Consider the following 123,917-nt stretch of genomic DNA (forward strand, 5'->3'; position numbering starts at 1 on the left):
TTTTTCGTTGTTAGTGCTGCATTTTTTTCTTTTTCTACAGACTTTCCGTTCAGTTCTGTGGCATTGCGACATTCCGGAATGAGGGCATGCATGCATGCCTTGCCCATGTCCTATTTCGTTTCCGTAGCCATATCTTGACAATAACGCTTTCGTGGTCTTCAAACCACGTTCCTTGCATTACGTCCTTCATTGGACCGAAGAGATATAAATCTGTTGGGACAAGATTCGGGTTGTATGGTGGCTGCTGAAGCACAGACCAACCAAGTTTAGCGATTGTCTCCATTGTCCTCAGGTTTGTGTGAGAGCGAGCTTTACCGTGGAGGAGTAAGGTGTCTCCGGGATCCCTGTAAGGCCGCACTCGTCGGATTTGCTTCTGGAGTTTGTTGAGGCTGCTGATAGAATGGTCGGGGTTCATCGTCTCACTCGCGACAGCACATCCACAAGAACAAATCCAAAGATATCACAAAAGAAGGTTGCTCCAATCGCGCCAAAATCCTCCAGCTCCACTTCTCCCCATTTTATCATTTGATTCGCTAAGCGTCCGACTGTATTCCTATCGAGCAGTGGCGTAGCATGGGTATTTCGGGTGGGAACGCCAAGTCCGAAGGAAGGGTCGGCTCTTTTTTGCTTAATAATTTACTTATGGAATTAGTCGCCACATGTATTGTTTATTTGCCTCAAGTCAGCTGGGTTTTCAATAAAACATCATCCATGCATGTTTTAGCTAGAAAATTAGATGCTTCACTATGCCACAAATGTTTTGAACTCTGGTGTTTTATACCTTTTTTTATATATTTCTGCATGACGCAAGTCATTAAAAACCTACCTCAATCACAAGCGCCTCTGCACAACAGTAGACGTCATTGTTGTGGATGATCCAACTACTGATTGATTTGGTTTATTTTACTTCGCTTTTCTATCACTTTTGGTTAATTGCGAATATGAATATGAGTGATGATATTTATGAAGAGATTCGAACCAGGGGCCTCTGTCGTCTTGGCGCGCTGTGCAAAACACTCTGACACGGAGTTGGGCGGATGATCCAACTATCGTACACTCTACTGACGTAACAGTGCCGATTAGTAATTCAGACCACTGTTTATTACATCTTGAGAATGCTGATAAACATTTTAAAATAATTTTGTCCAGAGACAATTCGATGTTAAGAGTTTTCAAATGAATGGTAAACATTTCCATTGACACAATATTAAGCAGTTAGATAATAATGAAAAAAATAATAACAATAAAAAATAATAGTTTTGCGGGTTAAGTGGTAGAGCAGCCACAGGCTGAATTTCTACCACGAGGACTTCACCAACATATTTAACAAAAACTGTGTTGATCTTTTCGTTTCAAATGCACATCGCTGTTCGTGCGATAAATTATACAATGCAGAGATCATTAAGAAGCGGTATATTTGAGATTGGTAAAGTTACGTCAGTCAATATTGCGTATTGTACCATCACATAACACGAGTTGCATGAGCACGAAGAACCAGGTAGGAATTCTACCGCTGTCGTCTGCTTCAGAAGGCAGGAAGGGTCACATGAACCAATCACGGTAGACCTCTGCTGCAGCTCCGTACGCTGGCGTACGAGAGAGCATTTACGCGCGTGCTGTAGAATCAAAGCTTTCCCTCCGGAAAGGCAGCAAGGAATATAGAGTCTTGTACGCCGAACCTGCTCGGCGTCCGGCCGGGAAAGGCATTGAAAAGAGATGCTAGAACGAGTGCTGAGAGTAGAGCGTTGCAAGCGGATCGCGAAAAATAGCTATTATAATGCCATGAAGGTCAAGCATATATGGAATTAGTCAAGTTTTACTTTATATTCACAGTATTTACGCATTTTTGAAATTTTAAATCTGGGAATGCCGGGCGTACTATAACGCTACGCCACTGCTATCGAGTGCATTAGGGGGGGGGGGCAGTTGCCTCTCCCAATACTCTCACGTAGAAATTTAGTGTAGTAAATCTTATTACCGTTATTAAACAATATTATACTCTTTAAAAAATAAGCAATTAGATCAATTTATTGTGAATATTCGTCTGAAGAAGACCCTGTTAGAGGGTGGAAACGTTACGTTTTTATGTATATTTTTTATACTATAAAAGTTTGCCTTGGTCAGCATTTTAATGATTTATAAAAATAAAGTACCGGGTGTCCCAGAAGTCTTTCCCTGATTACAAACTTTATTCATATCCGCTATATGTGAGGTAGAGATGTGAAAGTGGTGCCAAAATGTTGGAAAGCTAACCACGTTTTTTTGTTCCAGGTTTCAGTAACGTGACTGTAGGGTAGCGTGTCAGTGCCCAGGAATCCGGAAATGTTCACAAATCAGGAAAAAGCTCAGTGTGTCCCCTGGTATCATTAGACAACAAAGCCTGTACAATTTGCACTTTGTATGCACGAAAAAATAAACGTTTGTGTAAGATATCATAAAGATAACTTTTTGGCTGATGTTTTACGTTGTTTGAAATCGCTGAGGTTGATGGTTCGGCCACTTCTCGGTAAGTCAGCAACACATTCTGTGGTCTTCAACTTGTCATACCACGACTTAATGCTCTCCACACTGAGATTTTTCCTGATTTATGAACATTTCCGGATTCCTGGGCACTGACACTGCTACACTACAGCCACGTTACTGAAACCTGGAACAAAAATAACTTGGTTAGTTTTCCAACATGTTTACATGGAAATTAGTCTAAACCACAGAGAAGGAACATAGAGACCTCTCACAAAGAACAACTATACCCAGGCGAAGACTCGAACCCGGTTAATCAGTGGATTTAATGGGCTTATTAACTTAATAACTTAATAATCTCATGCTTGCCAATAGTTCCCCAGAATATATGTAAGTAATACGTTTCCTTTAAGTTAAACCTCGTATCCGCATGCAGTATCTTTTTGACCTATATATTATGCATGCTTATAGCTCCGTCTAAGTTCGCTACACTTCTTGTCACTCGGTGTAGTGCAGGTGTATCCTGGTGCCAGGCTGGTGCAAGGAAATGACGTTCAAGCAAGTAGACGAATAGCTGTGTTCAAGTTTGAAAGATTCAACAAATGTTTTAGACGTTAATTTGATTAGTTAGCACGCACCACGTGACCATACTCCATGCAACGCTCCAGAACGTAGTGCACACGGTACAGACACCAAATACACTACTTAACACCAAACGAACCAAGTAGACGAGTCGATGTTGCACCGTGTAACCAAATAGACGTGCGAGTGCAGAGGGGTTTGGCAAGGGCATTGTGATGTTTAGACTCGATGCATTTTCTTACAAATTTTTCTACATCGCAAAGCACTGATAAGGTCCATTTATTGCAAACTCAAAATAAAATATCAGTGCTGCAATTATATGATATACGTAGTTTAAGTATACGGTGGGTTTGAAATAATTTCCCTGTTTTGGATGTGTCATTTAGACATAGGCGTGCGCACGGCGGTTTAATCCCAATGTACCGTTTAAAGAACACATTGTTTACGAACCAAAAAGACCGTGCGAGTGTCCAATTCACCATGCTTCATTTAGGAATATTCACGTCATTATCACGAATGAGAACAATGAACTAATTGATTTTGATGGTGCTAAGTTTGAAATCATATTGCACATCGGTTCACTTTAAAAATAAATATTTTTTCTTTATTAAATGGATTTTATTAAAAACATTGAACAATATCAGTTAAAATCGTTTGAACCAAACGCTTCAACCAAAGATAATCTAAACAAACCACTTGCATCTCTAGATTGGAGATGGTGATAATTACCCCAATAGGTCCTTTGTTTACATGCAATTCGAACCTCGTGGAAAATCGTCAAACGGTGAATATAATAAGAACGATAACATAAAACTTGTAGACAACTTCTTTTCACGTTTGTGGAATAGAATATATCTTAAGAGTTTTGGTGAAGTTATAGATAGAGCAGATAATCCGGCTCTCATAAGTGATGTGCTTATTGACTTGTATGTTCCAAAATCAGATATACATTTATACAAAGATGCTGGTTTTACTACCGACGATAAATTGTATTATGAAACAGGTCGCATTTATGAAATATCGTTTCCACTAGAGTTCTTATTTACCTTCTTTAGGTACAATAAGCAACCCTTACCTAACCTCGGTTTAACTGTTTCTTTCGAGAGGGTGGCGTCTGACGATGCATGCTTTTACAGGTGGGAAACAAAGATGGGAGTGTTGAAACGGCTATGCCTCATGAGGGTAAAATTGTCATCAAAGAGTTTAAAATTAAAGTACCGATCATAATGTATGAAAGTATTTACAACGATTTACAGAAAGAAAAACTGTTAAAAAACCCAAAATTAAAGTTTAAATATTTTGTTTGGAATGTTAAAGAAGAGCATAATTTCAGAGGGCAGAACATGAACATTGATCTAACAACATCATTGAACACTTTAGAATTTGATAACCCCGATATTTGTATTATACGATTCCAAACAAACAGACCGAATGAACAAAAAAGAGATTCTAGTAAATACGATCACTGTCAGCTTGAGAACTGGTCATTTAAGAATTCAAGAAACGAAGAGTTCCTACTTGAAAGACAAAAATTGAAAATTAGTAATCATTGTTACCAAATTGCATATAAAACTTATACATCCTTTGTAGATAGATGGGGCATTGACGAGTTAATTCACGATCATTTTATGGCTCTAATAGATACGACCACACGTAAAAATATTAGCTATGCGGATAAGAATAACTTGGTAACTTCTTTAGAATTTCGTGATAATGTTCCAGATCAGACAATTATATATATTCTGATGGGTTGTATAACCAACCAAAGGTTGGGTATACATCCCCAATACATACAGGCAGCACTCCACTCCAACCAAAGTACAAGGCCAATTCAATCCAGGTAAAATTAACAGGAATAGACATTCCCAGATATGTTAAGATTAACAGAAATTAGGCCTAATTAGTAAAAGTATGATAAAACATCAAAATATTAAGTAATTAATAAGCCCCAGACCAAAATTCATTGGTTATCAAAAAGACAGCCTTTGTGGAAAAACAGAATTCAGAGAGCACATGTTGTTTTTCATGCAAATTTTTTATTAATACAGATATTTTCAGGATAACATTTGTGCAACCACAAATTAACTGGCTTTCCCTGAAAATAACTCCAAGTCACAATTATATGTGCAAACAAACCACAAAAACATCAAAAGATCGATGTTTTTGGACAAAAGACAATCGGTCTCACAGCACCAGAGCCATCTGGTGAGAGTCAGTGGAACTAGCCCTGACTAGACTGCCATCTACTGGGCTTCTCGAGGTACTAGATGAAGGCAAGTAACACAAAGTGCTGTGGACCAATCAGATGGCCTCATGGGCGTGGCTACCAGACAATGAGTCTGAGATAGCTTTTAACATGAGAGGAAGCCATCTTGATTTCACTCTGTGTGGATAGTTGGTACAGTTAACATCGCTCCAAGTTTTGAGCCAGAGTAGGCCAGTGGAGAGAGGACAATGGAGTAGCCATTTGTGTTCCAACATGTGAAGTATCTATTAAGTGGTTGGAAATAGTCCTGTAGTGTATAATATGGACGAATTACAGCACTTGAAGTGCCATAAAGTGCATGGAACCAATATCCATGAAAATTCGGAAATTTTCAAAACCACATGGTGAGGACAATGAGCCTCCAGGAAACCATGATGTTTGTATCCAAAGACATCCACGATTATTCGGCCCATCCTTTGTGATATAGCTCCCTGAAACAGTTCATTTGCAAGCCAATACCCATATGTCTTAAGATACCGCTATATTTTTAGTGCAGACCCACAAAAATCCCCCATTTATAGTTGGAGTGACAAGTGTTATTTCAAGGCCCATGTGTGATGAGGTGGAAGCAGAAGATGTAAGTACAATGCTTTTGTTACCCATTTTGTTGGTTTCATATGTAAGAATAAACCTATAAGTTTGTGCAGTGCTTGTATATAAGTAATTGTAATAATATCCCGAATATTAAATGTGTCTTTCCAACATCTTGATTTATCAATTCATATTTGGGCGGGTAAGTCCGGGAAGCGTACCTCTCGCTCCAGAATAACTAGGCTGAAAGTCCCTATGATAAACCAGCAATCATTCCTCGGAATGGATGCTGGTCTACTGGGGACATCCTCCATGTTAATGGTCACTGGAGGACAGCGTAGAGCTGCACGGGGATGGGTGCGTCCAGGTTGCATAGCAGAGTAGGTTAGGTTCACCTATCCTATTGTTCGGCAACGTAACCTGGAGGCACGTATCCCTGGACCAGCCGCGTAGACGAAGCCATTCGACTCCCGAATCTATCGTCTGTCTTTTTGTCTGTCTCGCTCGCGCGGATCGCAAGATTATGAGACTTAATACCGGCACTCCCCAAATATGAATACCAGATCAAGGTTGCTGGAACGGCCAGCAGGTCGTGGGTTCCCACCCAACGGTAGTGCAAGTACCAGTAGTAACACCCAACTTGACCTCATTGTGGCAATGCTCCAGGAGCAAGCGAAAGTCTCTGAAAATGTCAGTCAGAAACTTGAGGCACAGGGTCAGAAACTTGATGCGCAGGGTCAGAAACTTGATGCGCAGGGTCAGAAACTTGATGCGCAGGGTCAGAAACTTGAAGCTCAGGGTAGGGAATTTGCCAAGGCATCGGCCGAAGTAAATAGGAAACTTGAAGCCGTAAGGACGGAATTCCAGGCCAGACTGGACTCCATCCACAATGCCACCACGAAGACCTCAGAATTGTTAACTAAGCAAGTAGCGACCAATACCAATAGAATAAATCAGATAGAGATCCAATGTAATGACCTAGAGTTAAGATTAGGTAGGGATTTTACACATGTGTCAGGCCAAATTTCGGAACTGAGGGAACTCGTTGGCGAAGTGCAAGGCGGTGACAATCAGACCACCACAGCTCAAATTCTAGGGAGGTTAGATGCCCTAGAAAACATATGCAGAGAGCTCACTTGCAGTGACCACATGGTCACGATCGAGAACAGGGTTCTCGAGCAAGTGAGGAAGGAAATGCCGAACTGTCAGGCAGAAGGCCGCAGATCGCATGAATGCATTTCCGAGGGCCAAGTCACTGAGCAGCGCACCTCCTCACAACAAAGGGTTGGTGAGGAGCAGCTGCCAGCAGAACAAAGGTCTGACGATGCAAGCCTGATGAGGATTCTTGCTTGCCTGGAGGGGATGGAGAGACGAATTACTCAGTCCGCCCTTCCGCTGATGTCAGCTACCAAGCCCGTCTCACCTGCACGGAATGTGTCTGTCTACCATGCCTTGCACAAAACCAAACGAAGACCTAAGGGTTACGAAAGCTCTGACCAGAGTAGTGGCTATGTGTCTCCCCCTAACAAGTACCACCCACTTGGTAACTCCCCGGAATCCAATTCCGAAAGCTCGGACGCCGAAGTCCGCAGCCAGAGGAAGAGGAAGAACCGGAGGAGGAACAAGAGCAAACCTAGGGTTAGGTTTGCTGATCTCAAACAGCTCCCAACCTTTAACGGGCAGGGGAACAGGCTGGCCTCAGATTTTGTGCAGGAGTTTGAGAGAGATCTCACTCTCCTGGAGGTAGATTTGGCGGATGCCCTCCAAATAATCTCGTTCTGTCTACGGGACGAGGCAGGGCAGTGGTACGAGAGGAACGAACGAAAGTTCAAGTCCTACTCGGATTTTAAAAGACAGTTCCTCTCATATTTCCAAGGGGATGGGTGGAGAGCTTCTTCCCTTGCGAAGGCTCTCAACGAAAGGTACAACCCATCCCAGCACAGATCAGTGCACAAGTATTTCTGGCGCCAAGTCAAAATGATTAGGCTTGCGTTGCCAGAAATCGCCGACAACCAGGTTTTCACCCACGTTGTGCAACAGCTGCCGCGCAGCTTGAAGGACCAGTTAATCCTGGCTCCCTTCGTCTCTCTTCAGGAGGTGGCCAACTCCATACTTCGGTATGAGAGTGTGCAAGTGCCACAATATCCTGAGAGGGAAGTTGCAAGGCCAGCACGACCCAATTATGGGAAAACCACGACTCGCATTAACCGGACCTATGTGAGTCGTGGTCAGGGTGAAGCGAGCGGTTCGTCCGGAAAGGAGGACGCTCACATGTGCAAATCTGCGAGGGGCTCCCGGCCTAAGGAGTACCCAAACAGAACCAAGGTAGACCGGAGAAAGGGTGGAACGTCCCAGCGTAAGAGTTCCGCCAGCTCACACGGGTCTTCCGAGCATCTCGCTGAGGTGCATCCAAATGTGCACAACCAGGGAAACTAGGTAGGCAACGTCCTGACGTGGGGAAGGGCGATGCCAAACCTAAACCTGTCCCACAATGTTCAGATTCATGCAAGCACACTCCACTGATAAATCAGTATCAGGCAGTGGGTGATTCAATGTTGTCACGTCTTGCGCAAAGAAAATTCGGGTATCCTGTCCAAAGAGACAGTAATGGTAATCACCACATCGGACTTTGCATATCTGGACAAACCTCAGCGCAGTTGCTCAGTGCTTTGAGAAGGGAAAAGTGTGTTCATAAAAATGTGTTATTAATGGTATCCACAAATGATATGCTCCGAGGGAAGGACACCAACCAGGTGTTCCGGAACCTCCAGGATATCATTTACACCCTAAAGAGGAAAGGTGCTCAGAAGGTCATTGTTCTGACTCCTCCACCAGTTCCCAGGTTAGCCAATGAGAACCGACACAGGTTCTGGGCCATGTATGACTCACTGGTTGCAAAAATATTATCCCTTGATGATAATAGCAATGTAAGGGTTCTGGATTCCTCATCGAAATTTGTGCACAAGGGCCAAGAAATGAACATGTCGCTGTTCGAAGAAACCATGGGTTACGGTCAAAACATGAGACCCGACCTGGTTCACTTCAGCCCACGAGGTATGGATACCATACTCAACGCACTCGATGAGGTAAAATGGTTCACCAAACCAGGTCACACACCCAAGGGTAGACAAATGGAATCTCAACAGAGTGAGATGAATGCCATTCTGCCCTATGAGCAACCCTCGGGAAACTAGCCTGTGCTATTCTCGCTGGGGGTGATGGTGGCCAGGGTGTAACAATTCCTACTCGGTTGGTAAACATGGAATTTAATAGTGAGGAAACTCATTGATATATGTTTTGTACATTTTTCACTTTCCCAAAGAATCATAGTAGACAATGGTCCCCAGTTAGGGCCAAACAATTCATTCAAACCCTTGAAAATATGGGAATTCAGGTTCTGTTTATACCATCGTATCTCCCATCCGCCAATCTAGTTGAGAGGACGCACCTCGAGATGGGAAAGCTCTTAAAGCTCATGTGCAATGAAAACCATAAGACATGGTCAGATAAATTACCAGCAGTGGTTAGCATTATCAATCACTCGATCAATGACACCACGGGGTACGCACCAGCAGAACTTAGGCTACATGTTTCACTCAGGAACCCCGTTATGGAACACTTCCATATTCCTACAGGTGAACAAACCGAATGGGATCAGCAATTGTTCATGGCTGTATCCCGGACGGCCGAAAGGCGAAACAAAGCCAACAATAAGGTAAATGAGTCACAGCAAAACAGAACTGTGATCAAAGTGTATGATTTAGTTTTTCTTAAATCCCATCTCCAAAGCAAAGCTCTAGAGGGACAGACCCACAAATTGTTCCACACCTTCTTCGGTCCATTAGTTTGTAGTGATCAGGTGACGGATAACATATTTAATCTTGTTCATTGTGTTAGCGGTAAGAGCCTACCCAACCAACATGTGAATAACATGAAGTTGTGGAGGTGTAGCTATAAGGTGTGTAGTCATTACATTGAGAAGCTCAGACTACTACATCCGGTGCTAGCATCAAGAGTACCTCAAAGAAGTTAATTCAAGCCAAGGGGCCTCTGAATTCAACGAGGATTCAACCTCAATCCCGACGGGGTGCAGCCGTTTCCCTACGACTTGCTTTGTCTGTTGGTAAGACGAGTAACTGCGCACAAATGGCTCCACCCTCGTACCCTTGTGATACTTCCCCATGGAAACTGTAGATGTCTGCTCGTCAGCTCTACGTTTCTTCCTAAACCCGATATCAGTAGGACCTAGGAGAGAAGTACGCGACGGTACGGCTCCTGCGCTATAGTATTAGTCGCATAAGAGGTATTGGTATCCCTCTAGCGCATCCAGGGTAAGACGCACGGATAGGAGTGTACAACAGGTACAAGATGAGGAGAAAAAGCTACACATTTTTTTTGAACACTAGTATTAATATATGCTAAAGGTCAGAGGTTTTGTGGATGAGGTTCTGTCTGGTCTGTGACATTCGCCCATTTGTACATAGGGTAGAAAAATTTATGTCAAGATCGTGTAAGGGATTATTTTATCATTGTATGCAAAAGTCAATTTCATTGTTGCATACAAAAGCCTATTTCATTGTTGAGTGTAATAGCCTACTTCATTGTTGAGTATAAAAGTCAATTTCATTGTTGTATACAAAAGATTATTTCATTGTTGTGTATAAAAGTATTATTCCATTGTTGTATACAAGAGTATTATTTCAGTATTATATGCCAAGGCAATTTCATTGTGGGATAAAGGGTAATTTCATTATTGTCTACCAGGGCCATTTCTTTGTTGCACACAAAAGTGAGTCCAACCATCATATAGAGATTTATTTCCCTATGAGTGCAAATCTAGGCTAGATCACTCACTACCAATCAAGCAAAATATTGTTTAGCAATCATTGGATATTTGCACTACCGATGGGCTGGGTTCGACCAAACCAGGGTTAGCGGTAATAGAAATATGCGAGCACCCCCAAACATATAGGGTTGTTTATGAGGAACAACCCAAAACCAACAAGGGTAAGGTCAAAGCCTGCGTGTGGAGTGGGGCCAGTGAGTACATCACTCCAACTCCCCCTCAGTGTCACCACAAAACCCCGGAGCAAACATACAAAAGTGCATGGTGTCATAGGCAGCAGCAGACCCACAAGCATATTATACCAGGAACTAGAGACAATCTTTTCAGCGTTCCAGCAAGATGGGGAAGCAGGGAGTGTGTCAGGGGTTCGTAATCGAACATTGACATCCAGAAACGAACCACCATGACAATCCGACAGACTTCACACAAGGAGTACATTCTACCGATTGTACACAATCTCAATGGGGAGCCAGGTCGAAGCATTGTTCCACCCAGCTAGCAACAAAAACATTTGCTGGCAACGGATGCTGCGCAAAGCCAGGCGACAGCGTGCTCCACCTAAGGAGATATTGAAGAACAATTGTGAGGCGACCAAACGTGGACAACATACAAGGGTGTATGGTAAACATTTCTTCAAGGTACTGCACCCTCAAGTGAGTGAGGGGCAGACAAGTAGATACACATCTAAAAATTACTATGCAGCTCAGGTCGAGTACAAAAACTGTATTCAGTGCGACAAAAAGCAGACATTATAACATGAACATTTATTGAAAACGTTTAAGTGTGTGTTATATTAACCATGTATATACCGTCTAGGAAGTCGTTCGATATATCAAACAGAACAATATCTCAAACATATATCCAAGTGACTGGCAAGAATAATTGCAAATTTATTTTCTTTCATGTATATGTTCTTTTCGGACCAGCGTGGTCATAACAATTCAGTGTGTATATAAATATTTTGTGTATGTATTTGGGTATAGTGTAGTAAAGGGTAAAGAAAAATGATCCGCTTCACGTATCCTTTTTCTTTTCCCGAGGGCCCGGGATATGTATAACCAACCAAAGGTTGGGTATACATCCCCAATACATACAGGCAGCACTCCACTCCAACCAAAGTACAAGGCCAATTCAATCCAGGTAAAATTAACAGGAATAGACATTCCCAGATATGTTAAGATTAACAGAAATTAGGCCTAATTAGTAAAAGTATGATAAAACATCAAAATATTAAGTAATTAATAAGCCCCAGACCAAAATTCATTGGTTATCAAAAAGACAGCCTTTGTGGAAAAACAGAATTCAGAGAGCACATGTTGTTTTTCATGCAAATTTTTTATTAATACAGATATTTTCAGGATAACATTTGTGCAACCACAAATTAACTGGCTTTCCCTGAAAATAACTCCAAGTCACAATTATATGTGCAAACAAACCACAAAAACATCAAAAGATCGATGTTTTTGGACAAAAGACAATCGGTCTCACAGCACCAGAGCCATCTGGTGAGAGTCAGTGGAACTAGCCCTGACTAGACTGCCATCTACTGGGCTTCTCGAGGTACTAGATGAAGGCAAGTAACACAAAGTGCTGTGGACCAATCAGATGGCCTCATGGGCGTGGCTACCAGACAATGAGTCTGAGATAGCTTTTAACATGAGAGGAAGCCATCTTGATTTCACTCTGTGTGGATAGTTGGTACAGTTAACATCGCTCCAAGTTTTGAGCCAGAGTAGGCCAGTGGAGAGAGGACAATGGAGTAGCCATTTGTGTTCCAACATGTGAAGTATCTATTAAGTGGTTGGAAATAGTCCTGTAGTGTATAATATGGACGAATTACAGCACTTGAAGTGCCATAAAGTGCATGGAACCAATATCCATGAAAATTCGGAAATTTTCAAAACCACATGGTGAGGACAATGAGCCTCCAGGAAACCATGATGCTTTGTATCCAAAGACATCCACGATTATTCGGCCCATCCTTTGTGATATAGCTCCCTGAAACAGTTCATTTGCAAGCCAATACCCATATGTCTTAAGATACCGCTATATTTTTAGTGCAGACCCACAAAAATCCCCCATTTATAGTTGGAGTGACAAGTGTTATTTCAAGGCCCATGTGTGATGAGGTGGAAGCAGAAGATGTAAGTACAATGCTTTTGTTACCCATTTTGTTGGTTTCATATGTAAGAATAAACCTATAAGTTTGTGTAGTGCTTGTATATAAGTAATTGTAATAACATCCCGAATATTAAATGTGTCTTTCCAACATCTTGATTTATCAATTCATATTTGGGCGGGTAAGTCCGGGAAGCGTACCTCTCGCTCCGGAATAACTAGGCTGAAAGTCCCTATGATAAACCAGCAATCATTCCTCGGAATGGATGCTGGTCTACTGGGGACATCCTCCATGTTAATGGTCACTGGAGGACAGCGTAGAGCTGCACGGGGATGGGTGCGTCCAGGTTGCATAGCAGAGTAGGTTAGGTTCACCTATCCTATTGTTCGGCAACGTAACCTGGAGGCACGTATCCCTGGACCAGCCGCGTAGACGAAGCCATTCGACTCCCGAATCTATCGTCTGTCTTTTTGTCTGTCTCGCTCGCGCGGATCGCAGTTGTGAGAAAAATATTACCATTGATCTCAGTAACCATAGAGTTATGGAGGAATATTAAATACATAAATGGAAATACTAGATAATATACACAGAGAAAGTTGATTCAATTATTAGAATCATTAATAAACCAATATGAGATGATGTTAAAGAAGAAAAAGAGGAGGTATAAGGCTCTAAAATATTTCTATTATTGTTTAATCACTCTATCCATAGCTTTATCAGCTGCAACAGAAAGTGTGGGGTGTTACCCCCACACCCCCTATACGCCTTCATGGCGTGGTGCTATGCACAGGGGAGCACTTTACCTTTTTATCGTCTGCCACGATATATCTCGATACCTAATTTCTGATATCGTCCATCCTCAATTAAAACACACCCCAAAATTCCTATGACTTATATCAGACAAGCCAGATAATGGTAAAAACCAAGAGATAATATATGGGGTAAGGTTGCCTTACGGGATAAGCTAGGAAGAATTTTATCGCGTTTTCAATTAAGTCCCAAACGAAGGCAATGGCTGTGTGTACAACAATTAAACCAGAAGGTAGCAATAATGAGAAAGAAAAGTATTTGTTAACAATGGTATTCATGGCAATGACACTACGAAAATTCCAGAGGAACGACATTTTTTTAGCCATATAAAGTTTTATTCGTTAATATGGCTAACCATCTCCAATTTGGAAAGAGGATTTACCTAACTACAAACACTGTTGTTGGATAAAGAAATAAGGTACGAATTTCTTGATTTTAGCGTCCACTAGCGTATGCAGGATTTTTCTCCGGGGGGGGGGGCTGGAATTGTAAATGTGGACATTGCATCGCAGCGTTCTAGGGGAGGGGCAGGATACACAATAAAATATTTCCTGCCATTTTTAATCTTAGTTTAAAAAGTTGTTCAAAGACAAAAATGGTAATCGGTGGTCATTTTATGAGTGGGGGATTGCATACACTACTTGGGTAACACTAAGTGTTGTTTTCATGTTATAAAAAAGAAACTACAGTTGCTGACCAAGGTTGTTTTATTATACACTCATTTGATTTGGTTTTTGTTATTTAACGTCGCTTTTCTGTCGCTTTTGGCCAATCGCGACCATGAGGACCTTAAGGAAATCGGTAAGGATGGGAAAAATTGAATTGATCTTGCCCAGGATATGGACAGATGGAGCGCTTGTGTTGCTGCAACCATAAACCTTCGGGTTTAAGAATGTTAGAGCGTTAGTTTTTTTGTTAGTTAGGCACATTGTAAATTGCTATTTCAGTACTATTTTAAACTAACACTTTTTCTTTCCTTTCAGCAAAGGTAGGGCCCCACCCGAAAAGAAATTCCTGGTTACGCCCATCTTGGCAGCCCAGAGGAGTGATTGCACACGCTGGAACATCTCTGGACAACAATTACGAAGCTTACCTTCAAAGCATAGATACGGTAAGTGACATGTGTCTGCTTGTAATGATAAGACGCACATTTTGAGGGAGAGCTGAAACCTGGCATATGTGTTAACCCTACCTTTGCCTCCTAGCTCCTTTTTGTTCTTATGAACAAAGCTAATGCAGAAATTGAAAACAAACACCCTAGGGAATAATGTAATTTATTTTAATTTTTTTATGAACATTTTCAGTTGAAAACTCTAGAAGCTAGAGGTGGTGGGTGTGACAACCCCCCTTCCCCCTCGGGTAAGCTAGGGCTAAGTGAAAATATTTCATAACATGTTAATATATTATTCGACAGGGAAGTACAGAGCCTCCTCGATGCCGTAGTGGCAACGTCGTGTCTTCTAAGCAAGAGGCTCCACTCTAATACCCTAAGTAGTTGCGGTTTCGAAAACAAACAACTACGCTTTTCTATAATCATAATTAGGTTTTGGCCCTACTCAAGGGGGATACCCAGGATTGGTGCCCCTCTTAGGATCCTTGAGGGTAAAGCTCCCTGTAGAAAGTTGACTGAAGAAGTGACGCTTAAAAGACACAAAAAGGGCCTTCCCGATGGCGCAGTGGTAGCGTCGTTGCCTTGTAATCAAGGTGTCCCGGATTCGATACCCGGTGGAGACACATAGTGGTTCGGATCCCACTTTAAACTGTAGTCCAGTCCGAATTAGCCTTACTGTGCATAAAGTAGACTTAAAACACCAATTCAATATAAGACACCAAATTTTTAGTTTTTACTTTTGGGCAGGGAGTGTGCCCTGGGCGCTCTTTTAAATATTATTTTATTATATATATATATATATATATATATTAAATTTAGTTGCACCTTGGATTGGATGGCGTTCAACTACCGTTACAAATATGATCGTGGCCGTTTCTAAAGTGTTAACGGCCATGATATAATTGCCTAATTAATGTAATTTAAATGATTCAGTTTTAAACAATATATTTATGATATGAGCAAGTGTAATTTATAATAATTATTTATCTTTATGCAGATTAAAATATTCAATTTAAAAAAAACTGTTGTGTACCGTTTTCTAAACTAAGAAGCAGGCTGCTAAATTTTTAACGGCATGTATAATTTTTAGAATAAGTGGTGTTCCTTTGTGTACATTAACAAATATTTTTTCAACATAATTTTGAAGTGTTAGTGAAAGCGTCCTTAGGTAAACTGGCTACTGGAACGTTCATCTGCATCTGCATACGTAAGGGCAACAGGAGATAGGGTGAGTACTAACGAACTGTACTATGCAATAGACACACAAACGTTGTGTTTATAGTACTTTCATGCAATTTTCACTGTGAAGAACTGTTCCCTCTCAGCGTTGTTCAGAAGGTATTAACTCCAATATCCTTTCTAGCGACGAAGATTTGAATATAAGTTAAGATTCGTCTCAGTGTGGGCTTTTTGTTAGCTAAGGCAATTGCGTTAACTATCTCTAATGGTAACTATCTTTTATTTCTCTATTCACCCAGGTTAGGCTAGAAATTTACTGTCGTATGGTTAAAAGCTTTTCAGTCTATTTCATAACGTCAGTGGTTTCGTAAATACGACTTTCGGTGCTCCAATTGTTTTATGTCGCCTTAAAAACATGAAATTTTTACGTCAAAATAAAAACTCTCTCGAAGTTTGAAGACGACCCTCGTATACCAAGCCCTAAATACCATTCGTTTCTTTAATATATTGTGATGATGAGGCTTTCGAAGTAATAGTCGCTTTCGTTCTGTCATGCGGTATATGACACACTTGCTGAATTGAAATCTCCACATTGGCTTAATCTGTGCATTTTGTGGTCAGTGGAGTGTGCTCTTCTGGCTAGCGAGTCTACCAACAGTCTAGAGCGTGAGCAAGAGTGTTATCGATAGGTGCAGGATTGAGATGACATCAGCAGCTCACTTGTTGATTGGCTGCTTCGGGAGTTATGACTCTCTCCCAAGCTGCTAATGCACAACAGCCACAGATGTTACCAAAATAATCCCGCCTAAATTTCTTTCTTCCTTGAAAGTAATATGAGGAGCTTGTGTAGAGACGAAAGAAGTCTCCATCTCTTCTCAAAATTAGAGAATGGACCGAGACTGCGAACAATTGATTGATTTGGTTTATTTTACTTCACTCTTCTGCCACTTTTGGCTAATCGCGTAGATGAGGATGGGCGATGATGATGAAATTCACTCACAAAGAACACCCATTTCCAGGTCGGGATTCGAAACCGTCTCCCACGGCGTCGTAGTGCGTTGTGCTAACCACTCCGTCACGAAGGTAGGCGCAAATCGAGACGAGAACGAAATTAGACCCTTCGAGGTTTGTTTGAGGAGAATAGAACGAAGGACAATACCAAACTGAACTACTACTCCGAGTGGTTGGACAGTCACGGACACTTCTGGGTTGCAACAATGCAATGGAATCGGAGTCCAGAAGTGTCCATGACTGTACATGAATGCGGATGTTTCGAGTCGAGCATGAGGACGGGGCAACCGTTTGCAACTCGAGACGAGACGAGACTGCGATATGTCTCATCTCATCTTGTATAGATGTCGCCCACGTCATTATGCCAGCCATAGTCACCGAAAGAAGAAAACCAAGATGAAGAGAAGAAGAAAGAAGAAAGTAGTATTTTAGTATTTTTATCACTGCCTAGTCAGGGCGTAACGGCATGTTTGTTTTATCCTCTTTCTTTCGAATATCACCCAGGTGCTCTTCGACAGAAACAGTCTCTGATACCATACAGTACCATACACGGTACTTGATTACATTCTATAGTTTTCAATTAATTTAATCAATGCATCTTTTAGTATTTATGGAAGATACTATTTAATATTTTGTTTTTCTGAAAAAGGAATTGTAGAAATTCTTTTGTGAGGTCAAGTTACCAGATGTTTCCATTCGGTTTGGATCGCAGAGGGGAAAGCTTGTGGGCGGGGCCAGACAGGGCGGGGAAGGCTGCGGGATGAAAGGAAGTGCTGCGCGGTGTAACGGTCGTAAAGCAAAACGCTTTCTGCTGCTAATTTCTTCTTTTATTTTTAACAATGGCTAGTGTATTGTTTTACACAAATAACAAACAATATTGCACGTTTATTTGTCTTTTGATGATACGAAGAACAGAAAAAAATAAAAACAAATTTAAACATACATTTTCAAAAAAACATGCAAATAACCACAATCTATGAAACATCATGTATCAAAATGTATTTTAGACAAGTCTGAGAAACATGTTAAAAACACTTTGTTTTAAACATTTGTAAAAAACAAAGCCATATGTTTTAAACTTTTCAAACAAGTTGTTCTCGAACACATTCAACACTATTCGGCGCTCTCCTGAATGCAGAGTTCCCGTACTGGACCGCGAATAAACAGTCGAGTCGCCCCCTCCCGTGGATTCCCCTCCCCTCCGCGCGTTCATTGGACGAGGCACACACCCTTCAACATGCGCCCAGAACGAGTTCGCGTTCTCTTACTCCAGAGAATCCGGGAATGACCATTCTACTACTTAGTTTTACCGAATTCCCTCAGAAACGATAATAAAATTCGTAAATACATTTTTACATAATTGGAATTTAGAATTCTTAATACTTTGTTCGAAGTGGAAATTCCTGTTGAGGCTTAGGGCTCTTTTTATCCATGTTACTTACCATATGAAACTACATTCAACATACCCAGCCCCAAATGTCACACGCACATCATAAAACTTCTATAGTGAAAGAGAAAAGACACGTACTCACTGTGAGACTGGAGCTAAAGACAAACATGTTTTTATTTCCTGATTAGGTAGAAAATCAAGTCGGGTTGACTCTCATTTAACTACCTTCCAAAAATTGTTTTCAAAATTAAAACAGGATCACGACAAGACAAAATGTAACCCCGGAGCTCCTACTTCAAGGAAGAACTAGAAAAAGTCCACGTGGGAACGTGAGAGAAAAATTACATTGCTCGAAAATTGGAGCAATAAAACTCATACACTTTCTAACCTTTATTTAATGAATTTAATTGCAATAAATGTTACAAAAATTATTTTACATTGTTGATAATATTCCTTTTTCTTTTTAAAGAAATAACTAATTTTTTGAAAGTGTTTGTAACCCCATCTCTTGACAAAATTCAAACTAATCAAATTAAATGTAGGGAGAAAGTTTCATATTACTTGAAAGCCTCATTATTGTAGACATAATTTTAAGCTTGCTTTTTCAGTTTTGCGAAATACATTGAATGTACTAATATAATTGCCAGAAAAGATAAAATAAGAATTTTTTTTTACCAATCTGATATTTTCGTAAATGATCGTTGAATGCTGATATACTATATACAACAAAGGCATTTGAAACCCTGGCGTGGGAGCAGTGGCGCTAGTGTCGCTAGTTAAAGTCACGAGGAAGCCAGTAATTTGCTCTCACATTACTAGAGACATGAAGTTTTCGTTTTAACGACAGCAACGAAAATTTGAAGAAAGTATAATAAAATGTTAAAAAAATGTATTACGGTAGGTCTACGTTAAGGAGACAAAATTTCGATGTTTCGGAATCTCGAAATATCGCGAATTATGCCATTTTGTTTTAGAATAACTCCGAATTTTGCACTTTAACGCGAAAAACGCCCCGAAATATGCAATATAAACTCGGAACAGTACGATCTACAAACCGCGAAATCCCGCAGTGCGGGGGACGGAGAGGGGCAAGACTTTAGGGGGGCCTTGCCTTGCATATATGGTATATATACTGAATATTTAAAGGTGAAAAGATTTGTTATTCATTTTAGGTTGACTAGTAGTTCTTTGGTTAGTAACTTTTGTTTAATGTTCCATACCATAAACTAAATAGGTTTTCTTCCCTAACTCTGCAGTAATTTGCCCCATTTGAATTGTTCTCTGTTGAACAGCTCTCAAAGGTAACTTATCAAAAGTTTCATCTGCGTATGATTGTACATGAAGAAAATTTGTAGCTCATGTGATGTCATTTTTTCTAATCAATGAGGTGCATAATGCTTAGTCAACTAAAATCAACTGAAAAAAAATACGGGACCTGTTATTTATCGAAATATGCTGGAGTTTTCCCACACCTAGAAACTTGGAATCGGTGGACAAGAAAGCTACTTTCCTGTACGTAGCAAGTTACACAATATGTTTCCTTGTACAAAAAGTACAAAAGTAGCTACGTATTTTCATTCAATTGATCATTCTGAAGAAGGTTTTAGAAACAAATTTGTTTCGATAGTTAGAAAGAGTTCTCTTACGGATTTACATATTCTACAATAACTTGCGATGCGAAAAACAATTAATAGTTGACACAATAGGTTTCTTAAATTTGTACATATTTCGAACTTTGATATTATATATACATCCGGGGCCTAGTTATAATATACATACAAGGCACTGAGCATTGACTAATCGTATGTGCAAGGGGAATTTGTAGCAGCTAGTCTAAAATCAGGAAGATGCATGTTTGGCGTTTCGATATAGTGATTTTGAAAATATATAGCTGTCAGTATTTTTCTTTTTTTTTATTATTTGCTTTATTTTACTTCGCTTTTTGTGCCACTTTTGGCTAATTTGCAAAGATGGGGATGAGTGATGATATGATGAAATTGATGAATAGACACTCACAAACATCCACGCCCAGGCCAGGATTCGAACCCGGGACCCCTGGCGTCGTAGCGCAATGTGCTAACCACTCCGCCACAGGGGCCGGCAGCTGTCAGTATTGATTGATAACATATTTCTTAGTGTTTGTGCTGCATTAAGTAGTGTTCTTTCGAGATTCTACTCTATTTTCTTGTATCAGCGATTTCCAGTAGAAAATGGCCGCGGTAGCTCAATCGTTAGGGCTTCGGACTACCATGCGAGAGACCCAGGTTCGATCCGGGTTTTCCCCACGGCTCCTGCTATTACAGTTGACTTTTAAGTGAAGACAATTTATTCTTAGTTTTCACCGTCTAGATCCGGCGGCTTCGTGCATCTCAATAATCCACCGATGGTCGTATGAAATCGAAATATAATATAGCTATGAAAAAGGAGCTGAGGAGATAAGAGGGGTGGGGCGACGCAACCAATATAACAATATCACGTCACGTGCAAAATGTATAATCATGACAGAAGTTGGTCTATGTGGGCCGGAGCCAGTGATGGCATCATAGTGGGGCAGGGGGGTGGATGCCACAGTTCACAAGCCAAACGAGTGCACGAAAGAACTCGATCGGGCTCCAAAAGAGCTAAGTTGGCAACAGTGCTCAGTTTTTAAATCTGACCTATGACTGATTGATCTAGGTTGTTTGTGCCTATTATTAGCATTGTATGCAGGTAAAAGTCACAATTCAGGACTTGGGCTGGTCTACTATATCATAATTACACCAATTGGTCGTGTAACGCCGTCGCCTTGTAATCAAGGGGTCCCGGGTTCGATACCCGGTGGAGGTACATAGTGGTTTGGATTCCACTTTAAACTATACGTCCAGTCCCTATTAGCCTATCTGTGCATAAAGTGGACTTAAAACAAGAAATCAATCAATCAACCAATTGGCCGTGGTGCCTTTTAAACTTGGCATGACTATCAACAAAATATAGACAATAAAAAGTATCAAGAAGTTCTAAATTCTTAGTACTTGAAGCGACTTTACTTTCATTAAACTATACATGAATTGCCATTTACATTAGACTGTGCTTCCGTTTTTGTTATTCTGTGGGGTTTCACTCATAACACAAGTCTGTACCAACATTCCAGTGATAAAAATATATATAGAAAATATGGTTGGGGAAATTCTTTTACTGATTGGAAAATAAATGAAGGGCTCGGGTGTAAAACATAGCCATTTTTTAATTACAAAGTAAAATGTTCCATCCTTCAATTTTCGACTGAAATTGCCATGTCATAAAATTTGCATTGGACTCGGTGAAGCCTTCTTCTGAAGTTGGCAAACACAACTCGAAAACAATTTATCTACAGTATAGCTTCTAATGACCTTTTTCTTAATTAACTCAGAAATGACCAAAATGTCTTACCATGTTTTACAGCCGAGCCCTTCAAATAATGATGGGAAAGAAAATGCACAGGGTGAGGAAATTTCCTTTCAATCTTACAGTAAAAGCATGCCACGTGTTCATCAATATTCCTATGGCATATTTCTAATTCTTGTTATGCTTCTATTTGAGGAAAATTTCACGTGTTAACACCTATAACTCCGCCAATCCGAGCAGCGAATCCGAGACTTCCGTGGAAGAGAATCGTATCCAAACACACCACAGAATGTACGAAGCCTACATCCCAAGAGAAGCACGACAGCTGCCTACGCAGACGACACGGCGATTTTCACCACCAGCGTCAACGCTCCATACTGAGAGATGTGCATGCAGCGATATCTACAGCAACGTGAAAAGTGGACAACGCAATGGCGCGTCGAAGTCACAGCAGAGAAGAGCACAGCAGTCCTCTTCACCAGAAGAACGAAACATTTCCGCCCACGGCTAAGATTGAACCGAAGAACAATACCACTAGAGAACGTTACCTCGGAGTCATACTGGACAAAGGGAACAAGGGATCTGAACTGCTGGGAAGCCTCTACCCACTACTACGAAGCCGAGTAGCACTCTACAAGATACTTATTCGCACTTTCATCACATATGCGTGTGTAGCATGGAGAGACGCTGCGACTACATCAACCGGCTGCAATCCGTCCAAAACAGAACGCTCCGCATAATCTACGGCGCTGACAGATTCACCAGAAACACTCAAATCCACGACGACCTGGACACGGAAACTCTGTTCGAGTTCATGATGATTGATGAAGGAGAGAACAACGTTTTGGGCCTTCCAACCTCACCACCAAAATCCCACAATCAATTTCATTGTTCAGGTCCCACTCGCCAGAAGAACATACAGGACGCCAAGACTGCATACACTAAAAGTAGATATTCAAAGTGAAGCAGTGCCGCGCACACGAGAAGACTCAGTCTTCACCATGAAATTCGCCGGATCTTCAAGAATTTCTAGAACTTCCAGATTCAACTTTCACCCCACCTGAACACCCTGATCTAAGTAACCCTCTACCTAAATATACCTCATCAACTCAGCCAGAAACAGCTTACCCAAAACAAATCATACCTATTCCAAGTCCCCTCAGGGGCATCACCACCATTACCTTAATATTTTCGCAGCACACCTGCTGCTACCTTTATACCTTCCATTTCTCTAAGCAATAGTGTACCTAGACCATACGACAAGTTTTAAATCCCAAGTCAATCCTTACACTTGCGACAGTTGCAAGTGACATCAAAAGTCTAATACGACTAACGCATATTCGGAGGCAAAGTCTCAAGACTGGAACTCCACGAACCAGGATGAGAGGAAGCATGGATGTGAAGAAGAAGAGCGATGAAGATATGCGTCCAATGTGCCAATATTTTCGAAGTAATAAGTATAAACTTGGTATGACCCTTTTGGAAACATTTGTATTGCGAGTGTAGTGAGCAAAAAAATATATTATCTCTCAAACATTTCCCAAATGTTTATTTTTTCGCTCGTTTATTTGGGGACGCTGCAATCCCATCAGCCACTTGCATCTGTCTCTGTCTCCAACAAATATGACGTACGAAATTAGGAAGTTTTCGTCATATCATGAAATACATCAGAAAGTATGGTTTTAGTGCAGACGCAACACAACATTCAAATTAATCTTAACTGACGCGCACCACAGCTACAGCGCCTCGGTGCGGTGGCACCGTTCGCACCGCCCTAAAGCCGGCCCTGCCTTGCGATCTAGCTCGAATGGTACATCATAGGGAGAAAAAGCGTGTCAAATTCGGCAGTCTGCCGGTGACGTAACCGATAATATGGCCCATTGAGTTAGTTCGTTAGTTAGCAGGATCTTAGAAACTGCCTGGATAAATTTAACCCAACGCGTGCTCACACGTTTCAGTTTGGTGTTTCAACATGTTATTTTTTTTCTCGTTTTTATCACTTGTGCGATTCCATTCAAATGTTCAAAATTAATAAAATAAAATTAATCAATAAATGTATTACTAAGTACTAGCTTTAAAACAATTAAAATTACACAACGTGCGTCCTGCCGGGTTAACAATTGCAAAAAAACAACTTGCAAGCAGAACAAATACGTCTCGATTCTCCATAGAGGCACACAGTGGTTGGGATAACACTTTAAACTGTAACCCCGTCTCGAATAACCTATTTGAACATATAAGTAGTATAAAAGTGTATGTTTCGCGCCATACTTTGTAGGTATCCCCTATTTCTATGCATTTAACCTCAGTCGTATCATATTATGACGATTTTTTGTGGATTTTATGGCGTTCGACAACGTTCCAGTACAATTTTCACCTCGACTAGGTTTTCTCCACCCCATGCTTTGTAGGTATGCCACGATCTAACGATATAACTTAACCTATAATTTTTTTACGACCTTTTACGGGCTAAGTTAACCTGCAAGTGTTGTTTTTGAATACGTATTTTTTTCTTACAATCCTACGTGATGTAACTTAACCTACATTTTTTTTATTACGATCGTTCACGAGTAATTGGAAACAGTATGAGCTTTGACCTACTTGTGTAGTAGGTGAAACGGTAGGAGCTTTGACCTACTTTTGCAGTAGTATAAATTGATTGTTTCAAAGTAATCATAAGTAAGAAGGGCCCTCAGAGTAATCTTCTACGACGTACTTTTTTTTATTTTTCACGTCCTCGATGGCCCCACGGAGTAATCTTCTACGATTTACTATTTTTTACATTACGTTCGAACCTCCAAACAATCATAAAAAACGTTTTGGTGGAAAAAAATCACAGATTTAAATCACTTTAAATAATTTACAGAATAATGTATGTACATCAGGATTTTGTAGATATTAGAATCACTTTTGGTGAAAGTAAATTCATTTCATAATCATTTAATAGTGTTTGTTAGGCTCTAAGAAAGGAAAAGAAACAAAATATATGTACTGATGAGATGAAGCTCATATGAAAAGAAATGTAAACTGTAGACAGATTTAAATTCCAATTTAAAATTCAATATTTTTTATAGGCAAAAATAGCAAACATTTTGTGTAGAATGATATACAAAATACTAATCATGTTAAATCATAAATAGTGTATCTTTAGGCTGTAAATAAAAATGGCAGCTGATATTTTGCAAACCATCATTAAAGCATTGCCAAAATTCAGCTACAGAGGCTTTAAAATATGTTAAGTTACAATTATAGAGTACATCCAGAATGTTTTATTTTCACTGGAAGAAAAGTTAGTGAAATTATGTCACACACTCAAGAAACATTTCCATGATAGGTTCGTAGTATCAGAAACAGAAAAATGTATATTTGCGTGTAATTTTTAATTTGCTTTAACCATTGGAATACAATTTTTAATTTGAAATTTTGACCTAGGAATACAAATATTTTTCACTTTATTTTTCCTTTTGCACATACACATGCGATCATGGAAATTGTGAGAAAATGCCATGTCCACAGCCACAGGGTTTCAAGAATAGTTCAGACCTCCCCGATGGTCCAGTGGTAGCATCATTGCCTTGTAATCAAGGGGTACCAGGTTCGATACCCGGTGGAGGCACAAGTGGTTCGGATCCCACTTTAAACTGTAGGTCCAGTCCCGATTAGCCTTACTGTGCATAAAGTGGACTTAAAACACCAATTCAATCAATCAATCAAAAATAAAGAATAGTTCAGTTATGTCTGTTAAACCATAAAACACTGTTCACAAGACACTTATGTTCAAGAAGTTTTTTTTTTCTGTATGGTACAACATGAAACACGTGTCCACATGTAGGGCAACCCTGCATTTGCTACATTCAAAGCAGGATTCTCCTTGGTGTCCTCTATAGTAGCAGACCTTAAATCTTCTAGATGGTGCTACCATCTTGTCAGTTGGTGGTATTTTCATTAGAAAATTACCCCACATTCTACCTTGAAGCCTTAGGGGGATTCTCTGCTTTGCTGGATCGTCCATGGGTTGCATACTCAGGTAGGATAACATTCTTCAGGATTTGCTCTGCCAGGTTGAGCCGGAACTTCGTGAATCTCATTCTCTTGGTTGTTGGATCTAGCATGTGATGAATGACACTTGCATTTAGCATTGCCATGCCTAACATATAAAAATATATATTTTCATATCCCTTTACATATCTTCTCGTAAGCAGATATGAGGCCAGACGTTGATCATGTCTATCAACTCCACCCATCCCTTGGTTATAGTCAATGATGCAATTAAGTTTCAGCTTAGTCTTTTGGTTTATGTTTATTTCCATATAGTCTGGTCTTTCACGGATGGTTGACAAGACGTGGACAGGTTTCTTGTCAATCCATTTCACAGCAAGAATATTATTTGCTGATGCAAATGTCAATTCCCCTTTCTTCAATGCGGTATCGTTGAATAACTGTGATATGTTTTTCCTTGTGGTCTAACAGTTCCAACAGCATGGGTGTTCTTTTCCAACAAATCTTCGAATAAATTGGGAGAGCTGTACCAATTATCCAAGTATAGAGTTCTCCATTCCTCAAGCAACATTTCACACATTTCCAGGACCACTTTCTCACTTGCTGGAGTTTTGGTAGTATCTTGAACATATTCTCCCTTTTTGCCTGTGTAAATTTTGAATTTGTAATAGGCATTGTCAGATGAACATACTTTGTATATTTTAACTCCAAATCGTGCCCTCGTTGAAGGGTTATACTGCACATAGGAAAGCCTTCCTCTAAATTTCATTAGACTTTCATCTATACAGACATTTTTGCCTGGAACATATACTCCTTGAAATCAATCAAGCAGCAGAGTGATAACTGGCCTAACTTTTCAAAGTTTGTCTTGTTGGGTATCTGGGGAATTGGTAGTAAAATGAAGATATCGCGAGATAGATTTGAACCCCCTGAAAGGCATTGTCTCCACAAAAATTGGTGTTTCTATTATTTTCCTCTTTGACCAATTATCCTGCATGGTGGGTTTCAGTGTTTGAGACATGAGGATACAGAGAGCGAAGTGGGCTTTCATTTCATCTACAGATACAGGAAACCAACGTTCTTCATTGTATGTTTTTTTACTGGCTGGATCTGCTTCAATTTCCGAAATTAGTTTGGCTGCATATAAGTTAGTTTCCCTAACCACTGAGTCCCAAAATTGAGTTGTCGTGAACTGCCCCAACACTTGAACCTCTGAAGGATTTTGTCCCAAAGATTGGCGAATTGTAGCTTCTATTTCACCACTAAGATTGCAAGCACCAACACGGCAGCTATTACTCACATTATCCCAGTTTTAATTTAGTTACAAAATATGCCTCTGATGATTGCCATGCTTGCAGATCATCCACTTGGAGAACCAGTCATTTATATTTCTCGCTACAATAGGCCTACCTGTTGCTACAGCATTTGATTGTGATGCTTTGTTGCCTTCATCTTGTACCTCTTCTTCACTACTATCATCACTGGTAGTTTCCATCTGCCATTCTGAATCTTCATCAAATACAATAACCAAGAAATTGCGAATTTTTTGAGTTGCGACTTCATAAGGATCAGGCATTTTGCTTCACTGTCTGACGATTAATGTATACCGTCTGCACGATGCCATCTGCACTCAAAAGAAAAAAAGAAACAGCTTCTGCCACATATTGACAAAGTGCTTGAACTATTACGAGCACAGCCGATGATGGGTGTACCCGTCATTGCATCTTAATGCATGTTAACACAATGACGGGTGTACCAGTCATTGTACTCTAATGGGTTAATCAAACTATTCAAATATTTTACAGAGCTGATAACTACAAGAAGCCTTTCTGTAATAAAACATTTCTACATGATGGTGCCAAAAACCATACCAGCAATTTTAAGTTTGTTTTTTAAAAAAAAAAATAAAAAAATTGATATAAAATGGATTTCTGCTATTCACAATTTTGAATAAAAGAATCAGATTACATTCAGACTCACCATGTCGCTTATAAACCCATACATATTCATGATCTACAAGGTGATTGTTTCTTTCGGCGGACCAATCTGAGTAGACTATCTAAAAGATACATGTGTAACAAAAATAAAATCATCACAAAGGAAGGCTATCATTAGAAAGATAAATGCATTAACAAAATTAACACAGGCATTGCTGATAATTACGGGGATATGGCCTATTGCCAAAATAAGTAGAGAGCTGCCAAATACTGGTTAAAGGAAGACCAAGAAAAGAGAGTTTACGAAGTAATTGGCAGATATGCGCCTGCCATTGCAGAATTAAACTCAGAGATCATCCAGGAGTGGAAGGAAGAATGGACTAACAGCCCCCAGGGCAGAAGACTTTATCACTTCTTCCTATGTACTAGGGTGGTTCAGAAAGTCCTGCCAGTTTCTCTTTAGAAAAAAGGTTGCAAACACGTTAAAAAACACATTTAGTCATTTTTCTACATAGTCATCACACGATTCAGGTATTTGTATATCACACGACGAGATTTTGCATGTCTTTGTCATAGTAGCCTGCCACCAGTCCACTGAACCAGTTTTTGACAGCTTTCTGGAGTTCGTTCCACAAATTTTCCTGTAGCTTAAATGATTGGTGACAATATGATACAGGACCATGCGAGAAGCCTCAGGGAAGGGCTCCATAATGTCAAGCATGAAGTATTTCTTGTTCTTTATGAAGTCATCAATTCTCTGCTGTAAGTTCTCTGTAATGACAGATGGACACCCAGACTGCTCTTAATTGTGAACATTTGGTACAAACGCCTAACCAATGATTCATCCAATATGCTCTCACTACACACAGCTGAACTCTTGACAATAAAACTCACTGGGACGAACATTCTGTGCATTAAGAAATTCACCGCACTTCAGACTCAGTGTTAACTTCAATGACAGAGTGCTTTCATTGACCTCTCCAATGACGAATAGAAGCATTATCATTTACAGTAAATAGTCAATCAGATTGCGTTTCCAAATTCCTCAGCACACAAAATAACTTTATGTTTAAGTGCTGCATCATAACATGAGTAATGCTTCTGTTTCTCCACTTTTAATGCCCGTTTAACGTTTATTTTACAAAAGCTGGCTCACTGACCACCTCTTTACATTCAAATGCATTCGACCTAGACTTAATTTTATCGTGCTTATAATCATACTGTTATCATAATCAACTCTAATTTTAGTGTACTAATTAAGACCAATGCTAATTGGTTTAAACTTAAATTATACAATACCACAGATACATAAACTTTTTTTTTTTCTGTTGGTAACAGACAATTGTGGGGTGAATGACAGTTTCCATTGTAAGATGTGTACAGTCCTCTTATTAAGTACACTTCCACACTGGGAATCTCAATTGACTTGGTGTTTTTAAGTCCACTTTATGCACAGTAAGACTAATTGGGACTGGAACTACAGTTTAAAGTGGGATCTGAACCACTATGTACCTCCACGGGGTATCGAACCCGGGACCCCTTGATTACAAGGCAACGATGCTATGATTGCACCATCGGTGAGACCCACTGGGAATCTCAAGAAGAATAAAACCAAACTGCTGCATCCAACTTCAGAATGATCATTCTTGTCAAGTTGGATGGTGAAAGCTATTTGTAACATTGCAACAAAACTGAATGTGTTCAGAAAAATCTACTAGTTTTTGGTTTTAAGATATTTTGGAGTTATTTCAACACTTTATGCTTGTGTACCAGGTTCATGAAATGGGCGTTCTTTTTTTAGTGTTGCTTGATCAATTTCATCATATCGTCTTCTTCCTTGTGATTAGCCAAGTGGCAGAAAAGTGACACTAAATAACAAAAAATCACAATCAGAAGAGAAGTGTATGGAGTGGTTGCAGAGCGTCGTTAAGTTTTACTGCATGTTGAAGGAAAATAGCTGGTTGTTGGGGTTGAACATCCACAACTAGTTTTAATTCTTATAAGGCATTCAGAGCATTCCCCTCATGTACAAGCTGAAGTGAAGTGTACAGAACTGAACCTGTCACTCACAGGTTAGTTCCAGTTTCATTTCCCTTAAATAAATTTGCAAGTCTGCGCTGAACTGGCTATTACAAGGGATTTCCTCTTGAATAGTCCCTTCACACAAGGCCTATGAATGGTGTTACTCGGAATATTTGTGGCGCCATCTGCAGAGAATTTTGCATTCATATGCCAGATTCTATAGTAAAATATACAAAGTGTCACTTGGTGGATCCACTGAGTGGCATAAAGCAAATATCATACTACAGAATGTAGTGTATGTTTACAATATGTCACATGCAATGACCCTACGGAAAGGGATCCTGAGGAGGAATATAGACCTGTTCAGTCATTTAAATACTCATTTCAAACAGTCCCCAACAGCTTGTGATTGCACTTGTCTGGGCTGTCACACACCAAGTCCAAGGAAGATTTTGCAGGGAAGTGACAAGTGATGCCTCTCCACAAACTGGACACACACCCGACTAACCTCACCAGCCTAGATAAAGCATTCATTAGGCATGCAATGAACAAACCAGTGCCAGGACTACTATGCACCATGCAGAAAAACTGACCAGATCAGAATGACACACAGAACTTTGATGTGAAAAATTGAAATTGCTTCTTAAGTTTTGATTTCAGGTGACATGTTCGTTACTTCAATGTGAAATCTTCCAAGTTCTTATTAGCTGACAAAATTAATAAGTACTTTACAAGATAATGTAGAAATTTCAGTGTAAAATGAAGTCTCAACCAGGACTCAAACCCGAGCCCTGAACAAGCATGCATTTTCCACTGAAATTTCCATGTACTACATCTCCTGTTTGCCAGATAGGAGATACCAACCTACCAATCATAGCATCTTTCAAGCTGCAGCAGATCCACTGATATTGATGTGTTTTAATGAATTGGATGCAGGCAAACTCAAAATAACTTCAAGGAAATTATTTTTCACTGATTATTTATTTTATTTTCCACAAAATAAAAGACAATGAAACTTCCTGTGAGCTTAGAATACATGTAACACTCAAATTACGGTGGCACAGGCATTTTTTAAACTATCTGAAACAGAATATTATACTTCCTTCTATGTTTTTGTAAAACTGAATACACTGCTATTGATCTATTAATTGAACACTGATTACAACTGTGAATAGAAAGTAAACAATCACAACAACACACTGATCTGCACACAATGGCAGAATTATTATGGAATCAGCTTGTAAAAGAGAAACTTGTGAAAATCAAAGTACATTACACAACTATTTTCACCATGGTGTAGGCTTCATAAATGCCTTGTTTCTTTCCTTCATTTCCTCTTTTTTCTGTGATTTTACTTTATTTAAAAACTTCTCCATTTCATCAATGCTGTTTTCCGGCAACTCCCCTTTCTCTCTTTTTTCTTCATCCACAGGAGAATCTTTTTCTTTTTCTGTCCACTTGCTTTCACCCCTATAATCAGAGTCTGCATCCCGCGAGCCAGTGAATTCACCCTCCTCTTCGTCCACTTCTTCACCTTCACTCAGAGAGCGACTACGTCTAGTCTTCCTTTCTTCCACCTCTTTCTCCTTGCTACTACTATCTGCAATGTACTTATTTATCTTCTCCTTTGCCTCATCTACCTTCCTCATTGTTTCATCTTCTTCTTTGCTATAACTTCTACGATCATCACTGTCCCGGGACCTAGATCTTGACCTGTATCTTCTGTGGTAATCTCTGTCACGGTAACCACCTGGCTTATAATTGAAGAATCTTCTTCCACCACGGCCCCTACCCCTATTCTGGTATCTGCCTCTACCTTGTTGCATTCTCATAAAATTTCTATTCCTATTATTATAGCCCCGTGGATTCTTGAAATTCCCTTGAAAACGGGGTCGGTAATATGTTCCACGCTGCCTTGGGTATCTGTTTTGGAACTTATTATGCCTGTAATCATACTTCCGTCTATCACCTGACCTACTACGGCTTCTCCGGTAATCTGACATACGAGACCGACTCCGGCTGTATCGGTCATATGACCGAGAACGGCTCCTGTGGCGGTCGTAAGACCTCGAGCGAGAGTGACTTCGAGACCTTGACCCTGAACTTCTGTATCTTCCGTAAGACCTTGATCTTGATCTGCTACCATACTTGCCATATGATCCAGACCTTGAACGACTCCTACGTCTGTCTCTATCATAGGATCGTGATTTCGATCTGCTTCTGCGCTTACCATACGACCTTGATCGTGAAGTGGAGTCTGAGGATGCAGAGCGTCCACGATTTCGTTGACGTTCACGATCTCGACTGTACCTTTCACGAGAATGCGAACGGCTATGTGATGATGCATGTGAAGATTTCTCTTTAGATGGGGACTTCTTTTTCCTTCCTGAATTTGAACTGTCGCTGTCGCTATCTGTTTTGGGCCCCTTCGCATCAATCTTCCCACCAGCGGCTTTTGCCTGTGGAGATGACAACTGAGGTTTCAATGTATTGGTTAATGCCTCTTCCATTTGATCCTCATCTTTCTTATCCATTCGTGATCCAATACGATAGCCACCTTGAAACTTTTCATAGAACTGCTTTGTCTTGCTCACGCTATCATCATGGTTCTCATCGAGGGTATCTTTCCTACCTGATTTTTCAGAACCCATTTTCTCAGACATGTCACGTTCTCGACCAACAGATTTTCTTGAATATTTTTCATCAGAATCTTGAGATTTTCTCTTTCTACGATCCTCGTCATCTTCCCCTTCCTCACTACTATTATCATGTGGCTCATCTTTGATAAATATGTATCTCTTTTCCTCCATTTCCTCCCATGGTTCCTTATCTCTCTCCAATTTCTCTTTTCTTTTTAGCCTGAAATAAAAATCAATCAATCAATCCAAAGTTTGTACATGAAAAACTGAACTTTGAAGTTGGTGGTAGGGGAATAATGTTTGTATTTTTGACACAAAAATCACTGGTTTCGCTGCATGAAACAGCTAATGGCTAATTACAACTTACGAATTTGAAAAATCTGGATCAAACAGGGATCAAGCCATGATTTTTTTATACACTACATCTTCAAAATATTTTAGGCCTTTTATATTATCATTATAAGTACAGTAACCTGCAACTGTTACGTGTCTTGTGCAACTCTACAGCAATGGCAAAACTTGATATGAAAAATTGCTCCAAGTTTGCTGATAGCCGTAAAATTAGGCAACACACATAAAGACAATTATTTCTCTTGTAGTCTGCGGTTGTTACAAGCATAAAAACACAGTTATTGTTGTGATGTTTCAGGAGATCACACGCATCCTTCATCACACCTTTATTTTTAGACTAATTAAAGAATCACAAGAAATCGCAATTAAAGAGTCACAACGAAAACTGTGTTTTTATGCTTGTAAGAACTGCAGACTACTAAAGATAATTCTACAATGCAAGCAATGCGTACATACAAGAAAAATTACACATAACACATTGCAGAGAAGAAATTTAAAGATCTTAGTGTCCCATTCTTGTTGCAGGTAACTGTATACAATCAAATATTGGAAAATGAAAGCATTATGTTCTTTTAAGAAATAATGAGAGAATAATTGTGAATGTTAGAAATAAAACATAACCTTAGGAAAGTTTCAAGGATTCTTGTTGGGAAACCAAACTCACGACAAAAATGGAAGGATAATAATGATATGGGGAACTACAGAAATTGGCAAGAATGGCCAGGTCTGGATTGACTTTGCACACACAGGGACAAATGGATGGATGTGTTGCTGCAGCAACAAACTTTCCAGTTTAAGAATGCCACAGAGTAGGACTGAGTCGATACCAACTCTCTGATACTGGCCAATACTTTTCTGGAATTAAGGTTATCTCATGGAGCCTGCGAAAATGCCAATTGGCTTTTTTGTGGGGTCTAATTATCCTGTGAACTGTGTAAAATGAGTAATTATAATTAATTGTGCACCAATATTTTGTGACATAACTGCATTTTATAATTAAATGACAGATATTCATAAAGATATATATTTTCTTATGGATATTTTGAAGCAAAACTTTAGTTGATTGATGGGTATACGTAGAGGCATGCATATTTAGTTTTTGACTAAAAAACAAAATGTGAAATAACACACTGTAATGTTATGTTTCTGAAAGGTGTGAGGTGCATTTTCCTACCATGTTTTGACACGAAATAATGCAAAATGAACTGCAAAATGCGAAATAAAGACTCAAACACAAAATTTAGAGTTTATTTACCGACTTGACACTTTCTGACATCAGAATTATTCTGAGAGTTATGCAATTCACTGAAAATTGATCAATTCTGCAGTAAATATTTCAAAAGCAAAACTAGACCCCTTTCAGGGTGGCTACAAACAAGCAGAAATGAAATTCCCTGACTTTTCCAGGTTTTCCAGGACAAAATTTACATTTTTCCCTGACAATAACAAACTAAAATAAATCGATGTTTTTGCAAATGGAAATAATAAACTCATACAGATCCAGGTATGGATTTGTTAAGTACCAATATTATTTTCTATGAAATTGACTGAATTTCTCTATTCTCTATGATTTGAATTCAAACTGCAAAATAGTGAACTTGGAAAATTATTACAATTCACAAGCTAGGGAAGGATTACGGAATTATGTCATACGCAGTAAGTTTAAAATAAAATACTTGATTATTTTTAAAGTTACGACTCAATGAATAAAGCAAACAACTTAACTCTTGCATATAAGTGAAACAATTGAATCGAACAAAATAAAGTGTCATATTTCCTTACATTATCAATGGGATTTCTGCTTCAGTACAGTATATCCAAGTGAAGTACTGTGAAACTGACAACATGCAGTTATACCACTAATGCTGTCGAAAAGGGTATGTAGGTATTAGACATTTAACGCAAAGAATGTATAGAATTGCATTGTATAGGTACCTGATTTAGCTAACCATACATTAAAACAGGAACACTCTAATAATAAAAGCTTCTGAAAGTTCATATACGAGGGGCATCCTGAAAAAAGCTCCAATGGTGCCTATACGCAGCACTGGTGGTCAGAGATAGATACACACCCATGCGGGCAGGAAGAAGTGGCATGTAGCAGTAATCTGGTACAGTTGCAATGCAACCGTTTTAGGACAGTTCTAGGTTAAAGCTTGCAGCTGTCATACTGTCTCCCACCAAGCCTAGCCTACAATCCGCACTCAGAATTTGGCAGAGCCACAAGCAATTGTGTGAGGTGTGCAGACCGGACGTCGTGTATGGTCAGACGATGGTGCAGACAATTCACGGAAGGCCATGGGCATACAAAATTTAGTGCCATGCTACGACAAATGCCAGAACAACGGTGGTGATTATGCCGAAAATTAGGTTAAGACTCACTGTTACTAATGCAATAAATTACAACTGATATTCATGTTTTATTTATGCCTAATCGGTAGGGACCTTGATATTTTGTTATTTGTTTTCAAATTGGTGTATTTTCTTATTTTTTTATTTTTTACTATACGGTGTTATTTTTCTCAAAATTCACATTTTCATTTTAGCGCATTTTCTGGCAAATATCTGAAATTATTCCTTCATGGTGTTTTTAAACTACTGTTTCAAATTGTAAGTCACATGGCTTACGCCTCTTCGTGAGAGTACTTTTTGGAAAGTTATTTTCCATACCCCTTTCTTTAATTTTAAGGTAAGGATTTTAGATAATGGAATTTCCCCCATATATACTGAAGGGTGCATAATGACCATAAGTAGCGACGCACCCAAAAAATTAAAATCAATCAATCTCACGTGACAGATACCGATATATAATGGCACCAAAAAATTGGCATTATCTTTTTTTGACTTCTCAGTATTAAGTTTCCCAAAATTCGCTTTTTGGTTTTAGGACATTTATCTGACAAATATACCAAAACTTAATACTCCATTGCGCTTTCAAACGATTATTTTAAATTGTAGATCACATGGTCTACGTATTTTCGTGACAGTTTGATATGTTGGAACAGATTTTTGAGGAAGTAAAAGTAAAGTGCTCCCCTGCACTTTTCCATGAAGGTGTATAAGGGTGTGGAGTTAGGGCCCCACACTTTCTTGATCACGGCTAAAGGTGGGGGTGATGTGATAAGCACCACGCTCCTGGCTACCTTTATCCCACAAAGTTTCATCAACGTACCAGCTTCATATGATGCTGGGTGGGTGCCGGAGCAGTTTGAATAGGCGGAAGACATCCCGGTTCTCTCCCGCAGGGGATCGACCCCGGGTCTCTTGCATAGTAGTCAGATGACCTAACGACTGAGCTCCATTATTACTCGCTTGACAAATGCCGATGGAGCGCACTTAGCTTGGTAATTCAAAACATATCTCGTGCGACAAATACGAGGATGTGGATCCCGTGAGACAGTAGATACGCACTTGATCTCCTGTTAGAACCCTGCCACTTTTCTCTGTGATGCAAATGGTTTTGATAGAAGTTGAAAAAATCCTGGGAAATACATTATTTAATGTGGCTGTCGGAATTATTCCATCTACGTATAACTCTATAGTTTACTCTTGAGTAAAATGGTGGAAAACTTGCATGTTCTATGTACACAAACAGGCCTAGAAAAGACAAGAATGTTGGATTTCATGGAAATTTTTCGTTGTTTTAGGTCACTTCTTTAAAAAAAAATCGCTAAAAACGCCAACAATTCACATTTTATGACAAATTCGCATTATTTCGATATTTAGAAAGGGCGAAAAATGTGTCCAGACATCACTACACATTCCTAAACATAACTTCGCTGCAATTACCATTTTTCACGGTTTTGGCGTTTGCGAAAAATCAATCGGAAATTACTTTCTGGCCACCCCTCGTATAAATCAGTAGATGGAAATTGAAAATTTAGTAGGGCCGGCAGAAAAAAGTCAATTCTTGAAGAAAGTGATTTGCTTTTATGATTGAATGATTCGAGTAAATATGATATTAAAATATTTACATATTTATTATTAGTATTTTATTTCATAATATTGGACATTAACCTTACTCAGGGAGAGATTAATGACCATCTCTCATGAGTTTAAACAGACAGGACAGAGAATGGTGTTAATTACATTGCAATACTAGTGTTGCAGTAAATTTGAGGTTGGGAGCATGCACTTGCCAATTTTTATAACGTTCACCAATGCAGATTTATGTTTCACTTTTTCGTGATAGTATTCAATATATGTATATCCCGTTAGGTTGAATCTCTCTTGATATCTAAGAATAGTGCAATGTCAATGTAAACGTATGTTAACTTACATGTTAACTTGTGCGAAACCAGTAATACGTCAGGATGATGAAAGAAAACCTTTGTAAGCACTGCTACATTAAATGAGGTGAAGTGAGCCAGAAGAGCAATAAAATTCCAGCAGCATATTTGCAGTCTAAAGCTCTTCTTGTTTATGCATACGATTTTTGTTGGATGTTGCAGTCCGAAGACATCGAACAAAAATCATAAGAGTCCCATGCATTCAATTTCTGTCACATGTTGTAGTGAGATACTTTGTCGGATGGCGATATTCGACAAAAATCAGGTGTATCAATGGAACCTATTTGTTTCCATGTTCCTTCAGTTTGCCCAACAAAATGCCTTACTACGACGTCCGACAACTATCGGACGGTGCCACCCGTTCCCATCCCCTCCATATGTTGACAGTTCTGTCTCCTTACTACTCTCCCATACGGACAAGAAAAAATGATAATTCAATGCATTTTCCACGTAATATTTAGAGGCTTAACCTTTACTCCCTCGATGATATTATATGATATCATCCGAGTGAGGTTGTTCTGACCCGATGAAACCATATGGTATCATGGTGCAGATTACGACATGAATGTGCTTTTTGGACACTCATACTCTTCTGTTTGGGTTGAAACTCTGACACAGGTCAGGAGCAAGCCTGGGTAAATTCATATTGATGATCAACCTCCCTCTCCGCAACATATCCATGACACATTTCCGAATAGTTTCACATTTTGGCTCATTATTCAACTTGTATGGCACCCAGGAACATGAAACAAGTTTCAATCTCTTTGGAATCATCCATTCTTTGAAGAGAATACTAAGGTTTGCGCCTTCTCCCGAAAACAGCGAGAGAAGATGGGTGAAAACTCCAGATTTTTTGTTTTTCTTTCATTGAAATTTGGTGATCACGCCCCCAAACCCCCCTTCCTCGGTTTGGCGATCTTAATTGTACACAGTTGCATGTTATGATGTTTTAGCTGAAAAACAAAACTTATCCGAAGTAGATTGCTCCCATAGTGACTGAGTTATAACAATTTTCCTCCAAAAATGCTAATTACCTATTTTTCGTAAAAAAAAAAGAAAGAAATCACATTTTGGCTTATTATTCAACTTGTATGACACCCAAGAACATGAAACATGTTTCATTCTCTTGAGAAATGTCCATTCTTTAAAAAGAATACTCAAGTTCGCGCCTTCTTCCCAAATAGCGGGAGAAGAGGGGGGCAAACTCCACATTTTTGTTTTTTTCATTGAAATTCGGGGGTCGCGCCCCCAGACCCCCTTCCTCGGTTCGGCATTCTGAATTGTACACGGTTGCATGCTACGATGTTTTAGCTGAAAAACAAAACTTATCCGAAGTAGATTGCTCCCATAGTGACTGAGTTATAACAATTTTCCTCCAAAAATGCTAATTACCTATTTTTCATAAAAAAAAACAAGAAATCACATTTTAGATTATTATTCAACTTGTATGACACCCTAGAACATGAAACATGTTTCATTCTCTTGAGAAATGTCCATTCTTTAAAAAGAATACTAAAGTTCGCACCTTTTCCCAAATAGCAGGAGAAGAGGGCCAAACTCCCGATTTTTGTTTTTTCCATTGAAATTCGGGAGACGTGCCCCCCCCCCCCCCCGCCCCAAGCCCCCTTCCTCGGTCCGGTGTTCTGAATTGTACACGGTTGCATGCGCTGATGTTTTTGCTGCAAAACAAAAGTTATCATAAGTAGATTGCTCCCATAGTGCCCGAGTTATAACAATTTTCGTCGAAAGAGTGTTCGAAGTAAATGAAGACGATATTCCCTGACATTTCCCTGACTTTTTTTGACACCTCAAATTCCCTGACTTTTCCCGGTTTTCCAGGTTTTCCAGGTCTGTCGCCACCCTGCCTTTATATAGGAACAGACTTAATATTCTAGTAACGACATAAATGTGCTATTAGAAGGGATATGTTTATTTTGTGTACTAACTGCAATTTTTAAATCAAATTTGGTTTATATTCACATTTTAAAAACCAAAACTTTTTCACTGATATACCAGCAAAATTTTATTTTATTTACCGCTTTTGAACCCGAAATTGACTGTTTTCGTATCTTTACAAAAAATATGTGCCTCTAGGTATACATAATTGCAACCTATATATTACTATCTATAAATAATACAAACACCATTTCTTTGTTACAATGTTCAAGGTTGGTAATGGTTGTAATTGGTATTGTCTCAGCCCTACCAGAGCTAAAAACTTAACTTTAGTAAATAGTTAAAACGTACTAAACAGATTTGTAATAATAGTTCCAGAGTTTGCACTCAATTTTTCCAAATCAAATACCTTAATTTTTCCAGGTACTTTCAAATAAAATTCCAGACCATTCTGCGAAATTCTAATTCTCTTTATAGGGTTATTTTTGTAGTGGACATATGAAAGCAAAGGATCCAGTTGAAAGAAATGATTTTTTTCTAAAATATTTACTTTTTAATTTATATACCCCTGTTGTGTCAAATCTTGGCTTGTATATGTACGAAAAGTCAATATTCACAGCAAATGCAACAACTATCTTTATTCCTTTCGATGCATATGCATAGAAATGGAAATATTACCCTTTTCTGAAAATTAATTTCTGTTACAATATTACTGTATACACCTTCTATTTTCGGTATAAATACAAAATGCTACACTTTGTTCATAATATAACTTAGAAACATTGTGCATAATTTTCTTCAAACGTCAGTATTGCCACCCTGAAAATATTTTACAAACTGTTAATTTTCTATTTGTTTGATCAGTTTTTTTTCTTTCTTTATTTTCCTACATATTCAGTGAGTGACAGACATTGCCCATAAGGCAATATTTATATTATTTCTGTGTTACAGTTCGATCAATGTTGCAAACTCAAAAATTCCTATACAAGCAAAAAGAGTAAAAATTAAAACTCATTTCGGCTATTGTGTCAAATGAGTAAATGTACTGCACACTCGCTACAAGGGCAAGCACAGAAAAAAAATAAAGAAATAGCACTTGTGCTGCCATCAATTGGGCAAATTATGATCTAAAATACAAAACGTTTTCAGCAAAGCAATTGGCAAACAACATAGAAACACACATACATTTCTGTATGTACTCAAAAGCTAAGAATGTATATTTATGTTATCCACAATTTGTACACAATAGGGACAACGTAGATATATGTTCTCCACATTGAAACGGTAATATTTCCAAACTCTTTCAGGATTTCCAGTTCAGTATGAACTTGGAGTTCCAATGTATGTGACCAATTATCTGTTATAAAATGTATTTTAAGGCGAATTACCTTCATGCTACACTCTAATTCTGTAACTTCAAAAATTTATGTAAGAGCAGAAAATATTTATCATGCACTCACTCTGTGAGTAGCATTAGGTTGCAATGCAATTACCTTGATGTTGATGCAACATGCATTTTCCATTTTGTTGACATTAGGTCAGCTGCAGTTACTTTGGGCTTCACCTCCCTGCCTGGTGATGGTGATTCTGCAAACATGTCATATTTCTTCTTATCTGCAAGAAACCATGAGAAGGTTGTTCTAATGAAGTTCAATTTAAATACGAAAGTGAAATAATATTTAATATATTTAATAAACATTTGCTTATAATGGTTGATTCCAAACTTTTTTCTGTAAAACTGCAATAAACCTAAAGTTTGTCCTGAAATTTTACACGCACATTCCTCAAACAATGCAAATAAAGGGCATGGCACATTTGGACTCTTCCAGTCACCTTTATTTGTTTTATTTCACTAAATCAAAAGAGGGTGTGTTCCTTAGTCGTATTTAGCGGCAAACTGGCTACTTTACAGCATGCCAAAGGGCATGAATAAATTTTGTGCGAGACGTGGATCTTCAGAGTAGTACCTAAAAACTGCTGATAAAGTTACAGGCAACTGGAAGCCTTGTCACACAACATTCAGGAGGCTGGAAAGTGTCTGAGGAGACAATATTAGGCTGAAAAGAAAGAATTACTTGTGTCACCATCAAAATTATTGTAAAGATCTTTTCAGAAGACTTTATCTCCCATATTCTAAGTGTCAAAGAGTTGCAAAGAAATCAATAGTATTTTGATTGGTTGATTTGGTTTATTTTACTTGGCTTTTTGCGAAGACGAGGATGAGTGAAAATGATTCAGTGTTGTATGGCTGATCTAAACAGATCCATCAATACGTCTTTAATTTTGAAGAAGAGTTTTCTCTGAATATATTCCAAAGAAATATTGGAATGGATACTCTGCAAATAGCAATGCATACAAATAATGATTTTTTTGGGTAATCTTATGTCAAAAAGGCCTATCTTATTACTACTGTATCGATATAATAATAATAAGGGAATTTTGAATTATGTTATACAGTTCCAAATTTGTAGAAGATTAGTTTATCACAACTTTTGCTTTCATCTTCTACTATTCTGAGTTTTCAGTAATTTTTGAGTGACAGGGGAAACAAATTATGGTTTAGTACGTTTGCACACGTGCCGATAACATTGGTGGTATCTCCTCCCTCGATATCGTCAGCACCAAAAACCAACGGGCGTTAATGGTAGAGATGCACATGATGAATTTCCTGGATTTCCTGCAGCCGGATTTTCCCTTGACAAATAGACTGTCATACCCATTCCCTTTGTGCCACAGGTAATGAAAAAGAGAACATGGACTCAAGCCATAAAATTTAGCTGGAATTTGTTTTGAAGCAGGCAGCAATGCCAACCCTAGCACAATTTGAGTTTCGTTGGAACCTAGGATACTGTGTTTCGATAATGGGAAAATCTAGCATAATTTGCAAACTTGCTTCTCTGGGAGGAAGAAATTTACTTCAAAGAACAATATTTTGAGAAATTAAAAATAAAATTATATCCAGATCTTATTTCCGATCCAGCGATATGCTTTCCCAACCACACCCTCATCTCTTCTATATTCTCCAGTTTCCCTGGTGAGGAACATTTCATGGCAAGAAATCGGTAGAAACTTGTGGGGCACAAATAAAACAAATGTTCCACTTTGTAGTCTACGAATCATCTCAAACCTTATCTAGTTAATTTTGGAAAATAGATGTGTAACAAAATTACGATCATTCGAAAAATGATTTTTAGATCCTAGCACAATTTATCAGGATTTACCGTAATTTCACAGATTAAACAGCACTTCCTCTTATCGGGAAATTGACAACACACAGTAGTGCGCATTTAGGCTTTGTCCATCACGTTGAGTGCCCCCTCCAAGGTTTTGGTTAAAAGCTCCTAATTTTGACGATGCATGTGCAAAACTCGCTGTGACAGTGAAGGCCCTACCTAGAGTGTGCAGCAAATACATCATTATATAATGGTTCCAGCCTTTCAAAAAAGGTGACATCAGCCTGGACGATAAACTATTGCCTAGAAGTTCCATTGGTCTAAGCTGTTCAATTGTAGTCAGAGTAAATTGTCTACAGAGTCCACATCTATCTGAACCATCCACAGCAAATAACCTTGAGAACTGTAAATAATGTTCCAGTGGAGTTCAAAGAGAACCACACTAGTGTTACAAAATCCACCCCATTGTTTGGTTGATTTTCTTTATTTTACTTCACTTTTCTGCTACTTTCGCTAATCATGAAGATGAAGATGATGAAATTGATGAAGAGGGACCATCAAAGATAACCCATGTCATTGCTTTCAATTGTACCTCTTTGCCTCCCACCATCAGATTTTCAACTTTCCCAGCCCACTTGCTGCAAGGATGGTGCTTCAATTCAGTGGAGGTCAAGAAAGGAGTTCACCAGTTTTTTGGCATCCAACCTGGACAAGTGTTGTTTGTTGTTCTGCCTCACTGAGGGTTTGCTTAATAAGTGTCCAGGAACTTTTGAATCGCAATAACTTTCAAAATGGAAGATATCTCCTGTTAGGTTGCTATATCAAAGTCAAACATATCTCTTTTTAGTTTTCCTTGACTGAACACCCTCCTGAGAATTATGAAGAAAAAAAATCAGATTTCTACATATGAAGTGAAACAGATATTCTTCATATTGATACCAATTAAAAACCATGAAAATAATTACTGCAAGATTAAAGTAAATACCTCGTAGACGCAAAGTTTCTTCAACTTGCGGGTCATCCTTGTGGACAAAAACCACCTTTGGTGAAACATGCTTCCCTTTTCCTGGACTTTGGGAATGCCTCTTCTTCTCTTTGTCTGAATCTTTCTCACTTCTGAAATAATAAGAATATTTGTCACTTATTCGGTTCACTTCTTATGGCATATAGAGGATACATAACTTGCTGAAAAATTATGTGAAAATAGTGAGACAAAAAGCTGGCTCGGTGGCTTAGTGTTAGAACACTGCATGGAATGTTTAAGACCCAGGTTCGATCCCTGTTGAGCTACAATTTTCATATAACTTTTCAGTAAGTTATTATAACATATTAACATTGTAATGCTAATGTGACTGCACACAAATGACAATCACTAAAAAAACTTCAAGCTTGAGAAAATTGACAAATGCAAAATTGGTGAAACCAATCATGCATTTTTTCCGATACATGTTGGATGTACAAAATAGGCAAGTCAATATTGACACATCACCACTTTGGAGCTTTTGAAACGACAACACTAAACATTCATGACATTTGGTACAGATGTTTGTAATGGTAAAAATATATTTGTTATGTAAATCAGGGTTGAATGAATGAATATGAATTTTTAAATGAAAAAATTTCACGAATAATTTCAATGATTCATTAAACTTTTTACTTAGTGCATGTAACCAGGAGATTATGTGCTAATCTAAAATAGTTCTAAGATAAGCAAATAATACAAACTCACTATGAAGATTCTTAAGTTTATTTAATTACGGATTTTGAAAAAAAAAATGTTGAAGCTTATTGTTTAACTAATGTTATGTATGTTATTGTGAATTTTAATAACATTCATCTGTTATTTTGAGCAAATTACTTGATGTACAATTATTATTGTTAGAAATACAGGATTGGCAATTTTAACGATACAATGACAGTTATGAATACAGAACCAATTAACCATAACTGCCCATATTAGGAATGGCAGGTTCATTACTGTAAATTTATTGAATATCATAAGTGTATTACTTTTCATAGGTATTTATGTACGAAATTATTATGTGTACCGAAGATGCATATCAAGCCTTATTAAAAATTATGTAACATTTTGAAAAACTGAAAATGCAGTGAAATGTTTTATCACCTATTTGTGTGTTAATTTGATTAGCATTCCTGCTAAATAAGTACTCTCAGATGTACAAGCAGTACACGTTTCTCATTCATTTAAAAATTGCCAATACATTTTTGGCAAATAGGTAATAAGAACTGCATATTTTGTTTACCTCACAGGGTATCTGACTCCCGATACAGTATCAGCAAAAAAATTCAAACAGATATTTTGCAGTATCGCCAATATTAATTAATACTGGACCCTAGATGCATTCCATTGGTGCACTAATACCTCTACTACTTACCACTGCCTATCATTTCAACTTGAGGATGCACTTTCAAATTATACAAATGGCATTGTTCCAGAAACAATTGGTGAAAAAATTTGCCTAATGCATGTAAAAACCCACTGATTTTATTTGTAGGCAACAATGGATTGAAACAACCTGAAATCCTTGAGCAAAACACCTGATCAACCCAAGCATGCACAAAGGGATTGCATACCTTTTTGATAAGACTCCATCTTTCTCCACTTTCATATAGTATGATTTTAATTTGGATTCCAAATCTTCTAAATCTGGAAGGTCCTCTAAGCCAAGCATGCTGAAGTGGAAGTGGAAAAGATGAAACACTTCAAAATATTTAAGATCAAAGATCTATGTGTTCCTTGCATTCATTTCATTATCCCACCTACAAATCCTCATTACAAAAGAAGTATACTATTATTTTTTTAAATCAAATGCAGTTTGTTCTAACATAATTCTCAGAAACTGCTCATCAGAAAAAGAGTATACAGATAATCTACTACTTGGAATAAACAATCAAGGTAGAATAATAAATTACTTTATGGTGAGTTTTAGAAGAAAATTGAACTGAACCCAGATTAAGAGATTGAGATATTCTTTTTTTCTGATCACTCCATTTTAAAATACATTAGAATAAGAATTTCAACAGGACTTCTCTGTCTTTAAGTCAACCTCTCATTTTTTTAAATTGCTTTTATTAGAGAACCCTAACATAGTTCCAAATTGTGAAAAATTCGATACATTTAGAATTTCTCCTGAAACAGAGAATTTTTGTATGGACAACTTTTGTAGCTATTAGATTTTTGTAGCAGCTCCACAGCACCAAAACCCTCTTTAGACGAGAGAGATAGACATAGGTACACACAAACATTCTCCTCAATTTCTACAAGAAATTCCAAATGAATAAGTTTTCTGAATTTATAACATTATTGCACTTCTTTGAACAGAGAAAAAAAATTCCTTCCTATTTTCAGCTGTGAAATTTGACAGAACAACATACATGGCATTAAAACTTGGAGGTCAACTACTACCAGCTTCTATGAAATGACAGTTAGCATAATCTTTGATCTTTGTAAGACAATGATGCTTTTTAAGCCTAATCTCTCACCAATTTCATTTTATGAAGTTTTGTTTTTGTTAATCTTGCATAACTTTCCTGACACTTATGGCAGAGTGCAACAATGTGGATAAATGATGCTTAGATGAAATTCATGAATATAGAATCACAAGAGGATCACCCATTTGTCAATACGAATACATCAATACTGGTATCAGTATCAGCTCAGCCCTAATATTAAGTTTTCAACTTCGTATAGTAATCAAATGAATGACATTTATTCAACATTGTTGAAAATAAGTGTATAAAATTAAATATACCTTGGTTCATGGTACATTATGCTAACTATTACATTACAGAAGTTTGTCAACCCAGGGGCCATAAATTATGCATTTTGCCAGAAAAATCATTACTTCAAGGCTAGTCTTAAGAAGGAAGAATATCACAAAAATAGCACCATATTTTTTAAACAATTATCAGTTTTTCGCACTGCAGCACTTCAATCATGAATGTTGCAAATCAATATCCATAGCCCATTTATAGCCTGTCCCAGCTAACTGTAGAGCAGGGCTGTGCATATCGGCAGAGGAGGAGGACAAAAATCGAGTAGTGAAAGCAGTGTTGCCAATCATACGGTCCAGACCTTAGCCCGTACGCTAAATGCACGGCTTGTCAAAATTTGCTCTTGCAGTTTTATTCCTAATATTTCCCTAAGAAATTCTTAAACCAATGATACGGACCTGGAGACAAAAATACGGTCAGTTTGCCATGTGCGTTCGGTATTATCCTTTTCAAAAGTTTGCAACGCTGCATCGCGAAGGAGGAAATCAGGTAACTCTCGTTGCCCATTACACAATCCCGTTTCTCTCATTGTTCATTGGTGAAGCTGTCTCACGTCACTACTTGCACAGAGACTTGTTCTTGTTCGCCTGGTCTACAGTTAGCTGGTATGGAGTTTAGTCTCAATACCTCAGTGCCAATTTTTAAATTTTATTAAATATAGTCTAACTTTTCAACGAGATCTTTTTCTAACTGAAATCAGAAACTAAAATTATCAAAGCATGTCTATTATCTACCTGGAATAATATTAATTAAAAAAAAAATGAAACTTTTGCTTGAATATTGTGCAGAGCTAATTAAGATTTGTATCAATGTTCTTCCAACTGGTAAGGCTTTGGGTTGTTTTCCACAATGATACATTATTAATACTGTACCTTGCTATTTATTTGGAATGTAACTGAATATGTGATGCACACGTGAAATCTTAGAACAATTATGTGACAAATGCTTCATATTATTGTTACAATGCCTGATATGTTGGAAGAGCAAAGAATAGACAAATAATGAACAATTACGCAATGGTCTTCATTGTGAAGAATGTTGTGATGGCTATGTTGATCAATGACAGTGTTGAAGACCACAAAGGTGTAAATAATAATGCTGTGGAACTAATTTTGACAATAAGTGTAAGTGCTAACTACAGAGTGATCCACAAATGTGGAAACACCCTTTTAAAACAAATATGAATAGGGAAACATGAACTAGATGTTCCTGTACGTAATATACAAAAGGGGAAAACTTGTTAGTGTATTATTAACTGTATACTTATAATTAAAAATTGTTAGCATATGTTGCCAACATGGCAGTAATCTTAAAGTCTGCTATCTTGGAGTTAACCTAATTTTTTAAAAGGGAAAGTGGTTACATCAGAATGGGCTAGAATTTCATGATAAAACAGAATGGTATGCTTAATTTCAATGTAACTTTTAACATTCTGATGCAAGGATCATAATGGGTTTTGAGGTATGCATCTAAAACAAACATGAATAGGGAAACACAAATCAAAAATTCCTATGCATGATACAAGAAAGGGGAAGAACCCTTGTTAGGGTATATAACCAACCTAGTGGCAATTTATATTCTTATACAATGACATAATAATTCCTTAAGTCTTTCTGAAAAAAAAAACCCTCTTATTTGTCTATTGATCTGCCACCTTGGAGTCAACTTCACTCTTTTAAAATTAAAAGCTGGCCAAGTGATATATTAAAATGAGCTAGAATTACACAACAAATGTGGTGGTATGCTTATTTTCAACATGGCTTTAACCCAGAATATTTTTAGGTTACATGACATGACAAATGATGCTAACTGTACCCATTTCTTAAAAAAATCAAAATCAACTTAGTAGTCTGTCTTGGTGACGTTCACTGAATTTCTTTCAACATCACATGATCAGAATTATCTCCTGTTTCAGAATATCATCAGTCAATCAAGCCACACATCAATAAAACCATTGGGTGGTTCATGCAGTTATGTTGAAAATAAGCATACCACTGTGTTTCCCATGAAATTTTAGTCCATTTTGATGTGTCACAAGGCCTCCTTTTTGTTTTAAAAAAAATTACTCAACTCCAAGATAAACATTGTTTGTAACATACCTCAACAAGATCTTTCCCTTTCCTATATCATGCATGGGAAAGTGTGATCATGCTTCTCTATCTGTGTTTGTTTTAGACAGAGCATCAGAAAGGTTCAAGTTACATTGAAATTCAGCATACAATTCTAGCCTATTGTGATATTCCACATGGCCACCTTCGCAATTTAAAAAAATGAGGTTAACTGCAGGATGGTTGTCATGTTCATAACATACCTAGCAAGTTTTCCCCTCTCCTATGAAATGTATAGGGATGTTTGGTTTGTTATCTGACAGTGTTTGTTTTAAAAGGGTGTTTCCATACTTATGGACCGCCCTAAACTTTAAAGTTTTCCCTTATAATACAACTGATTTCTAGGAAAAAATTCTTGTGCACATTTTAACAAGCAGTTTTATCTTACACTATGGAATCATCTTGCTACAAAGATGTAAGATTTCTGAAGCCACGTATTAAGTTTCATTTTGTACTTCAATTAATACTAATAGATTTGACTTGATTTGTTATAAAAATATAGATTTTTCATTATTATTTCTGCTCAAGCAAACTACCTTTTTAAGGCTGTAAACAAACAAAAAAGAAAATATGTTTAAGATATACACAATATTAACAAAATATGGATGCATGAGAGTACATACAAAAAAGCACGAAGAATACTCTTCCTTAATCCTCATGGCATATTATTAAAGCCCTGTGAAGATTGGCTACAAACACACTCAAAATGGCTGTATATATATATGCATGTGTCACAATGCTGCTTCGAACAAACTTTTTGTCCTCCATGTTTAAACAAAATTCTACAGCAAAACTTCATAATATCCATTCAAATAATGCACAGCTCTTTTTATATATATATATATTCAATAAATATATTTCTACTTATTTGTAGTGTAATTGCCATTTTATATAATTTTTGTGAGAACCTGCGAGAATAAACAAAAATATTGTTAGGAAATCACCAGTACACTTGTCACTTATTCTGTAAATCTTTTTTCCCCTCTAATGTATTCTGACAGCAATGATGTAAAAGAAAAAAAAACAACATTGACACTGGCAAGATTGCAAATGTAACTAACTTATATGTTCAGCATTGAAAGTAAACTGTGTGTACTTATCTAATAATTCTAAATTGAAAATATAAAATAAATGCAAAATAATGAGTTTTTTAAAAATTGTACAAAATATAACTATGCTACTATCCTACTACTTCTCCAGTGTTCCAGAGCAGTTATTTGATAAGTGACTTACATATAATAGTTTCATTTTCAAGTTATTATGCCTCTCCCTTAAAAAAATTGTCACGTAAATTCACAACAATAGTTTGAACATAGTGATTGCATAATGCACTATAACATATTTGTTACTAATCCTGTCCCTCAATTATCGATATAACATAACTATACAAACTTCCATGATTTCAGTCTTAAATTTCAAACTACAAAAAAGTACCAAAAACCAGAAACTTACTGATGATTATCTTTTCCATCCTTCCTATCCCCACTAGGCCCATACAAAAATTCCTCCTCTTCATCAATGCTCTTTCTCTTCTTCATCTCATCTTTTGCACTCAATTCCCTCTTCAGGGCTTCTTTCAACTTCTTGCTGTCGATATCATCAGACCTGTCAATGTCGTACTTTGCACTCTTTTTGCTCTTATCTTTATGCTTCTTCTTCTTGTCATGATCCTTCTCTTCCTTATCTTTAGATTTCTTCTTCTTACCTGAACGGAGAGAATATGTTAGTTACTTTTTACCATGTAAAGCGGAACATCAATTTTACATCTTTACAATTTTGCATATTCCTGTATTATACATTCAATCTTCAGGGTATCAACAGTACAAAATGTTACAAAATTATCCTGGATACTATATGCTGTGGAAAAGTATTAGTCGGTATTGAATAAATTCCAAACTGATCCTTTCTGATACTCATACCACTGGTATCGGCCAATGTTGATACGTCGGCATCAGTATCAGTTCAGCCCTAATATTAATTTAATTATCATAAAATATTTGATAAAAATACAGATCACACATTTTCTTCTTAAACCATTTCTTCCGATTTGTCATTTCCAAAACAGTGGCAGACAGACAGTTCCTGCACTGATGAGAAACTAGAAAAAAGTTCATGATAGATGCGGTCAACATGGTTTAGTATTGCATATCTAAAGTTTAGTGTTTCTACATTGCAAATTTGGATGCAACTTTTTATGCAATGTATATATAACCTGAGGTACTTAAATACAATATCCATGTTATATGTATACAAAGCTTTAGACTAACTACTCACCTTTGTCCTTGGATTTTGATTTGTCCTTCTTCTTTTTCTTCTTTGAATCCTTTTCTTGAACCTTCTTTTCCTTTCTCCTGTAACGTAAATAAATAGTATTGATTATCTATATTTAAAATTTTTTAACATTAAACAAATGCCCTTTTTGTTAAGAATATATACTTTTAAACGGTTAAAAGTATATGCTGATCTGTCTCCAGACATCAACTGCATATATGTCTCACATAAGTGTTAAACAATTCTAACAGAATCAATATTCAATAGTCTTCACTTATGTTAATTTACTTAATTAGAGCCACTGAATACTATACAGAAGAAATTTTCTTTAACAAGTGATCATAATACCAATACTTTTAGCTTTTAGATACCTCACTTGTTGGAAATATTCATTCACTTCACTTTTCAAATGTGGATTGAAAATATAATACTGTGCATGAATATGTATTAAAAGTAGGGCTGAGCCGATACCGGCGGTATCAGCATCGGTAAATATCGGTTGATTTTATTTTACTGATACCATCCGATACCAAAGATTTTCAGTGACTTGAAGAGTGGGTCAACATTTGTTCTTTTTTAAAAGTTCGTTCACCCTTCCTTGTGATAGATTGGGAGACCAGCACAGGAAGTTCCATAGATTTTCCTAGAAACGCTGGATGAAACCCCACCCTCCTGGGAAGCAGAAGGCAAGATCAAAGGCATGAGTAAGTGAAAGCTGAACCCAAACATGCCTATGAAGGCATATAACTGCTTAGTTAACGCAGTGGGAAATAAACCATCCATTGCCAATTCTTGCTTGAAGCTCACGGTGGTACGATAGCTGGATGTTTTTAATCCCCCGCCACACTAATGCCAGGTCAGGTAGTTGCTGAGTTCTTGGAAAAGAGGGATGAAGGTCACTGTGAAATTAGCTTTGTTTTATCTACGTTCAAACGCAAAGGGGAATCAGCAATTTATACTTATCCTCTTCACTCCTGTCATTTGTGTGACTGCGGGTATCGGCCAATGATGGCTATTTATTTCCGCCGAAATCCGGCCCCTGTGGCAGAGTGGTTAGCACATCACACTACAATGCCAGGGTTCGAATTCCGGCCTGGGCATGGGTGTACTAAGAAAGAATAAGAAAGATAAGCTAATCCAGACTGGACCTACATTTTAAAGTGGGACCCGAACCATTATGTGCTTCCACTGAGTATTGAACACACGATCTAGTAATTACAAGGCAACAGCGACGCCATCGAAGAGGCCCCTCTAAAAGATTTATGTACACCACTATTTTCAATAAAATGGATAAAAGCAAGGAGGGCCAAAAGGGCTAAATAAAAATCAAAGGAGAAAGGAAACACTCACCAGACAGTGGAAAAAAATTGAATTTTCGCTAACTATATCGTAGCATCTTCAGTCTCTTTCTTATTACTTACAATAATGTACATAGAATATTTATCAGGAACTTTACTTTTCATCAAATAGACGTACCATCATTCTTTTTGTTATTCAATAAATATTCAATTTTTACTTCTGTGACATAAATTTCCTTGCCATGACTTTTGTTTTTACACAAATTTTAGTGGTCTTAACTACACATAAGCTAGATGATGAATATTTGCTGTTTTATCTCTGATTTTATAGTCTTCTTACTATTTATGTAATAATATTTTTTAGTCAAGATAGAAAGAACAAAATAGTACTAACGTTGTCTTTCCCCCATTTCTTAGTTTGTGGTTACATACAATACTTCATACGAATCGGAGAAATTAAATAGAAATTAACTAATTTTCACTTTATTACAAATAATTTTAACTAATTTTCACTTTATTACAAATAATTATATTAATGTATTAAATAAAAAACAATTTTGTTATATTTCTGAGACACTTGTCTCGGACTGGCTCCCAAAATTATATATTTTTAAATACATGCCTAGTGATGTGTCGAATTAGTATGACTCGGTAACTAGCCATTGTTATTTTGTACTGGAATTATACAAGCATCGGTATTGGTGGGTATTGTTATCGGCAAATGGTGGTATCGGCTCAGCTCCAATTAAAAGTTGTTCACAATATGTACTTATTTTCTCTCCCCCCCCAAACTCTACCTCCTGGCAAACCAAATTCTCACACTTCTCATTTCAAAGTAAGTTTCCAGATCATTTAAGATGCTTTGACCACTTGCTACTCAAGAGCATAAAGTTTTTCCAACATTATTGAAAAGAGTAAACGAAAAATTATAAATTCCAGGTTTCTGGTTGTATGTTCAAACTTCCATGACTTTTTCAGGTCAGTGGAAACCCTGTATTGTCATTATTAACCTAATCAATAGAGAAGCATACATACTTCGTTTTTGACACACACACACAAAATGGGAAATAATGTACTGTCATGTTCATTTTTCCTGTTTTGGAAAGGTGTGGGTGCATTTTCCTACCATGTATTGTCATGAAATGAAGTGCAAAATGTGAAATAAACTCTTAAACATAAAATTCAGTTTATTTACTGACATGACACTTTCTAGAGTTTGAATTATAACATTAAAATGCTGACAAAGGCAAACTTTTATAGTATAAAAATATACATAAAAACGTAACGTTTCCACCCTCTAACAGGGTCTTCTTCAGACAAATATTAAATATTCATCTGAAGAAGACCCTGTTAGGGTGGAAACATTGAGTTTTATGTATATTTTTTATACTATAAATAAATTATTGTGGATATTCGTCTGAAGAAGACTCTGTTAGATGGTGAAAACATTAAGTTTTTATGTATATTTTTTATACTATAAAAGTTTGCCTTGGTCAGCATTTTAACGTTTTATTAACATAGAACCAAGACTTAACAGTTTGAATTATCCTGTGAGTTAACTAAATCACAGAAAATTGATTAATTCTGTTGTAAATATTTGAGAAGCAAAAAAATTGACTCCTTTACTCAAGAATAAACTTAATACTGTGAAGCAGGAAACTGTGACTGATGGTGATGATTATCACTGTAATAACCACATAAATGTATTACATGGGAAATGTTTACTTTGTATCTACTCTTAGGGCCACTACCCACAGGGCGTTCGACGTGTCTATCAAGCTCGCGCACATGATAAAGGCTAATCTCACTCCCGAATTTGTCGCGGCGAGGAAGATAATAGTGAAACCTCGCTCTTACCTTTGTATTCCCGTGCGCTTGGTAATTGCCGATTCCGACACGTTATTGGAACCTGACGTGCCGTTTCAACAGAAATCTGGCTTATTAATACCCCGGGCTATTTTAAATGCACAGACCAACCTTCTCTGGATTAGCAATCCATTGACGCACAAGATTACCATTCCCAAAGGTCAGCGTCTTGGTTCGGCTAACGCTTGGGAAATCCCGGTCGCCCCGGCCGAACCGAACGGGGACAGGGCGTGTGACACCGCCGGAATATTTCACACCCCGGCTCAGGTGCATGTCACAACAGAAACTGAAGATGCAAGTAACGCATCTCCGGTTGACAAGCAGTTCGACATAAATCCCGACCTTACGCCCGTACAAAAACAACAATTGTTGCAGCTCTTGAATAAATATTCCCACGTTTTTTCTTGGTCCGAAACTGACGTTGGTCGAGCTACAAATTACGTACACCTCATTCGCCTGAAAGACGATGTTGTTTTCCGGTCAAGGCCGTACCCGGTGCCCATTCATTTGAGAAAAGAAATGAATGAGCAAATCGACTCCATGTTACGGCAAGGGGTCATCCGGGAATCTACGTCCCCTTACAACTCGCCTGTGTTTCTCGTGCGCAAGAATAACGGGAAATACCACATGGTGCAGGATCTTCGTGCACTGAATTCTAACACCATCTTTGATGCGATTGGAATGAACGATCTCAATGAGACTATATCAAATGGGCGGCAAACGTTTCTATTGTAATCTTGATTTGCACCAGTCGTATTTTCAGTTACCCCTGTCGGAAGACAGCAAGCCGTATACGGCATTCACAGTGCCAGGAAAAGGCCATTTTGAACTTAATTTTGCGGCAATCGGCGCAGGCACCAGTCCTGCAGGATTAACAAGACGATTCACTTGGCTTGTGCACAAATGGATCCTTCCACGTTCGCCTCCTACATGGATGATCTGTACAGTTTTGCCGACAAGTTCTCGGTCTTATTGACCACCCTCGAACAACTGTTCAAGTGTTTAGAGGCGGCCGGTTTGAAACTTACACCTTCTAAATGTTCCTTCGGTTATAGCCAGATTATCGCCCTCGGGAACCGAGTTGGCCGTTTCGGTTACTCTATCTCGGATAAGATTATCGACTCTATTACGCACTACATCCAGCCCAAAACCGTGCGTCAGGTGCGCCGCTTTTTGGGACTTACTTCCTACGTCCGGCGGTATATTAAAAACTACTCGGACATTGCCGCACCGCTTCAGGCTTTGGTAGGAAAGAATAAGCGTTTTCAATGGGAAAAGGAACAAGATGCCTTTGAAGCATTAAAAAAGGCTCTTATTACGGCCCCCGTTCTCTTACCGTATAAGCCTGACAAATAAGTTCAGGTTTATACTGATGTATCGACTACAGCAATTTCCGGGATATTGATGCAACAAAACTCTGAAGGGGCGTGGCTCCCTTGTGCGTATTGCTCACGAAAATTGAAAGATCACGAGACTAGGCTCGGGATCATTGAACTTGAACTGCTGGCCATTCTTTATACTTTAAAGAGCTTCAGGTTTTATCTTTTAGGATGCCATTTCTTTTTGTTTACCGATAACAAAAGTATAACGTATCTGCGCACCGCTAAATCTCTCTCCCCTAAACTCTTACGTTGGTCGTTATCGATAGATGAATATTTTTTTACGGTTTCCCATTGCCACGGTACTCAAAATCCAGCGGACCCCTTGTCCCGGGATACTGGTATAGAACCGACCGACGACGTGCCAGAACTGGAAGAGACCAAGGTTTTATTCATGCAGGATAAAACCATTGATATTGCCTCTCATCAGCATGCGGATGAAACCCTCGGCAGTATCATTCGCATTTTGGAGGATCCACAGGGGGAGGGCAACCGAGCCCCCGCCCCCCTCCAACAGCAGGCATGTTACCATTCCATCGAAAATGGGTTGCTCTATCGGCTCCATCGGATGGCCTCGGGCGCACAGAAGCTTCTATGCATACCGACCGCCCTCCGTGACACGGTGATTGAATCTCTCCATTCATTGCCGACCGGAGGCGGCCACATGGGCTTTTCCAAAACTTACAATCGAGCCCTCAAAGAAATTTATTTTCCCTTTATGAAGAACTTCATACAGCGGAAAATCAGGGAATGCGCAGTGTGCCAAGCGAATAAGAAGCCGCCCGGTTATCCGGCCGGCGAGTTATTAACTTATCCGCCGCAAAAACCATTCCAATCCATCGCGATTGACTTCAGTGGCCCTTATACCGCTTCAGGACCGCTCAGACATAAATACATACTCGCGGCGACTGACTTTTCAACCCGGTATATGGTCGCATGTTCGACTCCCGACGTGTCGGCTCAAACGGCGGCCGACTTTCTGTATGAAGAGATTATACTCCGGTTTGGGATCCCAGAGACCGTCCATACCGATAAAGGAAGCGCATTTACCTCTAAGCTTTTTCAGGAGTTGAATGAAAAGCTAGGAGTAAACCTCAAGTTCGCGCCCACGGCGTGTCATAATTCCTTGGGTATTCAGGAGAAAGGACATTTTTCCTTGCAACAGATTCTTAAGAACTATGTAAATTCGTCCCACACTAATTGGGAAATGTATCTTGGCCCCACCCTCTTTTCTTATAATACGGCCCGCCAGCAGAATTTGCGTTATTCGGCGTTCTATCTTTTGCATGGTTTCGAACCCCGTACTCCCTGGTCCGCGATGCTCCATAGGAGCGTGTGTGCAAGCGTAGAGAATGAAATGAGATTTAAAATCCTGGATAAGGCACGTGCAGCGGCCGCAGAACATCTCCAAGCTCGCCACCACGCCGTTAAGCCAGCTTATGACCGACAACATTCTCAAATCTCGTTTAATAAGGGCGATAAGTCCTTATTTTCGATGCCACCCAGCGCATCGGAACTTCTAGAAAATTTTCGGGACGTTTCACCGGGCCTGGAACTGTAATCCAACGCGTTCACCCTAATTCGTATCGGGTCCAATTCACGAATAAACGGGGACAGGTGATTATTGACGAGATTGGAATACAGCGCCTTAAACTGTATCATCCGCCCCATGAAGATTAGCGAACACCGGGGATAAGGGAAGGTTGCCACCCGCCCCCCCCTTTTGGCTAGTTACCGACGGTCACCTATAACTTTTGCTATATATCAGTGGTCAATGAGCAGCAACGATCAGACAGGCAATTTTTTTTTGACAATAATTTTAACTTTATACCTAAATCGCTAATAAATAAATATCTCCCTTCTCTTATGCGAAAATGTTGTGAAAGGTATTGTTTTTCGCCAATCACCGCAGCTGCACGTAGTGCAGACTGTAAGTCACCCACACCATAAAAATGAAGGTCACGAAGAAGTAAGAGATGTTAAATAACACTATGAGTGTTTCTATGTAGCGCACAGTGTAGTAGTTTCAACGATAAGTTAACAAGTAAGTCAAAATGCGCTTATTATATGATATACAAGTCCCCCCAAGGGGCACCTTCTGTTTAACAGAGGGGAAAGGACGACATATGCCGAAGGCTTTTGAATTTTTTATCAAGTCGTGTGCTCAGCACACGATAAAGGACTTACACGAAGTACATTCTTCACGAGTTTGGTGTGCGGATGGACGAAACTGGCGTTAAAAATACGTTCACATTTTTATGCATATATTTTTTTTTGCATTACAGTGGAGGATTTAATAGATTTTATACAAATAGTACCTTTGTCGCTTGCACGGGAAAATATACCTCACCGCACCTTCGTAATAATTTTACTCAGAGTTCATTCCAGTTACATTAAAAATATAGAGATAAATAACGACGACAGAGATTTAAAGGTGCTGTGCCAATGAAGAGACAATGAATAAATAAATCAGTGCATGAAGCGAAGTCTGCTTCATTAAGTAATCAAGCGACGGATAGATTATTATTATCCCGTTCAGTCAGAAGAGTTGTGGCTTGCTCCCACACCTGAATAAGTATATAGTTACTGACAGCATAGACCGACCATATGGCGTTACTTGTATCATAACAGTTTTAACTTTGTTTTTCTCAACGGTGCAAGCGTTACGTTTTAAAGGAATAATTAGTTAAGCACTTACTTATCACTGTAGTTTTGGTACTTTCATCTTTATAACGGTAATAGCGATTTGTTTGTTTTTACTTAGAAGCTGCCTGCTTCATCGTTTCCCGCTCACGACCCGCTTTCGCGCAGTCTCCATGCTGCAGCTCATATTACTAGGACCATATAATAAGCGAGAATAGCATCAATACTTATCACACTTAGAAAAGCATAGGCTTTACCATAGTAAATGTGGCCATCCATATTAGCGTACTATTGCAAGTCAGTGCACACTCGGAGCTGGAAGTGTGTACTCAACACCACGCTCCGTGCACCTATGTCAATGTGATCCACCCCTCCCGCGAACACTTGCATGAAGACGAGGTCCTGGATTTCCCACCGCCGTTTCACATTCCCCAAGCGGGGGAAAGGCCTATTTAATTTATCGCCCATCTCTCGTATGATAACCTTTCCTTATTTTAAACCATCCTTTTTGATGGGCAGAGAGTCGTTCCGGCGGCCCACTTTTCAGCACCTGTTTATGTCTTGACTCAGGAAAAAGGGATTGCGTTTGTTTATCACAACAGGCATGGTGACCTGGAACTGCATTGAACGGCGTCTGAAATTCTGCTGAATTTTCTCGACCCAGTGTTGGTAATCAGGAGGCATCTCCATTCGAATCCACGCCGGGAGCGCCCGCCGTCCCAGCTTGCTCTCAAGAACGAACCATTTTTCGAAGTACATTCGTTTGTTCCCTGGCACATTTTCTCACCTCTTGTGGCAGAACCCCCCCCCACCCCTTTCCTTCGCGCACCCCGCAGATATAACGCAGGGAAACCTCACCGCTTGCCTTTTTGCGACCGCCGATCCTTTGGAGCCACGGAAAATATGAACTTTGGCCGGAGCGACAGACTACCGAACCAAGGTTGCCAGTGCAATGTATTTCCATTTTTTTAAAGACCGTCTTGCTTTACTCAACGGTGATACATCCACACGTAACCCCCTTCGCCCCCTTTTGCAGATCAGCAGGATAGGCGATTGCAGTTATTTCGCCCGTTTTCTCTGAGCTGCTTCTCTCAGTAACTGACCTTTGCTCCTCTTCCAATCAGCTCCCGGCATTACAATTCAGTGTAGCCAGCCCTAACGCTCTGGTTTCCAATCCGCCGTCTTTCAATTCCTAAGGACGAAAAATTCGCTCAAGACGAGTTACAAATGAAACGTCGCCAGTAGTTTTCGGACTTCGGACCTCGCATACGCCTGGGAAAATCACGTTCCGCCGAGGAATTCAGAAAGACAGGACTCAAATTACTTTGCCAGAGCCGTGAATCCTGCAAGACGACCTGTATTCTGTACCCTCCTATGCAAGGTACCATAATAATTGCTAGCTGCAAACAAGGACACAATTTTCTATCCGTTCACTTTCTTAGAACCAAGTTTCTTTTTTTAACCCATCCGCTTACCTAGTCGTCGAATCGACGGCCTGACTGGACATTCTGTTCCCATACCTAGTCGTCGAATCGACGGGTTCCCGATTTTCATCATGTAGTTCCTTTTTCATTCAATAGATGGCAGAGGTTGTATGATCTTTCAAATCTATGACGTGTATGTTTGTGCTGCTAAGTTTTTCATACCATTTCAAGCGTGTTTTGTTCAGTAATTTCTCATGTAAACAAACCTTCATTTGTTACGTCTTGCAAACATGTTGCATAAGAATGTTGTAGATGATTCTGCGATTGAAAAGTTGCTTTTCGATAGCGATGAAAAGGAAAATGTGGATTTAGGAAGGGGAGATGAACACGGGGGTTCATTTTATGTTAGTGAAATTGAAGAATATAGTGAAAGTGAGGAAGAGGTGGCTGTGGCAGGAAAAATATAAAAGGTTGAGGAATGGAAATGGAATGCAACGATGTGTGTGATCAAATTTATTAGGTGAGTTTCTAATTATCTTTCAAGTAAACTGCATATGTGCATACTTATTACTATACTTCCACTTCAATATATAAAATTTTCACGTAAATTGCTTGGATAGTTTAAACAATATTTGACATCTTGTCTTGCTGTGCAACCTTCACGGGAGATAGCCAAATTTAAATGGTATTTCATGGCAAAAAAATTGGCATTTAAATGGTAAGCGGATGGGTTAACTTAAATAAAAATTCATGGAAGCGGATATTCGATTTTGGGTTTTTAAAATTTCGTCTCGTTGAATGATGCTTTACTTCGAACAATGCATTCTAATGTTTACGTCAGCCTATCCATGTAACCCCTTGACATTTGAAAGCCGTTTATTCATTTGATAAGTTACACTTTTTTTAAAGGGTTATTAATAAAAAAGGGACTGGGTCCTACAGTGCTCAGCCATTTTCCTTCCGAATTTTATTGCGTTAATTCCAGGGAATTGGCGTTTGGGTTAATCTTTTCAGCGGCATTCATAAAACGGTTACCATCGCTAACCACGACGATAATATCCGCCTTTCGGCTGTACAGTTTCAATTATGTTTCAGTTATTTATAACTTCCACACTCCCTTCACGTGGCAAGCAGGCAATTATTTTACTTTTTTAATTCTCGGCACATTTAATTTAATACCTGTAATTCATATATTCCACTTATGCTTTCAATTCAGCCACAATAAAATCTCGCGTTTTAGAACAACGTTACAGAAATGTATTCCCTCATAGTTTTTTTTTAAGGGGCATCATCTTATGAACATTAATTACATTTTCCTTCATTTATTGTGTACGCTCACCCGTACTGGGACCTACAATCGGTTACATTCTCGAAATAAATCGTCGCTTGAACCGATACCTTTGCCGAATCGCAACGCATCTTATTACCATAGCATTCACGCTGTCGTGAAGGAACATATGCAATATCTTATTGCCCTTGTGTTTTTGATTCATTTTCGAACCCCCATTTTATTCGTATTTACGCCATCTTTGTTTTTTTTAGTCAATTTATTACCCATTGTACATTAAAGGAATTACTTCCCCCCCCCTCCAATGCCGTCAATGTTGACTACAGAGGATGGGATATTTCACTTATTGCAAGTTCATCACCACCCTCAGGAAGATAACATCCTTTATCAATTTATTATTATTATTATTATTGTTCTAGCCCCGGTCACACGTCCCCATCTTAATAAATAACCTTTGGGCTAGTGCTTTGCGTTTGAAATTGCTTATTTTAAAGAATAACTTTTAAACTTAACCCCCCTCCATATATCTTGCGTTTTATTGCAATTTTTTTTCACATTTTCTATATTTTCCCTCCAATCGCGACATTTTGGATATATTCAAGAAGCAATGTTTCAGTTTGCACCCCTACCTTTTTTTTTAAACGATCTGGTCTGGTTTTCCTGTTCATTTTTCAGCTGCCCCTTACCCTACCTTTTCACACCGTTCGTCTCAGCCCAGCACGGACTGTTGCTGCAGTTTGAAGCAGAGATCACAACAGATGCATCCAGCATCCCCAGGAATCATCATGTTCCGGATCAACATCTTCCAGAAATTCATCCCCTCCAGGACAAAAGTGCACCCCCTCCCTACTGGAGCTACTATTCTTGCGACGCGTGATCACCAGACGTTGTTCGAGTCCAGCAGTGCACTCCACTCCCCAGACTTTTCATCTTTGTGCTCAGCACCTTGCAGAAGTGCATCATCCACCCGGGACTTTTCATCTTCGTGATCATCACGTTCCTGACACGCAAGCACCAGTTATTCTTGCGACCCGCGATCCTCAGAAGTTGTTCGTGTACAGCAGTGCGCCCCAACCCTCAAGGTGATCAGCACCTTATAGAAGTCATCAGTGTTGATGGACAGCTATCACCAGCACCCCCATCAGGATTCATCAGTTTGGAGAGCCCATTACTTACCAGATAACCCCCCCCCCCCAGAGTCATCAGTTTCGTGACCAACAACGCCTCAGTGCCCTCGTCACACTTCAGTGATTCACGTTGCTGCTGCCGTCCTTTCGCCATTCTAGGATCTTCAAGACGACCCCCTCCCCCTCGTCGAGTCTTCACTATTTGGCGCCAGTGCCCCATCTCCGCACCTTATCTCACCTCCAAGTGCGTCGTCCAGTGCTCACCCTTAACCCCCAGGAAAGCACCCAGTCTGAAGTCGACAGTGTCACCCCCCTTCATCCAGATGGCAAGGATTCTTCACACATGTTCGTGGGTTCGACACCGGTTCCAGGCTTGCCCAACATACATCGCGCGCGTCGTGTGTTCGGGTCCAATCACCGAAAAATGTGAAAATGGACGCTCTACCAGTGCCGTTTTCGCGTGTCTGTTCCTCCTGGACTTCCACTGTTCGCGAGTCAGAACTTTTTCCCTCGCACAAACTGCCAGTGTGTTCACCTTCGTCCAGGAATAGACTTTCGGTGACGTTTTTCGGACTCATTGGATAAACTTGTTTCCAGTTTCCGGTATATCTCATCTGTGCGTGTGTCGCATCGCGTATACAAATGCGTGTGTCCGCGTCGTTTCGTGTCCTCCGTGTGTTCCCGGTTCGACTCTCGTCGCCAGATCTTCAAGAACATTTCGCCGATCTCCGTTAGCAATGGACACTCGTCATCGCGATTGCTAATGGGGTATCCTTCAGCTACATCAAGAACGCTACCTAAGTGTCTTTTTTTCTGTTTCCCTCTGGTCAACCAACATTTTGGCCAGTACTATATGTTAAAAACACAAACTCGAAGTGTCACACTGGGAATCAGTTTTTTTTCAGACCGGCAGAAAGACTTAAATTATTTTCTACCTCAATTTCTGCCACTACTGTTATTATTATTATTTTTTTCTCAAATTATGTGTATTAATTAAACAGACAATAGTTTGGGGGCGGAACACCCCATGTATATATATATATCATATCGCAATTTGGATGTTTGTACTTGTGAACCCTTCAGGTTGATCCTGCTGTATATTGATGAAGGAATTGGGAGCATAAAAGTCGAAACATAAATTTGCCTCAAACATCGCTCTGAAGCTCGCAAGTTGAACGCTCATTCACCCCACATTCCACCGGATGCAGAGCCGAGCAACAAGAATTTTCCACTTGGCTCTGCACAGTCAGCAAGGCAACGGCCCTCGCCAGCGGTGAGTGCACCTCCACTGTAAATTTCCATCTGCATCCAGGGATACCCCAGGTGCACAGTGGAGGTGCAAAGTCCACCAACCTATGACTCAAATCCAATGTATAAAACCGCTGGAGACAGTAAATCAATCTCTCACTTCGCTCCAATATCACCACCAAACTGATCGACGAGAAGAGGACGACGGCCTGCTGAGAGATCGCGACACTACGAGGCGGCAACAAACGAGAAGTCCATAAGCAGTACGGATTAAGCCAACCGAAGAATCTGCAAGAATAAAACAAGTCGCCGAATTGCCTGCCGTTTCTTATCGTCATCTTCGATCTCTCCAGCGGACACCTGTCACCGTCGCCGACGCCAGAAGCCGAGGGCCAGACCAACAGCAAGGGGTGAGTAGCGTTCAACAACACAGGCTCCCAACAATCCTTCATCAGCCTCCTTAAGGGTAGAGGTGGTTAGCCAAGTCAAACTTAAGACCTATTGTATTTATCTGAGCTACGTCCCGGCATGACTCGATCCCGTACCTTACCCGACGTCACGCTACAATATATTGCATGGCAATTTTTTTTTCTTGGGTGCTGCTTCCCAAGTTTTTTTTTTAATAACTTATTTAAACAGTTGAAAGTGTATAAACATACTCCACGTTTCCTGACCTATATGCAATGGAACTAACCTTGCCCAGGAAGCAAAGATACATTTTCTTCTCTCTTACGAGTGCTACAGTGTTTGCGTGTGCTCCGTGTGTACAGGTGATAAACACCGCTACGGTGACACCATGAGAAATGGCGAGTCAGCATCAGCTGAACCCGCGTAGTACGCATGCCATCAATGTTGTTTATAATCCAGCATGTTTAGATATTTAAGTGCATGATTTTTGGTTGTGTGTAAAATTTATTTTTCCTTACACCCACCCTTGTATAATAGCATTTTTTTTGGGGATTGGTGTAAATAAATTCTCTTCTAGAGTTGACTGGTATGGCCGGGCTCGCGTTCCAAAAAATTAACTTCCCTGCGTGAATTTAATTTTTTGCCCCAGGCAGGTGTGTCGTATCATGCCCAAGGCATGACTCGAATCCGGGACCCCGGGCGCCATAGTCCGATAGCCTAATCATTTCATAAAGAGGGCCCGAGTATGAAAGAAGCTGGAAAGAGCTTCTTTCAAGCAAATGCCACCTGCGATCTTCAGCGGATGTAAAAATCCGCTGATACGAATTCTTCCGGAATTGCAGGGAAGATACTGCAAACACAGCTTTACGCTGAAAGCACCGTTATTGAGAGACGCGTCCTCTCAACGGCCGAAGTTCGAATTTCGTTTAAATAGCTCGGGAGAATATTTCTTAGCCCCAGTCAGTATCTGAAATCTATCGCGTGCACAGTTAGTGCCTCGGAATTATACAAGTTGTCGAACTAAGAAAGTTATGGCGTGAATAGTTGTTACCGAACGTTACAAAAGGAGTTACAGCGAGGAGTAGTACAATATCGGAAAGGAGTTTTATTTCAGGAGAGTTTCATCAACGAACCAGCGAGTCGATCGTCACTTCGAGATCTACAGGTAACGAACGTTCCTCTATCCTTGTCTTTCATTTTCTCACACCCTTGCCAGACCAGTCAATTGTAGTGTTTAAAGTTAATCGTGAGTGTTCTTATTTCACGGGGCTAGCCCCCTTGCTTGGTTAAGTGTAGACGTAGCTTTTCAGAGTTGTACACCCTCTTACGATACACCTCTCGCAGCCAAATAACCTCGAATATCAGGCTTCACATAGCCTATCTACGATCCCTTAATTTAAACAATCGGGTGATTATATGGTGTAATAAGTGTAGTCTTTTTAAATCAAATTTATGGTTATATTCACCATTTTAACACCGAATGCAATTTTAAATACCACTTGTGATCCCAAGATGTGTGCAGCTTTTGTACCAAAATCTTGATTTCATTTACCATAAATATGTGGCTCTACTAATGAGATAGAAAGACATAAAATAAGTGTACATGCATACTTACCATCTTGCTGTCTCCTCCAAAAACTTTCGAACCTTCTCTTCATATTCTGAATCACCCTTCGTCTGTTCCAAGAATCTTCTCACCCTCTGTTCATATTCATCATCCTTATGAGACTTGGATGCAGATTCAGGCTGGACAGCAAACAATGCTGAAGTCCCTGAAAAGAGAGAACACACCACTCAGGGTTCAGCTACAGTACCTCCTACAAACGTACAAATTATTTTAAGTCCACTAGATCTTCAGTTTAATGTGTGCCTACACTGTGGATTGAACCTGAGATGTCTTTATTACAAGACGACAGTGTTCTTACTATGCCATCTCGGAGTCCCTAGAAATATGCAAGTAAACAGAACACAAAACTATTCAACAAGACTTTGGAAACAGTTAAACTATAAGAGAATCATCGATATAAGTGGCTTGACCAGGATTTTAATTTCATAGCCTGGTGCTAATGTGTTTTCACAGTGTTATTGAAGGCATATGTTCCTGTTATGACTACCTACTAGAGCAACCACATTAATATTATGCCATCTAAAGAAACTGAGGCAGTGATTTTAATAAACTCTTCATTATTAAAAAAAAGAAAGAAAAAATAGATGTGTCAAGCTTCCACATAGCCAAATGGATGCTGACCCAGCATCATGAGTACAACTGGAGACTACCCAAAAAAAAAAAAAGTAGCAGACTCCAGTTTGGGAAGATATGAGTTGACAATTGTTCACTCAATGGAAAGTCACTTTTCGGGCTCTGGCCATCAAAAGCGTATTGCACTATTTTATTTAGTGTAATTTAAATGCAGGGAATTGTTTTATTTTATTTTATCCAAATACAAATAATTTTTCAGAAGAAAATATCGAAGACTATAATAGGTGAACAACCAGATGGACAAATCAACCTCCAGGAACAAACCACATGTTCTGATTCACAGGCTGTCAATCATTTATCATTCTTTTCTCGCATAGCTTTCTTTCCTCCTCTGGCTAATTCTAACATTGAGAATGGATGATCATATGAAATTGATGAAGGTACACTACGGAAGAAAACAACCATGCTGAGGCTGTGACTAACCTGGAACCTTGGGTGGCATGATTGAGAGTTGACCAACATACACCCTAGGCCACCAAGATAGCTTACCGGTCTTCTACTGGTTTTGTAAAGCTGTTGGTTCAATTTAGGACACTTCATGCAGCAGTTTTCAGATCTCACTCTTTTCATAGTAATCAATATGTAATTCCAATATGTTAAATAGCAATGTAAGAGGTCAGGTGTTGACTAACAGCCTATTTACATTATATGTCATAGGGTTTAGATTAGAAAAACACAGAGATCAGGGAAATACAGCAGATTCCACTGTGAACCAATAATGGACACTAGCGGACTCCTGTTCATAGCATAGCATTGTAGTTATTTAAAAATTGAACACAGTAGCTACATCAATACAACAAAGTTTTGCTTAAAATTGCACTTAAGCAGCAATCTGAATATTAAACCAACTGCCATTTTGATTGAAAATCCACTCTTGCCAATTTTACTGCAGAATTAATGAAAATTCCACATTGGCAATCATTTTCTGGATATTCAGTTTCTCAGAAAGTGTAAATTGTCATTTTACTTACCATGTTGGTTTGACAAAATGAAATTACGATACTAGAGGCATCAGTTCTTAGGCTATTAGTAGCCATATATGTGGCAAAGTTCCTAACCAAAACAAACTATAATATGAATTAAAGGAAAGTATCGTAACAGAAACCCATCATACAGAGATGAACTCCTTATTGACAAGGCAAACCATATACAGGACTGAAAAACATGAGTGCACATAAAGGCAGGGCAACACAATCTCATAGAGGATTATTTTGGCCTTCTTAACTGCAAGATATGCTGGTTCCAGACATAACATTTTTCTCCAGTACCAATAGCAATATTGTTTCAGTATTATATCAGTTTTCTTACAAATGGTCACTCATTGCCTAATTTGTTTTAAGGGAAATTTTAGACCAAATAGGTAAGTGTGACCATGTTGTGTATCACTGGTGTGAAACCCCAATGTTACTTACCACTTTGGTCTGAAAGCTTCCTAAAAGGCAGGGAAACACATGTGTGTGAACGTGAGTGTTTTAAAACATTAAATACACAATTCAAACAAAGTCAGCGACAACTACGCATGTACAAAAAACTACATTATATAGCATGGTTAACGAAGAAAAGCAAAAAACTACACACACACAAACATTACAGACACAATACCTTACCCATTTTGCTTTCTACATTGCACATTACATTTGCTACATTAAAATACATGAATACAGTCAACTCTAAATCCTACGACCCCGGATATAACGACCCTTTTCCCGGGAACCATGAAAAATTTGGAAAAAAGTTGAAGGAAATTGGCCGAAAAATAAGTTTTATGCACTCATTTTATTCCCACTCATTCCCTTCACGAGTGCTCTACCGCTCGCAAGTGGGTTTCATCTATAAATAGACACCACCACATCAATCTTGAGTAATATCCAATAGCACCTGACCTCTACCCTCCCCTCCCCCAAGCGTGCCAATGTTACCCCACACCCGACGGCCGCTTTTGCCATTGTGATTTCGCTTGCTCTTGGATACGTGAAAAGAGAAGATCGAATGTGCTTGGGTGTTATTTTAAATCGACTTGTTTCCTTGCCCTAAGAGCGCTGACAACTGGATGGGGGGAGGGGGGGGGGGAAACCACCTTGAGAAATTAAGATCACAGGAATGTTCCAAAATACAGAAGTCTGGACCATCTGTCTAGCTCTGACCTAGTTTTCAGCAGGTCCCTGTGAGTGAGTAACTCTTGGCCTTGTAGCCGATAACTTCCGGTAACCGTTTTCATTCAAAACGCGTTCTTTGTTCCCAGTAACACTTCATAAAAAAGTGAAACTGTTAGAGATAATCAAAAACCACATAGGCCAACTAAAGATCATCAAAACGCTTAATGATTTGTGATCCAAATCCGCAAAAGTTTACTTCGATCTTACGTGCATCATAACTCTCGTTTCCCACTTCATACGTTTTCCTAACTGTGCCGATGTTGTAATATTTGCCAAAAAAAAAGTGTTATGTTGGCTGAGTGACTTCTCTCCCTTTTGCTCTCAGCAAACGTGTAGGGGGAGGGGGCAGCTATGACGATTGTTTCAGCCACAATTTTCTTGCTCGTGTGTGCACATAGGGTGATTTCAGGCGAGGGTGGAAGTGGACCGCTCTTCCTTTCCTTTGACGTCTAAAATGGGGCATCCAGTTCTGGATACATTCTTGAAAACTAACAAACACCATAGGACAAGTAAATAAAAAATAATAATAAATAAAAAAAAAAGCGGGCCCTTCCTTCCCAGCTCATTCTCCACCACTGGTGTGCACGGCAATTTCAGAGAGGCAATGTGATAATTGCAGAATTCAGATCCTATTTTTTCTTTTAATGCTATTTACTGCATAGGAAATATTGCCCGTATTATTGTCTGTTGCATACACGTAAAGCAAGGGTCATTTCTTTCTTCTTCACACTGCTGATCAAGTTCTCCTTCGACAGTTGCATTATCTTAAATTGCTGAGGATTCTCTTTGACCACCTGTTGCTTGAACTTCCAGCTGGTCTCCTTGTTTTTACGCTGCAGCTGGCACCAGTGTTTTGTCTAGCGTCTGCAAAGCTGTCGCTTGCCGATAACAGCAATGAATCATCCAGCACAAAGCAAAAGCCATTGTTTCGAATCTCGTAAAGCTGTTTTCATTTGAAGATAACCAAATTCGATGTCCAGAAAGAAAAACAAGAGTTAAAACAACTTCATGTTCTGCACTTTCTGATAAGCAAAACTATAAATTTTATTTTGCATCTGACACGAATAAACTTCCTCAACACTCTGAGCATGTTGGAAGGAAATGCACACAATATAATCGCCGCTTTTCTCCAGAACCATTCATGTGGAAGAAAAAAAAATTCAAGGTAGGAGTGGATGCCGAGACCGATTAAAGGAATATTATTCAAGAGGAAATACTCCTAAATCCAACATTAAATCGTCGATTAATGTGAGAGCAAATAACGATCTTCCATTTTGTATCTAAAAATGCGCAGGTTTTATAAAGCTTGTTTTGAGTTCATTTTATGCTGATGGGCTAATCAGGACTAAATATTAGGGATGGGACTGATTAATCGGTACTCTATCGGTATCGGCCGATATAGGCATATTGGTGTATCGGTAAATTTCCATGCTGCTCTTTCTAAAAAGTAAATGTCTGAATATTTAGCTTCTCTTGCACTGCAGTCACCTCAAAACACATTTATTTAGGAGATCAATGAACATTTCAGGTTCTTCAAGGACCATTTCTAATTTTATATCGGATCGGTAGAATATCGGTTATCGCTATCGGTAAATTTTATATCGGCCCATCCCTACTAAATATACAGTTTAAAGTGAAATCCAATTCCAAACCCGAATGATTATCGACTGCGATGCTGGTCCTAGAATACGCATTAGGTGAAAACAGATTGCAAGTTGCGTGTTTTCCTTTTCATGCTGGATTACAAGTCGAGGAAGGAGTTTGGACTGCTCCTTGAATGGAAGGGGGGGGGGGGGCTATGAAGTTAGTTGAAGCAAAGAAAACATGACTTTTTTTACTACGATGTATTTTACACAGCCGAACCAGAAAGAAATTTACAGTCCCGCTTTTTTTTTCTTCTTCTGGTGCCTAGATAGGTTTTGTTGTTTCTCCCGAGAGATCTTATCTTACCAGTTAATCTTGTAACAGACAATGGTCCAGTAGACCCGTTTAAAATCCAACATTCATTCTGCCCGATTATCTCCAGACTTTTGCTGGCACCAGTGAGACTGGTGTCAAGATTCTTCGAGTTTCACTTGCAATAAGCAAGAGATTGTTTTCCTTTCCATAGGTCTGTGCAAAAAGAAAGTAACATTATTTTAAATCCTTTTTTGTGAAAACTTTTCATCTTCTATTTTCCTTCTCACAACATGCGTCATGTCATAACAGGTTGTATAACTACCAGGATAAATGGTGTTACCGTCTCCTAGGCATCTTTGTGTCTGAGCTCTGTTTAAGCTGAAAATTGGTGCAAATTCCAATAATGACCCCTTCGAAATAACAAACCTTTTCCCGGGAACTGTGAAAGGTCCTTGTCGAGTTGACTGTATATACTTGTTCAAACATGGATTTGTTTGTTTCCTTACCTTCGTTGTGATAAATCTCATTCCAAAGAAATATTGTCTACGAAGCAAATCACAATGTAAACAGGCATGTTAGCATTCAAATGTATTATTCAAAATACACACCAAAGCATGCTATCTTCAAGCACACCTAACACACAATGTTAGATTGTTTTATGCTATAAATCCACTCCATCCCTTGGCATGACTTACAACATTAATAAAAATGGTTGTACTAAATGGGTTATGGAACATGGAGGAAATATTATAGCTTACTGAAAAAAAAAAGAAGTGAAAATTGTGGCTTGACCAGGGATAAAAATTAGGATTTTTGGAAGTCCATGCTATAGAATGACCACAAACAGAAGAACCTTTGGCTAAAACCCTTCATGCATCTTCCCCTTCATCCATTCAATTCTGGCCATAAGGAAGCATGCTATGTGATGCTATGTTAAGCATCACCTGGCCCTCCCCACCATGTGGGAGTATGATGTATGGAGATCGTAGGTCTGCACAGGTTCTCTTGCATGTGGTTCTACTATACTGTTCCATTACTGAAATATCAAGCAAAGCTCTGCCCCCTCGCAATTTCCACAACTTGCACAAGTCTTAAGTTATGTGGCCATTTCAGATATTCTGAAACGTCTTATTGTCTTTGGAAACCTTTGGACATGTGAACACTAGTGCCATCTTATTTCAATTGAGGGAACTAACTCCACATAACTAGCTATTGGCATAGTATTTGCATTTTTGTTATTTTATGTTGCTTTCGCCATGTTTGATAATCACAAGAATGAGGTAGTGACAATTGCATGAAATTGATGAAGGGATGCTTACAAAGAACACCCATGCACAGGAGCTGAACCTAGGAACTTTGGTGGCGAGATTGAAAGTGAACTTCTTGTGCTCGGTCACTGAGCCGATGAAGTAGCTTGTTGCAGACAAGATAAGTCAAAATTATTGCTGGTGTTTCTGTGGCCTGTGAGGTTCAAACAGCAATCACCAAAACAAAACTGACCACAGAATATGGAAATTAAATTCTAAAGTTTTTATTTGGTGATGCAGTACTAACTAATTTGATGTCTGGAAAGACTTGTGTCGTAAGTCAAGATTTTGACTGTTCAAGAGAAAAACTATGTGTGTAATTTGGTTTTCAAAATGACATTATCAAAATAATGCAATTTCAAGAAACTGGTAGTGTTCAATGTGTCTAAATATATCGTTTGATGGTTACGTGGCAAGAGGTAATTCATTCTAATAAGTTCATTTTTCATTTTTCATCATAGTTTTTGTTCGGGATAAATTTCGCCACCTGTCTGGTAGCTTTGTCAGGCACATACTATCTTGCAGCAGCCTTAGCACCTTGGGAGATATATGCTAACAGCATCAAACCTGACCTGTCTAACCTATCCACGTATGCATATAATAGCAGAAATAACCATGTAAATAGGTAAGGCAGTACAAGCAAGAAAACATTCGAGGTTACCCTTTCATATTCTGTAGGCAGCACCACCCTGCTACTTATTGATTGAAAACTAACTATAACCGTATAACACGTATTTTTAAAATATTTAAAAATATTCAAAACACACAAAAAATTAGTACATACATTTTGTGAGTATGTTATTTACAAGACAACGTTTCGAGAATCTACTGTTGTCTTCTTCAGGTCCAAAACTTCGACTACGAAAAACTTTCCATAGCCACGTCAAGATATTTTAAAAACCAGGAATAAGGATGTGGGTTTGATATGGGTTAGACAGGAATTTAAAAACTATGCCTAAAATTGTTGCCTCCATTCTGTTACAGATTAACAGTTCTTGAAGTTAAAAGACCCTTTTCATCTAAAACACGTATTTCAACATTGGCTTTTAACACAGGCTTAAAATTGGCTCGCATCATTTCACTACCCGTAGTAACCTCAGACTGTTTCTTCACCGAATGCAGGAAGTTGTTCGCAAGCAGTTCTCCTCTTGCTTACTTCCCCTACTTTTTCGCCCCTACTCACTTACATCATGTCGTATGCGAAGTCTTGCATTATCTGAGCTGCCCGAAGAACGTCTAGGGTAACATGGAAACTAATTTTTCTATACTTGCGTTCTTCCCATCTTCTAAACATTCCAACCCAAAGTTCATCTACATTGCCATCCTATTTAATTTATTCTCTCTATCCCTGCAAATGTATGATGCCTCATACACATTCCTACTAATTGGTTTATTTCAGTTACGGACAACCTCCCGTTTTTTTCCCCATATCAATAATATGCTCAGAAAGTCCTGTTCTGGGAACCCCCTCCCTAATGTCTTTATCACGTGCTCTCCATCTAATATCCATGCTCCTGCCTGTTTGTCCGATGTATTCCTTGTTTCTTTCCCCCCTCTATTTCACTTTCCTTTCCATCTTTCTTGTACTCCAAAAAGTGTTTTCCATGGGGCCTTCATCCCACATTTAATTCCATTCCCTCTTATAATTTCTCAATTTTCTCAGACCCTTTTAAGATATTGGATACCTATGTATTTGAACTTCATTCCCTCTTCCTTTTCTTCCCCAACATTCACTTTACTTCCTTTGTTCTTTTTTCTCTTTTCTGCAAATTTTATGTGCTCTTTTCAAGTTATCCTTCAGATCTGTCTCTCTATACCCGTTCTTTTTGCTCACCCTCATGATCCAGTTTATCTCTTTCTCCTTTATGGTTACATAACCTAATTGCTCTTACAGAGAAATTTACAAACACATTGTTTTTTGTGCTACTGGCATGGGCAGCTTCCTTATTCCTGGTTTTTAAAATATCTTGACGTGGCTATGGAAAGTTTTGGACCTGAAGAAGAGAACAATAGATTCTCGAAACGTTGTCTTGTAAATAACATACTCTCAAAATGTAAGTACCACTTTCTTGTGTTTTTTGAATAATTTTAAATATTTTAAAAATATGTGTTATATTGCTATTGTGAGTAATTCGCACATTCATAATGAGTTAACTATAACTGGCTACTTATTGATTGAAAACTAACTATAAGCCACAAAAACTTCCACAATACAAATTTTTCTATTACATTTTATTGAAATATTACATTAATTTATTAATCTCCTTACTATTGGAATAAAAAAAGTCAAAGGCAGTTGTTGAACCATGTAGCTTCAAGAGTGCTGGTTTAGTACTATTTCTGATTGACAGACAGAATGATATACACAAAGCTCTAGTTCTGGAGTCCTTTCCTGTTAGAAAGTTTAATTGTAAAATGCAGTTTATAATAATCAACTTATCTATTATGTGAATACATTATGCTACGTGCAAAATAATCTGGTGTTAATACTTTATTTTTCAGGACTGAGCTTACAACCTTTGATCGAAAGATCTGGTGAGGATTTTAACCATGCTCAAAGTAACTTGTGGACAGAAACATGGGGTATTGGGCATCACAATCCAGCATCTATAATGCAGCTAGCAATACTGGGATTTTTCCTTAGATTGATTACAATTGACAATGTAAAGAAAAGGGCACTTACGTGCAAACGAAAATGGAAGTGCTGGTGGATTATATTGTGGAATTCGTCCAAGCATCCCTCCTGCTGCTGTGAAAGGAACATTGTTTTTATTATTTTATTAATGACAATACATCAACGCTAACATGCCACAGCGGAATATCGATGTATGGGAGATTTAATAAAGGAGAATTATAAAATAGGGAACAACCAACTATGCAAATGCACACAAATTGGTTGTTTTACTGCTAATCATTTAGATATACTTTCTAAAGCAGTAGTGCCCCCTTGAGGTAGATAAGTTGTTGCAGAGTCCATCAGAGTTTACAGATCTGGAAAGTTGATGTCCAACTTACTCAGGGTGTCTACTATTTTGTGAAAACAAAATTCCTTCATTTTCCAGCTTTTCCAGACCAAGAACAAAAATTTTCCAGACCAAGTCATTAGGGCAATTAATGTACATCAACATGTATGTACAGTAGCAGTGATTAGGGAAGTGTGTGGGGGGGATTGTCCCCCTACTTTTTGCCCCACCAGTATGGTCTCTTAATGCTATCCCTTATCTACCGAGAAAAAATTAACTGTCCTTGCTCCAACCCCAAAGTTTTGGCACCCAGTCAAAGGTGATATATGTAAGAAAATCAGAGCACTTAGATGAAAATTCACACTTAGTCACACTCAAGTTTAAAACCATAAACTGTAGTACATTAGATTAATCTTTTCACCACCAAACATATTTTATCCTCTTGTACCTATATATTTATGGGAATTTACCAATATACTAGCAAGCTTTCATTATCACATTATGTGAAATTATTGATTGCTTCCCTTCACCCCTTATACTGTTTAATTCTAAGAGAGCCCTTGCTCGCATCACATTAACATTTGAATACCATGTGCTTCCAATGGATGCAAACAAATGAAAGCATTCATGCCGAGGTTGCACAGCTACTTCAAAGTGATGCTTTCATCTGTTTGTGTGTGTTCTGCATCATGCTTTTTGGCAGCAAGCAGCATATACCTACTACTTCGGTGTGTGAACCATCATCCAAGTTTGTAAAATGTACTATTTATAATTTTCCATAAGAAAGAAGGATATGTCCATGAGCAAGATTTCTGGTATGCTTTGGTTCCTTAGTTATGAGAATAAACAATGAACATGTAATAAGAATACTGCAAGTGAAGAAAACACTGGCAAAAAATATAGATTAATCTGCAATTTTAACTGCAGGAAAAGTGCATTGTTTCTGGTTTTACAAAGGAAAAGAATGCTATGTATTTGTAATATAATAGAAAGTGCTCACTTTGGCATGCCATAAGATTATCATCCTATATTTCTCCTCCTATCGATGTCGATACTTGGAAACAAACAATTTAAAGCAGTTCAAAATATTTAAAAAGTGTAAAATATAATTGGAAGTAAGCTATATCAGTCTGCTAGAGTATTACTTTACGATATTCATTAATTTCATATATGATAATTATTTAATAACAAAATCCATTTCTCTTAACAATGATGTTGGCAAAATAATGAAGATTATATTTATTGTTTAACTTCCAGGATACACAGACTGCAGGAAAACGTGACATGGCAATTTTATGGACCCCACAAGACAAGAGTACTCTAGGAAAATATTGGCCAGTACCACTGACTAAATTTGAACCACTGGATTTCCAATATAACTGTGGCATCTGTGTCGGCTCAGCTCTTGTTTGTAAAAGGTGAAGGTTAAATTGTGTCGTTCCTGCGGAAGTATGGCCTGTAATTGTACTTCATTTGTACTTCTGTTTTAAGTTTAGACAAGTCTCATAATATCACCATTACTTGATTGACAATAGTGTGCAAAGTATTTCAAAGGTGCGGAACAACTCACACTACACAGAATAACAAAACTAATGCTACTCAGAACACACCTGTGCAATTCAACTTCCCACACGTGAAAACAATACTTACGATGGACACTCAATGAATTCGCTAGTGAATGCAAGATCAACATTATCTTTAACTTTCACTATTGGATATGGAGAATGGGGAAAATGTTCATGTAATATTGTTTATAATATGCTCTATCTTGCACAGTTATTTACATGCTCACCACCCATGCAGAACATAAGTACTATCCAGGTGACCACAACCTTATTAACTATTTGGCATTATGAAATCTGAAGCTTCAACTCATACAAAAGTATCATATACAACTAACAATTGTGTGTATGTGTTGTTGTTGTTGTTATGTTATTTTGATTTTCTACCTCAACTATACTACAGTGATGAAGATGAATGATGAAATGGGAAAATAACACAACATCCATGACTTGACTAGAATTCAGGCCTACGACCCTCCCAGGCTGAGTGGTAAACTATACTAAACACTCCATCATGAAGCTGGAGACTGTTAAATATATATACACACACACACAATAAGTGGCTAGCTTTCACCAATAATCTACTTTAACCTTCCTTACAATTTTGTACATTTTCTACATATAAATAATTTCTTTCTTAAGGATTATAATGTTATACGTACATGTTGCATTCTCTCCATCCTTGTTGGGGTCCATCAATGCCATTCTCTTGCTCAACGGTGACAAAGATTTTTCCTTCTTGTCATCTTTGTTCTTGCTCCTAAAATATATTGTTGTTTTAGCATTTATTGCAACAATATTAACTTCAAAAAGGACATAACACCATTACATTACTGAGCATAAAACTGCTTTAATTTTCAAGCCACAGATTTAAAATTTACAATTAGCATATTGTTTATTATTGTTTTAAATTCTTGATCACTTCAAGATTCATACCTCTTCCCCCTCTTCTTGGATTTCCTTGTCCTAGAGCCAGATCTAGATCGTGACTCTGATCTTGAAGATCTTGAAGAAGAGCTACTGTCAGATGATGATGATGACGATGATGATGAACTTCTAGAACTTGGACTAGAGGAGCTGGAACTAGAAGATGTAGAACGTCGTCTCTTCTTCCTTGATCTTCACGAGAGAAAAGAAAATTTGGAAACTTAGCATAGAATAAAAAAAAAATTGTTAATTGGTTTGGTATCAATGCTATGTAAATAGATTTTCAAAGTGTAGTACCATTGATTTTTGTTCCTGTTTGACTTGACTTCAAAATATAGCTTAACGAAAAGAAATTGGGATATTTGGCTCTATTTAGCTCACACAAGTAGTACAATTGGAAAACTACTAAAATTAAGATATTAAATTAAAATTAAATAAATTGTATACATTGTGTAATTAAATAAATTCAATAATTTAAAATTAAATAATAAAAATCACACAAATCATTCTATTTTTATTTTCATGTCAACTGTTTTCAACAGTGGCTAGTATCGTCATCGACAGGCAGAATCACGTATACAACAGTTGCCAATGGACTGTTCCTAATGTAACATATTGTTACTCTTTTGTGAGTACAATTTGTCGATCAAAGCAACGTTTCAGAGGTCAAGACTGCCTCCTTCTTCAGGTTAATGCATATTCTTAGGCACCAAACATGGTGTCACGTTAAGAAAGCGTTACTTGAGGATACAGGTTAAAGGTTATGGTAAAAAACACTTACTGAAGAACCCGCATTGTAGCTATAAAAACAGCATTCTGTCCACACACAAATCTAAAATCGTGCATATCACAATCTAAAATCTCATAATAGAAACGTCCGAAGCGACTGTTAGGAGCCATCCGGCCAGTGCTTGGGAGAAGCGAATGGAACCACAGGTTGGTAACCGGTACTGAAGCACTATGACCAGCGCTTGTTATTAAAATACCGGTACGTGGATAGAAATGGATGAAGCGGTAACATTTGTAACAGGAGGTTATGGTACCATACAATAACACATACTGAGCATACCCGAATTAAGTTTACTGTCAATGAAAATTCCACAGCAGCAAATGGAATACTGATAAAATTACACTTCTTTGTTTAAAAACTAATTATAACAACTTTAGAAAAAAGTTATTCATGACCTTTCTGGATAATTATTTCAGAAAAATATGCATAAATACTATCTAATTCATCTTATATTAATTTGTTAATAATGGTATCAGCTATGCAAAAATTTTGAAGACAGTCACTCTGGCAAACTATTAACAATAGAAAATATTAGATTTAATAAGCTCATGTATAACATACTAATTACAACTACCTGCGCAGAAGCTCGATATTAGTCCTTCTGGCAACCTGTTAATAGGAGCCATGCGCACCATTAGATTTAATATAAATAGAGAAGTGAAATTCAGTTTGATGGTAGCTTATGCTAATTAGAGCATGGCAAATCAACGTGATTGTGGAAAACCGGAAGTTAATGGACACTATATTGAAAGAAGTTACTTTTTAAGATAGAGAAGTGAAATTCGGTTTGATGGTAGCTTATGCTAATTAGACCATGAGGAATCAACATGATTGTGGAAAACCAGAAGTTGATAAACGCCATATTGAAAAATGTTATCGGCAATAACACTTTAATGGGACGTGTGGTTCTGCACTTCACTTTCAAGTCTTGTTATATCAGGCTTACTACCTGAAACTTGTATTGAGTACTGACTACATTTACTGAATAGTTTACACAAATATAATGTCAAAATAGCTGACAAACTGAACAAACAAAAATGGTATTTCCTCTCCCCCTTGATAACCCAGGTGTATATCACACAGAGTGCTCAGTGGAAGGCACATTACATCGGCTGGCCATTAGATCTATCACTGAAAGAATCCAACACCTAACAGATGCAAAAAAGCCCAACCCACCACTGGAATTGCTACTCACATTATATGCAAGCCATAAAATCCAAAAGGTACATGTCAAGAACACAGCCCACATACTCATAGACACCAAAATCAAGGAAACTCATGCCACCATGCACTTCCCACATGAGCTAAACATCAATAGTGGACAAGCACACCACACTTGGATTCCCCTACTACAACAGTTAACACCAGGCAATAGCAGATGACATGGATGCAGATGGACAGTTGACAACAACGTACCTAGTGGCAGCCGGAGAACTAAAAATAGAAGAACGCAAAGCCACAGTGCAACAAGTTCCAACAAGAATGGTGGTAGTTTCCACTGAAATTAAATAGAACTACGAAAAATAACTTTCGCAGAAAAAGTTAGTACTAGTTTCTCTGTATTTATCTACTACCATGTCTCTCATTTCCAAATACATGATGGTTTACATTCTCGTTTCTACGACGGAAGAGAGCTGAAAAAGGATTCTGTATTGCTGGTAAGAAGTTTTTTGTACTATATATAATTTATAATATTAACGGGTGAAATGGGCAGAAAAAATAAGAGAGTTGGGGAAAAGATATCAATACTGAAGATAATCATGAAGAGAAAAATAAATTGGTTGGGCAACTGGATGAGAAGAAACTGTATCCTAAGGGATGCTACTGAAGGAATGGTCGAGGGAAAGAATATCGGGGAAGAAGATTCCAAATGATTGATGACATCAAAATAAATGGGTCCTACACTGCTACAAAGCTGATGATCGAACAGCATGGAGGTTGAAAGGAAAGACTTGTGCATGGGCAGAAAACAATGAATGAATGAATAAAAACAAAAATATTGTCATTTTTCCACCTCTAACAAGCCATGGAGCACATATAATTCTATAATTGGGTTATTTAACAATGAACATTCAGTAAGATCAGTGGGTGGGTTCATCAAGTGGTCAACTTTCGGTATCGTCACAGACGCTCCTGGCCTGGAATGTTCCCATCAATTTAATCTAATTATCACTCATCCTCATTATGCAAAATAACAAAACAAACAAGAATGGACAATCTATTTTCCTCGAACCTTCACGACATTGTATAAAAGTTCGCAACATTGTATAAAAGTTCGCAACATTCCTTCAATTCATGTTACATGACTTTAGATGTGGTAAGATGATAAAACACACACGAAACATGCTAAAGTATCCACATACTTGTTTAATTTGTTCATTTGCAGCCATGGGTGCAACAGCATAGACTGGAAGCCTGCTAAGCGGGTGACTATGAGTTCCGATGGTATTAATCTAACAAATTAAACAGGTACGTGGATACTTAATCACCTCAAATCCTTCATGCCTTAGTGGACTCCAGGAGTATGCAAACCATAGGTTAAGTACAAATGATCTCAACTTATATGTGCATGCTGTGGGGACATTCACAATTTCATCAAGAGACTTTTTTCTTTTCTTTAATATTTTGTATTGCACTTCTAATCTACTTCCTCTTAAAGATTATGAATTTTATGTACCTTTTCTCTTTCTTCTTCTTGGACTTAGATTTTTCTTTATCCTTGTCTTCTTCTTCACCTTTCAAGAGCTGCTTCAGAGTTTCCTTCATTTCCAAAGTCTTCGATGGTGTTAATCCTGGTATCACTACCTCGGTTTCTGGCAATTTGCTGCTGGTTACCTTTTTGGTTTTCAGGTACTCAATTGAATTTTGTGCTTCTTCATGAAAAGGAACTACAGCTAAGCAATTCTCATAGGCCTTCAAAGCTTCATCTATCTTGTTCTCATCTTCAAAACTGGAATATAAGGGGTGAAAAAACTATAAAATAATCTGAAATTTCAATGGCATAAAAAATTAAACTTAGTGAACATGGACATTAAATTTGATATTTTTATTAGGGATGGGCCAACATAAAATTTTAACCAATCCCAGTAACGTAATTGGCATCATGAATTAATTACGAGATAATTTTAAAATAAATTTCCAAAGTACAGGAAAACCTTGTTAATACGGAGTTCAAGGGACCAAAAAATGTCAACTTCGAATTAAACAACTTCAAGTTAACCAAATTTTCATGATGGCACCTATTTTTCAGGTGTACATAAGTTACAGTATTAATTAGCCCCTAAACGGATGTTTTATACTTGGTAATAGCTCACAAAATAAGCTTTATATGCACTACATACTAATATTGTAAGTTTTAAAGAAACTATAAAAAATGTTACACAAAATGAGGGCACGGAGCTTATGCAGACACAAAGATTCCCAGGAGACGGTAACACAATCTATCCTTTATAGTTATACAACCTGTTATGTACAGGATGCATGTTGTGACAAGGAAAATAGAACTAAAACATCAAAAAAGGTATTTTCTTTCAATTGTGCACAGTCGTTGCTCTTCCACGGAAGGATTACAATTCTAGTTCATGAGAAACCTGTGTGCACCGAGTCCTATGGAAAAGAAAACAATCTGTCATTTAATGCAAGGAAAACTCGAAGAATCTTGATAGCAGTCATACTGGCACCAGCAAAAAGTCGACAGATAATCGGACCTCATGTGAAATCTGCCGTAGTAAGCGGTCTATCACTTTGTAGCCTTGTATCTAGTGTTGTTTTGGTTCGAACACGGAATTGTTTCTGTATGAATGTATCTGGCGAGTTCATTTAATTTCGTATTGTTAGTTGACACAGGAAGGGTGACTTTCTGCTGTGTGTGTGATAAATTGCTGTGTTTTCGTGTGGTGCACTTTGTGTTGGATATTTGACTACTGTACAGGTGTATTTGTGATATGCCGGGAAAGTACTGTAGTAGTGTGGAAAAAGCCAGCATTATTGCATGAAGTGAAAACGTCCCGATAAAGACTATATGTAAACAAACAGGTCGTGCAAAATCAACCATAATGAAGTTACTGGCAGACGCCAGAGGACTGCCTCTGACTGTCATTCCAAAGCACAAATTCGGTGGTGGGAGGCAAAGAAAAACAACCAAATCTACAGACGCTCTCCTAATGAGAGAAATAAAGAAAAACCCTCTACTGACAGCATCATAACTTAAAAAAAATGCACCCGAGTCTGCTGGAAAACGTTAGTGTTCGCACGATCCAGCACTGTCTACAGAGACACTTGGATTTGCCGTGTCATACTGCTGCTGCTAAGAAGCCACTACTCATCGCCCACATGAAGAAAGGTCAGCTTGCTTTTGCAAAGAAATATGCACACTGGACACCTGCACAGTCAAGGAAAGTTAATGTTTTCCAATGAAAGCTCATTCCAACTGTTCCGAATGGGAGCTGCTAAGGTTCGACGTCCATAATCTTCAGATCGATATGACCCAAAGTATACGGTTCTGACCCAGTCTGTAATGGTGTGGGGATGTTTTTCAGGTGAAAAGGGTAGGGCAGGTTTATATTTCTTACCACAAAACGTGACAATGAACACAGACCGATATGTGACAATAAACACAGACCGATATATCAATGTTCTTAAGGACCATTTAGTGGATATGCTTCAGATCCACGATTGTGATCTTTTCATGCATGATAACTCTACTTGTCACATGGCTAAGGAGGTAAGGAAATGGCTTGAGGAACAACAGATAAAAACGTTACAGAGTGGCCTGGGAATAGCCAATTGAAAATTGTTGGCATCGTATGAAGCAATTCCTGGGAAAGAAGAAGATTCAGAACCTACAGACAATCCAAACGGAACTGAAGAAAATGTGGTGCATTGACATGGACTTAAATTATTTCCGAAGTCTTAGTGATTCCATGCCCAAGCGCATCCAAATGGTTCTCAAAAGTAAAGGCATACTAATGTATGCATTTTTTGCTGTATCTAACAGCTTAATAATAGCTTTTCACATGAATTTTCTGTATTTTTTGTGCTCGTTATGAGGTCCGAAGTCATTTTGCAGCGGGTGTATATGGGTTTACTAGAGCATTGTCCGTTACAGGATTAACTGTAAGATAAGATCTCTTGGGAGACACAACACAACCTTTCTCAGCTCCAGAAAAGAAAGCCAAAAAAATCGCGGCTGAAAATTTTGTTCTGGTTTGGCTGTCTAAAAATACCTCATAAAAAAAGTAATGTTTTCTTTGCTTCAGCCAACTTCATTATCATCATCCCCCCCCCCCCCCTTCTTCCCTCTTCCCAGGGAGCAGTCCAAACTCTTCCTCGACTTGCATTGTAATCCACCCTGAAAAAGGAAACAAAACTTGCAATCTGTTTGCACAGACTGTGGATCTGGGGATACATTAAACAGGGCCACACTCGATAATCACTCGAGTTTGGATTCCACTTTAAACTGTATATTTAGTCCTGATTAGTCCATCAGCATAAAATGAACTCAAGACAAGCATTATGAAACTTGTGCATTTTCAGATATTAAAATGGGGAATTATTCTTTACTCTCACGTTAATAGACGTACATTCTAACATAATAATGAGCACTTTACCTTCTTCCCAAAGCAACCAAAGTTTCTCCCATGTATTTCCGTGCATTTTGATGATTGGGATTCAGCTTCAGGGCACCTTCAAAGTCTTCAATAGCCTTCTGGAAACTGCCACTGTTGGCATACCTATTATAAGGCAAAAATAGTAGTCTTATTACACGTAGACCAAAGCATCAGTTGATGCAGTACTACTTCAATGGAATATTCACATATTAACATTTATAAAGAAACAATTTTAAATTGTTACAATGGTCAAACGCCAGCATCAATTCTAAGTTGTAATGGGCCAATCCTAATTTTAAAATGGGAGAAATATTCAATTTGAAACCTTGAATATTTATGTATGCAAGGTTGCATGTAAGTTATGATAATGATTCAATATGTTACTTTATAGAGTATACTGTTTTCAACAATTCTAATTCAAGAAGATACTCACAGAGCTCCTCTGGCAACCAGGCCCTCCACATTTCTTGGATCTATGTTCAGGGCCTTGTTCAGGCACTGAAAGGCTTCTGAATGTCTCCCAGACTTGAAGTGTTCAATGCCTTCCGCCACACTCCTGAAAGCCCATTTGCTAGCTTGAACCTGGCGCAGCTCCGATGCATATTCTAGTTCAGGGAAGCGACATCTACAAAATAAAGATATGTAGTGTTATCCACTGAACATCCTAGTTTGGAACCTTATGACAAAACTGAAACTTAAAACTGTCTCCATGTGCTATGAGAGAAACTACAAATTAAATTAAATGAGTCCATGAATACTTTCAAAACTTTGATTGTAATTTATACTAAGCTTTCCAATAAAAGATATTGAAACAAAGATATGTTATCTGTAACCCACTGTGCTTAAAAACATTAAGAAAATAGGTTAATACTTACTGATGACATAAGAATTCTACACTTCCTATATTTCACTTTATATTCTTCATCTTATGTAGTTATGTTGTATAACATCTAAAGCATTATGGTTTCTCTAGTTTCTACATAATATTCATGATGAAAAATCATATTACTTGACAACAAGAAAGAAAAGTGCCATGTGAGGTCAAGTGATTGTACTTAAAATATGAATGATTACCGCTCCCACTTTTACTAATACAGGGTGGTCCAAAAACATGGTATCACATATATGGGAGGTGGTTATTATGTTTATTTTGTTGTCATTATGCTGGACATTATGTTTGATTTCTAAAATACATTTTTAAATGTTTTTTATGCTTTGGCTCAGCTCCATCATTCAATCAGTGAACATCTTCAACCTGGGCACCACCGTTCTTGATGCACACATGAATCCGTTCAATCGTGCTCTCGATTACTCTGTGACACACAGCGACAGGCATGAGCTGTATTACATTGGTGATTCGCTGACCAAGATCTTGCAGGTTCCTTGGTTTCACAGCATAAACACATTCCTTCAACCCCCCACCCCCTAACCAAAAGTCACATGGCATGATATCGGGAGATCGTACCGGCCAGAGAAGGGGCCCAGCTCTTCCAATCCAGCTTTTCGAAAATGTCTCATGCAGGTACCGGCAAACACCCTAGTGTAGTAAGCCGATGCACCCAACCTGTTGGAAGTAACCTGACTGCATGATGTGAAGTGGGATGTTGTCTTCCATGAATGTACGCAGCATGGCAAGGTATCTTTCACCGGTAACAGTATCTGCATCAAAAAAGAATGGACCCACAATAGCCAGTCTTGAGACACCAGATTTTCACCTTTGGTGAATCGCGTACAAGTTCCCGGAATTCATGCAGATGTTCTGTGGACCAACTCAACCTCCCAAATAAGTGGTAACATCAATAAAAATCAATAACTCAACCTCGCATATAAGTGGTAACATCTTTTTGGACCACCCTGTACAATAGAAAAGTAGCATTAAAAAATAGTTAGGAACAATTGACAGAGAATTATGTCAAAATTTCTAAGAGAATATGAATGTTAAGTCATATAACTGTAACGTAATGTGGACCAGATCATTCTCTACTAGTACTTTACATATCAAATGATTTTCATGATTTTTAAAATTCAAATAATGTCTGTGAGATTCGTAAAGAAGTTCAAATATTTGAATAAGGAGTGTTCCAGATATCACAAACATGATTCCAAGCTGCACAATATTATATTTTACTTTCTTCTTGTTGATAATAGTCCAAAGATGTGATTTTAATACATTTTAAGTTGTCTTTGTTCTTCAATCATCCCGATTTTGTATTTCTGAATCCAGCACTTCAAATAATTATTAACGATGCATGGTAATGCCAACAAACTAACATTATTATCAAAACGAGAGAAAGGATGGATTTTTGCACTTTTGTGTACCTTGCACACATTAAAAATTATTGCACGAATATTGTAATTTGGAGGGACCTCATATGTACAGTTCAGTGGTCATCAATTTGATGGTCTCTTGCTATTTATTATTTTAACTGCACTATACTAAAGAAAAAAGTTAACATATACTACAGTAAATATTGCCTCAGTTGCATCAAACCTAACTACACAAATTCAACAAGGCTTCAGCATTGAAGAGCTATTGCACCACAAAGTGGTAGTATTTTGGTCTAGTAAAAGCTTCATTTCACCTGAATAATACATATTTCATTTATCACTGGTACGAGTTGTCAACGTGTGCCATTAATAAACTAGTTTACTTAACTATGTAGTAGGTCTAGTATGAGATCATATGTGCAAGAGAGAGCAAAATATGTCTTGAAGAACAGGTGATTCCTCTACACATGCTTCTACTATCTCTCACAACAATGGACTCATTGTAAGGTCATGTCCAGACTAGAAAACACTGTTGGCAAGCCGTTTGTATATATTTGTTCCCAAACGGTCAGTGCTGGTGTGAATCCTGTTCCCACTCTTCTCCATTCAGTTGGAAGACTTGCATTTTGGGAGTACAAATCTCACTGTATCCGACATTCCCTTTGACTTTCCATGTATTCAGTTAACTCAGTTCATTTTCATAATAAAGTCAGCCGATGACGTCAGCACAGAACCATCCAGTCCAAACAATCCCATTTGGTCACAAAATCATGTTTGCTAATAATGCTTTTTGATCTGGACCAAACCATACAAGGAAACATAATGCCACTAAACTTGAGGTCGGAACATTTGAGCCAATGTTTACATTTATGTAGGAGATGTGAAAATCTTTGCAGAAATTATACAGCCAACGAAATAGTGAGGATACATACTTCAACAAGATGCCGATATTTATCTTAAATTCCGTAAAATGCATGTACAATGCCTTTATTTAATGAACCCAAATAAAGGAGAAATGAAATTGTTTAAAAATTAAAAATATCTCAATACACAAGGCTTCAAAATACCGAAACACCAGTTACCATGTTACAGGCGATAAAATTTAGGGTTTGCATGGCTTTAAAAAACACTATTTCTATTACAAATGCCTAGACAACAGCACATGACCCCTGATACCCTAGGAGAAAAAAAAAACAGATCTAATTGTTCAGAATTTTAAAATTACTGTGGACCTCGGAAACTAAAAATATTTTGAGTAAAGTCACTGTTGTAACAGGCCAACTGTTTGGTGGAACACTAAAACTTAGTTCATGGAATTAGAATTACAAAATTAAGTTTTAAAAACTTAACTTACAACTAACATAATTTGTACACACTATTATCTATGGTGTGACAGTGATATATTCTGACAGGATCCTGAAGAAAAAGGTCTCTGAAAATTAAGCATTATGAACGTGATACTAGATGACAAAATCTAATTGCAGAAAGCAACCATACTTACCCAGAACTTTGTTATCAAGTGCTGTGATGTACTTGACGTGCTAGACAGACATACTACTGTCTCAGTAAATACATTCAATTCTAAGTAATATCCAATATTAAAAATGTCATATCAGAAAATGTTTGTTAACAGGTTCATAGCCAGGGACATCCTTATTTGATCAGAAAACTACATATTGATTCTCAAATAGGCAAGTGTGTTGTCGAATCTCTGTTGGTGTACAATAAAAATATAAGACAATAAAAATAATCTGTAATACATAAACTTAATAAATAAGTCAGTGACACACATACATAATTCACGCTGTAAAGCAATAGATTTAGGATGAAAGCACAAACGCATGCACATACATATGGACGTTGCTATTACTTCACTACAGAAATTTTCTCACTTGAATTTTTGACATGAAGCAAAGATGAATATGAATTTTACATCCAGGTCAAATTAACAAAAAGAAGAGAAACACACCAGTGAATTAGTGAATGTTTTTACACTGAGATTTGTGAACATTATACCTTTCAATTAACACTCCGGAATGCACATTTTCACAAGTTTCCACAGAGTTGCTTTTGAATAGCATGCTACCACTTTTTACTTTTAATGATGCAACACAAAACCAAAGTTTTACTTCCACAGTGACTTTTAAGTTATAACTGATGATACAGTGAATATCTAAGGGTACCTAATGAACTGTGCTCAAATTCTGTAAAACGACGCTCCAAAATAAAATGTTTTGTTGAAAAATCCCAATCTGATTACTTGAAATAGCACTGCCATACTGTATTTGTTCAAAACATAATACATAACATGTATGAAGAGAAATACAACTTAAATCAGACTGCAAGCATTTTTTATTGCAGACAAAGAATAAAATTGTACGATGACACATGAGCATTTATTGAGGGTAAAACAGTGCAGTAAATAGACAAATGCAGAAAAAATGTGGGTAAGTAACATATACGTGTTACAATCATAACTGAAAAGAGAAGACCAAGCAATAGTTTGAAGTTTGTGCTGTCTTACATTTTACAGTACGGTGTACTTATTAAAATAAATGGCTTACAGAGAGAAAGAGGTTGGGTACATTGCAATCAACCCTGGGATTAACTGTGCCTCAAAAAGAGCACTAATGCATACCTACTTCACGGGCAACACTTGCACTGTTACAATCAAAAAATGAGTTAGGGAGCAAATCAAAATGGGATTTCCATCACTCAGGACTTAATTTTGGAATTTTCACACCCGAGGTTATTTCCGCAATCTCTTTCTATGCAAATTTAAGTTAGTTACACGCTAATCTTTGTTTCTGGGAGGAAGGGAATTGCCAAATCTATTCTGAGTTCAACTAAGAAAAAAATTAAGGACTTTTACACAGCAGTTACATAAGAAACTTCCCAATGTTATTTACCTTAAACCTAGATGGCAGAAGGATGAGGCCACTTTGAAGGGAGGAGGGCAACATCTTTGTTTCTCTACAAATATTACATAGTAGACAGAGAACTAATACTGGCACAAAAATTAAACACTCAGCTCTAAACTTATCAGGAGGAAAGAATGCAGCTTGGAGATGAGTTTTTAGTTTGTTTTATGCTGCACATGTGTGTCTATAACTTTCCTGGTTTCCAGACAAGTCGGATGTTGCCATAATTGTTCCAGCATATGGCCTAAGAAGTTTTTAAAATTAAAAAATTGCATATTTAAGTGAAAAATCATTCAGCACACTGAGTGAATTAAGATATTACGCAAAGTTTGAAATTTGATTAAATGGCTGATGTTTTAATATTTCAGAGTAATTCTTTGAATATTTTAATAAAAAAATGGTAAATTTATGCATACAATTGTAGTGGAATTTAAGCAGCAGTATTGGGAATGATAAAAATTGGTAACAGTATCGGATCAGCTTTTTTTTTATTACCTGTGTTAAAATCAAGATGAAAGTACAGCATTTAACACAGCACAAATTAAAGGTGTGAAATTTAAAAACCTGCAGATTTTTTAGTATTTTTAACTTTATCCCTTTCTTCTTATATCCAGATTAACAAGAACGCAATATCCTCCAAATGACAACAGTATTTGTGGTACTTTACTCTTTGTGCTGCGTTGAATGGTGTGTTTGAATCCTGATTTTATCACAAGTGACTATGTACTTTCTTACACTAAGAGTCTTGTCACATTTTTACTCTGCTTTAGGTGCATTATTTTCTGTAACATACATAGGTACACATGTCCACCAACCCTTTAACTATCTCCAAGGTATGAAATACAAAGTGAATTATACTGCGCATGCATGCTGAACATTCTTCCTTTGTTTTTCTTCTAAGATCAGTTGCAATTATATGCTACACTTTCTAAGTGATGTAATATTATAAAGTTAACGTCAGTCACAGCATGCAGCTATATACATAACGAAGAAGTGTCAATCACTTTCGGTCATGTGGTCACTTTCATGACCTCACTACGACACATAACATCTGTATAACATCTGAATCTGTTGTGCTCAGTCTATCAACACATTTGATATTTTTCCTATTACATATGTACCCCACGCATGTGACCGATGTTAACTTACGTGGCTTAGAAGTGCAACAGAACGACACACCTGAGATTAGAACAAAGACAAAGAAATAACATTCAGGTACACAAAAGCGCCCACATGCAGTATACTTTACAATGTTGCAATCTTGCAATGAATACCGATGGAGGACACTGGCACCCCACTTGCCTGACTGAGGGTTACACATACATATTTTTGTTTAATCCTGCACTTGGAATATTACTTCCGTAATTTTTTATTCATAAAAGCATGGATAAAAAGGTTTCTAGAATTCTAGAAACAGATATCTAGAATTTGACAAGAAACCTAGACTTCAAATCTTCCTTCCTTTCTTTCGTGAAACAAAGAAAATAAATCTTAATTCTTGCCACATGTGCATCTTATCCACTTCTTTTAAATTGGGTCTTGTCCAAAAAAACACAATTCAATTAAGTAAGTTGAACACTCAATCATTAAAGTAACTAGTGTTGCTATTCTAACGTTTCACTTTTATACATTTATTGTAAATGAAAATTGAATAAAAAACTGCAAAATAAATACATATTTCACTTATCACATATGAAATAACTTAGCTTTTAAAAAAGATAGCACGGACCATGTTACTTCAAGAAGTAATTCAAAATGTGGCATGGCATACCCACTTGTCCATGTGATTGGGTTGTATTCTTTTTTACCCCTTTAGGTTAATGGCAATGATGAAGGAACACACACACTGAACTTTTACTGTAGTTAATCACACATGGAATAGTTTGAAAGTTAAATTACCTTCCTACAAGGTGCTTGTTGACCACACACAGCTACTATCCCAGAAGTTAACATTGTTGCTAGTTAAGGCCATACTGACCTCATGGTTACATTGTCTTCATCATTCTACTTTGGTGAAAGTTTTTACAGTGAATTGGTGAAATAAGAAGAAGACACAATGACGATTAAAGGTCAATGGCTTACTCAGGAATCAAAGCTAGGACCAAGACATCAGAGCACACTATACTAAACACTCCACTACAAAGGTTGGTGTGAGGTGAGGGTGACACACACCCACTGCCAACAGAAGTAGACTTCCTATTACAATGCCATTCTACTATTGGATTCAAAATTATAGATACTTGAGTTTAGACTGCAATTAAAACCTAACCAGTAGGCCTGCAAAATTTACATCAAAATTTAGCTTATTCAATTCTGAGTTAATCTATGGTAACCACATTTATTTTCGAGTATACCTTATATTTTTTATCGTCGTGAAAACAGAAAAGGGACATTTTTTTTTCTTAGTTTTGCAAACAATCGATTTTCTTGACATTCTATAAATCAAAAACGGCTTGTCCAATCGTGATGAAATTTTAGGATGGTGCAAGCAGAAAGGTTTTGAACACAATTCTTAGTTTTCAGATTTACTGGTTAGTTTTTAATTGCAGTCTAAACTCGAGTATCTATAATTTTTAATCCAATAGTAGGTGCTGAGATGATGAGGAAACTTACTCAAAAACAAGTTTTCAGTGCATATGTAATTTGCATATTTACTGCAACAGATGCAATTGAACTGAAATTTATGATTGTGTTTGTATTCACAAAACATCATGGTAGTGCTTTTGACTAAGTTCGTTCTCATTTGGTTATTCCAGTTAACATCATTTACCAAGAAAAATATCAGCAGAAGATAACACAGAATTTCTTGGCAAAATATCCATTCATTATGTCTTAAATTCTCAAGACATGCATGGCATGTATAATCACTAAAATATAACATTAAAAAATAAGTGATTCCAGCTTTTCAGAACATATTTTCAGTCCTCTCCTCAGAGATGGTCAATATGAAGACATTGACAGCAGGATTATAAGAGGGAGGGGAGGGGGTTTAAAAAATTAAGCAGATTCACAGACTGAGGATCTTGTCAATAGGATGCCCTTTCTAACCATCAAAAGAAGAAACTCCAGTCCCTACTGCCATCGGAGGAAGGGACATTGTGGAAAGATGATCAGGAAAATCAGAAAGTGAACAACGAAACTACCATATTTACTCATGTAGAAGGTAACCAAAAAAGTTCTTGCCGTTCTTGCTTGGATGCAAAGAAGTCCATGAGTGCGTTCCGCAGGTCTCCCTCATTTGCGAAGGACCTCCCACGGAGGTGGTTGTCGAGGGAATGAAACGTGGTAATCTGTTGGTGCAAGGTCTGGTGAATATGGTGGATGGTACAGTGTCTCCCAGATAAGTTGCTGAAGGATCTCCCGGGTCCTCTTTGCCACATGTGACTTGGCATTGTCGTGCAGGAACAGCACACCCTTGTGATTCACCAATGCCGGCTCCTTCTGCCTCAATGCATGGTGCACCCTTTGCAACTGCTGAGAGTAGAGGTCAGCAGTGATGGTCTGACCAGGTGGAAGGAGCTCGTAATGCACCACTTGCCGACAATTCCACCATACAGAGAGCATACCCTTTCGTGGGTGCAGAGGTGGTCTTGAGGTGTGAGAAACAGGGTCACGTGGCGACAACCAATGTCTGGTATGCTTGGAAGCATCATAGAGGACCCCCTTTTTCGTCACCAGTGAGTAAGCGATCAAATATGGGTGTGTTCAGGTTCCGAGGGAGCAAGGACAAACAGGCTGCCATTCGTTGTTCCTTGTTGGCTGCCGACAATGTGTGGGGTACCCACTTGCTTAACCTGTATGACTTCCTATCATGCAGGTGCAGTCTGACTATTTCAGTGGAAACATGGAACCTTTCTGCAAGTTCATCACACGTTAGACCACTGTCCTCCTCGATGGCTGCTTTCAGGGCCTCGTCATGCCACACATGTGGTCGTCCACTGCGAGGTTCATCCAAAAGGCTCACATCTCCCGAACGGAATTTCTGGAACCAATGCCTGGGAGTGAGTTCGTTCACGACATTCTCCCCAAATGCCTGGCAAATGCAGCGACTTGATGCGGCAGCTGACAGGCCCACTTTAAAGTCATACAACAAACACACTCGAACAAGCTGCTTCGATACCTCCATTTCTCTTCGACACTGGACGAGGTATGACTGCTGTGCGTGCGCAATGTGCCTGTATTACTGACAGTCTATGGTCAGACTAACTCCGGATCGTTTGGCAGGCACGTACATCATTTAGTTTCCTTTCTGTGAGCACATGATTAATGGGACATCAAAAACAGCAAGAACTTTTTTGGTTACCTTGTATAATGCACACTTTTTTCCAAAAAATTTGCCCCCAAATCTGTGTGTATTATGCATGGAATAATTCGAACAGCCAACACGAAACCATACAGGGTGATTCTATGATTTTGTGACACTTGCATTGATCTTTCATGTTTACGGAAACATATCATGTTATACATCGTTAAAAAGCTTAAATAATGGAGTTTCTGAATATGCCAACAGTACTCCATTCAGATAGCGACACTAATGTGAAATGTGGTTGAAATAAGCTCATCCCAAAATGAAGGAACATTCTGATTTTTAGGGTACTTTGGATGAAAGAAAACAAAAGGAAAAAGAAAATAATAATTAAAATGTATTACTGGCCAAATAATATTATATATATGGAGTGTGTAAATGCCTTAATGGAAGAAATCTTGTACTGGTAACTGCTAGCTTGAGGGTCCTGAATGTGCTTCGTATAAATGTTACGTAAGTCATCGAAAAATTATATACTTTAAGTTTTTTTTACAAAAAGTAAAGAAGGAATGAGCAAAACTACGTGTAAAAGTTTGAAGGCTATTTCCCACAATTTTTCACTTTGTAATGTAATGTTCTGAGACACCAAGAAAAGCAGTGTCATTCTGGCTGAATTTGAGCATGCACCTCTCATCACATGGGATGCTTATCAGCGGAATTTGTTGGGCAAGAAATAATAGAAAATAACTTCCTGAGCACTGCAAATACGTAAGGTAATTTTGATCTCTCTTTCTACTAACACAGAATAAATAAGATGGTTAAAGAGTGTAAGTTTTGGGAGGCAAACACAGTGGAGGGAGGAGGAGGTGGCATGGGTTAGTGACATATTGTTTACACAAGAGGATATTCTCATCTTGGTCCACATAGCAACAGCTTTACAACCTACAACTAAGAAAGCCATTTCTTGAAACTGGAATGTACTGCGAATTATATACGAGATATAATTGTTTGTCTCCCCCTCCCCCAATCAAAAACCTGGGGTGTGCATTATACACACGTAAATACGGTATTTTTCACACACTACTATGATATTCTGACATTTGCCAGACGAGCACAGAGTATAGAAGCACGTAACAAAATGAAATGTAGTGCAGTTGGTTAAAAGAGTTTGCCAGTAACTTGGGAAATAAAGATTTCCAGCTTGCTAGCTGGTAGGAGATAGAGTTAAATGAGAAATGGGCTAAACAACCAACAATGGCAACTACTCTACAATAGTAGCCAGATCAACTGGCATGTAAACAAGGCAATAGTGTAATTTCCAACACTCATCTTGGTCATCAAAGCAAGCATCATATGGAGAAATGACATTTTAAATATTTCAATGAATGACTTTGTGAACTCGTACTTTAGGGGATGAATATATCATGCGGTAGCTGGAGCTGTACTTAGGAAAACATCACATTCTAGTGTTATTCCTGATTTCAAACCAACTTCCTTGAACTAGAATGAGGCAAGATGTAACAAAGATATTGGAATGTGGAGTCCAGGAAGGACTATGCGGAAAAAAAATTATTGTTTAGACTACTGAATCTTGAAGATTGACAGCTTAGTCCAGGGACATATATCAATATTTCTATAGTCCGTGGGTTTTTGAATGAAGGGAATATATGACTACCGGTAATATGTTGCTAGTGTGGTACACAATCATGTACTACAATTGTGGCAGAAGGCCTGTGTGATGTCATAAATCCAAGATGGCTACCGCTTCATGCACTGAGAAAATCCATCATAACTCCTTTAATAGTACTTTTGGAAAAAATTTCATAGATACATGTATTGTTCAGAATTGAAAAAGGAACAAAATTTATTCTTACCAGGTTTTTCATATCTCGCACTGTTATGGAAATATATCCAGTGAAACTATTTCATGCCCTTTTCTGCAAGGATTCTATGCATATTTTACACTTTACTCGACATTGTGGCATATAAAAGGGGAAAATTACTGCCTGTGATATTTTGTTGATGCCTACTATTGTGGCGTATTGCCTGTGTGACATCATACATCCAAGATGGCTGTCTCTGCAGACATTAACAGACAAAAGGACCATATCTCCTTAACTCCTCTAAGTGTAATTTTGACCATTTGTAAGTTTGTTGGGTTTTTACACAAAGGGAAGACATGTGTATGAAGGATCAGTTCAGAATCAGTTTGCAAAATGATTCCCGTTGCACATTCATCTGGGGAGAACCTCTATTACGATTTAATCCAAGAAATATCATAGAAAGGGATCAGTTTGGTCGAGATGGAATACTGGTATGGGAAGACATCATGCTCAATGGACGTACGGAGCTGCACGTCTCTGCTGGATGTACTCTTACTTCCCAGAGGCACAGGAATGAAGTACTCTTACTGCCCAGAGAGAGAGAAACGAGGTACTCCAACATGTGTGACTTTTCAGAGGCCCAGTCGGATTAGACTTCAACTTCAAGGCTGAAAAGATGATAATACATGTGTGCATCAAACCAAATTGGCGGATGACTTTCTTGAACATGACTGGCCACCAAGGTCCCCAGACATAAATCCTATAGGGTCTTAAGGAGACGAGTTTGCTCGCGATCCTCCACCAAAGATATTTCCAGAGCTCCGCACTCCTCTTCATGGGAAATGGAACAAGCTGCCTGTAGAACTCTTGAACCACCTTGTAAATAGCATGCTACGTCGTTGCCAGGGTGTGTACCTAGGTAGCAGTTAGGGATAACTTCACCCCAGTCTCTTTTTTTCCGTCAAGGAAGTATCTTCTATGTTCTTATTTTTTGCATGTATGTCCCCGGCCGGTTCAAATCCGGGAACTTTTCTAATGGTGAAAGTAGGCCCGGCGCCCACCCAGCATCGAATAACATGGGTACCTTTGGGGTAAAGGCGGTCAGGGGCGTGATGCTGATCACATCACCCCCACTCACGACCGGATCAAGAAAGTGTGGGGCGTTACCCCCACACCCCCTATACGCCTTCATGGCGTGGTGCTATGCACAGGGGAACACTTTACTTTTTTTTTTTTTTTTTTACCTTTATGTCCTTGCACTAAAAAACAATTGTTAATTTCATGCATTCTACTCTCTTGTATACCATAGAATAATGTTTTGATTAATTTTCACCATGTTTTATGCAGTTCTGTCACTTATCTTAGTTATGCTTAACTTTTGGACACTATTGTAGTTATAAAAAATTTAAAAATATTTTTCAATTTTTTATTAGTAACAGAAAATGGAAAAATCTGATAATCAAACTCTAAATCAGGATATTCACAGTATATCATGTGCAGAACCTCCACGGTGGCCATCTTGGATTTTGGACGTCATTATGGTTTCTGACACATTGTAATACATGATTGCATGCCTCCAAATGAAAGCATCCTTCATACACATGTCTTCTCTTCATGTAAAAACCCAACAAACTTACAAATGGTCAAAATTACTCCTAGAGGAGTTAAGGAGATATGGTCCTTTTTGTCTGTTAATGTCTGCAGAGGTAGTCATCAACAAAATATCACAGGCAGTATTTTTTCCCTTTTATATGCCAGAATGTCAAGTAAAGTGTAAAATATGCATAGAATCCTTGCAGAAAAGGGCATGAAATAGTTTCACTGGATATATCTCCATAACAGTGTGAGATATGAAAAACATGGTAAGAATAAATTTTGTTCCTTTTTCAATTCTGAACAATACATGTACCACGTGTATAAGCTTAAATCTGCTGTTTGCTCATAGATGGCGTTAGTGAGCGTATGAAGCTACCATGGGCACGCCATACCTGGTGTTTGTATGAGTTGGACATCTGCCAACACGAATCAGTGCACATCGTCAGCACGTGCAGACAACAACAGACAGTGTTCCTGTGGTAAGCATGTCTAGTTTTGTGCCAGAAAAAGAGCATATGCGGGAAGCTCTGATTTTCTGCTTCCATTTGAAGAAATCGGCTGCCGAATCGCATCGAATGCTTGTGGAGGCCTATGGTGACAGTGCTGTATTGGAAACAACGTGCAGGGATTGGTTTCGTCGGTTCAAAGATGGCAATTTTGACCTGAGCGACAAGAAGCGTGAAAATCGGCCCAGGAAGGTTGAGGACCTTCAATTGCAGGCTCTTTTGGACGAGGACGATACCCAAATTCAAAAGATGCTTGCCAAGCAATTGGGTGTTACTCAAGCAGCCATTTCCATGCATCTATGTGGCATGGGAAAGGTTCAAAAGATTGGAAAATGGGTGCCGCATGAATTGACCGATCGGCAGCTGGAGACACACCAAAACACATGTGAATCTTCCTTGCCAAACAAAAAAGAAAGTCTTTCCTGCATCGGATTGTGACTGGCGATGAAAAGTGGATATATTTCGAGAATCCTAAACGCAAGAAATCGTGGGTTGATCCCAGCCAACCATCAACATCTTCCTCGAGACCAAATCGCTTTGGCCGGAAGACGATGCTGTGTGTTTGGTGGGATCAACAGGGTATCGTCTACTTTGAGCTGTTGAAACCTGGTGAAACTGTCACTGCCACCACCAACAACTGATCAAATTGCACCGTGCTCTGTGTGACAAAAGGCCGGATTATCAACGAAGACATGACAAGCTGATTTTCCTCCACGACAACGCCCCATCACACACGTCAAGACTGGTCCAAAACTACTTGGAGACACGCAACTGGGAGGTGCTACCCCAACCCACCTATTCACCAGACCTGGCCCCTTTCCGACTACCATCTGTTTTCGTCGATGGGCCACGCCCTTGCTGAGCAGCACTTCGATTCATATGCAGACGTCCGAAAATGGCTTGATGAGTGGTTTGCCTCAAAAGAGAAGGACTTTTTTTTGGCATGGTATCCACAAAATGTGGGTGGGCAAAATGTGTAGCTCGCGAGGGCAAGTACTTTGAATAAATTTCTTGTTGCTTTCTATGAACAAACCATGTGTTTTTCTGACTACAAAACAGCAGATTTGAGCTTATACACCTGGTATATATGAAAATTTTTCCAAAACCACTACTAAAGGAGTTATGATGGATTTTCTCAGTTAGTGCATGAAGCGGTAGCCATCTTGGATTTATGACGTCACACAGGCCTTCTGCCACAATTGCGGGTAAAACAAAAAAATATGGAATCTAAGTGAGTCATTGTAGTGTTTCCAACTTGTCACAACTGACACCAAACTTAATTCAATAAAATCCTGACAAAACCTGTAACAAAAAATTTGTCAATGAACTTGTCATACAATCAAAAATAACGAAACAATGATGATGATGTTTACACTTTCTTGAAGTAATCTGTTGTATAAACTATGACAGATAAAAACTAAGAATGGCTACAAGTTAAGTGTGTACCTCAAGCCCCTCATGTGGGAGTAGGTTCTTGATCCATGTCCCATAATGTTCGCTAGGTGGTTCGTGTTGTTGGGGTTGTTAAAACCCAGGCATCTCTCCAGAATCTTCTCGTAGCTCTCGCCTTTATGTTCTTGAGCTTTCCTGTGGTGCAGACAGAAAATACATGCATTAAATTTATGCTCTAAACGATACTGAAACACCCTATACTGAAATATCATACCACCCTTGCACAATATTATTTTTCAGGTTTTCTAATACATCTGCAGATTGTATTCAGTGTCCATAACTAATCAAAGGCTTACCACCATTTTTCTCTTGCAAACATCAGGCTAGAATATGTTCCAAATGATCTAAAATAGAAGACATACATTATAGAAAATATGTAAGCAAGGCGTATAACAAGTAAATTTGACAAATATTTCCATGTTCATGGTAATCTGTCACAGTATCGCTGAATTCATCTTCGCTGATTAATACACATTTATATATATATATCTTTCATTAAAAAAAATAATTGCAATATGTGTTACATTTACAGCTAGCAATCACTAAGGGACAATTTGAAAAATAGGTTAAGAATACAAATGAATCTGCCACGGAAATTATAATAAACCACCAATTTCTTGTAATAAAATGCATAATAATTACTACCGTGAAAACTTGAACATCAGTTAAGGGGTGACCCTTCACCCAAGTCTTTTGAACAATTATTGAAGTGTGTGCATTGAAATGATGATAAAATACACAAAATATGATTACGACTCAAGTAAATAATAGACAATTCATACAGAAGATAAAACAACCACCCAATAACCAAAACAACCAAGGTATCTGAAAGTGAGAGGTGTAAAGTTAATGAAAATGCAGCGATGAAATGGATTGTAACCACATCTGTGATGATGATGCCAATATTTATGAGTGCAATTTCCCAAACATTCACATGAGTTCAGCCTTATTTTCAACACTCAGGTAATCATCCATTTTGCAACCATTTTCAATAAATGAACTGTTGGAATTGAAAGCACATTACAAAATGCACGCATACTCTATCAAATTCGAGAGAATCCCACACAGGTAAAATGACGGAAATTAAAAACCCGGATTGATGTCCTGGTTGAGGCTTCAGTTTTCACCAACATATTTCTGTAAAACCAATGTGCAACCACTTTTGGTAAGTGCGACAATGAGAATGCGTGAAGATTAGATGAAATCGATGAAGGGATACACAGAATACTCATGACCAGTTTGGAATTCAAACTTGGGAACTTTACGTGGCGAGATCGAAAGTTGACCTCTTAATGTGGTTAGCCACCAAGCAGGCTCATTAATGGACCGGTTACTTCATTTGGGTCATGTATTGTATCATATTATATCATATTGTAAAGAGAAATACAATTATTTCACCAGTTAGATGTGTTCTGTAACTATCATATTTTCCTTCCAAAAAGGTCTACAAAAAATGTTAGAATTCCACACAGGTAATATGATACAGCACTGAAAAGTTATTAAAGAAACTTGTAAGTTAAACATTTCTTGACAAATTAAAATATCTTCAGATGTATACAGTACACAACACATTATAATGCTTCACAATTATGAGCACGTTTACAAATGATTTTCCAATGTACTTCACTTAACTCTTATAACTAATAGAAGAGAAATATCAGTAAACCATAATTAAAGAAGGGATGTGTAAGTAACTGCCATTCACTTGCAAGGGTCCCATGCAGACCTGTCTTTATATACACGTAACACAGATTGAAAATATACAATATGTATTATTAGTTTCCCACCACATCCTAACCAACAGAATATTTTTATCTCACCTGTTTGCCTGATGACTACAGGTTGTTATTTATTTAAAAATGCATAATCCCATCAGTGTTCATTAGAATTCTTCACTGTGTGCTGCCTCATAATATAGAAACAATATGAATAATCTCTCATAAAGGCAGCCATGCTTTTAAGAATCGTTTAACAGAAAAATCATCCCAAAAGTTGGTTCCTCTCAGATAACATGTCACGTTCTTCTGCCAAAATCATATTTTTTTTTTCAGAGGGACATAACCATATTTTTTAATCACCACTCTTACGTTTAATCAAGCTGTAATGTCAAATAAACATGTAATTAACATTTATTTCTCTATTAATTAAAATAATGAGAACACTGTTTCAGTAAAAACACAATCCATTACAATGATTTAGGAAATGTGCACATAGTTTTTGATTCAGCATGCATAAACAGAGTATTAAAAACTTCTCCCCTGCTTTGCAAAGCACATTTCTTCCAAAAAAAAAAGAAAAATAGTAGGAAATATGTACAACAGATAAAAACCACACAGATCAAAAACTAAAGAGCATGACAGTGAAAAATCATAGGAATTAAACTGAAAATGTGGAATGGAGAAATTAAAAAAATAATTCCACAATGGTTCATCAGAATGGGAAAAGAAGCCTTATTAACACGGCAAGTACAATTCCATTCCCTAAAACACATGGGAAAAAATAATAAAAATAGAAAAGTACAATTTGACTAATGATTCGTGGAAATAAATGCTTATAGATTTGATTCCTTACTTATTAATAACCCCATCATATGTACCGAGTTCTGGGTTTCAGAGTTGTATAATAGTGGTGGTACTCTTCCTCAATTTCTTTCCAGGTATTTTAAACTAAATTTCTAAATCATTCTCTAATGATTCAACTTACTGTAAGTCTATTTACGGCATATATATTCTTAACCTTTAGATTTCCAATGTAGAAACTTGATTCTACATTTTTCAAGGGACGAAGCATAAACAACACTTATAAATGTATAACCTGGGAAAATTTTGTAATGTTTTGCTACACTGGGAGCAGAGAATTAAAATGCAAAAGCCAGAACGTAAAATTGAGGTTTCAAAGAACTTACATAACACCATGTAAAATTATTCTCAACTACGAGCATCACTTGATAGTAGTATTGGTTCAACCCTGGTAAGTACCCAGCATGAACCACCATTTAAAATTAGCTATTAACTCTGAATCAGTACTGGCATGCGTAACTTTAATCATGGATACTACTCTTCAGTAGATCATGTACGAGGGGCGGTCATAAAGTTTATTGTATTACCATGAAGGAAGAGAGCTGCATTTACACCACATAAAGCAACAAACTTCTCCCAGTGATGCTCACTCACTAGGGACAAAGGTTGCAGACAGCAGCAAGTTGGATGTCAAAGTATAGCTCCACCATGGAATCACATATTCATCCTGGAAATGCCTGGCAAGAAGAGAGGAAGTTGCTAGGTGCCAGGTTGGGTGAGGCATGTGGCGTTTTCTATGCCAAAAAGTACATAAAATTGGTTTGCCATAAAAAACTCCCCAATTGTAGTGTGTTCTGCCACTGTCGTCGATTCGCTATTTACGCATTTACTTGTCGGCATATTTGTTCGACAAACACTCGTTTGATGGCAGCACTGTTGTCACAGCTGCAAGGGTGAAGTAAAAAAATGTGAAATCAGTCAGTGCTGGGCAGCGCACATTTGAAGTCTCTCGCTGGTTTCGAGACCAACTTCCCCTCTTTGGAAAGGAGAAGTAAACTACGAAAAATGACTTAGTTTTTTGATTCGTATTTTTTTTAAAGCCTTACGCACAACGAGCAAGTATAGCAAGTCATGTACAAGTTTCGAAGTATACGAGGCTATCACGGCAAATTGGTATTCACTCACTGAGTGAGGTAAGTTTCGTCGCCAAAATATGCGTATCTACTTTGGTATTACGGAATTGATGCATACAGCAGGATTTTCAGTGATTCAGCCACCTCGATTGATATCTCCAAGTTGCCAGTTATTTTCCATTCACCCTACGTCACGTCGTAGAATGAAGAAGTAAAGATGATGGTTCTACTCTTCCCACAATCTACAAGCAGTGCAATTGAATTTCTTACAACTGCTTGAGTAGGTCAGTTGTATCGGTAATTGGAAACTTCAACTTTGGTGTTTGGAAGGACTTGATTTGACAACGTAGTATGACATAGCGAACTAAAACAGGTATGTGCAGTGCAATGACTATCTTGTGGTTTTGACCGTGTTGCATTGAACGTATATTTGATAGTTAAAATCAGTACTTCATTGCCGCGAAAATTAAAATGCCTTGTCTTTCTGAAAATTACGAAGTGTAAAAATCAATGATTATTATGCTAGTCTGCTTGCTTCGAAAGATTGCCTAAAAAAGAACAATCAACTGCATGTGCTTTGTGAACGCTATAAATTTGCTTGGAACGTTATAAATTAAAAACCTTGTGTTTTCTAATTGTGTGCGTAAATGCTGCGATTAAAAGTAACATTCGTAAATCAAAGTAATGTACTTCAAGAAAAATGTTGCGTGTAAATCCTTGAGCTTTTTGATTAGTTGCAAATGAGTACTCGCGGCGAACCACGACGTTATTCATAAACTATGTTGGTGATAGAACTAATCTATTAACATCAAAAGGTGATTTGCAAACGTTAACAATTTGTTGCCCACCCTTTCTCTTCCCTTTGTCATTTGAAATAAAAGTAGGTTAAATTATGGGGATACAATCAAATATGTAGATAGATTACATTCTGAGCATCTATATTATTATTATAAGCTGGGTATAGGTCTAACGACAATTGAACAGAAAGAAAACCTAAAGCTGTAAATTCTTAAATGCAAATATGATTGCCCACTCAGGTTGATGTATACGTATATTTATCTGTTATGAGAACATAATGAAAATTGCAACGTGTACCAAATATTACTTGTTAAAATGGACGCGTTATTGCTATTGTGAAGTTGTTAAATTTGTTAAAAAATCTACGTAATCAAATTGAAAAAACTGATTTAGTTTGAAATTAATATAAATCTTGTTACATGATTTATCCAGAACTTACGGTAAAATGCAACTATGGTCATGCGATGTAGTTTAGTGCATAGGATAGTTGTAGTTAGATCTTTACACAAATATTTTGGAAGTGTTATCTATGGAATATGCATCTTGCTATAAAAGGACAAATTTGCAAGCTTCCAGATGGTTCGCCCGAATACTGAGTCAATTCGGTCCCTTCATTGTGAGGTTCGTTCAGAGTCTTGAAGCTATGCTTAACCTCGTGGTAGGTGCTTCAAACATCAAAACTATTGTACGTTCTACACTTTGTAATTTCCTAATTCTGGACATTTCCACACACCTTCCTAAAATTGTAGATTAGTAGAACGTCATAGGTAGGAGTTCATGGCCAAAATATGACAGTAAATGGGCAGGTGCATTGTCTGCAAGGAGTGAGAACCTCAGCATTACGCCATGCTTTTCGCTGATAATCCCTCATAGCTTAGCGAGGAGGTCCTGATAATATCTTCCAGTGATATTTGGTCTTTCGGGCATAATCAGGCTAAGTACACTGTTGCAGTCCCAAAAACAGCAAAGATTATTATCCTATTATTCTAGGATTATGGCAGCATTTTTGCCTTTTGTGGTTGTGCTTCCATTGTTTACTCATTACATTCTTTTCTGGGTTGTAGTGTACACCCAGCATTCATTTATATTTTTGAGTGGGTCAAAGATATCGTCCACGTCATCCTGGCACAGCAGCAACATTTCCCTCACCTAGTCTGGTATCTACTCTTTTTGCATGGGTGTAAGCTATCTCACAACCCATCAGGCACTGACCTTTGTCATGTGTAAAGAACTGTAGATAATGGTGCAGGGTTGGACTTCTTGTGGACTTCCTGCCTGATCTCACCAATAGTGATATGCTGAGGCCTCCACTCCTGCCACAATGCTTGGTTCCCGCTTGAATGGCAATTGGCCACTTCATGGTTGTCTTTGAGATTACTTTGTCCACATTTATAGCATCTAGCCCTCTTTAGCACTGTCATATGCTGGTGCATTATCACAGTAGACTTATGAATATCCTTTATGACTGCACCTCGTACATTGCTAGGTAAACAAAATGCCAACAGATGCATGGTATGCCAGAGATCCTAGTCAAGCCTGCATTTTTTGCATCAATTTCTACCTTCATGGAGTTAGAATGTCCTATTCATTATGCAAAATACAGTAGCACTAACAATTCTGCATCAAACTTCTGTGGAAACACTGGCGTCACTTTTCAAAAAGACTGCTTCTATGAACTTATGTTCTGCATCTCTCTTAAATCAATTAATATTTTAAAGCAAAAGTCTGGTTTAGTTATGTCAAATGTACTTACAACTAGTGCTTGGCTTTATTGACTTTGTATTTTTATCCTGGCACGGACATCAAATTACACGTTAATCTAAACCCATTTGCAGCTATTGTGAACATAACATTGAAATGCATATCTTTTACCACATTTTTGCTTTAGGCCATACATTGGTCAAAAACATGATATAAAAAGACATGTCTTGGTCACATTGAGTGTGCTATTAACATTGACAGATACTATACATGAAATAAGTGTACATAATGAAAGGGAATTTTGTCTTACCCCTCTTTTTTTAAAGTATGTACATTAGAATTAGTGAAGGGAGATAATATTTAGAAGGAATGTACTATGAAACAAAACACGAGTGAAAGTTCTTTTCCCCCCTCTTAACCCAAAACCATATTTTGAAGTGTACTTAACTACAAAAGAAAAGGAATATATTGCAATTTTTGGCAATATATTTACCTTTCTAGGACATGTTTGGTAATTTTTAGAGCATAAATGCATGCATATTTCCAAAATTTTTTTAAAAAAAATGTGAGTAACATACTTGCAACAAATCTGACCAATTTTAAAATACTTTATTTATTCCTACTTAAACCCTTGGCAAATTTACTCTGGATATAAAATTCCTGAAATCCATATTTTACCATTTTATAGCTGAACAGAAAAAATAATAATTCTACACACAAGTGTGTGCACATGCAAGCATTTTACTTTTAAGTAGAAAGAGAATTATAACATTTTTGCATATAGATGTGCTCAAAACTAGTTTAAACATGATCTCTATCACAAACCACTTATTAATACCACAAAGCAAGCAGTCTCCGCTTGGTGGTGTGACAAAAAGGGACCAGCATTGTTTCTACTGCCTGTTAACTTCATGTCCAGAAGAAAGGTTCCTTGCAATTCTTCACAATTACATAACTATTATGTCCCCAACAAATTTTCACACCCATGTTCTTATCACTACAGGGAAAATCTGTGCTGCCTAACCATCACAGAACATTCTGTAAATAGATGAGTGCCTATTTTAACCTAATGTAACTTTCACCTACCTGCTTGGTGACACTAGATTTAAAAAAAACTTTCCCCAAGTATACATACCAAAGGAAGTCTTCTTGTCAATCAATACTTAAAAGGTTGAACCATGACATCAGTTAAGTATTATTTTGGTAAGTTTCAAATATCTTCATTCTCATGGAATCTCATGGTACAGATATTCTTGTTCAACTCTCCTCAGTTTATTGAATTATTCATTCGTAACTGTTCATTCCACATGTGTAATTATTCACTCGCAGTATATTATGAGGTAGCTGTTAAAAAGCGGTACCTTCCGCATACCACAGCCTAATGAATTGGTCCACTGAATGAAAAGATTCTGTAAACATGGTATGAAAATAAGAGGTGATTGCTTTCATAATAATGTACTTCATTCTTACCTGCTTGGAAAAGCTCAAAAACGAGCTCAGATGAAGCAGCATGTTGTAAAATAGCCCTCTACACAAACAAAGTGGATTTGTCGGTCTTTTTTGGTTTCAATTTCACTTTGTCTTTACTTCTCAGTCAGTGCACCACTTGAAAACATCACAGGTCCAACTTTCAAAATTGGTTTCTAGCAACTTGCCATCATGGATTTCATATGTCAAATATTGTTCTATTGATATTTTGTGAACTTATCTTTCTCATAGCTGCCTTTACCACTCTGTAATACATATTATCACTCACTTCATTGAGCAGTATTAACAGACAAGTATTTATGCATATGCTTCTAGTAGAAAATAATATCTTGTTTTGTTCCTTAATAGCAATCAAAATTTAAAAACTAATTAGCTGTTATATTTGTGCTAAATCAGTCCATTATATGTTCCTTAAATATGAACTTAATCAATAAAACAAAACGGAGGAAAAATAATTAAAATAGAATAAAAACAGCACATCACCTAACTCACCTTTCTAACATGAAAATGAACATTCAAGTCTGTCTATAATAAAAGAAAATGCTTACTTGAATGAGAGAGGTAAATCTTCTGGGTAAATAAGCCCAAGACGAATATCCTGGTCAGGCTGCAAAGTGATTCCTTTCATTCCACAGACAACTTTCTCAGACTCCGGCAGCACCTCCAAAACTTCACAACGAACCAAGTCATTCAGCACATAATTTCTGTTCATGTTCTTCTTATCTTGAGGTGGAATAATGTTTGTGATCGGGCAGAAAGCCTGCAGAAATGAGTTCAACAATGCAGTTTATCTCATAAACCCTTACAGAAGCACATGAAAAATCATAAAAAAAAAAATCCCAATGCCCACTTTTTAATGGACACAGAAAGAATCATTGAACCTCGCAGTTCATGGTAGTACACCCAAATGTCAACCTTACTTCCACTTAGCACACCCTGGACTCCATATTGCAGACTGAGGCTCTGCTATATGAACCTACGGCCAGTATGATCCTCTGTAGGGTTGTGTGTGTGTGTGTGTGTTGTCCTTATGTGTGCTGAGAACCCTTTTACAGCCTTAGATTTTAACCAAGGTAAGAATATTTTAGTTCTGACACGTTTTATTTTAGTTATGGTAAGGGGCTGGGCTCCGTATAATGTGATGGATGAAAAATAGCCTAAATGCTGATGCACCCATAGTTTCAAATTCAATCAAATCAATCTGGCTGCTACATCTGGAGGAAGGGGATCTCCTAGATTAAATGTTTCCTTTTCCTCAATCTTTTCATGTATTCCACATCACTTCTGTTCTTCAATTTTAAGAGTCTTGCAAAGGTAAAGTAATCCTTTCCTGTGTGCAGACAAATACCAAGAGTATCCATTTTGTCAGAATGGAAGAGGGTTGGGGGTTGTGTTTACCATTCTGATAGAGCAGTCAACAGTCGCATGTTTCTACAGGCAATTCTTAATAACCCAGCAGAAGCCAATGACAAATGGAAGACTGATTGAGGGGGAAGCTGAATTAGCGGTGCTACTTTTGTAGTCTGTGAAGAAATAAATCTGCCTATACTTGTATTTTTGTGCTTTGTTTGAGGTAGGGAGTCCCAATTTCTTATGGAGGATCGAACACTCGAAATTTGGATTTCTTAAGAGTGCAGACATGTTTGACATTTGTTGTTCTTCTGTGCTGCATCAGTGGCATAATTTAGGTTCTTCTCCAACACAAGTGAGGTATACAAGATAACAAGAAATACTGGTTCATCATCAAGGGAGATAGACACAAGGTATGAATCATTACTATATTCTTATTAGTTTCAGAAATATATATGTATATATATTTTTAAAAATGATTAGTTCTTATAAGCTTTGGGTATATACAAGGAATAGTACTTTACTTTAAAAAAAATCACTGTTCCAATGTATATTGTTATTAGTTTCAGAGATGTAATTCTCTTTTCTAAATGTATTTTTCTTGTAAGTTTTGGGTATATACGGGGCATGGTACTTTTCTTTAGAAAACATTTTTTTCTTCCAAAAATATCAAGAAGAATTGCATAATTTTTGCAATGAGAGGCAATGTACAGGTAGTTTAAAGAAAAAAATAAGTATTTTTTTACACTTTCTCTTACCACTATCTCCACTCATATTCTAACCTGTACTGAACAAAATGTGGTATGATTTGAAACTTTATGAAGTTACAAAAATATTACATTTTTATTTAAAACCTTACGGAATTTCGAATGTCATGCTGGAAACATGATTGGTGTGGACGTAAATACCAGGAAAACAACCTCAGAATCTAAGGGTTACTGAACTTAGCTGTTAAGTTGGTAGGTAAGGAGGTCTAGTCACTTATGCAAAGAAATAGGTAGAAAAATTTCAACAACCCTGGAATCAAAGCTAAATCACCTACATAGCAGTCAGATTCACAACTGACAAAAGCCCTTGTGGCATGCATCATGTACAGGATTCCCTTTTTAAAAAGAAAGAAAAGCTTACCTTGATGTTAATATCCCACAAATACTTGGTTTTCCCCACATTACTGCACACTATCTTCAATATAAGACCAGACACAGGTTTGCTTGACACCGACCCAATGATAATATCACCTCTCTTGACAGTCTGAAAAATAACAACATATGTTGATAGTAAAACAACTAAATCTCCAATGTTCTTTACATACTAAAATAAAATGTTCCAATAAGATTCAACACTAGAGTGCCACATGGGAGCACTTTCGCTAGCTCCTACTCGTTTGATTCCCCCACATAGAGCCCTACGCTTGAACATACCACACTCATAATGGAATGATTGGCAACATCATGTATTTCAGAGCCTAATAAGCAGCACTGTGAACCTAAAAACCATGGAAGGAAACTATGCAATAACAATCCTAAATAATAAGTCTGCATATTACTATGTAAGACCCAAATATGAGTATGCAATATCTACAGACCAAAACGTAAAATGGGATCTTTTGATACACATGCTCACAGGCCTGCTTAAGCAATTACAAATATCGTAGCACAGTGCAACACATAACTAACTGCACGTTATTGTTCACTAAGAAAAACAATAATCATATTCTGTGAAATAATAGGACGCAGTTATGACTGTTGAAACGAACATCACTTTAATGCAACACTAATCGTAGAAAAATATATATAAAACGATTGCTTAGGCAGTTTCAGCCCATAATCATTTATTTCATTTCCATATATCAGTGTGTATTGGTAAGATACACAAAACTACATTAACACGTAGATGATGACTATCTCAATTTCACTGCGTTCTTTACTTCACAATCCAAATTTGAAGGCCCACTACCACAGACAATTCAAGGTTATACATGTGCTACTAAGCTTCGAGTGCATGCTGCTTGAGCAGAAGAGCTCTCAATTCCGTACACCTGTGCAAACTAGGGCAAAATTGTACACTTGATTATTGGCTATAGAGCGACCGCAAACAAAAGAACCTTCCGTCAGAAGCCATCATGACCATTCAGCTCGGACCCAGTGAAGCCTGCTCCACTCAACCCCTCCCCAACATGCACGAGTGCGATGCACACTTCTGGTCCTGCTATACAGGGTGACTATAAAGTTTGGATTCATTTTTCTGTAAACAGCTGATTTCTTCTTACTCTTGCAAGTGATGTGAAAGATGCAGACTACTGAAGAGAGAATAACTGTGATGTGTGAACGTTTGCAGGGATTACGCTTCAAAGAGGTCCAGGCAACTTTCAAAAGGAAATTCCACAAACCTTCCGGTTGTGTACGTTAGAAACTGTGCGAAAAAATGTGTGCAGAGCTGTTACAGGCAGTGGAGGAGGAAGATTTGATGGAGCACTTGTTGTTTAGTGAGGAAGCCTTCCTTCCACAGATGTGGAACTATCAACAGACACAATTGCAGTTTGGGCCAATGAACAGCCACATGAGGTTCTCCAATGGGAATGAAACACCTCCAAAGTCAATGTGTGGTTGGGGACCACAAAGTCCAAGGTATACAGCCCATTTTTCTTCGTAGGACACACAGTGACAGGCAATGTGTATCTCGGTATGCTGCGATTCTTCCTTCAACCACAACTGAAGCCGGATAGCATCTTGGAAACCATGGTTTTCCAACAGGTAGGAGCAGCACCTCATTTTGCAAATACTGCTCATGTGTACTTTGATGCTACGTTTCCACGTAGGTGGATTGGTAGGGGATCACAACGTATATGGGCATCACGGTCTCCAGACCTCACACTTCTTCACATTTTTCCATGAGGCTACATCAAGTCACAGGTTTATAGGTTGAAAATCACCTCTCTTCAATGTATCCAGCATGCTGTGCTCAACATGAGGCCGGTAATGTTCTCAAAGGTGTTTGGTGAAATGGTGCATCGTTGGGATTCATGTGTAGACATGCAGGGTGTTCATGTGAAAGTACATTGAGGCGACATTTTCATGGATTTTCTTCTGTACACCACTTATCATTCATGATGGTTGCGGTAAACACGGTTTAAAAGCACTTACGTGAAATTTAGAAAATTTCGCAATTCCACGTTGCACAATTTAATGGTTAAATCCTATTAATTTCGAAGATGCACTGTCTTCATTCACAAAAGGGTACGGCGTTTGAAGCAGAGAAGGTACCGCGTCACTCAATTTAATGGTTAAATCCTATTAATTTTGAAGATCCACTGTCCACCACGGTACTATCTCCGCTTCAAACGTCGTACCCTTTTGTGAATGAAGACAGTGGATCTTCGAAATTAATAGGATTTAACCATTAAATTGTGCAAGGCGGAAGTGCGAAATTTTCTAAATAAGTAAGTAACCAATTATCATGTCCAATGTTTTTTCTTTCAATGTTGATTATGTGTCACCATGTACTACTCGGGAGTTTAATCAACACATTTGTTCTAATCTCAAGCCTCTTCTTCTCAAAAATAGATCGTGACTTTATAATCAGCCTGTATTTAAAAGAAATATCAAATAGATAACATTACTGTCAGATAACAATACGGAACTAATTTTATTTGAGTGTACATGCTACCTAACAACAATTTTACCAAGATGCAACATTGGCTATAGTGAATCTATTATGTGTCGATCACATATAAACACAATAAAACATCTTCATAGGCACACAGGAAGAAAAAGAGGCTACGAAAAAAAAGATGTCACTGTTCTACGGTAACATGCTGTATACCAGCCATAATTCTGCACTTACCTCGAAAAAATTTCTTGCTCTAGTTGTCTTATCCAGGGGTAGGAATGTTTCGTATGGGGGCATAATGGCATAATAGTCTGAAACAGAAAAAAAAAAGTGAATGATAAAAATCTCCACATTACTCCACATTAAATGCTTGCATAAACTAAAAACATAAAAGGTAAAATCTAACATGCTATGTTTACCCAGTACCGTCATGTACTTATATTGAACATTTTGCCTCCATTACCATCAAGTACTTGGTGAGAATTAAGGGATTCAGAGCACAAGTGATGGAACTCCATTCAAGATAGTTTTGAGAAAAAGACACTAGATGGTTCGATTGGCCTTTTGCCACTATGCTTAGCTCAGACGGTCGATTTGCATGTCAGAGGCGGTTCGGACTTCCACCAGGGTTTGCCCTGGATTCGTCCTGCCCGAGCATAGTTCACCATCTTTCGGGTCCCAGCTTAGTACTATGCTTAACTGTTGGGGCATAAACATAGTGGTGCCTCTATGAACAAAAATTTGAAACTTAGGAGATACTTACTTCTAGCACTGAAATGTTCATACTTCCACACAGTTCTAAATTTCTTCCTTTATATCTTCCTTCAAGTACAGTCAGTGGCTAAGATAACAGTAGGAAAAGTGTTCACAGGTATTTTTTCTCCCCCCCCCCTCTACATCTTATGTTCTTTTTTAAGGAATGGAATTATATTGACGCTGAAGCATGTTTTCCTCTGCTTATTGGAACAATTCTTTGCTGTTGGTTGTACAATACATCATTCTTACAAGCGCACACAAAAAAGAACAACAAAAGTCGAAATGAACCTGCCAGATATTCAGAACTCAAAACACAAGATAAACTAAACACTCAATGCAGAAAAAAAGGATCACAGAATAAAATTCAAATCCAGAATTTAATGAGATGCTTTATCGACTTTGCTTTTAATTTAGCCCTACAATATTAGTTAGGAAGGTGGAAGAAACTAAAGTAGGACTAATTATTAAATGGTAACTCAGCTGTTTGCATATGCAGATGATGTTAATATACTAGGGAATGATGTGAATACAGTTAAGAATAACACTAATGTATTAATAATTTTAGAAGCAGCAAAAGAAGGTAGGTTTGGAAGTTAGAACAGAAAAAACTAAATGCATGCTTACAGGCAGAAGAATCCAAGTGGTAGGTAATAATCAAAACTTAAATCATAGATAATTAATAGCCTATTTGAATTAATTCTAAATTCAAATATTCAGTAGTAGTATCAACAAATCAAACTATACTAAATAGGAAATTAAAAATAAACTTAATTCAGGTAATGCATGTTATTTTCAATACTGAACATTTATTACAATGCACATTGGTAAAGTAAACTGCAAAAGCACAATAACACTGAAATAATCTTATCATAGTTAGCAATTTGAAGCTAGTATATTTTTCAACACATACCTTCTTCCCCAGAAGTTGGCTGTTTCATTCCATGGCGAACATCTACAAAGGATGCATCAAAGAGTTCATTTGATTTTTTAACAATGAACTGCTGAAGTTTTAAACGTTTTCCTCTGTCTTGAAAGCTAAAACATAAAGATTTAATCACATCAGTATAGAAATTTCTTATTGAAGGCAGCTACAGTATGATACACATATTAATGCATTGCCACGAACATACTTTTCCCAAAGAAGTTTCATGACTGGGGTGTGGATTTTTGCTTATTTGGCTTTTTAATTTCATTGTGGTAAAAGATTGGCTCTATTGTTTTAAGTTCATTCCATGATGTTTCTAGTCCAAAAATGCATTTTTATAGTGCCTCTAAATGCCTATTTTGCATAATTGTTCCTAAAAATGCCTATTCTGCAATTTTGACTTACTTCAGCTTCTTTTATGTACCTTTGGCTTTCCCTACATTCCCTATTGATGTTGAACTGAATGAAATCTGGAATTCGCCAGATTTGAGGGTCGCAAAGGATGTCAAATCTTTGGAAATACCAAATGTCCCTTAATCAGGGTAAGCAAACTGGACATGTTGGACAAAACAATGCCAATCCATTCCTTCTTTTTTCCACCTGAAAGCATGTAGTAGTTAATCAGTATTAATTTGCTTTATTGAGCGCATGTGAAAGGAAATAGATAGTTATTTACGGAGACACTGTGTTCATGTGTTTAAAGAAGCCAAAGCACAATATGTCTAGATGTGTATTAATTAAAAAAAAATAGATTGCTGCAGAAGCTTGTTTCTTCCGACGGAAAAGGTGATTTTTGTTATTTAGCATGGCTTTTCTTTCACTTTTGGCTAATTGCAACAATTATGATGGGTGATATGATGAAATTTATCAAAGAACACCAATGCCCAGGATGGGATTCAAACCTGTGACCCCTGGCATCGTAGCCCCACTGATAGAAAAACACTTTTCTGTCAAGAATATGTTATTATTACTTTGCAAATAAATATTTTAACCCACGTTTTTTTTTGTTAAAAGGGTGCAAATTGTTTTTCATCACTTGTGAATTGGGCATGAAACTGGGGCATGTGTTCAAATTGGCACAATCGTTACCACAAGCTCTTTATGGGAGAATTACTTTTAACTGACTATTCCCAACAAATGTGAATTTCGATCAAAATAGTGTTAATAGTTTGTGAATCATTAGCACACTTTTATGCATAAACTAGTATAAACAGTGGCATGCCTAGGATTTTCAAAAGGTAGGGTTACATATACATTTTTAGTATTCAGCCCTCATTTTACAATTTTTCCGCTTTTGATGTTCTTCTATTAGGAATACTGGGACAAAGGCGCCCACCAACAACCCCCTTAGGCACGCTTTGAGTATACCTGTGCATTGGAAGAAGAAAATTGAAATTAAGTTCATATTCAATGCGTATGTCTTTTTATTATTTATTTTGGGATGCCTTTTAAGTGCCTATTTTAGAGCCTTTCCTTATTTTATAGCACCTTTATAATTGCCTATTTTCATAATTTTTGCCTATTTGAGATGTTTTTAGTGTCTATAAAAAACAAGATGTTACAATTTACATTGTCATTTTTAGGACAGTCAAGAACATCAAAACTGACAGTGATAACAAATTAAGAAGTCTTTGTAATGTGCACTATCAGTGTTTTTATTTAACGTCCCCATTAAAGTGTTTCATAAATTTTATACATACGCTATTGAAACATCACAACTTTTTCGTAACATATTAGAACATAATTAAAGGATTAATGAAAAATAAAACTCTGATGCCCGTTTGCACCAACGTCAATTTACTCGCGAGTAAGAGTAAACTCAGAGTTAATCAACGAATTGGTTGATTATCTGTTGCACCAACAGAAACGCCGGGTAAGCTGGGAGTAAAAGGACATTAAACTTTACTCTCCGAGATCAGCAAGTAAAAGCAGAGTTAACCCACGTGCAGCGGAGTAATGGCTGCCATCTGCAACCGGCAATGTATCACTTCAGAATTTCAAAACTAAATAAATGTTAAATAGGAAGTCATAGATTCAAACTGTGCATCTCCAACGCGAGAAATATATAGTATGTTACTATGCATATATCTTGGGAGATGTTGACTGTACATATTCTGCAGTACATCGTTTGCTAAATTGCCCGTGCAATACAAGGATAAACATACACCCAGTTAACCATTAGCAAAACGATCGTGAATGCTATGTGAAGATAGATGCATATATATAAAAATCTACTACAAATATAACAGTAACACTACTTACTACGATTGCAAGCTGCACTAATATATCAACATTTATTCAAGTAAATATGTTTTTCCCATCTTTATTCCGGGCTAGAAATTTCCTCACGAACGTTGCTTGTCACTGTTTAGGATAACAATGTCCATGTTCAAGTACCGTTACTTCTATCCTTTCCTTGTTTCCTTCCACACCACATGTAGGACCATGCCTTCTCAAAAGGAGTAAACAATCATGCACTTCCATCTGTATGACGTTTAGGCACTTGCTTTGAGGCTAGTTTCTCTCCTAGGGTAAATACAGAGCTTCGTGATTCACAATGACAATCGCAGCTTACACATTGGTGCAACAGAAGATGATTGTTACTAGAGGATTACCCTGACCCACGGATCCTTTTACTCCCGAATTATTACAGCGTTGGTGAAACAGGCACGAGAGGTTTCATTTACTGCCTTTGGCTAAAATATTAATTTCTGCAATTTAGTCTTAGATGTAAAAATTTTATTAAATTATTTATATTTTATTTTATTAAAATTTCAATCTCCGCGAAATGTCTTAAAGTTTGTTTATTTTGTTATTTTTCACATTTGTACTTACGTATTCTGCATTGCTAAGGATTCTTGAAGGTGGGATTTAACTTTTTTCACGAAAACAATTTCAATTTTCCACATATCAAGTAATTATTGTTCGTTCGTTTTTCACTTGCAATCTTGACTAGTGTTGTCTATCATCAGTGGGTATGCAGTGTTTCCAACCTTCTTCACCGAAAAATACCTACTTTCCACACACACACCATTTATGGATAGCCCCACGAACCATGCACGGCAAGGTTAGGTTATGTTTCGTTAGGCAAACATAGTTAAAATTGTCATGTTCTTGCAAAAGAACGGCATGGTTGGAAACACTGACCGGGGGTTACATCATCAAACGCACGCAACATTTGGTTCACGTAGTGGAAGGACATAGAGGCAACAACTTTTGTGCATCCGAGACATTAAACTTGAAAAATACATGATTTACCGGCCAAATAAATTAAACGATGGGAAAAAACACTTCCACGACCTTTCAAAAGTCTACAGAAACTCAGTTCGGTAAGTACTTTCTCCTGTAAAATTGAAGAAATATGTTTCCCGGAGATCAAAATTTTACTGGTGCAGCTAAAATTTAGGAGCAAGCTACTTTTTGTTTCAAAGTTCCACCACAATGACAGCTTCCCATGACTTGAAACAGATACATCCACACTGATTTCTGTTTTGAACACTTCTCCCCTTCCCTTCAATCTTGAGAAAAATCTTCAAACATACATCAGACTATAAAAATACATAACCATATCAGATACGGTATAATTTAACAATACAGGGAATTTATCCAATTTGTTTGAAATTTGGGCCTAGTAATCATGAATCTGCACTTAAAATTTGGCGCTCATTTGGGGGCAGGTGATTCCGGCCAATTTCTAACATGCCTTTAACAGGGACTCTATAGAGAGAGCCGGAGCGGAGGCAGGGCCACGTTAGCGGTTGGGGGCGGTAGGTCAATTACCCAAGGGGCAGAGTCCGGAATCGGTGGGAAATTTGCAAATCGAGGGTGTAGAAATAAGAACTTAATTTAGATTATTTTGCTATTTTCACGTGTGAGCGCCAAATTTTGACTGCAGATTCGTGATTAGGGGGCCAAAATTAGTGAGTATGCCGAATTTCAAACAAAATGTAGAAATTCCCGGTATTGGAATATCGCTCCTCAGATACAAACATGGCTAAATACAGTAGCGGGTAAAACTGTCAAAGCCGGGAATCGGATTTCTTCAAATTTACAGGATAAAGTACTTACGGAATTGAGTTTCTGTGTAATTTCGGAAGGTTGTAGAAGTGTTTTCACGCATTTTTCAATGTATTTGGTGCTAATTCACGTATTTTTCTATAATAATGTCTGTCCGATGCACGAAAGCTGTTGCTTGCATTTCCATCCATGTACTTGAACCGGATTTTGCGGGCATCTGATGATGTAATCCCAGGTAAGTGTTTTCACTATATTGCCCAACCTAACCTTACCGTGATGGTGCGTGGGGCTATCGTGAATGGTTTTTGGGGCTATTCGTGGATGGTTATCCAGAATGGTTTTTGGGGTTATTCATGGATGGTCATACAATCCTGAATGGTTTTTGGGGCTATGCGGGATTTTTTCTGTTAAGAAGGTTGAAACACTGCTTTGCAGTTTGAAACACAACGCTAATCAATATTTGCCTGCCACTTTGCATGTTCAGGAAGCGAGAAAAGAACAAACAATAATTACTCGATATGTTGACAATAGATACTAATTCCGTTAAGAAAAGCGAAATCCCTTGTTAAACAATCTTTTGCAATGCAAAATAAATAAGTACGAATGTCAACAATTACAGAATAAACGAGTTACAGCCGATTCCCGGTTTTGACAGTTTTACCCTGTAGCGTTCTTAGAATTCAGGATTTCCATCACAAACATTCTCCTTACATAAAAATAGTTTAAATTAAAATGAAATAATCATACCTCAGTGTCTTTTGCCTCTGTTGGTAAACAGCGAAATCCAGATCATTCAGATTCATCTTATGCATTTCATCTTCTCCCCTGTCAGATTCCCATATCTTTTCCAGTTGCTGGCCATGGTAATTGAGGGAATGGGCTACTAATTCACGATTCAACAAAGGCTCCATTTTTGGTAGCAATACTGCACCCTAAGATGCACTATACATATGCTGCCTCAAGGTTCCTGAAAAGAAAACACCACCATTGCAAGCCCATAATTGCACATTTCAAGAGCACAACAGATAAGCACTTATGTCGTGCATTCAAGTTATACACACACACACTATTTTAACAAATATTTACTGCAGTAACATCGACAAGTTGGAAGCATTTTAGTTGATGAAAAATGATTCATTGCAGTTTATTTCCAGCAGACATACTTTCATCTGATCTACATATGAACGAAAATCATGATTTAAAAGAATGACTGATGACTCTCGAAGTGTAAAAATTGGTAACAGTTTCATGCATCGGAGACACATTTCTTCAATTTTACACAAGAAACTACTTACCGAAATGAGTTTCTCCAAGGTTTATAACCTCCGTCGATATATATTCTTCCTAAAACTTCATCCTACAATGCAGCAGAACAATAAATAATCACTTTTCATGTAATAATATTGCGCATTTTGTGAAAATCGACAACATCATGCCGTTGTTTCCAAGATGTACCTGCAGATGGCTCTAGCGTCGGAAGTCACGCGATCTCGCTAGTGGAATCAGGGGTTCCAAACGCGCGATTTTTTTCGAGAAACGCGAGTTTTTTTTTTCTTCGAGAAACGGGCGGTTTTTTTTTCTTCGAGAAACGGGCGGTTTTTTGTCGAGAAAGAAAATGGTTTTTCGATTAATTTAGGGGTGAAATGGGTGCTAATGGAACCTAACCGTGGATGGTTTTTGGGGCTAACATCAATGGTTTTTGGGGCTAACGTCAATGGTTTGTGGGGCTACCCGTGGATGGTTTTTGGGGCTAACATCAATGGTTTGTGGGGCTACCCGTGGATGGTTTTTGGGGCTAACGAACAATGTTTCATCGAAATGTACAATTTCCAGACGTGATCCCCGGTTTTTTACAACTTTCATGCACAATAGAGTTGGAAACATTGATATTCGAAAACAAAAGAAGCGTTACAATTCGCAAAGCAAGCGATATCGCACCGTGACGTGCTTTCCGTAGCATTAAGGAAAATGGTTTATTTTAGCAGAAAAAGTGTTTGTTTTCGTGCAAAAAGCATATTGGCACCTTCCACTATGTTCCGCAATACATAATTGGTAAGTACAAACCACGAGAAAGACAAAATATCCGATTTAAATGTGTCTCCGATGCATGAAACTGTTAATAAGATGGATTGATTATATATTTTTTTCTCATTGAGGATTCCAATCACATTATCTACATGAAGGCAGAAATTTCAACACAACAATCTTCAGTAACTGGTATCTACAGTTTTCTTTTTTAAAATCCAGTGATATAATCTTTCTACATCACATTACTAATCGCAATACTCTCGCTCTTAAAATACAACTCACGACGTTACCTTGCCGATGATTCGACATAAAATGGCTACCCTGTAATAATAGCATATAAAATCTACATAAAAGATACACGACAATGAAAAATAAATTAGCAAAATATAAACCAGATTTAACGTTACGGCGTTACATTTACATCTATTTAGTTACGTGTGCTAGTTTGCTTTTACGAACAAAACATTACTACCGGCTAGTGCATCGAACTGCGCACCTCGTTTTAAAGTGTAGTGCGTTAAAAAAATATATAAACAACTTTACACAGAAGATAATTAAAAATTAACTTTACACAGAAGATACGTCATGGAATTGTTTACTTGACATAAAACTCAATATTATTTAGCCTATAAATATTTGCGTCGCCAGCTTTCAAGAAATCTCCATCAAATTGAACGGGAAAAAAAAATTCTCACTTACCTTAAAAATTGTGCAGAACTAACATTTTGTCACCCGCACATTACAAAGTTTGTGATACAAAACAGCATTCACAACGTAAATAAATCTGGTTTTATCGACTAACGTACCCAACTTGCTTCATTAACTTCTTACATAAAAATCTCAAAATGGCGACACAACACGGTACGACGGTAGTTTATGCTCCACGAGTTGAGGGTCTCCCTTACCGCACAACATATGAGCAACCTTACGTTCTGACGTCACCAGGAAAAGCCTCTAATGTTAGGCTAAATGCCTGACTATGTTGTTAAGTTAGGCTAGCTAGGTTTAGTTCTCTTAACATAAATAATAAATTTTCAGTGTATTTATGCTAATAGAACCAAGCTAACAACGCAAGCATTCTTAGTCTGACGTCAGAATGTAATGTTGGTCCAGTGTTGTGCGATTAGGGAGGACCATGAGCTGATTGGTAGTGATCCATTAGTGGAGACGTCACAAGCAGACGACGAGTTGGAACTGAGTCTACACAACGAGAGAACGTGTTTTCTTCCTATCCACTTCAAAGGTATTTTCCATCGGAAAGGGTAGCTTTAATTATTGCAACAGCCGTTATGAAACAAAATTATGATGCGTATCGTACATGAATGTAAAGATGAGATTTCGGAGAATACGACTATATATCACACATACCGTACAGTGCTTGTTGTGTTTTATTACCGCATTCTGTGTTGTGTTTGTGATTTGTGATGACTCTTACAATTGGCAACAAACCGTTTCGAAGTGGAACGAGGAAAATTGGGACTTTTTGGCCCCTGTTGCACATTCTACAAAACACCCTCGTTTTGCTAGAAAATGTCTCAAGCCATTCACTTACTACATTTATACTTATAATACTATATACAACAATATTATTATTATTAAATACTATCCTGATTAATGTTGTGTACATTTGTGCTAATTATAATATTTACTAAGAAGATCAATTTAATTGAATGATCTAAAATAAAGCTACTGCTTTACAAACAAGTTTATCTACTAATGTGACGATATGAATACTTTCCAACGCGTCCGGTTGGCGCATGCGCACTTCCGTCCATGGTCTCGGCTAAGGCAGCCAGACAGTAGACGTATTCTTCGAAATCTCATCTTTACATTGATGTACGATGCACAACACAATTTTGTTTCGTAACTGCTGTCACAATAATTAAAGCTACCCCTTCCGAAGGAAAATAGCATTGAATTCGATAGGAAGAAAAGCATGTGTTTAATGTTTAGACTCAATCCCAGCGCGTCGTCTGCTGTAACGTCACACTAAGGCGTTGTAGTGTACAGCTACAGGCATGTTCTGATATCCCAAGCGATTCGGCATAGGGAGTTCTAAACTCAAGACTGATTGTTGCAACTGTTATGACGTCACATGCTCATCGGAGCTTCTGCTGCAGATCGTCGTCTGCTGTAAATATGTTGCATTATGGTTGTATTTCATTTCGAAAGAGGAAAGAGTGTGCAGAAGTCCTGATTTTTGTGTTTGTTTATAAATATACTGCAGATATGAGTTACAAATCCTGCTGATTCGCCAATTTGTAGGAAGTTATTAGCGTTGCCCACGAGACGAGACTTTGGTCTGTCCCGTCTCGAAGGGCTCTGTCCCGTCTCGTCTCGTTTTATCTCGTCTCGCCTCGTAAAAGTGATCCGGGATATCATGCCAACAAAAGTCAAAAGCAGCAGAAACAAAATATTTTTTCCGGAAAGTGGGATAATGCTCCAAATATTTTACCCATTGCCTGGTGAGAATAAATAAGGTTCGTTAATCATGAGGACATTAATATTAAAAATGCAGTTTCTTGATTACTGATTGCTAGTTATCTTATGAAATCTACCTTGTGTTTTTTCTCGCTTCCATACAACTGTCTATCCTTTTGAAATGTTTTCCCCTGGACCTTCTTTCTTTCTGAATGTCGAACTTCCGTGCACTATGAAAATTTACATTTTTTCTTTAAATTCTAAGCTTGGCGCTGGAAGCAACAAAAAAGATTTTTAAATGTGTAGTACAAACACAAGAGACTATTCAAAATTGCAATAATTTACTTAGTATATTACAAATAGAAAGCATTTATTGTTCTTAATATTGTTAAACGTCTCCTTGATTGATTGATTGATTTGGTGTTTTAAGTCCACTTTATGCACAGTAAGGCTAATCTAGACTGGACCTACAGTTTAAAGTGGGATCCGAACCACTCTGTGCCTCCACCGGGTATCGAACCCGAGACCCCTTGATTACAAGGCGACGACGCTACCACTGCGCCATCGGGGAGGCCCTTAAACGTCTCCTTGTATGACATAAGTTTCATAAAGTGTTTCTTTGTGATATTGTGCTGTTTCTTATGTTCAGCTTTTGACGCACATACTTGTTTGTTTTCACTTCAGCCTCTAAGCTCGATACCACCACTGCTTGATATTATTTATCCTTCGGCAGGCACGCAGCCCCGGCCCTAGGAATTTTGCCGCCCCGTGCAATTTTACTTCTTGCCGCCCCCACCCCAAAAATACGTACAAAAAAAAGTAATGTATGAACAACTAAGCTTGTTATCCGTGGCAATTTCACATGGTATAACCAATTTTTAACATAATAAAATGAAAGAATACATAATGTGAGAAGATAATTTATTCATAAAAAAAATAATATATATTTAAGCCTAATAATAATAAAAAAAATTAAAAAAATAAATGCATGTTGAATTTACTCAACATAGTTTCTGCCGACGTGCAGAACTATCAGCTCTCCTGTCTTAGTTCACTATTTCACCATGACATGTACATTTTCCAGAACGTTGTACATGAAGTAACATATCTTCACTTCATCACTATTTACCATAAAGTATGTATGTACAATTATGTACGCCTCGTAAACCACGATTTCTTCATGATTACACTAGGCTATTCACTTTGTACATTTCCCCCCCTTAAGTTGGAAAGCTTACAAATGAACTTTTCTAGCTTTTCTATTTGCAAAGTCGCGAATAAATTTCAGAAATTTGTGCACAGCTCCACTTTGTTTTTCTACAATGTGCTCTTTTCTCGTTTGCGTTTACGATATTTTGCTTCGAGAGTTTTCTCCTTTTATCAGACATACTTTAGTTTAGAATTACAAATGGAACAAATAATTTTTGAATCTCTTAAAGTGACTTGACAAACCAGTTGTTTTAATGACAGCACAAATACACAAGTCTCTCAATACATTAGTCACACTCAAGCGCGCGCGCGCGTTCTCACACACGACATACACTAACTGCACTATCGTTACACCGTCAAGATCGTAAATGAGGTGCAACCAGCAACGACAAAAACAGCGGATATTCGTACTTACTATTGCGTCTTGCGCGATTCGGCAATACCTATCATCACCACCTTTCGCGATCAACACGTCAAAGAACAATGCAGCTCTATTTCCGACTACCGAATGCGACACGTCCGTTTAACTCAAACCTCGATAACAGGGGGCAGGGACGGAGGACTGGCGCGCGATCAAACAAGTTACAACAGCGTTGTAACTTGGCACCGAACACGCACAGTAGACGTTGCTTACCATTTTCACAGACAAAAAATAATAGCTGCTTTTGTAAGAGGACAACTGTTATAAACTTTCGGCACTGCTTCTTTCGCAGTTACTCTTTGCTTTTCTTATCAGTTTCTTCTTTATACTGCATATGCAAATGGATTTAATTTGATTTTTCTCCGCCCGAAGAAGACCAAACTGCCTCAAATAATGCAGCTTCCATTTTTTATATATTTTGCCGCCTCCTTGAGCTTGCCGCTCCGTGCAAATGCACGTGTTGCACGTAGGCACGCATCTAGAAATATATGTCGGGGAGGGTGTCCGAGTCAAGTGTTTCAGAAAAAATAATAATAACATTAACAACAACAATCAAGAAAATGTTTAAATTAATACGTTAATATAATTCATAAGTCTATTCACTTGAATATGTAAATTAATTAATTCTATTATTATTATTACGTGAAATGTTACAAAGACGACACAAGAATAGTAATATAACAGCACGAATATTAGCTAATATCTAGCTTACGTGTAGTTAAGATCGCCAACATCTGCATAAAAACAGCTGTCCTGGCAAGTAAATTAATGTCAAAAAAGCTGATGAATTGAATATTTGCTGAGTAACAAAAAAATATGTTAAATCCAGTTGACGAAAAATAAAGTTACTTCTTAATATTTTTGTACATAAATCTTCATTGATACTGTCATTCAAAGCCGTATGATCCCAATAGAATTCTTGTCTTCTAGTAAGTTCGGCATAAGTAACCCTCGATTATGCTAAACAAATATATTTTTTGTCTAGCTAGAGCAAGGCCCAGTGCCGCATTTACGCGCAGGCTATCTAGGCTGCAGCCTATGGGCCCGCACCACAAAAAAAAAGGGTTTAAAAATTTTAATTTTCAATAGACTAAAATAAAAAATAGTTTTTATCAGTGAAAGAGGTCTAGCATTTAGAGGTGAAAATCAGACACTTGATTCACCGAACAACGGTAACTACTGGAGCTTATAGCAGAGTATGACAACTTTTTAAGCAATCACATAAAAAAAAACATGGAAACCGTGGAATTGGTCACACAAACTACATATCATCGATGATTTGCGAGGAAGTTGTGCAACTAATTGGTAAGCGAGTTTTCAATGAAGTCATCTCTCGAATCAAGCAGTCAAAGTACTATTCCATATCATTAGACTCAACTCCAGACGGTCACGTTGATCAGCTTACTTTGATTTTCAGATATTTAGAGAAACACATCCCTGTTGAAAAATTTGTAACATTCATGCCTAACCAAGGTCACAATGCTAAATATATGCTTCAAGGCTTGAGCAAGTTTTTGAAGGAGAATGACATAGACATTAATTATGAAAAACTAAATATGCTGACCAAGGCAGTAATTTATTTTATTAAAAAACATAAACTAACGTAACGTTTCAACCTTCTAGCAAGGTCTTCTTCAGACTCTGTATCAAGTACAAAAGTAACCAGATACAACAAGAAGGGTAATATATATACACAAACATTACTCCCTCCAGACTATTTAGAAAGTTGTTTGGAACTTTCTAGCAGATGACTTTCACTTTCCAACTTTACTTTCACCTAAAAGGCTAAACACTTCCATATAGAATGTGGTTGGACTTTTTAATCTCACGCTCTTTTCCCTTCATTTTTCTTCCTTCTCCTCTCCTCTTTTTCTCTTGTCCTTTCCACTCTTTCCAACATCTTCTTCCATTCTTTGTTTAACTTCAGTCCCCCATTCCAGTTCATTGTGTCTTCTTCGCCTTTCTTCTCTATTTCCTTGGCTTCCTTCCATTTTCTCACTAGCATTCTCTTCTCCCTTCCTATCTGCTTAGCCTCATCCCACTCTATGTCATGTCCTGTTTCTCTCGTGTGTTTAAATATTGCATTTCTCTCTCTTTTAAGTCGTACATCATCCCTATGTTGTTTCAACCTGTCTTTCAGCCTTTTTTTCGTTTCTCCTATGTACACACTCTGACATTCTTTACATTTTACTTCGTAGATAATCCCTTCTTCTTCCTCTTCTCTGTTTTCCCTTTTCTTGTTAGCATTCCTCGCTATTCCTAAGATGCTTCTTCCTCCCTTCCTGTAAGTTTTAATTCCTGCTTTCCTAAGCACTTTGCATATCTTTTCTGTGGTCTTCCCCATACTCCTTATTCCAAACCTTCTCTCCTCTTTTTCTTTCTCTTCCAATTCTCCCCTGCCCGTTTTCTTACTTCTTCTGTTTATGTC

General features: G+C 38.0%; 1 protein-coding gene across 5 annotated transcripts; it reads right to left on the reverse strand.

The window, feature by feature from the left end:
• Positions 1-30,588: 30,588 nt before the first annotated feature.
• LOC145987872 (uncharacterized) lies at positions 30,589-118,326 on the reverse strand. 5 transcript variants are annotated; one of them, XM_083122639.1, is made up of 20 exons: positions 118,138-118,326; positions 116,158-116,377; positions 111,379-111,503; positions 109,947-110,023; positions 107,232-107,354; positions 105,302-105,513; positions 97,109-97,249; positions 82,736-82,927; positions 82,303-82,425; positions 79,371-79,643; positions 75,913-76,095; positions 75,639-75,736; positions 73,135-73,197; positions 64,445-64,601; positions 50,152-50,228; positions 49,330-49,582; positions 44,570-44,668; positions 42,960-43,090; positions 40,295-40,415; positions 30,589-32,485 (listed from the first exon to the last, which is right to left on the reverse strand). In XM_083122639.1, exons 2-20 carry the CDS (start codon positions 116,319-116,321, stop codon positions 30,913-30,915), a joined length of 4,185 nt encoding a protein of 1,394 aa, XP_082978765.1. In that variant the 5' UTR covers positions 116,322-116,377; positions 118,138-118,326; the 3' UTR covers positions 30,589-30,912. The 5 variants fall into 5 exon arrangements, with proteins under 5 accessions (XP_082978765.1, XP_082978764.1, XP_082978766.1 ...); XM_083122638.1 differs by having other exon boundaries at positions 73,135-73,200; XM_083122640.1 differs by lacking the exon at positions 73,135-73,197.
• Between the last annotated feature and the right edge of the window lie 5,591 nt (positions 118,327-123,917).

Source organism: Lepisma saccharinum, chromosome 5, assembly GCF_977018435.1.
Source record: "Lepisma saccharinum chromosome 5, izLepSacc3.1, whole genome shotgun sequence".
In the NCBI taxonomy this organism is placed as follows: Eukaryota; Metazoa; Arthropoda; class Insecta; order Zygentoma; family Lepismatidae; genus Lepisma; species Lepisma saccharinum.

Bases quoted from the DNA above. Each gene is read 5' to 3' on its own strand.
- LOC145987872 (XM_083122638.1), bottom strand. From the start codon at position 116,321: ATGGAGCCTTTGTTGAATCGTGAATTAGTAGCCCATTCCCTCAATTAC. The intron at 75,737-75,912 runs GTATGAATCTTG...AATATATTTTAG, and splicing joins TCCAAGAAGAGGGGGAAGAG to GAGCAAGAACAAAGATGACA. The intron at 44,669-49,329 runs GTAAGTTTCTGG...CTTCCACTTCAG, and splicing joins GATGGAAAAGATAATCATCA to CATGCTTGGCTTAGAGGACC.